This window comes from Chlorocebus sabaeus, chromosome 1, assembly GCF_047675955.1.
Source record: "Chlorocebus sabaeus isolate Y175 chromosome 1, mChlSab1.0.hap1, whole genome shotgun sequence".
Lineage (NCBI taxonomy): Eukaryota > Metazoa > Chordata > Mammalia > Primates > Cercopithecidae > Chlorocebus > Chlorocebus sabaeus.
The window spans coordinates 31052202-31196380 of NC_132904.1; the positions used below are offsets into that span (position 1 = coordinate 31052202).

At 41.9% G+C, this 144179-nt stretch overlaps 3 protein-coding genes and 1 non-coding gene across 5 annotated transcripts; all 4 read left to right on the forward strand.

Annotated features, from left to right (window-relative positions):
- The first annotated feature begins 8980 nt into the window (after nucleotides 1-8980).
- TRNAV-UAC (transfer RNA valine (anticodon UAC)) lies at nucleotides 8981-9053 on the forward strand. The gene has a single exon. It is a non-coding gene; the product is annotated as a tRNA-Val (tRNA).
- A 30073-nt stretch (nucleotides 9054-39126) lies between these two features.
- On the forward strand, nucleotides 39127-73307 carry FBXO3 (F-box protein 3). Of its 2 annotated transcripts, none has more exons than XM_008002455.3 (11): nucleotides 39127-39266; nucleotides 42803-42892; nucleotides 44600-44763; nucleotides 55038-55152; nucleotides 57656-57860; nucleotides 59761-59806; nucleotides 62648-62732; nucleotides 63591-63713; nucleotides 65346-65461; nucleotides 66933-67123; nucleotides 72181-73307. In XM_008002455.3, exons 1-11 carry the CDS (start codon nucleotides 39163-39165, stop codon nucleotides 72355-72357), a joined length of 1416 nt encoding a protein of 471 aa, XP_008000646.1. In that variant the 5' UTR covers nucleotides 39127-39162; the 3' UTR covers nucleotides 72358-73307. The 2 variants fall into 2 exon arrangements, with proteins under 2 accessions (XP_008000646.1, XP_008000655.1); XM_008002464.3 differs by lacking the exon at nucleotides 72181-73307 and adding an exon at nucleotides 68202-69573.
- A 4430-nt stretch (nucleotides 73308-77737) lies between these two features.
- CD59 (CD59 molecule (CD59 blood group)) lies at nucleotides 77738-100164 on the forward strand. The gene is made up of 4 exons (XM_008002479.3): nucleotides 77738-77856; nucleotides 87713-87797; nucleotides 93036-93137; nucleotides 99823-100164. Exons 2-4 carry the CDS (start codon nucleotides 87731-87733, stop codon nucleotides 100032-100034), a joined length of 381 nt encoding a protein of 126 aa, XP_008000670.1. The 5' UTR covers nucleotides 77738-77856; nucleotides 87713-87730; the 3' UTR covers nucleotides 100035-100164.
- Nucleotides 100165-109005: 8841 nt separating this feature from the next.
- C1H11orf91 (chromosome 1 C11orf91 homolog) lies at nucleotides 109006-111465 on the forward strand. The gene is made up of 2 exons (XM_008002489.3): nucleotides 109006-109503; nucleotides 111207-111465. The coding sequence occupies exons 1-2, from the start codon at nucleotides 109008-109010 to the stop codon at nucleotides 111290-111292; spliced, it is 582 nt and encodes a 193-aa protein (XP_008000680.1). The 5' UTR covers nucleotides 109006-109007; the 3' UTR covers nucleotides 111293-111465.
- Nucleotides 111466-144179: the final 32714 nt, after the last annotated feature.

The window sequence follows — 144179 nt, forward strand, 5'->3', positions numbered from 1 at the left end:
CGAGGTATAATTTGTATATAAAATGCACTCATTTAAGATGTGAAGTTAGATGAGTTTGACGAATGTATACACCTGTGTAGTCACCACCACAGCCATCACATTGTATAAATTCCCATCACCCTCAAAAGGTTTCCCATGGCTGAGTAGCATTCCCTTGTGTGGCTACAGCACAGTTTGTTTATTCATTTGCCTATTGGTGTGCAATTGTGTGGTTTCTACTTTTTGGCTATTATGAATAAAAAGTGCAGTGAACATGGATCGATGAGTCTTTGTGTGGACATATGTTACCATTTCTCTTGAGTAAATACAAGTAGAATAACTGAGCTATGTGATATGTTTAATTTTATGAGAAACTTCCAAACTGTTCTTCACTTTACATTTCAAAAGCAGTCTCTGAGAATTCCAGATACCACCACCCTTGGTATTGTCAGGTTTTCCCCCCTAACATTAGTCATTCTATTTTGTGCTTGTGTGTGGAGGTATGTTAATTTTGGTTTTAATTTGCATTTCTCTGGTGACTGATGTTGAACCTCTTGTGTTTATTGGCTATCCATATATCTTGTTTTGTGAAGTATATGCATATCTTTTGCTGATTGTATTACAGTTTTCTACATATCACCACACATTTCTCAGCCTAAACCAAAAACTAAAGCGCACTTCTTGTCTCTCAGTTTCCATGGTCTTCTGCTCCGAGTTTCACAAGTCTGCAACCAAGGAGTCAGCCTGGGCTACAGTGTGATCTGAGACTCAGGTCTTCTTCCAAACACATGTGCTTGTTGGCAGAATTCATTTCTCTGCAGCTATAGAACTCATGGTGGCTTGTTTCCAGGCCAACAGGAGAGCTTCTCTTCTGCTTCAAGAGTTTAAAATTCTTCTTACCATGCCCATTTTTGTATTGGGTGGTTTGACTCCTTACTGAGTTGGATGAGTACTTTATAAATTCTAGGTACAAGCCCTATGCAGCCGTATGTATTGCAAATATTTTCTCCCAGGCTATAACTTGCCATTTCATTTTCTTTCTTTCTTTGTTTCTTTCTTTCTTTTTATTTTTTATTTTTTATTTTTTTTGAGACGGAGTCTCGCTCTGTCGCCCAGGCTGGAGTGCAGTGGCTGGATCTCAGCTCACTGCAAGTTCCGCCTCCCGGGTTTATGCCATTCTCCTGCCTCAGCCTCCCGAGTAGCTGGGACTACAGGCGGCCGCCACCTCGCCTGGCTAGTTTTTTGTATTTTTAGTAGAGATGGGGTTTCACCGTGTTAGCCAGGATGGTCTCGATCTCCTGACCTCGTGATCTGCCCGTCTCGGCCTCCCAAAGTGCTGGGATTACAGGCTTGAGCCACCGCGCCCAGCAATTTCATTTTCTTAATGGAGTGTTGGCAGAAGAGAAATGTTTGATTTAAATGAAGTCTAACTTCTCAACTATTTTTTGGTGTGGTTCATGCTTCTTATTCCTACACAAGAAACATTTGCCTATCCAAAGGCTACAATATTTTCTCCTATATTTTCTTCTAGAAGTTTGATAACCTTAGCTCTTATATTTAGTTCTCTGACCCATTTTAAGTCAACTTTTGTGTATGATGTGAGATAAGAGCTGAGATTCAATTTTCCCCCCAAATTGATATCCCATTTTACCATACCATCTGTTGAAAATACCATTTCCCCTGTTGAATTACTTTGGCACCTTAATTGAAAAAAATAAATTGACCACACATAAATGGCTCTAATTCTAGATGCTCTATTGTTGTATTGGTTTATATTTCTCTACTTATATCTACAGTAATTATGTGATTGTTACATATTTATATTAAGTCTTAAAATTAAATAAATTATATCCTTCAGCATTTTGTTCTTTTCCAAAATTGTTTAGGCTATTCTATGGCACAAAGGTCATATTTTTATATAAATTTCAGCTTGCCAGCTTCTAAAAAAAGTAAGCGTGCTGGGTTTGCACTGAATATATAACTCAATTTGGGAAGAAATGCCATTTAGTGATATTGAATCTTCTGATCCATAAATCTAGTATATATCTCCATTTTCCTCCAACATTGTGTTGTAGTTTTTCGTGTCCATGTTTGCACATATTTCATTAAAATTTCACTGAATATATATCATAGTTTTGGGTGCTGTTATAAATGGCATTTAAAAATTTCATTTTCAGGCCAGGCATGGTGGCTTACGCCTGTAATCCCAGCACTTTGAGAGGCAGAGACAGGCGGATCACCTGAGGTCAGGAGTTCAAGACCAGCCTGGCCAACATAATGAAACCTTGTCTCTAAAAAATACAAAAATTGGAAGGGCATGATGGTGGGCACCTGTAATCCCAGCTACTTGGGAGGCTGAGGCAGGCGAATTGCTTGAACCCAGGAGGTGGAGGTTGCATGTGAGCTGAGATGGTGCCATTGCACTCCAGCCTGGGTGACAAAGCGAGATTCTATTTCAAAAAAAATTTTTTTTTTCATTTTCAATTATTCATTGCTAGTATATAAAAGTATAATCAGTTTTTGTATAGTGATCTTGTATTTTGTGACTTAGCTAAATTTACTTAATAGTCCAGGAGATTTTTTAAAAGATTCTTTATGATTTTCTATAAGCATGATCATGTCATCAGCAAATAAAATTTGGTTCCTTCTTTTCCTGTCTATATGCCGTTTTGCACTTGCTGAGACTTCTAACACAATGTTAAATAAAACTAGTGAGACTAGACACCCTCCCCTTGTTTCCATTATGAAAGAGAAAGTACTCAGTTATACAGTATTCAGAAAGTACTCAGTATTCAGTGTATGTATATATGTATATTTAGTGTGTGTATATATGTATTCAGTGGATTTTATATATATAATATATAGTATATCTAAATATAGTATATCATACCATTAAGTATGATGCTGTAGGTTTTTCATACATGCTCCTGATAAGGAAAAGGCTGAGAAAGTTCCCTTAAATTCCAAGTCTGCTGAGATTTCTTTTTTTATCATTAATGCGTATTAAATTTTGTCAAATATTTTTCTGTATATATTTAGATTATTATATGGTTTTTCTTTTTTAAAAAAGTATAATGAATTACATTGATTGATTTTTGAATATTAAGCCAACCTTGGATTCCTGGAATTAATTCCAGTTGACCATGATGTATTTGTGTGTGTGTGTAATATATATATATGCATATATATAGTATGTGTGTATTTATATGTATATTTAGTGTGTGTATGTATACACAGTACATTTTATATACATATCTAAATAATATATACATGTTATATATATAAATACACATACATATATACATATAAAGTCTTCAATTTGCATTGTTCCAATATGTACAAATTTCAGGCACCATGGGTTAAATAAATAACACCAAGGTTACCCAAAAATACAGTTCAAATCTCAAATCTCAGTTATCAAGGGATATTAACTGTAAGTAGTTGCATAAAGTGCAAACTTCACTGCTGGCTCCTCAGTCCAAAAGTCACTATATCAGTGACAGATGTGCATCATGATCAGTGACCAATCATGCCACTTCTTTCAAAGCCTCTCTGATTTCTTACTGCACATCTCTCACTCAGTTCACACACAGATAGCAAAATATGTTGTTGTGTTGCCTCCCTGTCTCCCAGTGATAAACTCATGTGGCATTCTATAAACAGGTAATCAAAATGAAAAGTGAGAAGGGTGGAGGTGAAATCTGAGTCAAACCTAAACACAGTTAAGGATTAAATAGTTGACCATGGGAATGCTGATGCTGCTGTCATTTGAAACTACATCTGCAGCCAGAGGAACTTAGCGAAGGCAAACTTACTAACATAAAGGTATAAGCAGTTATGACAAAAAAGATTATGTCTCAGGGAAGTGTCTGTACTTAACTTTCCCTACTTTCTCAATTCCTGTGCACTATTTTTTTCATTTGTTTTACTGTGATATATATAATACATACGTATACCAACGTAACAATGTAATGTGCTCAGTTCAGAAAATTATAAAGTGAACATCCTCCTCCCTCCTGCCCCGCAGATGTACCCATCACTCTAGAAGTTGTGTGAAATGTTTCCATGCTTTTTTAAAAATTGTTTTACTATACAGGAATTCATTCCTAAAAAATGTTTATCTTTTTCTCTTGCCTCACTTTTACTTTATGCAACTATCATTTTTCATGTCTATATTATATTTTTGAGATTGTGTCTACATTGATTTATAGAACTGCAGTTCCTTCATTTCCCCTGCAGTACTGCATTGTTTTATGACTGTATTATACACAGTATGGATTAATCCCAGTCATGATGTAGAGCAACAGGATCTTATCACAAGAAATGACATGCTGTGTGGTTCCATTTATATGCTCAAGAATATGCAAAACGAATCTGTGGGAATAGAGGTCAGATCAGTGGTTCTCTTGGGTGTGGGGGGGCGTGTAATGGAATGGGAAGGGACACCTTTGGAAGTGTTGGAAATGTTCTAAATCTTGAATTGGATGGTGATGGCCCAAACATAATCATATTGAAGATTTGCAAATAATCACATTTACATGTTTAACAAAAAAGCTTAAAAAATAAATACATGAAAATATTGAGTTTATAAACAAGTATTAATATAAGCAAATATAAACAATTATTTATAAATTATTTCTGGAGTTTATAAACCAACACCTATGGCAACTTAGAGATATTTTCAATACATGAATGCTGAGCTCTGAATTTTTCCCAGTTGTTGCCATTCCACTAGGCGTGTTTTATGAAAAAAGTGAAGTGACACTATATAGGGCTTTATAAGATTAGCTACTTAATATTTTTTAAAGATAGGCTTTCATGAGTTCAACTGTGTTTTTCACTGAGAAATCCAGACATGCATGAACATAGGAGAAAGTGGCTTGCCAGGCAGGGAAGGATGGGGGCTGTGTTTAAACCTGCCTGCCCATGTTCAAATCTGTTCAAACCTGCCTGATCAAAATCCTTCACAGATGGTTTCTTCTCGAGAATCTGGTCTTTCTCACAGGGCCACCTTAGTCCTAGGGGAAAAGGATAGAATTTTTTTTGTCTTTCTATCTCATGAATTTTTTGGTTTCACATCAAATTATTCTTACTGCTGAAATCCTACACCTGTTAAAACCTTATAGGTGAGGTGATAGAAAGTAAGAAATAAGATCTGAGCTGGAATTCTGGCCTGGTCTTTTACTGGCACTTAGAACCAGGCCTGGCAAACGGCGAATATATGAGAAGGAAGAGCTACCCATATTATCATTATTGCTTTTATTATTGCACCTGCTCTTGATGATTTTATAGTTTTTTGGCTCTAAGAACACTGTAAAGTGTTTAGAAGCTCAATAAAAAGCATTGATAAATACAATACAAAACATCCAAAAACCTTGCCCTGTATTGGAGTAACTCTCTCATGCCTAATGGTTCTGGGACTCCAGCTCCTCTTCTGTACATGCTCCAAAAGAGCAAACAGCATGTCTGCTCAGAGCTTCCTTAGGGGAAAGGGACACCTTTCTCTGCTGGATTGGCTGGGCAGGTAGATGGGATCATCCCTGTCAGCCATTTCTTCTTTAATTCAGAAGGCTCCAGTGAACCACAAAAGAGAGAGTGGACATGATGCTTTGAAAAGTGTGTATTGCCTTGCAGACAGAGGCTAGCATCCATTTAGCTACTCTCATTTCTCCCCATCCCAACCATATAAAGACGCTGGGATCTGCCAGGATGTTTAGGAACAAATTATTACCCTTCCATTCTTAGGGAGGCCCCAGTGAAAAAGCCTCTTCCAGAAATGCCCAGCATCAGCAACAAGGACTCACTCTTCCAAAAACACTCAGTATTGGGGAACAAGGCCTCTTCCAGGAACACCCAGCATTGGGAACATGGTGTGCCTGTGTGATGGCTGGGTGCCATGGAAGGACAAAGGCAACCCTCTCCAGTGCCATGTGGTATTAAATGCAGAAGAGGCTTTACTGGAGAGAATCCTACAAGAGGAGAAGTGGAATGTCCATGAACCTCAGATCCATCCTCCCACAGAGAGGCAGGCAGAGCAGGGCAGCGATGGGCTGGATGTGTCACAGACAACTCTGTGGAATCGCAAAGCACTCAAGACGTACAGGGTGGGTGGCGGGCTAATGCTGTGCTTCTAGAGCTTTCTCAGGTCGGGGTTTTTGGGACTCCCAAAGAATGTCCTGCCTGGAGAAAGAGGAGAAGAGAGAGAGGGATGTCTCGATGTCTCTTCACTCTGAACACCACTATCCCGTGGGGTTGTGATGTTCCCCTAAACTGTCAGACCTAGAAGCGCCCCCAATATGGAGTCCCTGCTGCTCACCAAACTTCCATTCCCAATCTTTTCTCTGGTCCTGTCCTCCTCAACAGTCCACTGTTAAGGGCAATCTTCTACTTCAGTATTCCATTCTACTCCACAAATACCTCTGGACACCTTCCAAAAGTCACCTCTTTTCCGTGTTGGGAGGATCTGTTAAGCATGATCCTAAAGTAGCCCAGGGTGCTGCCTCCCTCTGGGTCTCCAGTCCGGCTGCCCCCAGAGGTGTCTTTCTAAGGTCTAGCTTACTCCCAGGCGCCCCTCCTAGGCTCAGACACCTCCCATGCTTCTTCATGCATCCAGGTCGAGATCTAGAACATTCCATAAAGGGCCTTGTTTCCTCTGTCTGGGAGTCAAGGTACATACCCAAGTGTTGTGCCCTCTTCCATCTCTACAGTGTTAACTCCCTGTGCTCTCTGGCCCTCACCTTCCCCAACTCACACCCCTGGCCCCATGAACACCCATTACTTATCCTGATCCTCTGGTTTGAAATGCGGCCCCCAGCGTTCATGGGTCATTGAAATCCAACCAATCTCCTCCTCCTGCCTCATCTCCAGGAAGCCCTCCTTGACTGGACTGTGGCTGTCCTCACTACCTCACTGTCCCCATCCTCCGGTTTCCAGGCATTGAACCTCGTGCACACGTGGTTGGGAGGTTCTCCAGTTGATTCCTGCAGGCCAGTTCTGAATTCCCCTGTCAGCAAGGAGCAACTTGAGCCAGGAGGGACTGCACCGTTCTGTGCTTGGAGGGGAGGGGAGTGGTCCCTGGTATCCTCTGATGCCCAGGCCCAGCAGAAATATGGAAGACCAAGTGCTACGGGGGAAGGAGAACTGGGCCGATTGTCAGGGTCCTGGGTTCTGCTGCTGTCTTCCAAGTACCCTAAGCCTACTGTTTCTATCTCTGGGTCTCAGTTCCTGAGGCTGCAAAATGGAAACAGATGGGCTGGGCTGGGTGATTCCTAAAAGCCTTTACAGTTTTCACAGATGAGTCTTCTCCGAGTGGTTTTCAACATTGTGTATCAGACTCACCTGAGGAACTTTTAAATAATGGCGATGTCCACGCCCCGCTCTCGAGGACAGAAGATGGCAATTGAAGTGAGCCCACTACCTGCAATTTTCTAAAAGCTCATCAGGTGACTCCAACGTGCAGACTCAGCTTGTATGGAGAGGAGGGCCGCTGACTAGGACCTGTTTGTTTTCAGACAAAGCGATGGATTCATGCTGCCCCCTGGTGGTCAGACTGCTCACTTCAGGCAGTTCCACATCTTAGGATCTTCCGGCGGGGCAGGAAAAATGTACCCAATGAATAAGGATGAAAAGAGACAAAGAAAGGAAGGAAAGAAACTTCCCTGGCTTCTCCATGACCCAAGGATTCACAGACTCGTGAGTATTCCCCTTCCCCGCTGTCCCCTATGATAAAGTTTATATTATTTATCATAAATCAAGAGACCGAGTCCTGGGGGCAGTCACATCTGCCTTTGAAACCAATCCACTGTGGCCGGGCGCGGTGGCTCAAGCCTGTAATCCCAGCACTTTGGGAGGTCGAGACCATCCTGGCTAACACGGTGAAACCCCGTCTCTACTAAGAAAATACAAAAAACTAGGCGGGCGCCGGGAGGCGGAGCTTGCAGTGAGCTGAGATCCGGCCACTGCACTCCATCCCAACCCACTAGTCCCATCAACAGTTTTGGGTGTTTTTTGTTTTTTGTTTTGGATAAACATAGAAATTGACCCTTATGACCTTAAAGCTTGAAACTTACATTTGTTTTTATCAGAGTTTCAGAGTTTCTTCCTCCAGGAAAGGACCACCAGTTCTCTCAAAAAAAAAAAAAAAAAAAAAAAAAAGCATCAAAGATCTGAAACTCACCAGATCATTGCATCCACACAATGAAACTCCAGGCCCCTCATTCATTGTGATTGCTTCCTGACCCTTCCCGAGTTCCTGTTTTCTCATACACTTACATTTCTTCCCTGCTGTATAAACTCCTAACTTCAGCTGGTCAGGGAGATGAGTTTGAGACTACTCTCCCGGGGAGATGATTTGAGACTGACCTCCCATCTCCGCTGCAGCACCCAATTAAAGCCTTCTTTTTTGGCAATAATTGTTGGGTCAGTGATTGGCTTTCCGTGCTGTGAGCAGCAGGACCTAGACCAAACCCCTGGTGTTTCAGTAACACATTAGGCGTGAAAAAGCTCCCTCTGGATCCACAGGCTGGGTGTAAGGGGAATTCAGAAGGTGACAGGCTTGGGGGAACTTCTGAGACAGCAAAGCCAAGCAGGACATTTGAGATAATGAGATGTTACGTATCTGGAAAAATGAGTACCCAGTGCTAGGTTTATCCCTATTCACCAGTCACCATGACATTGGGTAAGCTCATTTCGCTGAGCCTCAGTGAGTGCTGCTCACTATTCTGAACACCAAATGTGTTCCTGGACAAAGTCTGTCAAGGGCCGCAGAGGTTTAACTGATTCCACACTCGCCAAACTCCCACCCATTCCACATGGAGTAGAGCTTCCCAAACCTGGTTGGAAGCCTGCAAAAACTGGGGAGCTCATTTTTTAAACATAATATAAGAGAATGTGTTCAAAGTATCATTTTATCATCACAATACAATCTATATATGTTACTTATAAGAAAAATGAATTTAAAAAGCAGTTATGTCTCAAAGGCTACAGTTTAAGTACAAGATTCGGTTCCATAGTGTAGTGGTTATCACGTCTGCTTTACACGCAGAAGGTCCTGGGTTCGATCCCCAGTGGAACCATGGTTGGAAGGTGGCTCTTTTGGCCAGGCGCGGTGGCTCAAGCCTGTAATCCCAGCACTTTGGGAGGCCAAGACGGGCGGATCACGAGGTCAGGAGATCGAGACCATCCTGGCTAACCCGGTGACACCCCGTCTCTACTAAAAAAACAAAAAAACTAGCCCGCCACTGCACTCTAGCCTGGGCGACAGAGCGAGTCTCTGTCTCAAAAAAAAAAAAAAAAGATTTGGGGGAGTGGAAGTAAGGGGTAGGCTGGATAGCTCACCACTGTGCAGTGGCCCACAAGGACCACATGGAGCATGTCTGTTTCTGTGGGTGAGACCAGGTTGGGCAGTCTCCGGCATCAGCATTAAATTATGCCAAGACTCTCTGTGTCAGGCCCTAGATCAGGGGAGACTATATATAGGATATTTGGATGACCTCACACATGGCCCAAGCACTTTCTAACCTTCTGTGTCTTGTAACACCCCTTCACCTGCTTAATTCCAGCATCCCTCAGATCTCACCTCAAACATTACTTTCTTGGGGAGGCCTTCCTTCACATTCCAATCGAGTCAAACACTCCAGTTCAAATGTTCTCAAAATGTTCCATTTCTCCTTCAGAGATCGCAGTTTTAATTCATGTTAAGAATTGTTTTGAGTCACTCTCTCTCAAATGAATGTGAGACTTTGACAGAGGGGACTGCTTCTGTATCTCCAGCAACCAGCACAGCACCTGGCCCCTTTGCAAAGGGCTCAATAAATTGCTGAATGAGTGAATCCCATCTTCAAGATAAATAGCTCTTTTCTAATTGTTCCTTATTTATTTGTTATCCTAAATTTTCCTACCATTCATTAAAGTGAAAGTAATTCATTTTAATGTGGTCAGTATAGCCACATTTTATTTATTTCAAAAAAAGAAATACTTTATTTCTTAAGATAACTTGAGAACAGCTTATTCATATATTAGAAATAGGGCTAGGGGCCATGGGTCATGTCTGTAATCCCAGCACTTTGGGAGGCTGAGGTGGGAGGATTGCTTGAGACCAGCCTGGGCACAAAGTGAGACCGGTGTCTCTTTAAAAAAAAAAAAAAATTAGCTGGGTGTAGTGGTGCTTGCCTGTAGTGGCGCACCTTTAAACCCTGACCTGTCTGGCTGAAGTATTTCACGAAGCCCATAGTCCAGATACTTGGAGGGCTGAGGTAAGAAGATCACTTGAGCCCAGGAGTTCGAGGCTCCAGTGAGTGATGCTTGTGCCACTGTACTCCAGTCTAGGTGACAGAGTGAAACCTTGTCTCAGGAAAAAAAAAAAAAAAGAAAGAAAGGAAAGAAAAAAAAAGAAATAGCTGCAGATTATTGATCTCCACCTTTTTGCAATAATATTTTATTTTAGCATTCTTCTCCTTGCTGCCCATGTGCCCATCGGCTTTTCAGCTTTGTTTTTGAGAGAAATACAAACACACACCCCGCCACTTGAGTTGTAGTATACTCACTATACAGGCCAAAGGTAATGTTTAGCTTCATAAAATTCCATCTGAACATCAACAATCATTGTCCGAAACTCACAGTCAAGAACTGTGATCGTCCGCCTTCCACTGGTTGGGTTGATTCTAACAAGACCTTTGCTACTTAAAACAGGTTCCCAGCATTAGGAACACATTGGCATCACCTTGGAGGTTATTTTAAATGCAGAATCTCAGTCCCCACCCCAGACCAAAGAATTAGAATATGTGCTTTAATAAGATACCTCAGTGATACATATGCACGGAAAAGTTTCAGAAAGCTGGATTATCAAGCTGTTCAAAGTCCGTGGTTGTTCTGAGTAAAGCAGAGTACTCATGGCTGGGTCTGGAAAAGCTTTTCTCTTACAATTCTTCATGAAATCTTCACTAAATGTGAAAAGGCTAAGGAAAGGTTTAGTTAGTAATTTTCCAAGTAATCATGTTCGACAAGGCTGTATACTGCTTACAAAATTCGCATTGGTCTTACTCCTCTGATGAATGCCACATACCCCCTTCTCTTTGTCTGTTTCATGTTTGCATAGGTCCAGCAAAGGGATGTTTGGTTGGTCAGTATCACTGAGCTGTGGCCATGTTTAGAGGCTCATTCCTAGAAAAATCAATTAACTTTCAATTAACAATTAACTTTCATTGCAAACAAAACAAAACCACCTTTAAACCTTGACCTGTCTGGCTAAAGCATTTCATGAAGCCGTGGAAAACCACAGGGCAAAGGATAAAGGGTGGGTAAGTATTGAATATACTACAGATGTAGATTAGTGAAGACAAAGGGTAACTCATCTCTTTCATGGGCGATCAACTCACAAGAGCTCCTCATATGATGACAGCTGGTGGCTGGAATCAGCTCACTTTTGAAGCTCTGATCCCTCCCTAAGCAAGCAATCATGTGGGGTGTGTGTGTGTGTGTGTGTGTGTTGTTGATGGTTTCCCTTTCCAGAAAAAAAAAAAAAAGATAACTAGGTTGGGTTTCTTACCATTATCATTTTTATATGAGTTTAGATATAAAAAGCCAGGTTTCTGAAGATTTGACTACCATTAAACAAGATGAAAAAGACTTGATAGACCAAATAAAGGTAAAGTTGTAGGCAAAACGTAAAGGCTGCCAAATTTCCCTCCCGACCCTGGGTGTCACAAACTCTAAACCAAATACTGAAATGTTCCAGCTGGCAGAGGGCATAAAAAATCTAGTCTAACGCCTTATTTGTTCAGATGACACTAAGACATTAAAGTGACTGGCTATCAAACCAAACACTAGCATCTGGGTCTTTTAATTTGGAATCAAGTGTTATGATTGTTTGAACCACTCTACAAAGAAAACATAATACCTCTCCTTATGGAAAAACAGCAACAAAACAACAAAACAGAAACACATAAGGGCAGGGACTGTGTCTGTTTATTGCTTGATCTGAGATAGCAGAAAATCATGTATTTACTAGCACTTAATAAATACTTGTTGAGTGAACTTGCAATAGATGAAGATTTTGTTAAATATCTACTGAGGGTAATATCTACTATAGATATTAGTTATAGTATAGCTATATATTACAATATAATTATACATTTCTATAATTAGGCAGTATATGGGGGCATGTTTACATTATTACTTTCATTTTATACTACTTTATTATCACTACCATTGTTGTTATTATCAGAGTTGTATACACCTAACACATAAGGCGAAGATAGAGGTCATTTTCCCTCATTTGGGAGAGAAGAAAAGGAAGATTGGTAGAAATTGGGTGTATATCATTCCCTGGAACCTGCAGATTTCTGGCTCTGCCTTTTACTGCCATTTAAAACCAACCCTGGCACATGGTAAATGCTAGATAAATGGCAGCTGTATCACTACTGCTATTGTCACCATGTTACCATCATGGCTTTGTGCCAAGCCTACTGCTCCATCTTTTCTTTTTAATTTTTTGGGGGAGTTGAGGGGGTCGAGGTCTTGCTTTGTTGCCCAGACTGTTGTCTCAAATTCCTGGGCTCAAGCGATCCTGCCTCCACCTCCCAAAGTGCTGGGATTACAGGCTTGAGCCACCACGCCCGGCCACCTGCTCCATCTTGATTTTCCCCTGACCCACATGGATCCTATGAATCCACCATAACAACTACTTCTCCCTAGATGGACTGACCTCTCTGAACTTTGGCATTCACGTTTTATATAGATTACAAAGCACCTGCTTAGTCTCCTTCTATCTAGTCAAATTTCCAAGAACAAGTTTCAGGTTTTGCATTTCTTTTTAAAATCAAGTTTGTGAGACCCAATACAAATAAATTAACATGTGCATCAGGCACTAGGGCAACAGACAGACACAGGGGAGAGGATGAACATATCTCAGTGTAGGACCCCAAAGTGGGCTGAACTGATCTTGACCCCAGCAGGGACCAGGAACCTTCTAAGCTAACTTTTCATGAGGAATATTCCTCAGTTACTTCCTTTGTATCCACGTAACACTTATGTTGGTGGCATTTGGACCAAGTCAGAGGATTCCTACAAATTGAGAAGGCTTTTTTTCCTTTTCTTTGGTTGGTAAGAGAAAAAAATATATTTTAATGATTGAATCAAGGCAAGTTTTAGGGGTACAGGTCATGTTTGGCCATGTGCTTGACTGTTTTAGAAGTCACAAGACAGGGTCACAATGAATATATCAGTCAGGATGTCTATGGACCCAAGCCTCACATCGTATGTTGCAGAAGATAACTCTCACCTTCCACAACAATTACACAGACTGATAAAAGAACAGACTAATAATAGTGATAACAGCAGCCATGTAAGCTCTGGTTTCCAGCAAATTCAGGACGTTTGGAAGCTCCTGAGGAGGCAGTGTGGGGCTGGGGACCAGATCCCACATCTAGTCTGAGTTCCTGCTGACCTAGTCTCTGCAATTCCCTGAAAGCCATTCCAGGTTTTCCCATTGGGCCATAAACCTGTCAGGGTTTTTGTTTGGAGAAGTAGTGAAGCCCAGGCCAGGTTTTTCTCTCAACCCATCGGCTGGGGCTGTGAGCCCCACTGCAGACTTAGCCCGCCCTTTGCTTCTGCTGCACTGGGTTGATTGACTCAGCCAACCTCCTGGGTTGCGGGCTCTGAGCAGCCTCAATACTTGGTTTGTCTTTCTGCAGTGGGTCTACCTCTCTTTCAAATGGCCTGCTTTCTTTGGGGGCTTCAATGCTGGCAGAGTCCCTGACACTCCCTCACCCCCAACCCCAGATCTTAGAGCAGACTGCCAACAGCTTGGTTCCTTGGGCTTGCAGGCACCGGGATCCTGGTCACCCAGTCTCCAGTCCAACTTGTCAGCTGATAGGACCCTTAGGAAGAAATGTTTCCCACCACTTCCAAAAATTAGAGACCACGCGGATGTGTGCCTTTGTGATTAGAACTGTCATGTAAAGGGCCAAGGACCCCATTAGGATCACACACCAGGACAAATAGAGTTCATGGGGGAAAGCCAGGACAGGACCTCCTCCCCACCCCGCCTTGTCACACAGAGAAGTGCGCACTCTGCGCTTACTCAGCTCTGTGGAAACAGCTCCTTGAAAATCAACAAAAGGCAGAAGAAATGAATCTTCAGGGCAACGTGCATTTGTCCCTCCTTAATCAAAGTTTGCCTTTCTCATCTCCAGGGCTTTATGAGCACAAACAACATTGCATTAATCTTTGTAACCCCTCCAATACTGAGAAAGTAAAAATCGGCGCTGCCATTCATCAGGCTACGATAACAGACACAGATAAAGCCAGCAGCAAAGTTAATAGCAAATGATCTTTCTCCCAAGGACACACTGCTGCTGAATGGTATGACCCCCTTCTTAGAGTGACAACAGCTTTCTTACTCAGTGAGTAACCCTGTCCTTTGACATGGGAAACTTTCAAAACTTTGCTGTTTGAAATTACATCAGTAACAATGAAACATCCCACTCTTACCTGGGGGAACTAAGACAGAGAAGCGACCTTGATTTACGGCCCCGGTGCAGAGGTTCAGATAAAGGTTTCTGGACACAATATTGGCATTTATTTTAATAGGGTCCAAGGAAATATGATCCCGTGTCCATTTCAGTCCAGACCTGATGATAACCCTTTTATACTCACACTGCATTGCTTAACACGCATCAAAACACTCCTTCATTTAATTTTACATAGACTCCATCTTTCCCAGAACTTTTATAGTAACAATTTCTTCTTTCATTTGTTGAGAAGCTCCATGGTTCTTCCACTGTGTGATTTTTCTTATTGCAATCAGCCAAAAACAAACAAACCAACCCTGACTTTGTCAGACTACAGATTTGTCCCTAGTGGTAGTAGGCTAAGTGGGCCACGACAGTGCCAAGCACAGGGACTTGCATTTAATACCGATATACCTACTTCTGATGGATTCACTGAACAGTCCCTGTGGACTGTGAAACAGATGAAGATATGGTGTAATTATATAGAGACTGGCAGTGTTCAATATACTAAGTGAGTGTATTTCCTTTTTAAAGTATTATCTAAGTGTTTTCCTGAGAAAGTGGGGTATATGAGAAAATGACAAATTTCTCTGTTTATAAAGTATACGATTCATTAGTTTTTAGTGTAGCTACAGAATTGTGCAATCATAACCACAAACTCAAGACTTTTTTTTTTTTTTTTTTGAGACGCAGTTTTGCTCTTGTTGCCCAGGATGGAGTGCAATGGCACAACCGCAGCTCACTACAACCTCCGCCTCCCAGGTTCAAGAGATTCTCCTTCCTCAGCCTCCTGAGTAGCTGGGATTACAGGTGCCTGCCACCACATCCGGCTACTTTTTTGTATTTTTAGTACAGATGGAGTTTCACCTTGTTGGCTTGGCTGGTCTCGAACTCCTGACCTCAGGTGATCCACTCGCCTCGGCCTCCCAGAGTGCTGGGATAGCAGGTGTGAGCCACCCCACCAGGTCTGGGACATTTTTATCATGCCAAAAAGAAACCCCATACCTATTAGCAATCACCCCTGATTCCTTCCTCCCCATATCCCCTGGCAACCACAAATCTACTTTCTGTCTCCATGGATTTACCCTTTCCAGACATGTCATTTAAATGGAAGCACACAATATGTGGCCTTTTGTGACTGACATCTTTTACTTAGCATAATGTTTTCAAAGTTCATCCATCAAAACAAAACAAAACAAAACAAAAACGGCTCATCCACATTACAGCACATATCAGTTCTTCATTTCTTTTCTTTTTTTTTTTTTTTGGCAAATAATATCCCATTGTATGGCTATACTACATTTTCTTTTATCTGTTTATCAGTTGATGTTCATTTGAGTTGCTTCCACTTTTTGGTTATTATGAATAATGCTGCTATGAACATTTGTGTACAAGTTTTTGTATGAACATATGTTTTCCATTCTCTTGGGCATATATTTAGAAGCAGAATTGCTGGATCATATGCTAACTCTGTATTTAATTTTTGAGGAACTTCCAAACTGTTTCCCAAAGTGACTAACAATTTTATATTCCTACCAGCAGTATATGGGTGTTCCAATTTCTTCACATCCTCATCAACTCTTATTATCTGTCTTTTTTACTATAGCCATCCTAGTGTGTGAAATTATGTCTTGTCATGTTTTTACTTGCATTTCCTTAGTCACTAATGATATCAAGCATCATTGACCACCTTCTTTGGAGAAATATCTATTCCTTTGATCAGTGTTTAACTAGGTTATTTGTCTTTTTATTGTGGAGTTGTAAGAGAATTTCTTTTCCTTTCCGTTTTTTCTCTTCTTTTCTTTCTTTCGTCTCACTCTGCTGGAGCGCAGTGGCATAATCATAGCTCATTGTAACCTAAAAGTCCTGAGCTCCAGTCATCTTCCCGCCTCAGGCTCTCAAATAGCTAGGACTGCAGGCATGCACACCATGTCTGGCTATTAAAAATTTTTTTTGTAGAGATGGCAGTCTCACGATGTTGCCCAGGCTGGCCTCAAACTCCTGGCCTCAGATGATCCTCCCAACTCAGCCTCCCAAAGCACTGGGATTATAGGCATGAGCCACCATACCCGGCCTATAAGAGTTCTTTATATATTCTGGATACAAGCCCCTATTAGGTATTTTGCAAATATTCTTTTTTACTATATTTGGTCTCTATATTTGACCAATATATTCTCCCAATATATTAGCCATTTTGCTTTTTTCATGGTGTCCATTAAAGCACAAAATTTTTAAATTTTGATGAAGTCCTACTTTTATTTTTATTTCATTGCTCATGGTTTTGGTGTCATAGCTAAGAATTCATTGCCAAGATCATGAAGATTTACCTTTATGTTTTCTTTTAAGGGTGTTTTGGTTTTAGCTCTTGTATTTGGGTCACTGATCCATTTTTAGGTGTTTTTTTTTTTTTTTTTTTTGTATATGTTGTGAGGTAAGGGTCCAGTCTCATTCTTTTGCATGTTTATATCCAGTTGTCCCAGCAGGATTTGTTGAAAATATTATTCTTCCTCCATTGCATTGTTTTGGCAAACTTACACTTTGTTAAAAATCAATTGACTTAAATGTATGAGTTTCTTTCTAGATTCTCAGTTGTAGTACATGATCTACATAACTACCCTTATTTCAATAACACATTTTTATATTTCAATAGTTTTAGGGTACAGGTGGTTTTTGGTTACATGGATAAGTTCTTTAGTTGTGATTTCTGAGATTTCAGTGCACCTGTTATTCTAGCACACTTTTTTTTTTATTGCTGTAGCTTTCCAATAAGTTTTGAAATCAGGATGTGTGAAGTTTCCAACTTCATTCTTCTTTTTCAAGATTATTTTGGCTATTTCAGGTCCCTGGAAGTTTCATATAAATTTTAAGATTGGTTTGTCAATTTCTCTAAAGAAGCCATCTGAGATTTTGATAGAGATTGTACTGAATCTGTAGATCAGTTTGGGAAGTATTGCCATCTTAATAATAACTATTTTATTTCATGAATATGGTATGTCTTTCCAGTTATTTGGATCTTCTGTAATCTATTTCAATGACATTTTGTAGTTTTCAGTAAACAAGTCTTATATTTCTTTTGTTAAATTTATTCCTAAGTATTTCATTTTTATGCTGTTGTAAATGGAATTGTTTTATTTTCATTTCTGTATTGTCTATTGCTAATATATATCAATACAATTACTTTTTGTATGTTGATCTTGTATCCTGGCACTTTGCTGACCCAGTTCAATAGCTATAATTTTTTTTGTGTAGATTCCTCAGGATATTCTATATACAAGATCATGTAGTCTGCCAATAGAGACACTTTTACTTCATCCTTTCTGATCTAGATATCTTTTTTTTCCCTTGTCTTTTCCCTGACTGAAACCCCCAGTGCTATATTGAGTAGAATTCATGAGAATGGACATTCTTGTCTTGTTCCTGCTGAGAAAAGTTTTCGGTCTTTCATAATTAAGCACAATGTTTGCTTTGGGGTTTTCATACATGCCCTTTATTAGGCTGAGGAAGTTTCCTTCTATTCCTAATTTGATAAGTGTGTGTTTTGTTTTTCTTTAGTATAAAATGGTGTTGGATTTTTTTCAGATTACTTTTTTCCACATCTACTGAGATAATCTTGTCATTTTGCCCTTTATTCTATTAATTAGTGTATTAGGTTAATTGATTTTCATATATTGAACCAACCTTGCAATCCTGAGATAAATCCCACTTGGTAATGGTTTATAATCCTTGTATGTGTTCCTGGATTTAGTTTGCCAGCGTTTTATTTTTTATCACTTAAATGGACACAGTATAGTTTGCTAGTATTTTATTCAGGACTTTTGCATCTATATTCACAACAGTGTCAATCTGAAGTTTTCTTGTGATATATTTTTCTGGTTTTGGTACAATGTGGTACTTTCTATGAGGCCAGTATTATTCTGGCCTCATAGAATGAGTTGTTACCTCCTCTTCTACTTTTTGGAAGAGTTTATGAAGGATTGGTGACAACTGTAAACATTTGGTAGAATATACCAGCTATAGTATCTGGTTCTGGGATCTTCTTTGTTGGAAGTTTTTTTTTAAATTGCTAATTCAATCATTTACCTGTTATAAGTCTATTCAGATTTTAATTTATTTTCCAGTCAGTTTCAGTAGTTATGTCTTTCTAGAAATTTGTCCATTTCATCTAAATTATGGAATTTGCTGGCTACAGTTCATAGTATTCTGTCACCCAGGCTGGAGCGCAGTGGCGTGATCTCTGCTCACTGCAAGCTCCACCTCCTGTGTTCACGCCATTCTCCTGCCTCAGCCTCCCGAATAGCTAGGACTACAGGCGCCCACCACCATGCCCAGCTAATTTTTTGCATTTTTAGTAGAGACGGGGTTTCACCGTAGTAGCCAGGATGGTCTCGATCTCCTGACCTCACGATCCGCCTGCCTTGGACTCCCAAAGTGCTGGGCTTATAGGTGTGAGCCACCGCACCCGGCCCATAGTATTATTTTATAATCTTTATTTGTGTCAGGTTGATGGTAATGTCCTCTCTTTCATTCTTGATTGTAGTAATTTGAGTCTTCTTGTTTCCAAGTTAGTCTAGTGAAACGTTTGCTAACTTCGTTGATCATTTCAAATAATAAACTTTCTTTTCTTGATTTTTCTCTACTGTTTTTCTATTTATCTTATTTATTTTATAACTTATTTCCTCTCTTATGCTTGTTCTGGGTTTAGTTTGCTCCTTTTCTAGTTTCTTAATGTGGAAAGTTAGATTATTATGATTTTTGTACTTGATATCCATCCCCACAACTCCCCCATCCCCATCTTCCCACTACCCTTCCCAGACTCTGGTAACCATCCTTCTACTCTCTATCTCTGTGAGTCCAGTTGTTTTGATTTTTAGATCCCACAAACAAGTGAGAACATGTGATTTTGTAGTTCTGTCTTGCTTATTTCACTTAGCATAATGACCTCCAGTTCTGTCCATGTTGCTGTAAATGACAGGATCTCATTCTTTTCTGTGGTTGAATAGTACTCCATTACATGTATGTACCATATTTTCTTTATCCATTCGTCTGTTCATGGACACTTGCGTGGCTTCCAAATCCCGGCTACTGTGAACAGTGTTTCAACAAACATGGAAGTACAGATATATCTTCAATACACTGATTTCCTTTCTTTGGAGTATGTACCCAGCAGTGGGATTGCTGGATTATACGGTAGCTCTATTTTCAGTTTTTTGAAGAACCTCCAAATTGTTCTCCATAGTGGTACTAATTTACATTCCCACCAATAACGTACAAGTGTTCTCTTTTCTCCACATCCTTGCCAGCATTTTTTATTACCTGACTTTTGGATAAAAGTCATTTTAACTGAGGTGAGATGATATCTTATGGTAGTTTTCATTCGCATTTCTCTGACGATCAATTATATTGAGCACCTTTTCATATGCCTGTTTGCCATTTGTATGTCTTCTTTTGAGAACTGTCTGTTCAAATCTTCTGTTCATTTTAAACATCAGATTATTAAATATTTTTCCTATAGAGCTGTTTGAGCTCCTTCTATATTCTGGTTATTAATCCCTGTCAGATAGGTAGTTGCAAATATTTTCTCCCAATCTGTAGGTTATTTCCTCACTTTGTTGATTGTTTCCTTTGCTGTGAAGAAGCTTTTTAACTTGATGTTATCACATTTGTCCATTTTTGCTTTGCTTACCTGTGCTTATGGGATATTACTCAAGAAATTTTTGCCCAGACATAGCCAGATGTGGTGGCTCATGCCTGTAATCCCAGACTTTTGGGAGGCTGAGGCAGGCGCATTGCTTGAGCTCAGGAGTTTGAGACCACGCTGGGCAACATGGTGAAACCCCGTCTCTACCAAAAAAGTACACAAATTAGCCAGGTGTGGTGATGCATGTCTGTAGTACATCAACCCCCTCCAGCTACTTGGGAGGCTGAGGCAGAAGGATCGTTTGAGCCCAGGAGGTTGTGGTTGCAGTGAGCCAGCCATGAGCATGCCACTGCACTCCAGCCTGGGTGACAGAGTGAGACCCTGTCTCAAAAAAAAAAAAAAAAAAGGAAAAAAAAAAGAACTTTTTGCCTAAACAAATATCCTGGAGAATTTCCCTAATGTTTTCTTGTAGTAGTTTCATAGTTTAAGGTCTTAGATTTAAGTCTTTAATCCATTTTGATTTGATTTTTGAATATGACGAGAGATAGGGGTCTAGTTTCATTTTTCTGCATATGCGATGATTGCTTTCTAATTTCATTCCATTATGATCTAAGAACATATTTCAATCTTTCTAAATTTATTGAGATTTGTTTTATGGTCTATACTGGAGAATGTTTCGTGAGCACTTGAGAAGAATGTGTATTCTAGTATTCTCGGGTGGAGTGTTCTATACATGTCTGTTAAGTCTTGTTGATTTGCAGGGTTGCTCAAGCCTTCTATTTCCTTGTTAATATTCTGTCTAGTTGTCTTATCTAGTGATGAAAATCAGGTACTGAAATCTTCAACTATCATTGTAGAAATGTTCATTTCTTCCTTCAGTTCTGTCCGTTTTTGCTTCATATGTTTTAAGGCTGTTAGGTGCATACATGTTTATAATAGTTCTGTCTTTCTAATGGATTATTAATTGTTATAAATTGTATTTATCTCTAGAACAATTTTTGCTTTAACGTCTATTTTATCTATTACTAATACAATCATTCCAGCTCTCTTTTGGTTATTTTTTGCTTAGTATATCTTTCCATTCTTTTGCTTTCATCCTATTTGTTTGTTTGAATCTAAAGTATTCTCTTTAGTCATATATGGTTGGATCATGCTTGTTTGTTTTTTAGTCCATTCTGCCAATCTCTGCCTTTTAATTGGAATGTTTAATCCATTTATATTTAGTCCAGTTATGAATACAGTAGGATTTATGCCTGCCATTTTGCTGTTTTATACAAGTCCTGTATCTTTTTTTAATTCCTCTAGCCTCTGATTTTTATCCATGTGATCTCAGAGCCATTTACTGAAAAAATTCAACCTTTCCTTCACTGACCTGTTATAGCACCTTCACCATACATTACATTGTCCATATATGCCCACTGCTTTTCTGAGCTCTCCATTCTAATGCATTCATGTATTTTTTTCTATCTCTAGGACAATACTGCCCTGAATTAATTGTTATAGATTTATATCTGGTAGGGCAGTTCTCCCCATCATATTCATTTTCATCAAGAGTATTTTGGCTTTTTTTTTGGACCATTGCTTTTTCATCCAAATATTTAAATAAGCTTGTCAAATTTTTACCCAAATATCCATTGAGATTTGTATTTTTATTGTTGGATGTTCAGATCAATTTGTGATTGTTTATATTTCTATATAACGATATGGCATTTTTAAATCAATTTATTTGTAGTAAGTTAAAAAGTTATAGCTCTTCATTTATTTAGGTCTTTTAAAATGCCTTTTATTGGTTTTATAATTTTTTCCAATAATTCTTGTATAAGTTTTGTTAGATTTCTTTCCAGGTTCTATTTTTCATTGCTATTGTAAATGTTACCTTTTTAAATTTCAGCTTTCTAACTGTGTGGTTTATGTATAGAAATATATATTTTTTTCTTTTTGAGACAGAGTCTCACTCTGTTTCCCAAGCTGGAGTGCAGTGGCACAATCTTGGCCCACTGCATCCTCTGCTGCCTCCCGGGTTCAAGTGATTCTCGTGCCTCAGCCCCCTGAGTAGCTGGGACTACAGGCACGCGCCACCATGCCCAGCTAATTTTTTTGTGTTTTTAGTAGAGACAGGGTTTCACCATATTGCCCAGGCTGATCTTGAACTCCTGAGCTCAGGCAATCTGCCTACCTTGGCCTCCCAAACTGCTAGGATTACAGGCATGAACCACTGTGCCTGGCCTAGAAATATAATTTTTTATATTTATTTTATATTCAGGAAACTGAAGATTCACTCATAGTAACTAACATTTCTTGTAGATTATTTTAGGTTTTCAAAACACGTAACTATATAATCTGCAAATTATACAGTTTTATTTCTTCTTTCCAATATCTTTTACCATGTATTTTATTTCCTTGCCTTACTTCACTGACTAAATCCTTCAGTACAATGTTGAATTTAAGCAAAGATAGTGGACATTCCTATCTCATTCCCAATCTCAAAGGGAATGTTTCCAATATTTCATCATAAATATGTTAGACACAAAAGACTATATATTGTATGAGTCCAGGCATAGGACATTCTAGAAAAGGCATAACTCATCTATAGTGACAGTGGATCAGCAGTTGCTTGGGACTGAGGCTTGGGGAGGAACTGGCAGCAAAGAGGCACAGAGGAATTCTCTGAGGGTATTGAAAATGTAGAACATTGTGATAATGGTTACACAGGCTTATACACCTGTCAAAACTCATTGAACTGAAAGCATAATATTGTATATAAATGATACCTCAATACAGTTGGTTAAAGCACCCTAAGAAAGCTTTCTTCTCTCTACTGTACTGTATATACAAAAAGGTTTTGGGACCCTCATCATATACATGTGATTCTATTTCAGGTTTCTTCATTCTATTTCATGAATCTGTCATTTATTTCACTAATGCCACACTGCCTTGATAACGGTAGGTTTTGTTTTGTTTAGATAGAGTCTCGCTCTGTCACCCAGGCTGGAGTGTGGTGGTGCAATCTTGGCCTAGTGCAACCTCTGCCTCCCAGGTTCAAGTGATTCTCCTGCCTCAGCCTCCCAAGTAGCTGGAACTACAGGTACCTGCCACCACATCTGGCTAACTTTAAGTATTTTTAATAGAGATAGGGTTTCACCATGTTGGCCAGGCTAGTCTCAAACTCCTGACCTCACGTGATCTACCTGCCTTGGCCTCCCAAAGTGCTGGGATTGCAGGCATGAGCCACCACGCCCAGCCTAACTGCAACTTTTATTAAGTCCTGAAGTTAAGACCTCCAGAATTTTTCTTTCTGAAGAGTGTTTTGGCTATTCTAGGTCTTTTGCCTTTTTGACTAAATTTTAAATTCAATTTGTCAATTTCTACATATGCAATATATTTTTGTTACACAAATCAAATTTTCTGTTGCCTTTCCCTGAGGAGACTGGGTCTCTCCTAGGACTTAGCTTCACCTTGTTTCCTTCAAGGAGGCAGCATGGTAGAATGAGAAGAGGAGATGGATCCATCATGTGTTTCCAGCAGACTGCTTCCTGATTTTGTGTCTTTAAGCATGTCTCTTGGCGTCTCTGAGACTCAACTTCACTAACTACAAAACATGAGTATGCGGAGCTATTCTAAACTTTTCTCTAAAGGGGTTGGACACTATACTCAAAGCTGCCTTGGTTAATATTGCTCTCCCTTTGTCTTTAGCATTGGGCGGGGCACAGTGCTCCATCAACTTTCATTTCTGCTACCAAGCAGTGTCAATTTGCACTCCCTTTCATGTTCTCTTTCCTCTGATCCTTTTGTAGAAGGATTCCTCCACTTCCCAAGTACAGTTTTGGTTTCCTTCTTTACACTCTGGTGCCACCTAGGACATATTATTATTCAAGCTATCACCACATGTGTTAGTCCATTCTTGCATTGCTATAAAGAAATGCCTAGGACTGGGCAATTTATAAAGAAAAGAGGTTTAGTTGTTTCACGGTTCTACAGGCTGTACAGGAAGCATAGTGGTATCTGCTTCTGGGGAGACCTCAGGACCTCAGGAAGCTTCTGATCATGGCGGAAGGTGAAGGGGGAGCAGTTGTCTCACACGGCAGGAGCAAGAGAGAATGAGGTGGGGAGGTGCTACATGAACAACCAGATCTCACGAGAACTTACCGTCTATCATGAGGACAGTACCAACAGGGATGGTGCTAAACCATTCACGAGAATTCTGCCCCCATGATCCAACCACCTCCCACCAGGCCCCACCTCCAATGTGGGGGATTACATTTCATTATGAGATTTGGGCTGGGACACACATCCAAACTATATCACCACATATATTCTAGTTGTTTCTTTACTTATATGGCACTTTTAGGTAGAGACTTTATTATTCTATTTTGCAATTTCATGTAAAGTTCATAGAATGGTTTCTCTCAGCTTGATAAAATACACGTTTTCTGCACAACTGCACTAGAAGCATCTTGTGAGCAAGGTCTTGTTCTCTACTTTTTTTGTTTCCCTCATAACATTTAACCTTTTAAATACTTGTGATGTGAATGACATTTAGTTAGGATCATGGGAGTCATAAAAAATGAATCAACAATAGCTGTGACGTTGAGGTACTGAGTATTGTTGAGAAACTATTTCAGGGGTTTATTTCAAGGGGAAATAATAAGACCTGCTAAAATAGACTACAGGTTGGAATCACAGTGTTTTTAGAACTGGAGGGAATTGTCATGATTATCTCTTTCTTCTCCCTCATGTGGGAGGATACTGAAGCCCAGAGAGGTGTGACTTTCCCAAGGTCATGGGTCCTCAGATGCCCAGGGAGGACTAGATTCTAGCTCTTCCAACCTTCTAGCAGTCAGAATCCCCTTTTTGTCCTACTCAAAAAAAAACAAAAACAAAAACAAAAACAAAATGGCCAGCCTAGTGTTGAGGTTCACCCTTTTCAGCAAGCTTGGAACCATGAAGTCTCAATGTAGCCAGTGCACTCTATAGTAGTCGTGAAATGATAGATGCTGGCCTCAAAGATCTTAACCAACCCAGCACTGGCAAAGAGCTATTCTCCTGAACCATAACTGTCTTGTATTTCCAAAAGCTTTAATACCTCTTCTTCCAAAATTATAAAATGACTAGTTACCACCACAATAAAACAACACAAATGTATAAAAAGAACTAATCATGTTTCTTCATTCCCTTTTATTTTTCTCACTCACCTTTTCTAGAATCTCCCCCTCCCCATCCCCAGGGCACCAGTTTTAACAGCTACCTTTTTCTATCTTCTATGCTTTTACAAACATACATCTCACACATATGTATACACATAGTGAGATGATATTATTGTTTCTTTTCCCTCAAGATAGAATCCCTCAAGATAGAAATTCAGAAGTTTGCATTTTGAAAATGCTCATAACAACAAAGATAACTTTTAAAATACCTTTTTGGAAAGAGAAGTTATACATACCTTATTTTTCCTATTGCATACTTACTATATAAAATACTGTAACTTAGTCATGGAATAGTCAACAGATAGATTCCTAAATATTAAAAACTAATGAAAAGATTTCCATATGGCTTTAACAGACTTTCCATTATTTGACCACACTTAGATCCATGCGATATATTCTTTTTATAGGATAAAGTAGGTACTAAATATATCTTTGCATGCTAACATCATCAGCTCATTACAGATAAGATATAAAATGACACATTTAATTTCTAGGAAGTTCATTTTCCATCATAATTGCTACAAATATAAAGCAGGCTCTAAAAATAGATTGCCTGAATAAAAAGAATTATAACTCTAAAAGAAAGCACATTATTAAAAACGATAAGGCTATATAGTTAATAGTCCCATAGATGTCTAGAACTGATTAGACATGAAAAATAATTCCAGCACTTTAAAAACAATCCCCCACTGTTACCACCACACCTAGACTTCACTCTCTCTCTACAAGCATTTTGCTTGGCAAAATCCTACCATCCCATAATGCTCAACTCAGCTGTCACATTCTCTGCAAAGCTTTCTTCACTGGCCCGCCCTCCACTAAATTAATCACTTCCACCTTTGTGCTTTCATGACACTCTGCTGAGACTGATTTTATCCTGGTTAATCCCATTGTGAATGTCAAGTTTCTCTTGCCTGCTGAACTGTCAGCAAAACATGAGAATGTTCCACGTGGTCCGTCTTCATTTGAGCACATGCACGTGCACACGCACGCATACACACACACACACACACGCAGAGCAAGATACTGAACTTATCCATCAATTCCACTATTTCCTACCCCAATTCCTTCCATACTGCCTTTACCTTAATTTACCTATATATTGCTTCCCCCAAGTATATTTCTTCTTTGCTAACTTGAGTGGGATGCTTTGTATATTTTCTTTTTTTAAATACAGAAAATATTTAAGTTTTAAATTATTTAAGTTTTAAATTTGCTTGGAGGTGCAGTTTTGGCAGAAAATTTTAAAAAAATTATTATATGCCATTCTGGTTGTCATTCCTGTTAAATAATTTTGTAATGTCAGTTTTAATTTCTTCTTTGACCAAAGAGTTTTTAAAAGGATGCCTTTACTTGTTTGTTTTTTGAGGTCAAATGGTTGGGCTTTGGGGATTACATATTTATTATTCATTTCTGGTTTTACTATATTTGGATCAGAGAATGTGGTCTATAGTACTTCTACATCTGGAACTCAGTATTTTGTCTGCAACTATTTTGGGGAGCCAATTAGAAATATGTGGCAAACTAAAAAATTCTGCAACTTTTGACCCAGCAATGCCACACCTAAAATGTATGCAGTGAGCATAACTCATTGAAACAATCCCCAAAAAACGAATGCATAAAGATACTTATTACTGCATTGTTTATTATAATAAAAATGTCTAAATTTCTCACAATAAGAAACTGATTAAATATGATGCATTCACATTAAGGAACACTCTTATAGTCATTAATAATGATAATGTAAGTAAATATTTCCTAAGAAGGAAAATACTTCATGATTTGTTAAAAATATAAGTTGTAGAATAATAATATAAGAATAACCATTCTAAAAAACATTTGTACTTTTCTTTTTTTTTTTTTTTTTTTGAGACAGAGTCTGACTCTGTTACCCAGGCTGGAGTGCAGTGGCACCATCTCGGTTCTCTGCAACCTCTGCCTCCCAGGTTCAAGCAATTCCCCTGCCTCAGCCTCCTGAGTAGTTGGGATTACAGGCACCCCCCACCGTGCCCAGCTAATTTTTGTATTTTTAGTAGAGACGGGGTTTCGCCATATTAACCAGGCTGGTCTCAAACTCCTGACCTCAGGTGATCCGCCCACCTCAGCATCCCAAAGTGCTGGGATTACAGGTGTGAGCCACTGCGCCCAGCCACATTGTACATTTCTTATATATCTATGTTACATGAGGAAAACACACAACTAAGATTTCATGGGATTTGGGGAAGGCACAGTATTTTTTCTTTATATTTTACTATGAACTATTTGTATAATAAAAAGAAGTGTTTGTTGAAGAAACAGAAGTTTTCAGAAGGCCTAAACTGCTGAGTAAGGAGGTTTGGTAATACTCTGTGATTAACAAAATGCTGTAACAGATTTTTTGAAAGCAAGGGACTGACATGATGAAAGCATTGCTTTAGGAAGATTAATATTGTAGACATGATTTTTTTTTCTTTTTTCTTTTTATTTTTATTTTACTTTAAGTTCTAGGATAAAAGTGCAGAACATGCAGGTTTGTTACATGGGTATACGTGTGCCATGGTGGTTTGCCACACCTATCAACTCATCATCTAGGTTTTAAGCCCTGCATACATTAGCTATTTGTCCTAATGCTCTCCCTCCCCTCGCCCCCATCCCGCAACAGGCCCCAGTGTGTGATGTTCCCCGCCCTGTGTCCATGTATTCTCATCATTCAACTCCCTCCTATAAGTGAGAACATGCAGTTTTTGGTTTTCTCTTCCTGTGTTTGCTGAGGATGATGGCTTCCAGCTTCATCCATGTCCCTGCAAAGGACATGATCTCATTCATTTTTATGGGTGCATAGTATTCCATGGTGTATATGACATGTATATATTTTTAACACATAGACAAATGTCAGCCTGTAATTGAAAGAGAGTAATCAGAAAGCTATTCTGATAGCCTGAATAAAAGGAAATAAGAGGAAGGGGGGTAGAAACAGAAAGATTCAAGGTACATTTATTATAAAGAAAGCCTTGATTGCATTGTAAGACACACCAACCATGGGTTAACCACTGATAACTTCCACTGTTTCACAAAGCCCTCTCTGAAAACTGAGTGATGTAAAGAATAAGGCACCATGGGAGCTATCCAAAGCAAAGTCAGTGTCCATGTTCATGAAGGTGTCCTCGATCTGAGTTAGGAGAACTCTCCATCCATTCCCTGAAGTCTAAAAGGGAGGAGGGTATTGTTGCTTGTGTCAATTAATTATTTCTTGTGTCTTAGCTTGGGCCTACCCTTGTATAATCTCAGTGATGCGAGGCCTGGAAGGCTGAAAACTACATTTCCCTGGTGCTTTTACAAGCTGAGTTTCTTTTAGATAGCGGGAGGTACTCAAAGGATAATGGAAAGCAGGGAGAGAGGAGGATTCTCTTGCTGTTTTTCAGCTTCTGCAGGCCTTCCTCTGAAGGTCCTCAGGCACTGTGAACCCCAGCCCCAGAGTCCCCTTTCAGTATCCAAAGCATTAGGTGTGAGGTTGTCCCATATCAAAGGTCCAAGTACCAAACAAGAGGCACCCTCTTCAAGAAGGTCCTCTCTTCATAGGACTTGTCCTGTATTTACTGATTGTGTCCTGTATCCTGACTTTGTTGATTGTCAGGATGCCCTAAATGCCCTCTATTCAAACCTTTCAGTAAACTACAAAATATTGCCAGTTACAGCTATTTTTCTGCCATAGTAGTTGAATCTTAAGTCACCTAAACGCAACATAACTAAAACCCATACCTCCGCAAATAAAGTCCATATGGTCTCTACTGCAGATTTGGCTGAAGGTAGACCAAAAGTGGGGATTCAGAGGAAAAAGTACTGATTTTTCATATTCAAGAAAGGAAAAGACGAGGCAGGGTGCAGTGGCTCATGTCTGTAATCCCAGCACTTTGGGAGGCCAAGGCAGGTGGATCACCTGAGGCCAGGAGTTTGAGACCAGCCTGGCCAGCATGGTGAAACCCTGTCTCTACTAAAAATAGAAAAATTAGCCAGGCATTGTGGCAAGTGCCTATACTCTTGGCTACTCAGGAAGCTGAAGCAGGAGAATCGCTTGAACTTGGGAGGCAGAGTTTGCAGTGAGCCCCGAGATTGAACCACTACACTCCAGCCTAGGCAACAGAGAGAGACTTCGTCTCAAAAAAAAAAAAAAAGAAAAAGAAAGAAAAGAAAGGAAAAGATCATTATTTGGTCCAAGTCCCAAGTCATGAACAAGTAACTACCATTAATTAGAGATAACTTATGGTCTGAAAAATCGACCAGTGACAGAGTCACTCTAATAACCACATATCCAAAAGTTAGTAAATCACTGATAGCCCCACGCATGTGAAATTCAGCCAGTCAGTGACAGCCAGCAGATATTGGGTATATCAGCTCATTATGCTACGTTGAGCATGTTTTCTCAATAATGAATGCTCAGTGGGCAAAAGAATAAGTTGGCTATGAACACTGTATAAACTGTTACAATGTAAATGAAACACAGATAGTAAATGCAAGGAATTTTATAAACAAATTCCACAAAACTAAGAAACCTTAAGGAGAGCCAAATCATCAGGGAAGTATAATTAAAGAAAGAGGTAGGTAATTTATGTGCTTCTTATTTCAGATATTTCAGATAAAGGATGATTTTTATCATGTTTTATGTGATATTCTTATTTTATTTCAATGTATATATGCATAGGCAATCAGAAATAATTCAAATTTAACTTTTTTATTTTTTTTTCCATTTTAGTTATTTCCCTTATTTTTGGTCTATTGTTGGTGGTAACGCTGATGGCGGTGGTGGTGTGTGTGCCTGTGTGTGTGTGTGTGTGAGTGTGAGTGTGTGCTAAATCTGGCAACCCTACCTTCAAGATTTTGAGCATCTGCTTTGTGTTACCTGCCATGAGATACAAGCACCAACTGTGAGGTGTCCGCTTTCAGAGATCTCAACACCAACCTCGTGGGACCTCTCTTGAGAGATCAGAGCATTAGGCCTTTAGGGAGCCCATGGAGCACCACCAGTGGTGGCTCCTCTTTCTAGCCCTGAGGTTCTATAACCAAAGATCTTTTCTCCTTTGCTTCCACAGCCCTATGGTGATAACTGTTTCAGGCAGTCTGTCTTTGTTCGGGCTGCTGTAACAAAATACTGTAGACTGAATGCTTATAAACAACAGAAATTTGTTTCTCACAATTCTGGAGGCTGGGAAGTCCAAGATCAAGGTGCCAAGCAGATTCAGTGTCTGCTGAGGGCCCACCTCCTGGTTCATAGATGATACTTTCTAGCTGTGCCCTCACATGGTAGAAGAGGCAAGGCAGCTTTCTGGAGTTCCTTTTATAAGGGCACTAATCCCATTAATGACCTAATCACCTGTCCAAGGCCCCATCTTCCCAAACCATCACTTTGGGGGTTAGGATTTCAACATATGCAGTTTGGAAGGACACAAACAGTCAGACCATAGCACTGTCTTGATTTCTGGATTAGCTCAGCATTCATCCTTTACTCTTTCAACCTTCCCATATATGTGTAACAATTCCTTGTATTAAATCTCTTTCGAAATACCTAGCATGGTTTCTGTTCCCCTAAAGTACTTGGATATACTCTCAACTGTGTGCTATTCCAAAAAAAGAGTGGGAGGAGAGAGTGTCCTCTTCCTGATTATACTCTCCTCTGCCTGTTCCTCAAGTCCTGGGTGTCTAATTGTTTGGCCAAGGCAGAAGGTAGTATGGTGCTGTGTAACTTGTAGCCCAAAACAGCTAAACCCACTAGGCTTTTAGACGTCATCAGGTCACCGATGGACAGACTGGCACAGTTGGCTAACAGTATGGGCTTTTTCAGTAACAGTGGCTACTATATGTGTTGACGAAATAATTTCTGGTTGGGTATCCCTGGTCTTTTGGGTGGTTCCATTACTGTGGTGAGTTACAGCATAGATTCAATCGGCTGTGGTAGGTAGACATTGTTGGGGGCCGCACCGGGGGTGGTGGAGAATGAAAGAACACACACAAAGACAAAGACACACAGAGAACATGGCGGCCGCACTCAGAGCCTCCGCCTCACTTTATTTATACTCCATAAACCTCAGGTCAGCAGAAAGAATGCAATGCAAAACACACTTTCTTTTCCCACATGTAACCTTCTACTCAGTACCTTGTTTCTATATTCTTTCTTATCTACCCGCCTTCTTGGTGCCTACGGGAGTTCATTAAAAGTTCAGTTGGAGATACTGTCCTTAAGCCCTATCTATTCTCAGCATACTGTTTTCAAAGGCCCCTGCAAGACATGATGCCCATATATGCTTGATCAGTCTTTTCAGGCAGCTGTTTTCCTCTAGATTTTGTTACTTATAATCTTTTCAATGGAGAGGTCCCATAATTATGTTCCAAAGGCACATAATTAATATATGCCTTTATTAATTCAGTCTTTGGGTGGCCCATGGCCTGACTAAATAGCTAGGCTATTAGCAATGTTTCTGTGTGTGATGGTCATGGGAATATGCCACTCAGATCTCCTGCTGCATGTAGCATAGTTGACAGACAGTGCCAGTCTGTGGTCCACCATGCTTTTGCATCAAAACCATACTTCCCCTGGGCTGCTCCTAGCCAGTGGCTGAGCATGGTAGGGGATTAGTGCAGGCCAATTCTGTGGGTCTCTGGACTTTCTAATGGGCAGCTTTGGTATGAGGACTCTCCATTGGCCTGGCTGAGACATTCTCAGAGCTGCAGTCCAACCCGAGACTCTCCCTGCCAAATCCTTCCTTCATCTTCTCTTTTCACAGGTGTCAGACCTGCATCCTGGTCTGAAGGCACTCCTTGCCTACTCTGGCTTCCTCTCTTTTATCCTTCATAAGACTTTCCTGCCCTCTGCTCAGCCTAGATATATGCCCAGAAGATAATCTAATCTTATCTTCACATTTGTTTTTTAGAGAATCTTAGTTGACATATTGTGTAAAGGTTCATTTCCATCAATCTGGGAGCAGTATACTCTACAGCCAAGAACAGCACCTGAAGTTTGACCAATTATTCAGCATGCAAGCATCGTGAGCCTCAGCAATTTATGGCATTGGTATTCCACGGAATTTGCCCATCTCAGGGGCAAGCTATTTCACCAGTGAACCATGCTTCTTGTCAGATGCAAGTCTTATCAAAGAGGCCCCAGTAGGCCAACAGCTTAGGTTTAACAGTAGGTGGGTCTCTCTATGCCTAATGGGTGGGCAGCCACCTGTTGTTCCTGAAGTTGGCTAAGGTATTGGGGACCAGACTTGAACCTTGGTTGTAGGTGCCATTTCCATATTGCTACAGAACTTTCTGGATATCTCAGTTCAGACAGGACCCAACGCAAAGTGATAATGTCAGGTAGCAAAGTCGTAATTTTTCCTTTCAGTGACATTCTCTTTTTCCAGAAGGGGCTAGTTTCGGGCCCAGCAGCAGCAGAAAGTCCTTGCAGGCTTGTCCTTGGTAAGAAGGTGGAGTCTCATTTCCAAAGCCTGCAATCACTGTGAGATTGATCACTGACATCTGTAATTCCATCTGAATAAGATAGGAGGCTCCAGGACAAGGTTTGCTTTACTTATGCCTGGATCACTCTCAAGGCTTCCTGCCATAGGTGTCCCCTTCTCAAATATAGTTAATTATTGGGTATATAAAGCCTGTTGTGGAATTTCCAGATATAAAGGGTGTTGTTTCCAAAACAGGCCAATCAGAGGTTAGGCCAATCCCTACAGCAGCTAGTGGCCACAAGATTAGAACTTTGACTTTAATGGAGGATAGAATGTCTTTTTGGGCTGTCATCAAGAAGACCCCAAAAAGGTCAGATGGGTGGCCGAATTGTTTCTTCTTCCTTGGAAGCCCATTCATCTTTGGTCAGCTTTTCTAAGCTGGAATGCAATGGAGTTCATGCAGTACATTCAGTGGTGAGGTCATCAGGAGAGTGGAATGTTTGGCCCCAACCAGCAGTTCTCATTTTGTCAGCGTTTGTTCAGCTCTCTGACAATGTACAATGTACTCCTGGGGAGTTTGTGACAGTACTGCTTGCCTTGGCAAGTGATATCAGTCAGAGTCCTCTCAAGAAACAGACAAAACATTCAAAGGAACATAACTAAACAGAATTCAGTGGGGACAATACTAACAGAGGTATGAACCAGATAAGGGAGCCAGCGCAGGACAGTGAGGTGCCCAGGGATTAGTAATGGGGTGAGGGGGAGGGGAGCTGCTATTAACCCTGAAAAAGCAAGAGGCACAGTTCTAGCAGCTGGAGAGAGGGAATACTGTCATCAGAACTGAGTGAGCCGGAGGCAGGAAAGAGGGCGCTGACAGGAGCTGTCTCCCCTGGGAACACAGCCCCAACCAAAATCTCAGGAGGTGGAGATGTATAAATACCTGAATGTCACTTTTCTCTCCCATTGTTCTCTCTTTGTTATCTGGCTTTCTCTTCCAGAAGCCAGATAACAAAGAAGCCCAGGTGAAGGAGTATCTAAAGATCAGCCTCCTAGGGCATGGAGAAGGGTAGAAAAGGTATAAAGAGTTTTTTTTTTTGTTTTTTTTTTTTTTAAAGCATTAGCCGGGTGTGGTGGCACAAGCCTGTAGTTCTAGCTACTCAGGAGGCCAGGGTGCGAGGATCACTTGAGTCCAGGAGATGGAGACCAGCCTAGACAACTAAGCCAGACCCTGTCTCTAAAAAACAAAAACAAAATAAAACAAAACAGCAAACCCCAGCATTAATCTATCCAAGCCTGCATGCCAAGTATCACTAATGGCCCAATTCTAGTTCAGCCACTCTTAACGATATCAGACATTACAAGAGTAGTGGCCACTTACCTGTTTAAGCCTCAACAGGGCACAATAAGATTGCATATACTAGTGACTTCCCCAGCCCTACAGGGCTATCGAACTGGTGGATAGTGTTGTTCAGCACTCTGGCCTCTATTACGTCTTGGATAAGAATACTGTATTTTCTCTCCACCTGGTAGGAAGCATTGTTTCAATGATGCAATCTTGGCAGGCTTTTGGATTACAGGCCATTCTTGGCCACATCCTTAGCCCCCATATTAGAAGCCACCAACAGGGAACACGTTAAATGTAACTTATCAGAAGATCCACTCACCATGCACCCAGAAGGTTCCTATCAATTATACAGGCTGCAAAAAAGCAAGAGACACGTCGCAGACAAAAACAAAGAAACCAGACATTGGTTTGGCAAATTCAGAAATATTTAAAGTATCCCTTAAGGAAGGAGCAAGGAACCGAGTCCTAGAACTTAGTGTGTTTAGCTGCTGAAACTGTGCCTATAAATCTCTTACATCTGGTCCAGGCTTCTCATTAGCCATGAGTTTGTCTGGTTTTGCTGCACAAGAGCAGCTAAATCCATTCCAGATTTTTGTGTCACCCCATCAGCCTGGCTGCCTTTCCGAGTAGCAGTGGCAGCCCCTAATCACTCATCCCTGCAATTTTATCCTTTTCCCTGTTTTCAACCATAAAGCATAATTCTCCTGAATATTCCTGGGCTCTGCAGGGGTGGGTCTCCTTTTTACCAATCACTGCAGCCTTGTGGCCCAGGGTTTTTCTTTGGGTGTCATACTTGTTTGGGGGAGTTAATGCCCAGCAGTCCCACCGTGATCATGATCCTCCCACCCTTTTATCTTCGGGGCTCCCAAATGCAAGGACTGCCTCAGCACAACCAGGATTGCTGACACCTGGGCTTGGGTGACAGGGCCCCCAGGAGAGAATGCTTTTGGCCCTGGGAAGGCCCAGTTGGACAAGGGCAGTTCTAAAAACACTTAGCACCAAAGCAAGGTGGAGTTTAATCTTCATGCGTGCACCTGCCTTTCAGGGGCCACAGACACACATTACCAGCGCCATGTGGTATAAATACAAGTTGGGTGGAGGAGGGGGATACAAGCAGAGAAGGAGGAGCATGTAAGTAACCCCTTCTCCCCATCCCACCATCCATCCCAGTCCCCAGCTTCCCTGTCCCGCTGAGAGATGTGCCTAGGCTGGGCAAAGCGAGACTGGATTCATCTCGCAAAGAGTTCAATAGAGAAGAATCTTAAACTCTGTTTTACAAATGCTGGGGTAGAAGCCAGGGATTCGGGGCACTTCTAGGCTGCCATTTAGTTGGAACTTCTAGAGCATCCTGTTCTGTCTCTAAGCTAACTCAGATCTGCTGAGGCAGCGAATTGCTAAACCATGAAAACAGGTGAGAAAATGAGTCTCCAGGGCCATTTGAATTTGCCTGCCCCCAACCAAACCATGAGGGAGTGTCTGTCACTTTCTAAAGGGCAGGTATGGTACTGTGTTCAGCTTGATCTCTCACAGTCCTGAGCCCGGATGCTTGTACTTGATAGGAATTAATGTCTGAAGGATTTACCTAAACAGCCAGTGAGAACCTTAAAGCCGATGAAACTATGATGTGATTACCAAGAGGTAGGGTGTTGTCTGCTAGGAGCTACTCATTATAGATAAGATGCCACTGGGGTTCTCAAGGAAACATGTAAGACTGTGTGTTTCTCAAGCATTGTCCTTCTCCTGAGAAAAGGAGAAACCATTTTTTTTTTTTTTAAATTCTACATCTGAACCCTTCTGTTAGAACCTTCTGATTTCTTTTTTAAAAACATTTATTTATTTATTTATTTAGAGACAGGGTCTCATTATGTCACCCAGGCTGGAGTGCAGTGGCACGATCACGGTTCACTGCAGCCTCCCCCTCCTAGGCTCAAGCTATCCTCCCACCTCAGCCTCCTAAAATGCTGGGACTACAGGCATGCACCATTATGCCTGGCTTTTTTTTTTTTTTTTTTTGTAGAGACGGTGTCTCTCCAGTGTGGTCTGGAACTCCTGCACTCAAGCAATCTGCCTACCTTGGCCTCCCAAGGTGTTGGGATTACAGGCATGAGCTACCATGCCTGGCCTTAGAACTTTCTGCTTTCTGATCTGCCACAGAAATTAAAATGATAAGCAAATACTGTTTTAGTGAAATTCTTTAGAAACCAACTTCCAAAACAATGAGCAAATTTGGAGGGACTGTTTCTTCCACTCAGGCCCCCAGGTTCTGGAGCCCTCACCCTCAAGCTTAGCCCTGGGGATGTGAATAGTCAAATCCTGGACTCTCTCTTCCTACCTACCCCTTTTCCAGCTAGTATTGGGGGCAGGGTCGCAGGGCGTGGGCAATAGGAAGCCCCAGCCCAGGAAAGGGCTCTCCTGGGTCCTGCCTACCTGCATTGCTCCCCCAACCTCTACCACATGCCTCATACCATGCTGGGGAGAAAAGTGGAGCCTGAGCCAAAGCCACCTCTCCAGAGGGGCCTGGGCTAGTGCAGCAGGGGCTGGCAACCCAATGGCACTTTGCAAGGTGGGAAGTGGCAGGGCTTAGCAGCCTGGAAAAGAGGGGCTGAGAGCGCATGGCAGAAGCTGTAAGCCCAGCCACATGGGAGAAGCAAGTCTTCCACCTGGCCAGGCATGGTGGCTCACGCCTGTAATCCCAGCACTTTGGGAGGCTGAGGCAGGTGGGTCACTTGAGGTCAGGAGTTCGAGACCAGCCTGATCAAGATGGTGAAACCCTGTCTCTACTGAAAATACAAAAATTAGCTGGGCGTTGTGGTGTAGCTGTAGTGTCAGCTACTCAGGAGGCTGAGGCAGGAAGTCTGCTTGAGCCCAGGAGGCAGAAGTTGTAGTGAGCTGAAAGCATGTCACTGCACTCCAGCCTGGGTGACGGGAGAGAAACCCTGTTTCCAAAACAACAACAAACACAAAAAGCATGTATTTAGGGGTGTGCATTGTCTTTTCTTTTTGCATCAGGCTCTAATATGGCTTACATGGCACTGTGGGATCCTCTTTTTGTTTAAGAGTTTTATATTTTGTTCACTGTGAATTTTTTTTTTGCATTAATTTCTATTTTTAAAAATATTGCATTAAAATGTTATTTATTTGATTATTCAGTTTTTTGGCACCTCTCCTTAAGTTTTGTGCTCCAAGCAAGTAGCTTTCTTGCCTCACTTTAGTTCTGGCCCTGACATTACAGTAGCTTCATACTTTGTGTTCTGCATTAGGTCATAGCTGCACCAAGTCCAAGCACAATAGGTTAGCAGAAGCAAATGCAGTGTACCTGAAACTCCCACCAGCTGTTGGAGTTCAAACAGGTGGCCCATCTGAAGGCGAAATGGAGACAAACATAAATCAGGATCAAATACCTTTATAAGCATTTGTCTATGTAAAAAGGTATGGTTCCCTTGTAAACAGAAATGATTATTCTGTCTTAATTCATCCATTCAACGTGAATTTAAACTTTCTAGTTATTGAATACCTTGCTAAGCCCTGAAATTAGAAAGATGAGTAAGACTGAGAGTTTACAGCTAGATGAGAGAGACACAGAACAAGTAATTGAAATCCAATTCAATAAATGTTCTTCTAAGTATGTGCATAAACAATTTGGAAGCACAGAGATGTAGGCAGAGTTTTTTGTTGCTGTTGTTCTGTTTTGTTGGCTGGGTGATAGGGGTTATAACTATTAAGCAAAACCTTAAATAGAAGGCATTAATGCTATAAGGAATGGAGGAAATGGATTTTGGGGGGTGGGGCATATCACTTCCACTCTTCCAAATAATTGAGAGAAACCTTCTCCAGGATATGGAAATGTTTGGAGAACGTAGTGATTGATGCATGTATAAGTTTGGAAAATTAACATTTATTGAGTATCTGGCCAGGCACTTTACATAAAGCGTTATCGCCATCCTTAGTTCACCAAAGGAGGGGTGGTTTTAGAGATGAGGGACAGTCTCAGAGAACTTAGGCATAACTATGCCAACATTTCACTAGTAGTGAAATAAATGACATGTGTGTGAAGTCCAGGTCTGTCTGGATTCCCCATAAGCCCCTTACAACAACATATTGCCTTCGGAAAAGCAATGGAAAAGAAAAAAATCAGGCAAGTGATGTATGGACCCATTATACTTCCCCCACTCTCATTTTAATATCACCTTGGCAAAGCTGAAGAACAGACATCTTCGTGCCTCCATCAGTTATGCCCTCTGGGAGTCTCAGTTCCTCCCTTTACACGCCGGATACTTAACGCTGCGGGATCTAAACCCTGGCCAAAATAAATTTTAAAGCTGGAAAAAATCCACACTGTACCCTTTGCATTACCCTAATAGGCTGAAAATAGCCATGATAACCAAATTAAGGGACAGCGACTGAGACTCAGGCTCACTCCCTGTACACATTTTACTTAGGAAGACGGGGAGGGGCGTGAAGTTAAACACTCAACGACCATTTCCTTAATTTGGGAGAAGGGCCTTCAGCTGGCGTCCCTGGCTGATTCTCAACTCCGCTCCTGCTGAGTGGACAAGTCTCGGAGCGGCCCTGCTGTGTGCGGGGGACACGCGGGGTGGGGAAGGCTGAGCTGGGAAAACCAGGGGTTCTCGGGTTGGAAAACAAAGAGAAGGAATGGGTTTGGGGACCAAAGGCGTGGAGGGGTGTGAGATTTTGAGCGAGGCTTCCTGGATACTGAGTGTAAAACTTCGCAGGAGGAGCTGGGGAGACCGAGGCAGATTTGGCAACAAAAGGGTCCCGGGATAGGCAAGTTTACGAACCGGGATGCGAGAACGGAGTTGGAGAGATTTGATGAGGAGCGTGAATGAAGCCGGCTAAACTCGCACCGCGCGGCTGGCTGCCGGCTCGCGGGCGGGCCCTCCAGGGAGCCGCCCCTCAGCCCGCCCTGAGGGCGGGGCTGGCCCGGCGGTTACATAACAAACCTGTGCGAGCGGCTGGGGGCGGTTCGGGCGGTTCGGGCGGTTCGGGCGGTGGTGGGGGCGGGGCAGGGGCGGGGCCAGGGCGGGGCTAGACCTGCACCGGGCCAGGCAAGATGGCGGCCATGGAGACGGACACGGCGCCGCTGACCCTGGAGTCGCTGCCCACCGATCCCCTGCTCCTCATCTTATCCTTTTTGGACTATCGGGACCTAATCAAGTAATGGGACGACACGCATGGCAGGGGTGGGAGATGGGGAGAGGAGGCGGTGAGGCAGGGGGGAAGGAGGTCGGGGCCGCTGACAGGACCCGGGCTCCCGCGACACCAGAAGGTGACGCCAGGGCCGCCCTCATCCTGCAGAGCCACCGGGGACCGGGACGAGACGGGGGCAGAAAGGGCCTCGCCCTGAGTCTTCCTCCCGTCCTGGGCCCAGGTTTGAGAAGCGACGAGAGCTCGCTCTCCCAGGCCTCGGCGAGGCCCACTTGCAAGAGAAGGAGGTAGTGGCTCTCGTGCCGCCCCGCGGCGCTCCGTGGACCACCGCTGGCCCCGCAGGTTCCCGCCCGGTCGGGGTCAGTCCCGGCTGCTGTGTAAAAGCCCCTGTCCCTGCCAGGCGCTCTTCTCTGCTGGTTCTGGGGCCTGCGGAGTCTGGCGCCGGCGTGGGCAGGTGGGGCGAGCGAGAGGAGGAGATAGGCAACCCCCTATACTCCCCTGGCGCGACTTCCCCAGCGCCAGAATCGCTGTCAGGGCTCACTTTCGGACTTCAGTGCATGAGAATTGTTTTGCTGTCAGCATTGCTCCTTACGATTCGATGTTGGATTTTGTCTTTTGGTACTGACTTCCGGTGATGCCATGCCGGTGACTATCTTCTCTCCTGGACACCTTGGGTTTCCCACATTACTAGCATCTGTTCCAGAAATAAACACCGGTTGCTGATAAGGTGTTTCAATTCCCAGTTTCTTCAGAACTTGGGACTGTCTGGGGTGGTGGAAGAAATGGCGCTGCCAGCCCGCCCCCCAGCTGTCAGGATTGTTTACACCCTTGACAGGGGGTGGCATGGCTGTGAGTTTCCTGTGCTACCGTATATATTTGCAGAGGATGCAAAGTCGCCCTCTTAGGATAGGTAGGCGCGATTTGTTTTGTGTTTTGGATTAACCATTAGATTCTAGCCATTTGATGATTGTGCCCTGTGTTATTAGAGGTTCTTTTATAAATGCAGATTTCTTGGAGTTACAGGTAGTTGTTGGCCTAGCTAAGTGGTGATAGATACCTCAAGTTTTTGGTCACTACCTGTACTGGTCGCTACCTGTACCTGCTAGCACTTTATTTTTCTAGAAAATACTTATAATTTAACTAACAACCTCCAACTTTTGATTGCTGCCAGAGTAATCTTTCTAAGACACATCTGGTTGTCATTCTCCTTAAAACCTGTGACACCCTTATGTTTATAGACTGTAACCTAAACTTCTGGGGCATTGAAGACTCTTATCATCTGGCTTGTATATCTGAGGTCCTCCAGGACTTATTTCTCCTCCACTATCACATTTGCACCATCCCTTCTAGCCAAATCAGGCCTCTGCCAGCACACAACACACTTGCACTTTCTTTTTTTCTTTTTTTTGCCTGTGGTTCAAGCTCTCGACCTTGCCTGGAATGCCTTGCCTACTTCTTCTCAACCTGGCAAGGTGGAGAAGATGCCCTCTCTACCTTCTTCCTGCAGAATTTATTGGCCATGTCAGGTAGATGGCGTGCTTCTTGATTGTAAGGACTGCCTTGCTTATCTTTGTATTCAAAGATTTTTTTTTCGAGGGCCTGCTATGTGCCAGTCTGTTAAGTGTTGAGGGTACAGTAGTGAACAACGCAGATAAGGCAGCTCTTACGGAGCTTACAGTCCAGTGGGCAAGCCATAATTGCAAGAGGTGCTTAGTGCAGTGAAGGAAATAGATTGCTCTGTTAAGAAATAGGAAGGGAGAGGTGATCAAATCAGAAGGAGCTGCCATATATGAAGCAGGGCATATGCAGTTCTGGCAGGGGAAAAAGTATGTTCAGAGGTTGACGGAACTGCTGAATGGTACTGTTCAATAACGTGGCCTGGTGGAAGATACAGAAGGCTGGCGTTGCTGGAGGTAGGGAATGACTCACAGACAGTGATCAGATGAGGGTGGTGAGATCATGCAGGACCTTGGGAACCACGGTGAGGAGATAAAATTTTACTTTAAATGCCTTAGGTAGTAATCACAATTTTAAACAGAAGTGACACGATCCCTCTGTAAATGTCTGTGGAAATAAATTGAGTTGAATACCATTTGAATTTTATCTACAGAAAAGTGTCCAGTGTATTGCAGCTTTTTTCCTGCACCACACAGCCCAGTTTTGTCAAGGGGCTAGTCTAGTGATAAGCTCTGAAGTTTTTGGTATGTATTTGCTGAACTGGACTGGGTTGGATTGGATTAGTACACTGGAATCATGTAGCATCAGTTGCATAGTTTGAATTGAGATAATCTGATACCCTGTCCATTGCAGAGTGATTTATTCTGAAATGGAGTGAATAAGTGCCACACTGTGCATCAGAATGACCTGTGCATGAGAATGGCCTGTGGCACTTTTTAAACACATAGATGCCTGAGGTACAGATCTCAGTCTAAACCAACTGGATCAGAATCTCTAGAATAGTAGTTTTCAATCTTGATGTGCATTGAATTCATCTTTCACGCATATTCCAGATTCTTTTATGTTGTTTAGCTCCTAGGGCAGTGGAGGGAGAGGAATCAAGAAGAGGATATGGAAACTGAATGCACAAAACTGAAGGGATTCCTATGTTTACAGAAGTTAATTTGGGCATCTCCTGAACTTGGCAGAAAAGGATGAAGATGATGTTTCTGTAAAATCTGAAAATCAAACAAAGGCAATTTTGTTTACTATAGATTGGTTTTTAACACACCTTAGTCATGGTCTTGACAAACCTGATGTGATTTAAGATTCTGTTGATTAGCTACTGCCCAAGTGAGATCTTTGAATACCTACTTTCTGTTAATATAAATGAGTCCTAATCTTAGGTTCATTCTTTTTACAAATTAATTATGTAGGGTGGAATTTACAGGATTGCAACACTGTTGTGTTAGAAATCTTTATATGGTAAGAAAGTTATTTGCTTCTAACATTCCATGTTTTGTGGCAGCTGATAACTTGTAGAGCCATGATTATTGAATCAGATCTGTTATGATTCAGGCACCCTCTATAGGTGGACTTTCCAGTAGTTGCTTTAATGAAAAAGTGGTTTTGGTGGCAGTACTTTTTTCCTTTAAGTAAAAAATTTTAAAAAACAAAAATAAAAGATCTGTGTATTTAGTAGCATATATCTTACAGATCTTGGGGAAAAAACCCAAGTCCCTTTATGACTAAATAACTTTCTTCCTATATGTAGAAGTGAGTATTGTCCTGACAATAAGCATAGGACAACTCCTTGATTAGAGATTAACTCCAATGGTATATATGGTTTGTAGATATTTTTGTGAAAAATTACGATTGTAGATGTTTCAGGGTTTATTTGTGAACTGTTTCACTACTAGCAAGGCAATTATACTACTTAACATGTTAAACATGTTTTAGAAAATGGTTTTGTAATTGTAAGGATAATCAGTGAAAAATAAGAGAAACAAAAGGCATAAAACAAAACTTAACAATTAATATTTTAATCTTTATTTTAAAATTGTTTTCTTTCTTTTTTTAATACTATCGGTGAATCTGGTTACTGCCAGCTGTTGCTATGTCAGTCGAAGACTTAGCCAACTATCAAGTCATGATCCGCTCTGGAGAAGACATTGCAAAAAATACTGGCTGATATCTGAGTGAGTATTCGGGGAATATGTACTTCTGAAAACTGGCCCTTGGTTTCTTCCATAACACTAGTCTGTCCTGATTCTCCTCTCTAACCCTTGTCTCTTTATCTCCTTTGGTGGTTCTTCTCGTGCCTGCTAGTAAATGTTGGTATTCACCAAGGTTCTGTCCTTAGCCCACTTCTGCTCTCCCTCTCTGAACTCTACTGCATGCATTGTTGCCATTTATAGTGACTATCTGCATGCTCCTAACTCCCAAACCTGAATCTCTCTCCCTGACTTCCCTACTGAGCTCTGGAATTGTTTGCAGAACTGTCTGCTGGACCTTTCTATTGGCTGTCCCACATTTATTAACTGGATTCAGTAAATGTTAACAAATTTGACAGAATCAAAGTGCAGATGACAGAAAGTGGGAGTTGAGAAAGGTGGAAGAAATGAGTAGGAATGCTAATATCTTTTCTTAGATTGAGTGGAGTCAGGTAGTGACTAAAGTTGGTGAAGTAAGAAGCAGAGGTTTAAGCATATTATTTAAAGCTGCAAGCTTTAGACAGAACTGAAAATTAATAACAGAGCTATCAAACACTGGGAGGAAAAAGAACAGGTAAGGGGAAGTTTAAGTATTGCTAGATCTTCTCGTGTGTCCCTTTGGGGTATCAGTAGATACATGTGAAGTTGATAAATCAACAACTAGAGGCATAAACATTTAGAACTATAGAGGTAACTTCTAGAAACACCTAAGATTTCCTTTGAGGAGTTGGACTTAAAACAGGAGAATAGTTTTTCATCGTAAGTTCTTTGGTACCTTTTAGTTTTAATAATCTATGTGTATATTATTTAGATTAATAAAAAGATGCTCCCTTTCCCTCTCCTACCACTGCAAAAAAAACCCACCCTGAATGGTTCTTTTCCCCATTCCTAAACCTATCCTTCAGCATTGCCAGTCTTCATAGCAGCATCATCCACTCAGTCATCCAAATCAGAATTAGGAGTCGTCCTAGTTGTGTGTGTCTCTCTCTCCCCACTTCTCTCCCTCCTTCTACATTCATCACAAAGGCTTACCAAGCCTTTCTTACCAAGCTCGTTAGTATGTTACCTTAAGGCCCTCTGTGGCTGCCTTACCCTCTATCACTTCTGATTCTCAATTTTATACTTCATTGTTTCTCACTAGTTAGACTCTACCTTTTTTGAAGGCAAAAAATGTGCCTTATTTTTTTATATCCTCAGTGGCTAAGTGGACACTCAATAAATGCTTAGGGAATTTTACCAAATAGGAATGTTGAATCATATAATTAATTTCATGTTCTATGATTCTCAACTAATTCAGTATAGATATGTGTTAGATTAATATTATTATATCACAAGATTCTAAGTATTCTCTAAAACAGAATACATGATGCCTTTAAAATTTTATAATTGGTATATTTTTAAGAGTAAGTTGAAATTTATACGTTACTACTATTCATATTTTATTAAAGATTAGAAAACTGAAAAAAATAACTAGAAAGAAAATGAGAAAATGAGTGCCTAACAATCCACCATGCCAGCAGTAACTTTTATTAAAATTTTTAATGTATATATCACTTTTTGCTATCTGATCTTCATTTGTGGCTAAAATATAATGAAAAGGAAAAGTACACATTCCTTTATGTTGTAGGTATCTAAAATAAATGCTAATATTATTTTAAAAGATTTTAAGTCTCATGTTTTTCATCTATTTAGGGAAGAGAAAACACAGAAGAATCAGTGTTGGAAATCTCTCTTCATAGATACTTACTCTGATGTAGGAAGATACATTGACCATTATGCTGCTATTAAAAAGGCCTGGGATGATCTCAAGAAATATTTGGAGCCCAGGTGTCCTCGGATGGTTTTATCTCTGAAAGGTACTGGGAATGCAGGGTCCCTTTCCCCATTTTCATTACTATTAGTATAAATAGGTTAGTTTAAATAACTTTGAATCTCTGTCATCTACGCAACTGTGTTAATCCAACCTTGTCTGTGATTTACTGTTCATATTTGGCCATGGAAGTAGGACCTTCACTCTAGTGCTTACGCTGTTTTTTCTCAGCCTTGGGACCCACATGGTTATTTATCAGAAGGGAAAGCTGAACTTTTATCCTTATATTTGTTTTCTATTAAGAAAGTAGTCATGCTAAGATTGTGTGAGAGTAATTACGGTAATTTCTTTTAAAAGATTTTTTTTTTTATTGTGAAATTTTGACTACTGTATCAACACTCTTTCCTATTTTCAGTACAAGTAAATGTTTGTTTGATAGTCTAATATTCAGAAAGACCCTTGGTCTTTACCTGTGTAAGAGCAGCCTAGTAGAGTAAGGAAAACTTTTATCCTTATTTTGACATTTACAAAATAGTAGAACTAAGATCTGAACTGAGGTCTGTTCAACTCCAGAATATGCTCTTTCTATTATACCATTATTGTCCAATTTTGGCAAGAAATATTAAGCTATTTCTATTAATTTGATTTAATTAACAATCATGAAAATAGACAGATTGTAGATAGATTGCCACTTACCTGCTTTACCCTCCCGGTTTTTTTCAGATTTCTATACTGAAAGGCATTGTATACATGTTCGGTTTTGCTGAGCTAAAGTTGGAATCAGTTCTTCTCAAATATTTTCTTCCCTTTAGAACTAAAGACTCTTTTGAAACAGTATTCCTTTTGCATTTTGTGTTTCCTCTCTAATTTCCCATGCAAATATTACTTTCATGCAAATCACAGTTGCATGACCAGGTGCTTGAAACTGAATTGCTAGAAGGTAGAAGAAAGAATGATTTGGCAGAAAGAGTCGAGCTTTGAAGAAAAGTACCCTTGATTAAGAAAAGTACCTTTTCTTAGAAAAAAGAATAATACTATTTACTTGGTATGTAGGGTTGAATATTTCAAGAGGAAAGTAAATCTGAAAATAGGTATTTGGTGATGATAAGGCAAGGGCTTACAGTAGCTATTATTAATTAAATACAAAGCTAGGCACTGGCTAAGTATTTCTTGAGTATTACTCCATTTAATTGCAAAAGTCTTATGGGATAAATAATTACTATTCTCATTTTATAGGTGGATTACCTAAGGCATAAAAAACTAAGTAAGTTGTGGCCGGGCACGGTGGCTCACGCCTGTAATCCCAGCACTTTGGGAGGCTGAGGCGGGCAGTCAGGAGATGGAGACCATCCTGGCTAACACAGTGAAACCTCGTCTCTACTAAAAATACAAAAAAATTAGCCAGGCGTGGTGGTGGGCGCCTATAGTCCCAGCTACTCGGGAGGCTGAGGCAGGAGAATGGCGTGAACCCTGGAGGCAAAGCTTGCAGTGAGCTCAGATTGTGCCACTGCACTCCAGCCTGGGTGACAGAGCGAGATTCCGTCTCCAAAACAAAAATGAAAACAAAACAAACAAACAAAAAAACTAGGTTGTTTAACCATCACAAAGGAAAAGGCAAAAACCAGGATTTGGATACAGAGCTGACTCCAGAGCTATGGTCTTAACATTGACTGAAGGGAGACAGGACCTATCCCATTATGTTTGGAATGTGTATTGGACTAGAAGAGCTAGTTTAAATATTAGGAGATTTGGAACATGATATGGTATATGGTTCTGCTCTTAGGCTTAGAGCTATCAAGATGATAAAATAAGGATATGTAACAGCTGCTGCTGCTGCTGTTGCTGCTGCTTATTTTTCTTTTCTTTTTCTTTCTTTTCTTTCTTTCTTTTTTTTTTTTTTTTTTTTGGTGCATGAATTTTGGTATTTCCAGGCTCCCTGTACTACCTAGCAGTTGGAGGTGAGGTTATCAGATAGTTCCTTGACAGCTCCTGTTTTACTCCATGGTGCCAGTTCTCTGGGGCTTTGCCATGAGTTGGAATAGGATAAAGGCTCTTTGATGTCTGCAGTGCTGGGGGTTCTTGGAACCCTAGGCTTATGAATTTTAGAACCAAGTCAGGAAACTTGCTGCTCACCTCAACTGCCACAGTCTTGATTCCATTGCAGGGTTATTGAGGTTGCAGATAAAAAGGAAAATCAGAAAGCAAATAGGCATTGGGCTTGGGGAAATTTTTTTGGAGCATCTTGAAATTAAGACATATTGTTATCACATATCTTCATATCTCATATTTACCTTAAGTTTTGGCTTAAAATTTTAGAGTTGGAAGGCACCTTAGAGACTGTTTAGACCAGGGGTTGGCAAACTTTTTCTTTAAAGGACCAGACGGTAAAATTTTAGGCTTTGTGGGACACATGGTCTCTGTCACAACTCTTCAGCTCAGCTGTTGTGGGAAAGCAGCCAAAGATGATTCATAAACAAATGAGTGTTGCTGTATTCCAATAAAACTTTATTCCTACAAGGAGGCAGCAGGCCAGGATTTGGAGTGTGGGCTATTAATGTGCCCGTCCTGGTTTATGCTGGTAAGTTGAAGAAACATACCCAGAGAGTTTAAGTGACTCATGCAAGGTATCAAACTAGTGACCAAGATACAACTCTAATCTAGGCTTCTTGGCTCCTAGTAACTTTTTCACTGTTTCCGTCTATGAGTAGGTTAAGGGGAAAAGAAAGTAAATAAATATTTGCTGAGTGCGAATAAAGCACTTTATTAAACGTGAAATCTTATTTAATCCTCACTATAATTCTCTAAGGTAGGTGGTATTATCCCCCTTTGAGAATGAAGAAACAGGATTAAAGAGGTGAAATAACTTGCCAGAAATCATGCAGTCAGTGTGTATCAGTCCATTTTTGCATTACTATAAAGAAATGTCTGAATCTGGGTAATTTATAAGACGAGGTTTAATTGGTTTACGATTCTGCAGGCTGTACAGGAAGCATGGCAGCATCTGCTTCTGGGGAGGCCTCAGGGAGCTTTTACTCACCAGGAAAGCAAAGCATGAGCAGGCGTGTCACATGGCAAAAGCAAGATCAATAGGGAGAGAGGGAAGTACGGCACACTTTTAAACAGTCAGATCTCACGAGAAGTCACTCACTATCTTGAGGACAGCACCAAGGGAAGGATGCTAAACCACTGATGAGAAAAAATCCACCCCCATGATCCAATCACCTCCCACCAGGCCCCCCTCCAATACTGGGGATTACAGTTCAACATGAGATTTGGGAGGGGACAAATATACAAACTATGTCAAAGTAGTAGAGCAAAGATTAACTGTGGTCTTTCTGCCTCCCAAATTCTATTATAGTTGGATACCTCTTTCAACCTTGATTTTACCGTATTGTAAACATATATTTCCTTTTAGTTTTCTTTTTGCCATGTTTATTTTTGTCTCTTTCTCTTCTTCAAGAAATTCTTAGTTTCTAAATGTTACATGTTAAGTGTCTAACGTGTGGCATATACCGTACAAATATTAGTTTCTTTCCTCATCCCATAGTTCAGGTTGCCATTCAGCTTCGTTTCTTTTATACTAAAATTTCTCTTTTTTAAATGAACTTTTTATTTTGGAGTAATTTGAGATTTACAGAAAAGTTGCAAAGAGAGTTCAGAGAGTTCTATACACCCCTCACCCTTTACCCTTATGTATCCCACTGTGGGACATTTATGAAACTAAAACATCTTCATTGGCACATTACTATTAACTAAACTCCAGACTTCACTTAAATTTCACCAGATTTTCCATTATTATCCTTTTTCTGTTCCAGGATCCAGTCCAGAAATACCACATTGCATTTAGTTGTCATGTCTCCTTAGTGTACTCTGATCCGTGGCAGTTTGTCTTTTATGACCTCGACATTTTTTGTTTGTTTGTTTGTTTTTTGAGACAGTCGCCCAGGATGGAGTACAGTGGCATGATCTTGGCTCACTGCATCCTCTGCCTCCCAGGTTCAAGCAATTCTCCTGCCTCCACCTCCCAAGTAGCTGGGACTATAGGCACAAACCACCACACCTGGCTAATTTTTGTATTTTTAGTAGAGACAGGGTTTCACCATGTTGGCCAGGCTGGTCTTGAACTCTTGACCACAAGTGATCTGCCCCTGTGGGCCTCCCAGAGTGCTGAAATTACAGATGTGAACCAGCCACCACACCTAGCCCCTTGACATTTTTGAGAGAGTACTTATCAAGTATTTTGTATTAGGTTAGTGCAAAAGCAATTGCAGTTGCTCAAATCAGCTTCATCTTGATATTTTACTGATGATTAGACTGGAGCTGGAGTTATTTTTTAGATAACTGCAGATGTGAAGTGCCCCTCTCATCACATTATGTCCAGGGGTACATGCTGTCACTAATGGTTTTAACTAGCATACAGAAACAGGAACAAATTGTAAGTGCACAACTCATTGAATTATCACAAGGTAAACCTGTCCATTCTAACACCCTCCAGATCAAGAAGTAGAATATTATCCGTACCTAGAAGCCCTCCTCATATTTCTTCCCTCTTTCACAGAGGCAACCATTATTCTGATTGTTTATGCTGTTGAGTAGTTTTCTTTTTTGAACTTTATGTAAGTTGTATGAATAAGTATTTTGTATGGATTATTTCACTTTGTGAGATTCAATCTTTTTGAGTGTAACAGAGTTTGTTAATTTTGGCTGTAGTATAGTACTCCATTATCTGAGTAGACTATTCCTTCTACTGTTAATGGATATTTGGGTTATTTTTATTTCTGGCTATTACAAATAATGCTGTAAATTTTTATATACATTATTGATGTCTATATGAGTATATTTCTACTGGGTAAATATCTGGCATTGGGTTTGCTGGGTTATAGAGTTGCTTATATTAAACTTCAAAAGATGGTGTTTAGTTTTGAAAGTAGTTCTACCAGTTTACATTCTTACCAGCACTTTAATGTTATCATTCGTTTTATTTTAACCTTTTTGGCAGGTGCGTAGTGGTGGTTTTCATTCACATTTCCCTAAGATGTAGAATAATGACAGTTGTATTTCTATCTTTCCAAGCCTCATATATCATGTATTTCTTTTTCTTGCCCTATTGCACTGGCGAGGGCCTTCAGTACAGTGTTGGAGAAGAGTAATGATGGGATAGCGGGCATCCTTATCTTTCTGATTGCAGAGGGAAAGCTTTCAGCATTTCACCTTTAAATAAGATGTTTGCTGTAGGGTTTTTTTGTAGATATTCTTTATCAGATTGAAGATAGTCTCTCTGATCCTAGTTTGGGAAGAGGGTTTTTGTTTTTGTTTTTTAAATGGATAATTGAATTTCTATCAAATGCCTTGTCTGCCTTATGATTCTCATGATTTTTCTCCTTATTTTGTTAATGCAGTGAAATGCATTAATCGCTTTTCTGAATGCTAAACCACTCTGTATTCCTGCAATAATCCTACTTTGATTGTAATATATTCTTTTTTATATGTACTGGATATGATCTGCTAGTATTTTATTGGGATTTTTACATCTGTGTTCATGAGAGTTTGGCCTGTAATTTTCCTTTCTTGCAATGTTCTTGTCAGGTGTTGGTATCAAGATGATGCTGGCCTTATAAAACGAGTCGGGAAGTGTTGCCTCTTTTTCTGTTCCCTGGAAGAGTTTATGTAAGCTTGGTCTTATTTTTTGCTTAAATGATTAGTAGAATGCACCAGTGAAGCCATTCAATTCTGGAGTTTTCATTGTAGGAAAGTTTTAAATTATGGATTCAATTCCTTTATTAGATATAGGAGCATTTTGATTTTCTGTTTATTCTTATGTCAATTTTGATAAGTTGTTTTCTAGGAAATTGTCCACTTCATCTATTTTCAAATCTGTTGACATAGAGTTTTTCATAATATCCTCTTATCTTTTTAATGCTTGTTGGATCTGTGGTGCTATCACTTTTTCCATTTCTAATATTAATTATTTATACTTTTGCTGTTTTTCTTCATCAGTCTTGCTAGATGGGGTGAATTAATTTTATTAATCTTTTCAAAGAGCTGGCTTTTGCCTTTGTCAGTCCTTTACTGTATGTTTGTTTTTTATTTCATTAATTTATTTGATGTCTTCTCTTTGAATTTACTGTGATTTTTTTTCTTTCTTGACTTGGGATCATTGCTTAGATCATAGATTTTCAGGCTTTCTTATTTTTTCAAATGAATTTAGAGCTCTAAATTTCCCACTGAGCACATTAGTTTGTCCCATAAGTTTTAATACATTGTATTTTCATTACCATGCAGTTCAAAGTATTTTCTGATTTCTTTGATTTCTTCTTTAACCCATGAATGATATAGAAGTGTATTACTCAATTTCTAAATATTTTGGACTTTTAAAGTAATCTTTTAAATATAATTTATAATTTAATTCCACTGTGATCACAGGATACACTTTATGTGAGTTCAGTCATTTAAAATTTGTTACAACTTATTCTGTGGTCTAGTATATGATCTATTTTGGTAAATGTTTTGTGTATACTTAAAAATAATGTATTTTCTGTGATTATGGAGTTCAATACTGTATATATAATTAGGTAACATTTGTTAATCTTGTTCAAATCTTCTACACTCTTACTGAATTGTTTATTTTGTCTACCTGTTCTGTTAGTTAATGAGAGAAGTATGATAAAATCTGTTGCTGTGGTAGGCAGAATTCTGAGATAGTCCCCAAATTCCCACCCACTGGTGTACATGCCTGGTACAATGATCTCTCCTTGAGTGTAGGTGGTACTATGAAAATAACTGATTTTCTTCCATTAGGTCATATTATTTGAAAAAGGTGAAGGGATTTTGCATATGTAATTAAGTTCCCAAATTAGTTGAATTTGAGTTAATTATTAATCAAAAAGCAAATTATCCTGACTGGGCCCCACTTAATCAGATGAGCCCTTAAAAGGGACTGGGCCCTTCCAGAAGTCAGATTCAATGTGCCTCTCCTATTGACTTTGAATAAGCAAACTGGCATATTATGGAGAGGGCCACATGGTAGAGAATGGTGGGTGACCTCCAGGAGCTGAAGGCCTCAGTCCTGAGGAATTGAATTCTGCCAACAACCAGTGAGCTTGGAAGAGGATCCTAAGCATACGATGCGTAAGATGAGATAGCAGCCCCAGTTGATGCCATAATTTCAGCCTTGTGGGGCCTGAGCAGAGGATCCAGTTGAGTCATATCTAGACTCCTGACCTACAGAAACTGTGAAATAATAAGTGCTTTAAGCTGCTAATATTACAGCAGGAGAAAACTACAGCCACTGTGATTGTAGATATATCTTTTCCCCATTTTAGTTGTCATTTAAAAATATGTTTTAAAGCTCTTATTAGGTACATAAAATTAGAATTGGAACATCTGTGTAGTGAATTTAACCTTTTTGTTATTACAGAAGTCCTCCATTAGCTCTTATAAAGTTGTTTGCCTTGAAGTCTCATTTCATGTGATTTTAGTAGAGCTACTCTAGCTTTGTTTTCTGTATTTACTTTAAGATGTGTCTCTTGTATATAATTTTTTGTTTTTTATCTGGTCTGTCAGTTTGTCTTTTCATTACATTATTTAATCTATTCATATTTAATAGATTTACTAATGTGTTTGAGTTGAGATATACCATGTTTCTGTTTGTTTTTCTATTTGTCCCACCTGTTCACTGTTCCTTTTTTGCAATCTTCTTAATTATGTTTCATTCCATTCCTTTCTCCTTTCTTTTTTTAGTGATTATATTAGAGATTAAAACGTTGCATCTTTGACTTATTAAAGTCTAATGTAAATTAGTATTTTTTCCACTTCCTGGACAATGAAAGAACTTTATAATGCATTAACTCCAATCACCTCCCTCCTGCTTTTTGATTTATAGTTTTTGTGATTTTGATTTTTAACATATTTAGTTTCCCTGAAAACATTCTTATTTTACATATTCAATATTCTTTTAGACTAACCTTCATATTTACCTTTTCTGATTGGCCTTTATCGCTTCCTATGTCTTCTTCATGCTTCCATCTGGGATCACTTTCCTTCCACCTGAAGAATTCCTTTTGGTATTTCTTTTAACTGACCGCTGCTGCTGAATTTTTCTTTTGTTTATCTAAACATGTATTTATTTCATCTTCATTGTTGAAGATATATTCACTGGTTATAGGGTTTTGGTCAGCAGTGATTTTTCTTCATCACTTTAAAGGTATCATTCTCCTGACTTCTATTGTTTATTTTCTTTTTAAAGACAGGGTCTTGCTTTGTTGCCCAGGCTGGAGTGCAGTGGCACAATCATAGCCCATTGCAGCCTCCAACTCCTGGGCTCAAGCAGTCCTCCCAGCTCAGTCTCCCGAGTAGCTGGGACTACAGGTGTGACACCATTCCTGGCTAATTTTTAAGTTTTTTTTCTTTCTTTCTTTCTTTCTTTTTTTTTTAAAGATGGGGGTCTTGCTATGTTGTCCAGGCTGGTCTCAAACTCCTGGCCTCAAGCCACCCTCCCACCTCAGCCTCCCAAAGTGCTGGGATTACATGCATGAGCCACTGAGTCCAGCTAACTTCTATTGTTTCTGTAGAGAATTTAGCTGTCAGTCTTACTGTTTTTCTTTTGAAGGGAATTGTACACTCACCTTATCCCCCACACTGCTTTTAAAATTTCTCTTTGTCTTCGATTTTAGCAGTTTTCCAAGATATATCTAGATAACTATTTTGTTTGTAATTTTTCTCCATAGGGTTTATGGTGCTTCTGAATCATGGTTTGACATTTTCATCAATTTTGGAAAATTCTCTGCTGTTATCTCCAAATACTGCTTCTGCCTCATTCTGCTTTTCTTCTCCCTCTGGGATTCCAGTGCTTGTATCATAGACCTTTCTGCCATGTCCTCCCACGTGTGTCTTAGGCTCTTTTTGTGTTTTTCCATCCTTTTTTGTCATCTGACCTGGCTTCCAGTTTATAATTCCCTCTTCAGCTTTGAAACTGTGATTTGTTGTTAAACCCTTTCAGTGTATTCTTATTTTAGTTTTTGCATTTTTCAGCTCTAAGATTTCCATTTGATTCATTTTTATAGTTTCTAGTTCTCTGCTGAAATACTCGATCTTGTCATTTAATTCATTGAATGTATCAATTGTGGTTATTTTTAAGTCCATGTTTACTAACTCCAATAACCATGTATTATGGATTTGGTTCTATTTTCTATTTTTTCTCTTTCTTTAGTCAGATCTTGTCTTTGTATAGGCCTAGTTGTTTTTAATTTATTGCTAGACATAATTTGAAATTTGGGGTAACGTTATTTTCTTCTAGAGATTACTTTTGCTTTTGGCTAGCAGCTAGTCAATGGGCAGATCACTGTAATGCAATCAGGGATTGATATGATTGAAAGCTGGGCTTTAGTCTTTATGAAGACTAGTCTTATTTTCAGTTCATCCTTTTTCCTAGGATGTCAGTCAGGATCCTAGCCCAAAAAACCTTGGGTTTTACCAGGTCCCTCTCTCCTTTGTGTACCCTAAACTCTGTTGTTTTGCCCTCTAGCCTCGTGGTACTGCCTAAAGCTTTGCTCAGCTTCTTGGCCACTCAACCTCATATTTCCTTTCAGAATTGACAGCAATTTTTATCTTGTCTAAAGACAAGTTGGCTTCCAATGCCTGGCTCACCTCTCAGTCTCCCTCTTCTCCTGGACCCCTCTCCCCTGCCTTTGTTATTCTTCAAAAGTCTTCAAGCCAATTTTTTGTTGTCAATATTCAGCAAAAGGTTTAGTCCAACAACCTGGTGGGCTGCTGCTGAATGTCGATCTCTTCTCTTGGTATTTGTCATTATTTCCCACTTCTCAAAAGCTCGAATATGTGGCAAATTTACAAACATGCAAAATAGAGTTCAAGTTAATGGCCTCCCCACACATGAACCCATACCTTATGTCCTATATTTCCCATTGAGAGTCAATGTTAAAACTCTTAAGTAACATCAGTTTAGAGAACTTCCAGGGGTTTTGTTATTATTATTTTTTTTTTTTAATAAGGCAGTATGAATGTTTTAGATTTAGGCAATTTAGAGGTTTGTGTTATAATGTGAAAACATTATTGTGGATCTCATTGGTACCCACTTTCCATGTTTTACTAAGTGCCAGTGTTTTCCCTGTTGGGAGAAAACTAAGAAATTTGCTTGCTCAGTGCTTCAAATTAGGTTTCAATTCATTTCCCTCTATTTCAGCTGTAGATTTTGGACAGAATTCACTCACTCCAAGATTGTTTCATTAGTTAGCAGATAGATTGCATTTCTTCTTAGATTTAAGATTGTTTCTTCACAATTCACTCTTTTTTGTGCCTTTATAGAGGGTGCTCGAGAGGAAGACCTTGACGCTGTGGAAGCGCAGATTGGCTGCAAGCTTCCTGACGATTATCGATGTTCATACCGAATCCACAATGGACAGAAGTTAGTGGTTCCTGGGTAAGATATTCAATGTTTTGGTTATTTTTAATGATGCAAGTTATTTTTTAGAATGAAAGTAAATAAATTGTATTTGTAGTTGCCCTTAACAAATTAAAGATGCATGGAATTCCCTCTTTCTCCTTTATAGCAATCCATAAGACAAAACCTATAGCTTGAATTAGATTTTACCAAAATAAATATATCTCATAAAAACACAGTTTCTATCAATATATTTGTATAGTTAAAATGAAGTCTGGTATGGGATGGGAGATGGGACATACAGTAAAGGTATGTGCGATATATTTTAACCAAATTCTTCAGAACTCTTGAAATGTGTATCTTATTACAGGCCAGGCAAATTATTTTGGGAGCTTGATGCAAATTCTACCTACTCTACATGTAAAGAGCAATCATTTGTCCAGAGCTGGATACACTACACTAAAGAAAATTGTTTTGTCATATTAAACACCGTCTGTAGTTGAATGGCCTGTTTAAAATTTAATTCTAAAAAATGAAGTATTTATTGTGGAGCCTTTTTTTTTTTTTTTTTTTTTTTTTGAGACAGGGTCTTGCTCTGTCTCCCAGCCTGGAGTATAGTGGCGTGACCTCAGCTCACTGCAGCCTTGACTCGCCTGGCTCAAGCGATCCTGCCACCTCAGCTGTCTCAGTAACTAGAAGTACAGGTGCACCATCACACCTGGCTACTTTTTTGTACTTTTTGTAGAGATGGGGTCTTGCCATGTTGCCCAGGCTGGTCTTGAATTCCTGGGCTCAAGCAATTCCTGCCTCAGCCTCCTAAAGTGCTGGGATTACAGATGCAACCCATGCATCCAGCCTTTTTTTTTCCCAAGAGATGGTGTCTTGCTATATTGCCAGGCTAGTGGTATTTAACTCCTGGGCTCAAGCAATCTTCCTGCCTCTGCCTCCCAAGTAGCTGGGGCTACAGGCATATACCACTGTGCCTGGCTCAGCTTTATTTATTTATTTATTTTTTTAAGATTTGTTTTATAAACTTTTATTATTTTAAATTTTTATTTATTATTATTATTTTTAGAGATGGGGTCTTACTATATTGCCCAGGCTGGTCTTGAACTCCTAGGCTCAAGGGACCCTCCTGCCTCAGCCTTCCAGCCAACCATATCCACCTTACATGGTGGAACTCTTGGGTAAAAGTGGACCATGCAGTAGTTATCAGAATTCACCCATAGTTTTAGAAGGCTGTGCTTTGAATGGGCCTACTGCTTTTACACTTTTATGAAAGTCAGCTATTTCAGAGACATTGTGCTTGTGAAATGCTAATAGGAATTTAAGGAGAATTTGCATTGTTCTTATTGGAACCTGGTGTTCCTTTGTATGTGAAGAATCATGTGAGACTCTGTTACAATTTCAGATGAGGGTTGAATGAGTATAGGGAATCCTGGAGGTAATCACATTGAGATTACAAGGTAGTCTTCAGAAATCAAATATTGGGGGCAGGGCACGGTGGCTCACACCTGAAACTAGCTGTTTGGGATGCCAAGTCAGGAGGACTGCTGAAATCAGGAGTTCAAGACCAACCTGGGTAGCATAGCAAGATCCTGCCTGTCTCTATAAAAAATTAAGTTAAAAACAATTAGCCAGACTTGGTAGCATGCACCTATAGCTCCAGCTACTCGGGACCTGTGGATCTCTTGAGCTCAGGAGTTTGGGGCTGCAGTAAGCCACTGCACTCCAGCCTGGGTGACAGAACGAGATCCTGTCTCAGAAAAAGAAAGAAATCAAATATTGGGCATGGGTCAGAAACAGAAGTCAGTTAGGACTAGATGACCCTAAATTATTGGCTATTTTTTCCTATTGAACTGAAACTTGACAAAGTTGAAAAATTGTCAGATTTTAAGAGCAAACAGGAGAGAACTTTGTTAGAAGAGCTGCCCAGAACTGACATGACAAATAGGTCATAAATTGCAACCCAGGGATTTTATCTATACATGGCTCAAGCATTGAGACTTAGGAATCTCATCAAGGAATACCTTGATACCTGTATTGCTATATGTATATTTAATGAGATTAATTTATACCCCAGGCATCCAACTTTGTGAAAATTTGGACAAGGTTTAAGCTGCTTTACATTTATACTCTCTGGTTGCACAGGGTAAGCTAAAGGTTGTATCAAGATAAACGCATCAGATAATTTACTTCTTTAAACATTAAATTGGCCATACATACATGGCTAGCAGAACACCAGCAAATCAATATATCATGGCAAGATGGATTCTTGAAAATATAAAACCGTATTTTTTTTTAAAACATTGCCATTTAGACATTTAATTAATTTTTAATTTAAATCAAATCTTTTTTCCAATCAAAAGGGTTTGAATTAAATATTTAGAAATTATAGTGCTTTGGGTATTCCTGATTTGGAATTGTCATGTTAATTAGTACTCATAAAGTTGTGAGTGGGGAATTATTATTCATCAGAAAGATGAAGCACAGCTGTTTGGCACTGCCGGGTATGACATGTTTGAGTCTGTATGCTCCTCAGGTTATTGGGAAGCATGGCACTGTCTAATCACTATCGTTCTGAAGATTTGTTAGACGTCGATACAGCTGCCGGAGGATTCCAGCAGAGACAGGGATTGAAATACTGTCTGCCTTTAACTTTTTGCATACATACTGGTTTGAGTCAGTACATAGCAGTGGAAGCTGCAGAGGGCCGAAACAAAAATGAAGTTTTCTACCAATGTCCAGTAAGTAGAACGTGTGTTTAAATATGGCATTAAGATGTGTTCTGATGGTTGTATAAATGCATGCATTAGGTATTTTCACGATTGTAGAATGGGTATAGAATATTACACATTTTAGTCATAGACCTCTCTAACTAGAGTTAATATTCTGACATAATGGCATGGAACCCAAGAGAAAACTTGACAGTTGGACATAAAAAACTAGTGTATATACAGAGGAAAAGCTATGATTTGTCTTAAGGTATATTAAGGAAAACTAATGAGGAGCTTTTTGTTGAAGTAATTAATTGTAATATATGTTTCAGACTTGCCAAAAATTTAGCCTTTGAACATCCTTTGATTCATGCTTTGAGTGCAGTAGAAACTTTTAAAACTTTCTTCAGTGAGTATTTGATAATGTTCTTTTTTAGGAGACTTTTATTATTTTAATGTAACCACAGAAAATATTATGGTATTGGTTTCATTTAATAAAAATGAAAAAATAATTTTAAGTTCTCAGTAATTTCTCAGTTACACACCCTCTGCCTTCATTTTTGCCTTGATATGAACTTTTTACTTGTTTTTTTTTTTTTTTTCTTTGAGACAGAGTCTCACTCTGTCGCCCAGGCTGGAGTGCAGTGGCCGGATCTCAGCTCACTGCAAGCTCCGTCTCCCGGGTTTATGTCATTCTCCTGCCTCAGCCTCCCAAGTAGCCGGGACTACAGGCGCCCGCCACCTCGCCCAGCTAGTTTTTTTGTATTTTTTAGTAGAGACGGGGTTTCACCGTGTTAGCCAGGATGGTCTCGATCTCCTGACGTTGTGATCCGCCCGTCTCGGCCTCCCAAAGTGCTGGGATTACAGGCTTGAGCCACCGCGCCGGGCCAAACTTTTTACTTAAAAAAGGAATTTAAAATATAAAATTCTAAATTTTGGCTGGGTGTGGTGGCTCACACCTGTCATCTCAGCACTTTGGGAGGCTGAGGCGGGTGGATCAACTGAGATCAGAAGTTTGAGACCAGCCTAGCCATCATGGCAAAACCCCATCTCTACTGAAAAAAAAAAAACACAAAAATTAACCAGGTGTGGTGGTGCACGCCTGTAGTCCCAGCTACTTGGGGAGGCTGAGGCAGAAGAATTGCTTGAATCTAGGAGGTGGAGATCATAGTGAGCTGAGATCAAGCCACTGCATTCCAGCCTGGGCAACAGAGCAAGGCTCCCTCTCAAAAAATAAAAATAAAAATAAAATGCTTTTCGTAGTTGAGACTTGTGACTCTACCTAACATTTTACATATTTAAAGAGCTTTTATAGCTTTTAACTTTTTTTTTTTTTTTTTTTTTTTGAGACGGAGTCTTGCTCTGTCGCCCAGGCTGGAGTGCAGTGGCCGGATCTCAGCTCACTGCAAGCTCCGTCTCCCGGGTTTACGCCATTCTCCTGCCTCAGCCTCCCGAGTAGCTGGGACTACAGGCACCCGCCACCATGCCCAGCTAATTTTTTGTATTTTTTAGTAGAGACGGGGTTTCACCGTGTTAGCCAGGATGGTCTCGATCTCCTAACCTCGTGATCCGCCCGTCTCGGCCTCCCAAAGTGCTGGGATTACAGGCTTGAGCCACCGCGCCCAGCCAGCTTTTAACTTTTTAAAGCATTTTCATACGTTTTATCTCATTTTTGACTTGATGTCTCTGTAAGGTTGTAGGATGGTAGCTTGGTCTCTCCATTTACTGAGAAGAGTGAGTAACCTAGAATTGTTCAAATCTCTTGACTCTGATTCAGAACCCTTTCTTCTAGGATAACAAGCCATATATCTTCTTATCTCAACTTTATTTTTATCTGTTTTGCCTCATCTCCAGGGAAAGATACAGCTAATGAACAATGAAAAATTAAGTAAAATATGTTTTTATTGATTGTATTCTTTTTCTCACCTAGGACCAAATGGCTCGAAATCCAGCTGCTATTGACATGTTTATTATAGGTAGGAAAGAAAAAAGTCTTTTTTTCCCGCTTCTTCTTCCTGGATATCATAAAAAAATTAAATTAGTAAAAACTTTTTCAGCTACTTTAGCAGCTGGCAATTTCATACTTGGATTTCTTTAAGGTTTGCTGGTTTATAAAGTACTGCATCTAGGTTTTCATTAGAACAGTTTTTGTATTGAATATTTTTAATTTTGAAAAAAGCCAATCTATATACAATCTCATGCTCTGAGGACCCTTCTATAAGGCAATGAAATACGCAGAATTGCTGTGAATGTGTATATATTTTTCTTAACACACATGTATTATTCATTATATTCATGTATAATTAGAGATACAGATATGTAAAGCAACTTTAAACTTTTTCTCTTTTGGTGCTAATGCAGTAGCATTAAGATACTAAGTCACGTTAGAGACCTCTAAAGCAACAGTGTTTAGGGACTAATATAAACTCTATACCTCATAAACTCCTTGGTACAACTAGTTTTTCTTGGCCTTAAAAGAGTATTTCTTATAGGTTTTGAGAACCCTTCAATTTGTAAGTAACTACAGCTCACCCCTTTGCTATTTATCCCGTCTTGTCTTGTTTGGATTTTGGTCATCTAGAGAAGCTTCCAGACTGTCCATTCTGCTTTTTAAGGGTACTGAGTGACATATATTAAACATCTCCATATATGAATAGTAAAGGGTCCTTATAGACTAAGGCATTTGTATTCAATTCTGTATTCTCATTGGAACTTTGAACAATGAACAATGTATCTCATTGGAACTTTGAACTCTATTTGTTCCATACACATCCACATTCCTGGTGTACTTCACAATATCAAGATCTCACCCTTACCTAGTAAGTTATAAAAAGCTTTTAAATGTAGGTCCTGGCTTTCATCTCACTCTGACTCATGTGGTCTCTGATTTCTAAGTTAAGCACCCTCTGGAGCTGTTTCCTGTGCTCATTGCCCTCGTTGGTATTTTTGCATAGCACACACTTTCAGAGATTACCATAGTGGCTGTGGTCCAGCAGTGCTACTCAGTTTATAAATGAAAGGCAGCCAAGTGCTAAGGTAAGCTGTTGCCCAGCCTCTGTGAGTTCCTTACTCTTAGTTTGGTGCTCATCTGACATGGTGTGTAGAACTTCACCACTCCAGCAGAGTACTAAGGTGTAATAATACTATGCCAGTAGCTGGGATTTCTCTTAAAATGGGAGAGCAAAGCAAAAGATTGAGAGACACTGAGAAGAGATGAGGTGGGAAGTTAATGCGGGGAGAAAGGACGAAAAAGGAGCTTCCTTTCAGCTGCCTTGAAAAAGCTCCAGAACCATCAGAGAGACCCCAACACATGGGCTCACTTTAAAAGGTAAATTACCTTAGAACATATAAATTGCATCTTGATTCAACTAAGTTTGTTTAGACTGGTAACACACAAAATGGCATAAACTGGTGTTCAGTGTGCTACTAATAGATATTTAAGAAAACTGGAATCTGTCAGATAAGTTTAGTAGTGAGTGCAGCCTAGTCTGTCCTCATCTTAAAGAATACACTCTGGTATGTATTGTAATAAAATAAGGTAGATTAAAATACACCATGCCAATCTTTTTATGCAAACCACAAATTTGTCTCTACTTATATAACGTTTTTTCCACAAAATATACATATATATGATTTTTTAAAATTCAGAGAAATTACTAGTGTTAAAAATGTAAAATTGTACCCTCTATGAATTTTAATGACATTATATAGTTTCTTAATATCTTACTCAAAGTAGGTACATGATCGATGAACCTTGAATACAAGTGTTTAATAAATAATGGGTCAGAATGGGTCATTAATAGATATTGAGAAAAGAGCCAACTATTATAGTTTACCTTCTCTCAGTTGATGCCTTTTAAAAGCTTAAAGCCTTGTACCCTTAGATATAAGCTAAAATGTATCTTCTGTCATTCCCTAAATAGAATAATTAGTAAACACTATACATTTAGCATATGACATTCAGTGTGACAGAGTGTAGAAACTGGCTTAATTGAAACCAGATTACAAAGAAATTCATTGAACAAAATTAATTAAAGGACTAATATGTTCTAGGCACTGAGATGTATTAACAGTAAATAATGGGGGGTCTGACAGACTTATCTTAAATATTACCTAGAAGGGGTAAACATTATTAATTCATGTAAATACTTGTTATAATCCAATCATTAGATCACTGATATATGGTCTGGACTAGACTGTTCCAGTAATCCTTTTCTGCTTTGAGCTGGTCACTAAGAATATGGAGGACCGCTGTGCAATTAAATCTATAGTAGTGTGCAACTAGACCACTTTGGGATTGGCTCGATGCACAGAACTCCACAATGCCATGTCCCTGGTAGATGTCCAGACTGAGCCTGGCTTCTGCCAAAATTTTGTGCTTGAGTCAGGATGTACCTGGACAAGGGAAGTCTGAGAATAGGTACTGATATTTTTCTTGTAGTTTCTTCCTAGACATAGCTGTATCTTCTTTGTTCTATATGTTCAATAAATTACAGAAAGAAGGCTTTTCATTCTTGTACCAGAATGAATTAAAGTTTAAAATTTGATTAATTGTAAGTGTAAAAAAATAGTTTGAAGGTCATTGGTGGATTCTCTAACAATAGTTGGGGGGATGAAAAGGGGGAGAATCCCAAGGAAATAAGGTAGATAGAATTGAGAATAGAAATTGACCTTATAAATGATTAGCACAATTATATCTATAAATGTTTCTAGTTTTGGTATCATACTGTAAAGTATAGAGGAATTACAATTGTTTCCTATATAGATTTTATAGAACTATTTGTTCTTTTCTTTTTTCTCCCTTTCCTGGTTTATAGGTGCTACTTTTACTGACTGGTTTACCTCTTATGTCAAAAATGTTGTATCAGGTGGCTTCCCTATCATCAGAGACCAAATTTTCAGGTATTTTATTTAGGTCTTTTTGGATTGAAATGATTGTAAATCAGAAAAAAATGATAACTCACAGATCATGAAATGAAGTTTCCCAAGAAGGTTGATAATAAAACCTCTCTATTGAGATTGATAATAGACGATTGTCTTCAATCTCACTATTTTATTCTCACCTTAAAGCCAAACATCTAAATGCTTAGACAACTGGTATTTTTCCTATCCAGAAGAATCAAGAAAAAGGTGATTTTGATTTAGAAACTATGGGTTAATAGTATCTATATAATTTATTTTTGAAAAAAAACCAAAAAGTTATTTGGCAACTGATAGATTTATTATGAATAGCAAGTCAGTAACTGTTAATTCCTGGCAAATATTTATTATCTCTAAATGGAACATTCAGGTATTTTAGATAGTATTGGAGGTAATACTGGTTCATAATAGCCTGGTTGGCAGAAATGATAGACTGATTATACATTAGAGGCTTCTGGGAACAGCATACTTGCACATTTTTATTGTCAGAGCCATCATTTAGCATTAGCCATCATGTAGCTGGGTTTTCAGATGTCCCAAAAGTTTCCTTAGCCATGGAAACTAAATAAGCTCATTTTTGTTTCCAAGCTAATTACCAGTCCATTATTGGAACCACTGATCATTGAACCTTGATTGCTATCATTACTGATCCAGAGTTACCAAGGTTTTATAGTTTGTTTCTAGTTTCCTTCTAAGTTTAATAGGACTATACCCAAATATTATTGAACTTTTCTGAGTCTGAAATATGATTTAAATTTTTCGTCCTAAAGTATAACCTATTTTGCATTGTATCTTTTAAATCCTGTAGATTTTTAAATGTTTAATTTTTAAATTACCTAGATATGTTCACGATCCAGAGTGTGTAGCAACAACTGGGGATATTACTGTTTCCGTTTCCACATCGTTTCTGCCAGAACTTAGCTCTGTACATCCACCCCACTATTTCTTCACATACCGAATCAGGTGAGAATTTTAAATGGGGTCGCCTTTCAGTTAATGGTGGGATATATCCAATGGACATGTTGCTATTGTCCCATTTGACATGATATGTAAGACACATTTTGAAAGAACTTGCTGAAGTTGGGAGGAAGGTGGATACATTTTCTATAAGATAGTGGTCATGGAGGACTTGGACTTCATATTAACCTCTAAGTTATTTAAGTTATTTCTTGAAAATATACTGGGTATTAAGTATTGTGCCAGGTACTGTGGAAATGGACCACTAAGTTGTAGTCGTCATTAAAGCTCTAAGTTGTAATGTATTCTAGAAGCTGTCAAATTGCCATGATAAAGTCAGGCATTTTAAATTTCATGTGGCCTATTTATATTCAATTTAAAAAATCTAATAAATGTGTATTGCATGCTTCATGGATGCCAGACATAGTGTTAGACATTGAATTTTATTAAATAAGAAGCAAATATTTTAAATTTATATTAGTTAGAAGTATTCTGTGCTATGACACAAAGATAACTCATTGCCCTAAGGGATTAAGAATACTGTGTTTTAAAATATATTTTTATGTGTTTTATGTTATATATAAGTATATTTAAAAATACACATACATGCATATATGCATACTGGAAGTATTTTAGTAAAATATAACTACCTGGAAGCATCCTAGGATTTAGATACTGTATGCAACCTTTGCTATATCCAAGTACACATGTATAGATATTTGTTGTTTTACTTGTTTTAGATCCTGCCTAGGATTGAGATGTGCTCAAAATAAACATATCAACGCATACTTATAGGATACTCAGAGTGAAAATAAGAGACACTAGATTCCTAGGGAAAGGGGAAAGCGATAGCATTGGGAAACAGAGTCAAAGTGTAATCCCAGGCTGGACGTGGTGGCCCACGCCTATAGTCACAGCACTTTGGGAGGCCAAGGTGGGAGGATTGTTTGAGCTTAGGAGTTCAAGACCAGCCTGGACAACATAGTGAGACCTTGTCTGTACAAAAATTTCAAAAAAAAATTTTTAGTGGCACATGCCTGTAGTCTCAGCTACTGGAGGGGCTGAGGCAGAAGGATGGCTTCAGCCTAGGAGGTCAAGGCAGCAGTGAGCCCAAGATTACGCCACTGCACTCCAGCCTGGGTGGCAGAGTAAGACCCTGTCTCAGAAAAAAAAAGTGTAATCCCAGTAACTGGTGCCGTTTTGCCTTAAACATTCTAGAAACTAATGGAAAAAAGGGAAATGGGTTGTATAGCCTTATGCAGTTAAAGAGAGACTTTCAGTTCTCCAGAAGTTTTTCATGGCACTATCTTCTAGAAAGCATTTGCCACATCGATCTTTATTTGAACAGCAAAAGATTGTTGTTACCATTATGTTGCATATTTTATGTTGCCCTTTCTATTGTTGATCCACACTGACAGTCAAATGCGTAAGTTGAGTGAAAGCATTTTTGTAGGGGGATCCAGCTAATGAAGCCAGTATCTTTGAGAACTTAGAAAAATAGATGACTAACATGGACTTTGGGTTGGGTTTCTTAATTTTTTGGAAATTTTTCTTCATAGTGTTAGCCTGAATAGTGTATCTCTTAAACCAAAGAAACAAGCCAGATTTTTGTCTCTACCACCCCATTCCCTTCTCTAGGATTGAAATGTCAAAGGATGCACTTCCTGAGAAGGCCTGTCAGTTGGACAGTCGCTATTGGAGAATAACAAATGCTAAGGGTGACGTGGAAGAAGTTCAAGGACCTGGAGTAGTTGGTATGGAACCCAAGATTTAGGTTTATACCTTAATTCCTTAGAAGAAGTCTTAGACTTTGCATCATAAATATAACATAAAAGGTCATTATCCTATTAATTTAATCCCTTAAGCATTAACTTTTCTAAAATAATAGCAAACTCAATTATTCAGGGATTGATTTCCCTTTCTGTGGATCACCTGGGGTTCTTTGCTTTTCCTTCATTTTTTTTTTTTAACTGGTTCATTATTCATTATATTTTGTGGGTTAGAACACATAGGGCAGAAAGGGGAAATAAATTTTGTATTGGTCATGTTTTTTTGAAGTTTGGGGGGAAATGTTAAAATTAATGGCATGAATTTTTATTGTTTGTGGATTTCAGTCACTTTAGTTGTGGTTACCATTGTCATTTGGCTTTCTTAAAGATTATGATTATCTGAAGTCTCTGAGCCCTCAGATTCTTCAGGTTTGAATATGTGCTCCAGAAAAATAACATATTTATGCTATGTACTTATGTTATCAGTCCTAAGCATATGCAGAATCCAGTTTAAGGTTTTCTAAATTCATTGCTATGAATAGATCTACATGTTTACTTAACAAATTTTTTTTCCTGGGCTTGAGTCCAGGAATTTTTTCTGGATCTAGTGCTAAGAGAGAGGCTTTATTAAACCACAGTTCTTTTTCTGCCATTTGGTCCGTGGTGTAAGGACTCTCCCTTGTGAGTGCCATTTTGTCTGATCTGAATGCTTAGGATGCATCTTCACAGTTTTAGGTTTCTGTTTCTTGCTACTTTAAAAATATTTAGATTACCCTTATCTCTGTTTGAACTGGTGTCTGTAATGCTTTTTATTACTCATATTTTAAAGGTTGTGTCTTCAATGCCTCAAAGCTTTTTGAAAAAGAAACATGCCTGTTCTGTTTTGTTTGTTTGTTTGTTTTTCACTAGATACTTCCCACCTTCTACATTGTAGGGAATTTGAGGAATACATTAAAAAAATGTTGAGAGGGCTAGGCGCAGTGGCTCATACCTGATATCCCAGAACTTTGGGAGGCCAAGGTGGGCGAATCACCTGAGGTCGGGAGTTTGAGACCAGTCTGGCCAATGTGGCAAAACCCTGCCTCTACTAAAAATACAAAGATTAGCCGGGCATGGTGGCAGGCACTTGTAATCCCAGCTACTTGGGAGGCTGAGGCAGGAGAATCGCTTGAACCTGGGAGGTGGAGTTTGTAGTGAGCTGAGATCATGCCACTGCACTCCAGCCTGGGCAACAGAGCAAGACTCTATCTCAAAAAAAAAAAAAAGGTGAAGAGGAATAAAATACCTACTCATTGTCCTATCACTGTTAACATTTTGTTACATTTTCTTTTGGAATTTTTTTTTCTAACTGTGCATTTACTATTATGTAGTTTACATAATGCCATGGAGACCATACCTTATTTATTGTAATAAATGAATTTTATACTTTGGTTTATTGTTACTGTTTTCCCTGCAGGTGAATTTCCAATCATCAGCCCAGGTCGGGTATATGAATACACAAGCTGTACCACATTCTCTACAACATCAGGATATATGGAAGGATATTATACCTTCCACTTTCTTTACTTTAAAGACAAGATCTTTAATGTTGCCATTCCCCGATTCCATATGGCATGTCCAACATTCAGGGTGTCTATAGCCCGATTGGTAAGTTAAATTTTCCTCTAGTGCTGATTTACGTGACTTTGTAGGGTTAACACTGCAGATAAGGCAGGCAAGTAGTTAAGTTTATAAATTGCATTCCAGAGAACCGTAGAGATTTTGAGGAAATATCTTGGGGGTCATGTGAATTTATTGAGAGAAATGGACAAGTAAACGAGGCTCCATAGTCTCTAACCAGAGAATTTCTGCTATCTGTTTTAAAGATTCAACTTCTTTTTCACTGTTCAGTGGCCTAAATGTTTTAGATTAGGAGAAATACCACATTAGACCAGTTAGAATCAGCTTTAAGACTGGGAAAACAACTTCTTACAGTGTTTTTGCTCAAACTTCCAATTTAATGTCAAATAAACAAATATTCCAAAAAGATCGTTATAAAGAAAATTTAATGTGTAGATGTATACTTTTGGCAGTCTCTCTGGGATCATTTCTTAAGTCAACTAGGTATATTTTTAAAATCTTGTTTTTAGGGTTACCTTATGACAAGGGTAACAGTAACCCCAATCTTAGAGACTATAACATGATTAAAGAAAATTATGAAGCTCCAGTTATACAATGGGGATAAAATATGAATTATATACCCAGAGTGCAATTGAGTTGTAGGTGTTGAATCTTTGGAAAACACCCTCTAGCTTCTGGAATGACCCTGATGGATGGGTATAAATTTGGGAAGATGGACATGATATTAATCTGACCCAGAGCTGACACATTTTCAACTCCAGTTTGGAAAGAGAAGGCTGATAATGAGACTTTGGGCCATTACCTGTGTGGCATATCTAGTGAAAAGAATCTACAGTGTGCGTTTGGAAGTGAAGATTTAGCTTTCTTCCCAGTGGAGGAATGCCAGAAACTGTATTTCCAGTACTGGAAATTTGCTACTTAGGATAACAGAATTCCTTTTTTGACTGGCCCAGTATCTGTATGAGTTTGGAATAATCTTATCCTTACATGTTTGATATGATTCATCAGTGAAGTTATCAGGGGCTAGAGTTCTGTTTGTGGAAAAATTTTGAAATTTGAATTTAATTTCTTTAATATTCATATTTTCTATTTCTTCTTGTTTCAGTTTTGGTAATTTGTGCCTTTCAAGGAATTTGTCCATTCCATCTAAATGTTGAATTTATTGGTATAAAGTTATTGACAGTATTCCCTTGATATCCTTTTAATGGCTACAAAAGCCATAATCACATGTCCTCTTTTGTTCTTAATATTGTTAATTTATATCTTTTGTTCATTGCTTTAGCTAGGGGTTTATAATTTTTATTGATCATTTAAAGGAGCAACTTTTGGTTTTACTAATTTTCTCTATTTGCTTATTTTCTTTGCATTGATTTCTGCAGTTATCTTTATTTCTTTCCTTTTACTTTGAGTTTAATTTGCTTTTCTTCTAGCTTTTTTAAGGTAGAAGTTTATATTAGTAATTTTAGACCTTTTTTCTCTCCAAGCACTGTTTTAGCTGCATTTCACAAGTTGTGATGTGTTTTCATGAACATGTAGTTCAAAATAGTGTTAGATTTCCCTTGTAATTTAATTTTGATCTATGACTTTTCTAGAAATGTGTTAATTTTCAAACATTTGGGGAGTTTTCAGTTATCTTTTGACTATTGATTTTTTAAATTTATTGTGGTTGGAGAATTTGCTCTGTATTTTCAATCCTAAATGTTTTATGGCCCAAAATTATGGTTTATCTTGGTAAGTGATCCTTGTATATTTGAAAATAATGTACATTCTGCTATTTTGGGGAATATTATTCTACAAATGATAGGTCAAATTGGTTGACAGTGTTTTTCAAGTCTTCTGTATACTTGTTGATTTTTTTTTTTTTTTTGGTCTTTGTTCTATCAACAAGTGAGAGATGATTGTTGAAATCTCCAAATATAATTATAGTTTTTTGTTTCTCTTTTTAGGCCTATCAGGTTTGCTTCATGTATTTTGAAGCTGTATAATTATATGCAAATATGCTAAGGATTATGATGTATTTTTAATGACATAATTCTTTCATCATTATGAAATCTCCATCTTTATTGCTGATAATATTCCTTGTCCTAAAGTTTAAAGAGCATTGAGGTTTGTTTTGGTAGGCAGTTGAGTTACTATTGGGTCAACTTGATCCTTTGGCATCTTGTTTGTTTTTAATGTTTGTTAGGGTGGGTGTAAAGTAGTCTTTATTTAAGGACAGTGGTTGTCAGCTTTCAGTCTCATGACCCCCTGAAACTCTAAAAACTTATTGAGGACTCCGAAGAATTCTTGCTTGTGTTGATTGTATTAACACTTACCATATCAGAAATTAAAACTGAGAAGGTTTTACAAGATTTACTTATTAGTTCCTTTTTAAATGACAATAATAAACCCATTTCATGTTCAGCTCTCCCTTAACTATGTTCTTTCTTATTAGTTTTCGTTTCCTTCTAACCACAAATAAACATATAAAATCTTGACCTACCTTGTGGAAAATGTTTTCTCTCAAGGATGAGAAATAAAATGAGAATTCTGGACTTACTTCTTACCGACATTAAAAAAGCCATGGGGGTTGTATTTGTTGACCTTTCCTGCTTGAATATTAGTTTCCTGATATGGAGAATTGTTCTGTTTTTTCATCCTCTACCAGTCTGATTAATTCGTAGGCTTAACACTTCCTTTTTCTTTCTCCTTGAAATGCCTCTTGGAAATATGCATTAGTTGGTCTTATGTCTTTTCTTGGTCTAGGTGGTATGCGTGTTTGGCTTGTTGGGGGCACTTTTAGAGGCTCCGGCTGCACATTTCCACTCTCTCTGTGTTCCTTTCTGCATCTGCTGTGTGTGTGTGTACACTTTTTTTCTGAGCAATCTCTCTCCTTAGCCACATTGAGTTCTTTAACAGTTTTTCTGTTTTCTTCTTCATTAAGATAATTAATAATCATACTACTCAGATAACATGTTTTAGAACTTCCCAAGCCTTTCCCTTTCCCACCTTTTGGACCTCCTAACTGAATTTCAAAGTCTTCATTCCTTAGATTAAACAAATAAATCCAAAGATAAAAAGAATGTAATGTCTTATAAGTCATATCAGTGTATATTTTCTCTGTTATTGTTAGTGTTATAATAAATCCTAAGTGACACATTTCCTTTCTCCTACATTAATTCATTTGCTTGTACAACAGCTATTTATTGAGTACTGTGATAAACAATATAATCAAATTCCCTGCCTTGAAATTTACATTCCAATTCAAAGAGACAAACTGTAACAATAAACACTGTGTCCTTATGTTAAGTAGTAATAAGTGCTATGGAGAAACAGCAGAGTAAAAGAGATAAAGAATGTATTGTTAGGTTGTTCTAATATAAAGATGGGTCAGGAGAGACCTCAGTGACATTTAAGCTGAAACGTGAAAGGAGCAGAGGGAATTAGGTGGATATGTGGGAGATGAGTGTTTGAAGCAAAGGAGCAGCACATGTGGAGGTTCTGAAACAATAATGTGCTTAGTGTGCTTGACCCAAGGAGGCCAGTGTAGCTGGAGTGCAGTGAACTATGGGGAGAGGGACTGGAGATGAGATCAGAGGGATAATGGGGTGCTGGATCACGCAACACCGTAAAAGCCTTGGTGGAAGGACTCTGGCTAACATCATGCCCCAGGTTGCCCCTTACTTTCCAGAGTACCCAGTAGGTCCTTACTGTTCAGAATTCTGTTCAATGTAGCAACTCCTCCCGTTGTGTCTTCAAATGTGTGAGAGAGAACATTGACAGCAGAGTTAAGTCATGGCTTGAGTAGAGACATTGCATGGGCAGAATTGACATTTCCAAGAGATATTCAGATGCACGTTCAACATCACTACTGTCCTAATCTGAGAGCCTCCAACAAGGTAATTTAAAAATAGAGGCTGTCATTTCCCTCCAGTGTGGGTTGATCTTAGGTATGTACTTAAAATGAATTGGCAAAGTGACACTGTGATTTCTGAGTTAGAAAAAGGTAATATTCCTTCAGCCTAGAGTTCTCTCTCTCTCTCCTGGGATATGTGTCTTTGACACCCTGAGCCACCATGTAAGAAGTCCAGCTACCATGAAGCTGTCATGCAGAAGAGACCATGTAGAGACATCACATAGAGATAGAGGGAGGCACCCAGGAGCCCCAGCTGTTTCAGATTCCAGATATTTGGATCATCACGCGCGGGTACCAGAGATGTGAATGAAGATGCTTGTGAAATGACTGCAGTTCCATCTACCATCTGACTGCAACGTCACGGGAGACCCCAACCCAGAACCACTCCACTGAATACCTCCCAAATACCAACCCACATGAACCATGAGAGACAATAATGACTGTTGTTGTTTCAAGCCACTAAAAAAATAAAAGTATTTTTTTAAAAAGTAGAGGCTACTGATGGTTGAATTGAAATGATGTGTCTTTATAGTAGGAGCTCAATAAAAATCTTAGAGTTCTTGTTGACAGTGCATAAAAGTTACCAGTAGAGGTCATACTTGATTAATATTTTCATATCCTCTTTTCTGTAAGTATATAGATTAATAATTATTATTCAGTGTATGAATATAAGTTCAGTAAAACTGTATCTTGGATTTTACAAGTGGTCTGTTTGCTACCTTCTATGAATTACCAACTACTGTATAAAAAATAAGTACTGGCTTAGTGAAATATTCATCCATTAAAACCATACTGAGCCGGGCTGCGTCGCATGCACCTGTAGTCCCAGCTACTCGGGAGACTGAGGTGGGAGAATTGGTTGAGCCCAGGAGTTCGAGGCTAGCCTAGGCAACATAGCAAGAACTTGTCTCTAAGAAAACTTTAAAATAAACAATTTTTTTAAAAAGAAGATCTTCCATTAAACAACAACAACAAAAACCACACTGAACATTATTTAACACAAGATACAAAATCCACTCCAGAATGTTGCATCAACATGTGTGTTGTGAGAATGCACTGTTCAAGTCTATGGAAATTCATATTTGGCATGTCTGGTTGTTTGAATTCTAGATAAATGAGAATTTACATGAAATAACTGTAAAAAACTGATAGATGCTCTTCTTATCAAAAGATTGTTTTCTCTTTAAAGGAAATGGGTCCTGATGAATATGAAGAGATGGAAGAAGAGGAGGAGGAGGAAGAAGAGGAAGACGAGGATGATGATTCAGCAGATATGGATGAATCAGATGAAGATGATGAAGAGGAGAGACGGAGGAGAGTCTTTGACGTTCCCATTCGCAGACGCCGTTGCTCACGCCTTTTTTAGCAAGCCTTCTGCTGATGGAAGCACTAGGATGATTCTAGGCTGTTAAATAGATTTCTCAATAATGTAAATAACTAAATTGTTCTCTGCATATAGCAGGAAGACTAGCATGAAATATTGTTTCAGGCCCTGGGTTCTATGTGACACTACATTAGGAATTGGATTGTTTGGGTTTGCTTTGTGTTTTTGAGGTAGAGGAGGAAATGGGAATCTTTTTTTTCTCTTCCAGGAGTCAATGGAAGAATAGTTCTCTAGCTAAGGAACAGACATACCTTTGTTTTCAAATATTTTATACTTACAAAAATCTAGAAATGGAGAGGGAATTGTTTTGAATAAGGATTTAAAATACCTGCACAAGGATAGAGAGAAACTATGTGACTGATTCTGTGAAAAGACTTGCAGTTGTGAGTTATTTAGAAATGATCAAAATTTGTAATTAGGCTAATCCATTTAGTGATTCCTAATATTTTGTACTCACAGAGAACTAATTGACTAAACAACTTGAACGCTAGTGGTTTGTCCTTAGACAATCTGTCTTTGAATTTAAAGTCTTTATCGCTAAGACCTTGACTTTAAATTTTTCATCACTACGACCTTGAATTTAATTTCAGGTCTTCAACATGATGACCTTGAATTTAATTTAAAGTCTTCAACACTATGCGCTTTATCACATTATTCACAGATGCATTTTTGAAATGTAGTATGTAAAAGTATGTAATGTGCTGTTTATTAACAAAAGATTGTTCACAACATCTCATGTAGTTTAAATTTGTAAATACTGCTGCTGTTTGGTTCTCCTTTATACATTTGACTGTCTTTGTGATAAGTGACATGAATTTTATGTTAGGATTAAGTATGTTTTCCTGAAACTTGGATTTTTTTTTGTAATTAAATAATTGAGAGTTAAGAATGAAATACTTCAAGTGTTAAAAAACTCACATTTTAAAAACAAATTTTGGTTCCAACTCTGTATTTTGTATAATTGCCTGTTTTCCATAAACTAGTATTAGTCAGCCTTTGCTTTTAAGGTAGAAGATGGGATGGATTCTTGGTGACCTGCTGCAAATGTAGCAGGCCCGCTCAAAGTCATCTCCTAGCTTTGACTGTACCCTCTTGTGTGCTCCACCGTCCATTTTCCCCAATAACAGTTATTTTGTAGAGAAAACTATAAGAAAAGGAAGTGGCATTCAAGGCTAAGCAGCTGCCATTAGGGACCATGAAGACAAACTTACCCTTTCATATTCACACATGTCACAATGTTCTGAAATAGACTGTCATTTTTCCTGTTTACTTTTCATTTAGTAGAGTATAATCAGGCTATCAAATCCTATTATGGCTATGTTTTGTTTTGTTTTGTTTTTGTTTTTTTTTTTGAGATGGAGTCTCGCGCTCTCACCCAGGCTGGAGTGCAGTGGCGCCATCTCAGCTCACTGCAAGCTCCGCTTCGAGGGTTCACGCCATTCTGCTGCCACAGCCTCCCGAGTAGCTGGGATTACAGGTGCCTGCCATGAGGACCGGCTAATTTTTTTGTATTTTTAGTAGACACAGGGTTCACCATGTTAGCCAGGATGGTCTTGATGTCCTGACCTCGTGATCTGCCTGCCTCAGCCTCCCAAAGTACTGGGATTAACAGGCGTGAGCCACCACACCTGGCAGCTATCCTTTTTTGAAAATAAGTCAATTGTCTTTGTTTAGTTTGTTATAACAAAATACCTTAGATTGAGTAATTTACAAACAATAGAGATTTATTGCTCACAGTTCTGGAGGGTGGGAAGTTCAAGATCAAGGCATCAGCAAATTTGGTGTCTGGTAAGTACCCTCCCTCTGCTTCAAAGATGGTACCTTCTTGCCATGTCTTTATGTAGTGGAAAGGGCAAACAAACTTCCTCAGGCCTCTTTTGTAAGGGCACTAATCCCCTTCATGAGGGCAGAGCCTAAAGGCCCTACCTCTTAATATTATTGCTTTAGGGATTGGATTTCAACAATTTTTGGGGAACACAAACATTCAGACCATAGCGTCAAACCACTTAATTTTTTCAAAACCAAACTTTTCCAATAAAGCAGTAATCAAAAACTAGTAAACCTTGGCAATTAAAGCTAGCCCTGGAATCCCTTGCCAGTTTTTCTTTCTCTTCTGGATGACCTCTCTATTTCCAGAGTACTTACGATGCCCCAAATCTCCCTTCCAACCCTGTGTAACCCTTGCTCCTCAGAATGCTTTGATTTGCTTTATCCTCTCGTCAGAATTCACATTCTCTTATTTGTTGAATGAGTGACCTTTAGTTCATACTAAGGTGTAGTTTTTTGTTTGTTTTTTTCAGACAGTCTCTCTGTGTCTCCCAGACTGGAGTGCAGTGGCATGATCTCGGCTGACTCCAACCTCTGCCTCCCAAGTTCAAGTGATTCTCATGCCTCGGCCTCCAGGGTAGCTGGGATCACAGTTGTGCACCACCATGCCCTTTTTTGCAATTTTAGTAGAGCCAGGGTTTTGCTATGTTGACCAGGCTGGTCTCAAACTCCTGTCTTCAAGTGATCCTCCTGACTCAGGCTCCCAAAGTGTTGGGATTACAGGCATGAGCCACTGCGCCCGGCCTAACGTGAAGTTTGCTGGTAACAAGCTTCTGTATTTTCTGCCATTGGCAAGAATACTTATTCACACATAATAGGAATTTAACAGTTGGCATTAACATTGCCCAAACCAGACTCTACTTTTGGTGGAGAAAAGGCCATTTCTGACTCTGAGGCCCCTTGAAAACACAACCGATTTTTTTTTTTACTAATTTCTCTGAGGCTTGATGTATCACTAGAATAAGACAAATACCTAAATTAACAGTAGCTTAAATAGTTTGGGGGTGGTTATTCTTGCAAATAGTCAGAGGTAGCTAGTTCAAGGCTGACACGATGACACTGGTGTTATCAACAGTTCAAATTGGCTCCATCTTTCTGTCTTGCCATCCTTAGCACAAGACTTTTCCTCTCAGAGAAGATCATGGTTGCATACTGGCTGCTGCAGTCATATTGTATTCACAAAAGGATGATGATAACAAGGTAAAATGAAGTGGAAAATGAAAAGTGAGACATGAGGCTGGAGAGGTAAACTAGTCAGGTCTCTAGCAGCTGTGTGGAAGGCAAGCAGGGAAGGGGCAGGGGATGCAGGAATAAACATGGGCCACATGGGGGCCTGGTATAAAGGAATTGTAATGGCTCAAGTAATGCAAACTACAGATCTGAATTAGCACAGTAGCAATGTCAAGAGGGAATGAAATTGAGATACTGAAATGGTAAAATAGGCAGGAATGGCTGAGTAGATGTGAGGAAGTGGAAGAGGTCAATGTTGATTCCTAGGTTTCTGTTTCATTTACGGAAAAAATGCAGGAAAAGCAGTCAATCTTTAAAGATGAATTAAGATTTGTGCACATCACGTACAAGATGTCTGTGGAACATGTAAGTGGAGACGTTCAGCAGTCAGCTGGATATGAATATTAAGATAGGGGGAGTGGTCAGGGATGGAGATTGAGACTTTTGAATAATCTGCAAACACATACATCCTGAGGTAAAAGAGTAGGTACACTATTAGGTACACTATAGTCTCCCAGGGAGCACATATAGCCATGGTTCTCAGTCTAATCCTGGGACACCAAATTATTAGTGGATAAAGGAAAAGAATCTCAAGACCAAATGGTCAAGAAACTGGGAACTAAACCAGGAGAGAGTGGCATATCAGAAGCCAAGCGTGTCAAGGAAGGAATAGCTAATAGGATGTGTGTAAGGTAATGCACATGAAAGAGCTTTGGAAATCATCTTAGGAAATATACAGTATTAGCTGTTTTAAGGAGACATGCTTTAAATATCAAAGCAAGTCATCCTGATTTTAAAAACTCTCACTTGTATTGAGGAATACCAGGATTTGAGCACCACCAAATGGAACTCATTCCCTGACATCCCAAAGCCATCAGAATGACAGTAGAAGACACATGTCAAGACAGTTACCATATGATTTTCCCTAAAAGAGATTCAGTAATCTATGATTTCCCCTGCTTAAATTTTATCTCACGCCTTCTTCCCTGATCAGTTCAACAGGAGCAGCCCTTAGATGCAAATCTTCTCACTCTTACCCTCAAAGTGTGTCTCATGCTTTTCAACAGAGGCCATCCTCTTGGAGGAAGACTTGTACTTTTGGCCTGTAGCCCCACCCTCCTTCCTATGGCGTTCTTACAGCCAGTTCTTCAGTGAGTGGGACACTTTCCAAATATAATAGCAAATGGAAACTTCTAATTACATCTGCACATATTAATGTTCCAAATGGTGGTTCCGGTTCTGGTGAGTGCTTATAATTTTTTGTTACCTCAGCATCCATTTTCAAATATGTTTAACTTTTAATAACAGAAGCAAGTCTCAATCACCACTGACAGTTTCCAATACTATACCCCACGCAAATGGCTCCAGCTGGTGGCCAGACATAAACATGAAGTGACGTGATATTAAGGCACTGCTGCAGCTTCAAACTCGGGTTCAAGTTCCTTCAGCCTCTGCCTTTTCACCTGCTTGCTTTAAATCCACCAGTTAGAGCTCTCCAGAGGAAACTTACCCGGATAAAGTTGCTGACCCAAAGGTGGGTAGGTGGGTCCCTCCCTCCCCTCTCGTGTGTGTGTCCTGTAGGCATGCTGTGTACCACCCAGGGTCCCTAAGTACTAAAAACTCTTAAACTTTCACACTGCTGTGTCATTGAAACCATGCCTACAATCCAGTCCCTGAGGGCGAGGCCACCCTGAAGGGACAGACTCATGCAGGTGGATCCCCTGCTCTTGCTCTTCTGTCCCTGTCGCTGGTGGTTGCTGGGGAACAGTAGCTACCAGCTAAGTTGATAGAGACACTCGAAGAGGTTCATTCAAAACACTGGTCCCTGAGCAGCCCAGTAAGCTTTTAAACGCATAACATTTTGTTTGGGTTTCAAACAAGTCACAAGACACGGATGCGGCTGTGGCTGATGGCTATTTGGATGCTGCCCAAGCCTGGCAGCAGGAAGCAGCTTCAGACTGCAGCAGGGCCGCAGAGCCCGACAGCCAGGACTTGGGGCACCCAGGGCACCAGCAAGACGCACAGAAACGTTTTGAAAAACATTTTAATATACTTAAAAAAAAACATAAAAGGGAAAATCAGAAGTCTTTGGAAGTTTCCTACTGTTTTTATGTCCCATAGCAAATCCGAGGAGGACGCTGCAAACTTTCAGGTCCCTGGCGTTTTGAAGGTGCTCATTGGGTCCTGGCCACCCGGCCTGCTCAGAACCTGGGCTGGGAGGCTGAGTTCCGCGCGAGGGGTGGAGGGAGGGGAGGGGGTTCCTGCCGAGGCGTGGCCGCGCGGTGCGGGAGCCGGAAGCCTGGCGGGGCAAGGGCATCCTGAGGGGCGGATCCGGGGGCGGAGCCTCGCGGGCTGGAGCAAAGAGCTGCGGGGGCTGAGCGCAGAAGTAGCGCGAGGCTGGAAGCGGATCCCGGGCGCCGCCAGGTAAGAAGGCTCGAGGGCCTGCTGGGGTTGGGGTGGGCCGAGCCGAGGCGGCGGCAGTCTGGGCCTGGGCGGAGGGTCTGCGGCGCTACCCTTGTCCTTGCTTTCCACTCGACCCCCCCGCCGCCGGGCGAACCTCCCGACGCCTGGCCCTTCCGCCCGTCACCGCGGCCCGGTGTCCTGGCCGAACCCTGGCTTCGTTTTATCTACGAGGAAGGAGAAACGGGGAGCGCGCCCTCTCCAGAAGCAGCCTCCTTCCCCCGCCGGGCAGCCTCGCACCCAGGCCCACTGCCATCGCTTTCGTCTCAAGGGAAGCTCCAGCAGTTTAGAGGAACTGCGCCGGGGGGAAAGGCCAGCCCTCCGTGGTCACGGCCGTTACTCTCTCCCCTCGCGGTCTAAATGTAGAATTTTGAAAAGCAGGTGTCGGGCGAAACGGACTTTTTTTTTTTTTTTTTGAGATGGAATTTCGCTGTTGTTGCTCAGGCTGGAGTGCAGTGGCACGATCTCGGCTCACCGCAACCTCCGCCTCCCGGATTCAAGCGATTCTCCTGCCGCAGCCTCCTGAGTAGCTGGGATTACAGGCATGCGCCACCATTCCCGGCTAATTTTTGTATTTTTAGTAGAGACGGGGTTTCCTCTTTTTGGTCAGGCTCTTCTTGAACTCTTGACCTCGTGATCCGCCCGCCTCAGCCTCCCAAAGTGCTGAGATTTACAGGCTTGAGCCACTGCGCCCGGCCGAAACGGACGTTTTAAGTACGACGTGGTGTTTTGTTCTCTTGGGTCGGCTCAGGCCGCACCCTTGTTAGAGTCTGACTGCTGACTTTTAAAAAAACAACATTAACCCGGAGGCGGAGGTAGCGGTGAGCCAAGATCGCGCCATTGCCCTACAGCCTGGGCAACAAGAGGGAGACTCAGCCTCAAAAACAAAACAAAACCACGAAGAACAAACAAACTAAAACCAACATTAGGCAGCGCGCCTTTTATGGCCGTTTAGTGATACCCAGGCTCTCCACTGGTCATTTCTGGAAGTATTTAACAGCACTTTGTCAGTAAAACAATAGGCTTCACTTCATAGGGTAGTTGAGATGATTGATGGAAAGTGCTCAGCACAAACGCAGTGGCTGCTAATTATTTCAGGTACCCTGCGATCCCTGAGTAGTTGTTCAAGTTCTCCACTCCTGGAGATTTACTCCCAGTTCCCTGAAGAAGGCACAGAGCTCAGAATGTTGAGGGAGCTGGCAACGTTTGCCAAAATATATTAGTCCATTCTCACACTGCTATCAAGAAGTACCTGAGACTGGGTAATTTACAAAGAAAAGAGGTTTAATTGGCTCACAGGTCTTTGGACTGTATAGGCTTCTGCTTCTGGGAAGGCCTTAGGAAACTTAGAATCATGGTGGAAGCAGAAGGGGAAGCAAACACACCTTACTTGCCGGAAGCAGGAGGAAGACAGCAAAGGGGGAATACTACACGCTTTCAAACAACCAGATTTCATGAGAACTCTGTCACAAGATAGCACTAGGGGGATGGTGCTAAACTGTTAGAAACCACCCCATGATCCAATCACCTCCCACCAGATCCTTCCTCCAACACTGGGGATTAAAATTCACCAGGAGATTTTGGTGGTGTTTTAGTCCATTTTCATGCTGCTGGTAAAGACATACCCAAGACTGGGTAATTTATAAAGAAATAGAGGTTTAATGGACTCACAGTTCCACGTGGCTAGGGAGGCCTCACAATCATGGCAGAAGGCAAAAGGCACATCTTACATGGCAACAGACAAGAGAGAAATATGAGAGCCAAGTAAAAGGGGAAACCCCTTATAAAACTATCAGATCTTGTGCGACTTATTCACTAGCACAAGAACAGTATGGGGGAAACCGCCCCCAATGATTCAATTATCTCCCACCAGGTCCCTCCCACAACATGTGGGAATTCTGGGAGTTCCAATTCAAAATGAGATTTGGGTGGGGACACAGCCAAACCACATCACAAGGTCTTGCCTAATGGCTTGCATTCAATATCATAATCATATGGGCCCTTAAAAGTAGAAGCGGCTCCTAAATATTTAATCAGAACTAACAGCTTCTTTGATAGCCGTGTTGGAAGAAACATTTCCAACCCAATGTAAAGTAACCTGGCCCTTATGCCAGGTCACCGTCTAACGCAGTGGTTCTTAGTGTGATCCCTGAACCAGCAGATACGGAGCCCCCGAGTGCTGGCTCAGAATGCACATTCTTGAGCCTTACACTAGCCCCACTACATTAAAACCTCTAGGGCTGGAGTCCCATCATCTGCTTAAGAGCCCTCCAGGTGATTCTGATGCTCCCTAAAGTTTGAGAACCAGTGTTATGACCCTCTTTTATTTTCGTCCTAGTCTTCAGCACCAGTTGGTGTAGGAGGTGAGACCTACTTCACAGTAGTAAATATACTGATAAGTGAATTCCTTAAATGTTATTAAATAATTATTGGATGTGTTAAATGCTTTATGTTCACATTTATTTGGATCGCATATATATGTGCATACATATGTGTATTTGTGTGCGTATATGTAATATATATGTATATGTGTTTACATGTATATGTAATATATATTATATATGTTTATATGCAGTTGACCCCAAAACAATGTGGGGTTAGGGAAACTGACCCCCCCCAACAGTTGAAGATTCAAGTTTAACTTTTGACTCCCCCAGAACTTAATTACTAATAGCCTATTTTTGACCAGAAACTTTACCAATAACATAAACAGTTGATTAACACACATTTGGTGTGTTATATGTATTGCCTACGGTATTCTTGTGATAAAGATAGAGAAAAGAAAATGTTACTTAGAAAATCATAAGGAAGAGAAAATCCATTATAGTTCTGTACTATAGTTATTGATACCACGAGTTTATGTCGTCTGTTTACAAGATGAATTACCTGTCTGAAATGGCAGGCGACCACAACTGCGGACCTCAATCTGTGGTGCGTATCAAGCAGTTCAACTGTTTTTTTGGTAACATCATGACTTTTCTATGCTTCTTGGGAGCGTGTCCAGCATCACTAGAGGTACCGTGTATGGGTCTCATGTGTCATTCAAGTTTTACACTATTGTGCTTAACACGATAAAGAAAATACTCAAGAACTGCAAGAGATCACCTTTTACTGTGATATGCAATTTTCTAGAGAGGTAGACGGCTCACAGATAATTATCAACACATGATACTAATCCTATCCCTGATGATAAGTAGATCCTTGCAACACTTGAGCTCACTGCAGTAGCAACAGGAGGTGACTACGGCATTATTAACAGTACAGTATATACTATAGTTAATTTTATGCAGTATGATTTAATACTGCATCTTTACATTTGTTTACATTTCTCTTGACTTTAAATGTTGCCATGTATGGTCTGTGTTTGTGTGTGTAAGTTTTTATTTTTTGAGACAAGGTCTTACTCTGTCACCCAGGTGGGAGTGCAGTGGTGTGATCTTGGCTCACTGCAGCCTCAACCTCCCAGGCTCAAGCAATGCTTCCACCTCAGCCTCCTGAGTAGTTGGAACTACAGGCACACGCCACCACACCTGGCTATTTTTTTTGTAAAGATGGGGTTTTGTCAGTCTGGTCTCAAACTCTTGGGCTCAAGCAATCCACCTACCTCGGTCCCTCAAAGTGCTGAAATTACAGGCATGATCCACCATGCCTGGCTAACACATTTTAACTTTATAATAGATTTGTGTATGTTTTTGGGTAGTGATTAAATAAACTAGTATCTCTATACATTTTATGCATTCATGACATACCTAAATTTTTCTTAATTTTTAAAAATATTTCTAGGCTATGCAGTTTATGTAACAGTTTTTTCAATTGCAGATCTCCAAAAAATTTTCCAATATATTTTCTTAAAAAAAAATTGCATATAAATGGACCCCTGCAGTTCAAATCTGTGTTGTTCAAGGGTCACATGTGTGTGGGTGTATATATTTAATTGATATTTGGGGAGCCGGTTGAGGCTTTTGGATGGACAGTAACACGTTTTCCTACTTAAAACAGTGGAAATAGGCTCATTGCATTTTCTACCCAAATACCTAGAACATTTGCTATCTAAAACATTTTCAGGAACTTGATAAGAAGTGCCTGTATTTGTTTTTGTTTTTTTCTTGGAGATACTAAGTTTAAGCTCTTTTTTAAAAATTGTACTTTAAGTTCCAGGGTACATGTGCACAACGTGCAGGTTTGTTACATAGGTATACATGTGCCGTGTTGGTGTGCTGCACCCATTAACTCATCATTCACATTAGGTATTTCTCCTAATGCTATCCCTCCCCTGCCCCCCAACCCCAGACAGGACCCGGTGTGTGATGTTCCCCTCCCCGTGTCCGTGTGTTCTCATTGTTCAACTCCCACTTACGAGTGAGAACATGTGGTATTTGGTTTTCTCTTTTTGCGTTACTTTACTGAGAATGATGGTTTCCACTTTCATCCATGTCCCTGCAAAGGCCATTAACTCATCCTTTTTCCAGCAAAGAACTGTAACTCATAGTATTCCATGGTGTATATGTGCCACTTTTTCTTTATCCAGTCTATCATTGATGGGCATTTGGGTTGGTTCCAAGAATTTGCTATTGTGAACAGTGCCGCAGTAAACATACGTGTGCGTGTGTCTTTATAGTAGAATGATTTATAATCCTTTGGGTATATACCCAGTAATGAGATCGCTGGGTCAAATGTTATTTCTAGTTCTAGATCCTTGAAGAGTTACCACACTGTCTTCCACAGTGATTGAACTAATTTACACTTCCGCCAACAGTGTAAAAGCATTCCTATTTCTCCACATCCTCTCGAGCAGCTGTTATTTCCTGACTTTTTAATGATCACCATTCTAATTTCTTGCTTCTCTAGTTCTTTTAATTGTGATGCTAGGGTGTCAGTTTTAGATCTTCCCTGCTTTCTCTTGTGGGCATTTAGTGCTATAAATTTCCTTCGACACACTGCTTTAAATGTGTCCCAGAGATTCTGATACGTCGTATCTTTGTCCTCCTTGGTTTCAAAGAACATCTTTATTTCTGCCTTCATTTCGTTATGTACCCAGTAGTCATTCAGGAGCAGGTTGTTCAGTTTCCATGTAGTTGTGCAGTTTTTAGTGAGTTTCTTAATCCTGAGTTCTAGTTTGATTGCACTGTGGTCTGAGAGATAGTTTGTTGTGATTTCTGTTCTTTTACATTTGCTGAGGAGTGTTTTACTTCCAGTTATATGGTCAATTTTAGAATAATTGCGATGTGGTGCTGAGAAGAACGTATATTCTGTTGATTTGGGGTGGAGAGTTCTGTAGATATCTATTAGGTCTGCTTGGTCCAGAGCTGAGTTCAAGTCCTGGATATCCTTGTTAATTTCCTGTCTTGTTGATCTAATATTGACAGTGGGATGTTAAAGTCTCCCACTACTATTGTGTGGGAGTCTAAGTCTCTTTGTAGGTCTCTAAGAACTTGCTTTATGAATCTGGGTACTCCTGTATTAGGTGCATATATGTTTAGGATAGTTAGCTCTTCTTGTTGCATTGATCCCCTTGCCATTATGTAATGCCCTTCTTTGTCTCTTTTGATCTTTGTTGGTTTAAAGTCTGTTTTATCAGAGACTAGGATTGCAACCCCTGCTTTTTTTGCTTTGCATTTGCTTGGTAGATCTTAATTCATTGTGAGCAGCCTTCCACGCCCATTCTTTTCCTGGCTATGCAGTTCCCCACCATGGAAGTGTACCATAATATACTCATTTCCTTATCTTTGGATGTGTGTGTCACTACATTGTTGCTATTTTAAAGTATGCCAGGCGAGGTCGCTCAAGCCTGTAATCCCAGCACTTTGGGAGGCCGAGACGGGCGGATCACGAGGTCAGGAGATCAAGACCATCCTGGCTAACCTGGTGAAACCCCCGTCTCTACTAAAAAAATACAAAAAAAAAAAAAAAAAAAAAAAAAAACTAGCCGGGTGAGGTGGCAGGCACCTGTAGTCCCAGCTACTTGGGAGGCTGAACCAGGAGAATGGCGTGAACCCGGGAGGCGGAGCTTGCAGTGAGCCGAGATCGTGCCACTGGACTCCAGCCTGGGTTACAGAGCGAGACTCCGTCTCAAAAAAAAAAAACTTTAGAGTCAACTTACGCACCACCCAGGAAAACCTGCCCTTCCTTCATCATGGGGAAGACTTGTCCCTACATATCTTCTTTGAGGGATTTTTCAGTTGTGCATTCTTCAGAAGAATTAAAAATTCAGAACAGTAGCAATATTATTAGAACAGTCTTTAGGGACAAACCCGCTGTTATTAATGAGTCCTGAGATGTTTGGAAAGGAATTGAGTGTTGATGCTTTCTGAGTGTATCTTGCATTTAAGTGCTTGGTTTGGGTGGAATGGTAGCACTTTTGGTTCATTTGTCATCTACACTTACCTTATGGGCATCTTCGTTTTTTTTTTTTTACTTAAAATGGAGGGTGTTTTAGACTAGGGAATAGTTTTACCAAAAGATAGATGATTTATAACTACTAGAAAAGGAACATAGTCATGTGTGGATTTTCCGGATGTTTCTGATTGTAAAAGTAATACTTTGTTAATTATAGAATATTTGGGGAAAGGATGGAAAAAAGTAAAGGATCAGGAAGAAAAATAAAAGCCGTAAATGATCTTGCTTAGTGTTAGTTACCATCTACGTTTTAGGGCATTTATAAAATAGCCTTAAAACAGTCAGCTATTTCTTTTTCTGCCTCCCACCTTCCTCCGCCCCCCATACACATACACACACTCCACGTGAATGTTTTGCTCTTAGAAATTCGTATTTTGGCAGTGGTTCCTAAAGGCCTGGTCTTATTTTGATCAAACAGCCTGACCTGGGCATCTACACATAGCTACTTCCTTTCTCTGCCATCTTGGCTTCCCCTGCAGTGTGTCATGGGATCAGCTATAGCAACAACCAGCCGGTCATGTGGAACTGAAGCTAAGACTTGACACTCTCCATCCATCCCAGAAAACTGAGGGCTTCCTTAGGTTTGATGCCTGAGGTCTTCCCTGCTTATTCAACCCAGGGTGTTTCTCTGGCTTCCTCATCTCACATCACCCTTTGTCTGCCTTCCCATCGTTCACCCCCCAGCACTCCCTCCCCACGCAGTTTCTTCCTCAGGTAACCTCATTACGCCTAAGTTGCACTAACAGTGGCCACAGCTTTTTGAGTGCCATCTTTTGCCAGGCATTGTGCTATGCAGTACACATAACTATCCCCATGCTTACTGGCCAAAGCATGATCAGAGGTTAACACACAGCAAAGAGGTGACAGAGCCAGAACTATCTGGCCTTGTTCAGAGGCCTCCACACTGAATTGGAACACCTGTGAAAGCAGGCCAGTTCTTTCTTTTTTTTTTGAGATGGAGTCTCACTCATCACCCAGGCTGGAATGCAGTGGCGCAATCTCGGCTCACTGCAAGCTCTGCCTCCTGGGTTCACGCCATTCTCCTGCCTCAGCCTCCCAAGTAGCTGGGACTACAGGCGCCCGCCACCACACCCAGCTGATTTTTTGTATTTTTATAGAGGCGGGGTTTCACCGTGTTAGCCAGGATGGTCTCGATCTCCTGACCTCGTGATCTGCCCACCTCGGCCTCCCAAAGTGCTGGGATTACAGGCGTGAGCCACCGCGCTCCACCCAGGCCAGTTCTTTCTAAGGCACTTCATCAAAGAACAGCTCTCCGTCAGGGACCCTGTGTGTTGTGGCGGTGTGATTTATGTCAAGGACCATTCCAAGGGAAGTGTCCTGAGCCGGCAGCTCCTGCCAGCCTGACACCTTTCCAGTGCCTAACCCGAGTCAGAGGTTCCTTCCTTCCTGCTTCCATGGGGATGCCTGACATTGTAGCTACATTGGCTTTTTGTTTGTCTGTTTGTTTGGAGACAGGGTCTTGCTCTGTCATCCAGGCTGGAGTGCAACGGTACAGTCACAGCTCACTGTATGTAGCCTTGACCTCCTGGGCTTGAGCGATCCTCCCACCTTGGTAGCTGGGACTACAGATACGTGCCACCATACCAGCCTAATTTTTTTAAACGTTTTTATTTTTGTAGAGATGGGGTCTCACTATAATACCCAGGTTCCGATCATGCTATACTTAACTTTTAGGAAGTGTCTGGAGCTCTCTGTTTGGGGACCTCAGACCAGTACCTTCCTCTCCCTACTCACTTGCAGCACTAACCTGAGACTGTAAATCACCCTTCCTACTCAGAAACCGCTGAAAATGGGGAACCAGGCAGGCCCCTGGCAGCTGCTGGAGCCCAGGCCCCTGGGAAGGTCCACATGGGGGATGGTGTCCCATAGCAGGCTGTAGGTTTCAGAGCCCAGTGGCTGGTGGGGAGCCCTCAATTTGTAAGGAAAGGCCAGGCCACAGTTGTCTTTCTTCCTGGTTCCTCACATATCATAAAACCACCTCTTTCTTACCTCCACCACCCACATCTCCAGGCTTGACTCACTGATTGTTTTCTTTTTTGGACAGTGTCAGACCCTGCCCTTTTCCTGGAGCTTCTTAGTCCTCCACTGGCCTGTATCAGCAAATTCCTAAGTAGCAGATGACCTTCAAGATGTGAGAGGTGATGATTCCACAGAACCTGGAAGGAAGGGACAGGAAGGATTGTCAGGATTGTCAGTTCCCCAGGGAACTCTGCATTTCTGACTTAGGGAGGGTAGGTGACTCACCCTTCCAAGAACCCATCTGTCTGTCCGGGCCTATGGGACTCTGGAGAACAGAATATGGAGTGCCCTGGTTTACAGGCGCTGCCACCTCCTTATTTCAAGATGGGTTCAGGGATGTAGGGTTGGAGTTGGGAAATTTCTTTTTTTTTTTTTTTTTTTTTTTGAGACGGAGTCTCGCTCTGTTGCCCAGGCTGGAGTGCAGTGGCTGGATCTCAGCTCACTGCAAGCTCCGCCTCCCGGGTTGACGCCATTCTCCTGCCTCAGCCTCCCAAGTAGCTGGGACTACAGGCGCCCGCCACCTCGCCCAGCTAGTTTTTTGTATTTTTTAGTAGAGACGGGGTTTCACCGTGTTAGCCAGGATGGTCTCGATCTCCTGACCTCGTGATCCGCCCGTCTCGGCCTCCCAAAGTGATGGGATTACAGGCTTGAGCCACCGCGCCCGGCCTGGAGTTGGGAAATTTCTTAGTTCTGCTATGGATGCTTTGTACTTAGGCGAGTTCAAAACCTCCCCATGCCTTAGCTTCTTTACTGGGTAAAGTAGGGTTGGAGGCATTTCAGCCTTTCCTTCTCACCTGATGCTATCACTACACATCCAGGCATTTGTATAATGGAACCTTACAAAGTTGCCCAATACCTCTCTTCATGTGCCCAAAGAGAGCAAGCAAGTGTCCCCATTATAATTCTTACAGTGAGGAGCCAGAGCTTCCAGGTATGCTGAGCCGTTGCTCCCTGTTCTGCTGCTAAATGCATGCTGGTGCCTTCCAGGGTCACCCCTTTGGTCTGATTCACTTAGTGCTGTGGCTCAGAGAAGTGGCCCTCTGTTTCAGCCAGCAGCTTGCGGTGGGGCCAGTAGAGTGGGAACCACAGTGGCTGTATGAGTCAGTGTGGTCATATTGTCATTTGAGTCCCTAACCCTGACGGGGAAGATAGTGTTATTCCCACGGTGTGGTAGTGCACGCTGGGGCTTATAGGGACTGAGCCTACTGAAGGGTATATGGTGCTGTGGGTTAGAGCTGGGGCATGGCCCGGGGATTCAGTGTGCCTTGACTTCCCCTGTAAGTGTTCCTCTCAGAAGCCTCCTTGGCCTTCCAGCCCTTGGTTTTTGAGACAACCAGCAGTCATTTGTTGGTTCCTGACAATCCTTCCTGTCCCTTCCTTCCAGGTTCTGTGGACAATCACAATGGGAATCCAAGGAGGGTCTGTCCTGTTCGGGCTGCTGCTTGTCCTGGCTGTCTTCTGCCATTCAGGTGAGTGCTCCAGTCTCGGGACACAGATCTAGGCTGCCTTGGACATGAACTCCCTTCTTAAGCCTCGGTTTCAGCCCCAGCTCCTCCTCCAGGCCTGGCTTTCTTTCTTTTGCCTTCCAGTGTTACAGGTCTGGGGTTGTATGACAGCTCCTTCCTGTGTTATGACCTTGTCCTCAGTGGGGCATCTTCCTGAGTTACAGCCCTGTCCTGGGTTACAAGGTGGCTTTTGGCAGGGGTGGGTCAACACTCGGCGGCTGAAGTTTCGCTCCTGTCACCATAAGCTGCTTGGGGACACCAGTGGATACCGTTCTTAGAGTGCTGTGCAAGTCCATTTGGGGTCCACTCTGCTTAGAGCCATCCGAGCTCAGTCCTTCTGCTCTTGGGCTCCTCCTATGTTTTAATGATGATGATGGTCATAGTTACAGCAGCAGCAGCTAACTAACCCTGACAGCATTTATGTGCCAGTCACTACTCTAAGCATTTTACATGTATTTGCTTATTTAATCCTCATGCCAACCTGATGGAGTTGGTGGTATTTTTATCCTTGTTTTACAAGCAACAAGATTGAGGGCCCCCCCCAAATTAATAACTTGTCAAATAACACACAGAAGTGGTACACTGGAATGTGAACACAGTCTGGCAACGGCTCTTCCCTCCTGCCCCAGGCCACCTGTCACTGGGCCACCGCTTCCCCTCAGTCACCCTTCCCCTGGTTGCTGGAGGAAATTGTGTGCTTCTGAGTCAACTTCTATAACAGTGGAAACACACATGCTTCATTGTAAGGATCAGATGTGGTTGCCTGCCTGTGTCATGTTGGTATAACGTCTTGGCTGCTGCTGGATTTTTGTTTTTTATAAATATGGTTGGTGGGGGGAGCAGAAAAGGAAGTAGCAATACAGTGAGCAATTTGAAAAAAGATTTCCACACCACCGTAGCATGTCTTAGAATATTAGTAGCAACCGGCCGGGCGCGGTGGCTCAGACCTGTAATCCCAGTACTTTGGGAGGCCGAGACGGGCGGATCACGAGGTCAGGAGATCGACACCATCCTGGCTAACACGGTGAAACCCCGTCTCTACTAAAAATACAAAAAATTAGCCGGGCGAGGTGGCGGGCGCCTGTAGTCCCAGCTACTCCGGAGGCTGAGGCAGGAGAATGGCGTGAACCCGGGAGGTAGAGCTTGCAGTGAGCCGAGATCCGGCCACTGCACTCCAGCCCAGGTGACAGAGCAAGACTCCGTCTCAAAAAAAAAAAGAATGTTAGTAGCAACCATATATTGACTGCTTATTGTTTACTGGGGACTGTGCCAGAGCCTGTCTCATTTAAATCCATCTAACCATCCTGGGAGGTCGGTGCTATTACCTCCCATATTACAGCTGAGGAAATGAAGGCAAAGTAGTAACTTGCCCCAGGACACACTTTAATATGCTCTCCCTTTCTGAGCAGAAAGAGAAGTCACAGCACCCCTCCCTCCACTTCTGTGATTCTAGCCAGGGTACACAGTAATGTGGTTCACCTGTGTTAAAACACTATATTTTTTCTATAGTTATTTTTTATTTATTCATTCATTTTTCTTTGTTCCTTCTTTTTTTCTGTCTCTGCTGCTTAAGTTGGAATATTTTCTAGAATTTTAATAGCCCAGTGATATCCTACTTCTAGCAGTCTGCATTTGTTTATGGAGCAAGCTTGGGACCATCAGCTTCTCTCTGACAAGTCTTGGGTTGCACATCAGCCCTTTCTCAGAGAATTGAGATGTGAAGCTCACACGCCCACAGATGAGAGGCCTTCTTTGCTGCTGCCCAAAGGGTCTGAGGACCCTGCAGTGGAACTTTCCTCTGAACTCTGCCTCTCGTAGTCCAGGGGAAATCTCGTCTACCCTGGCTTAGTGGCTAAAATATCAAACCATTGTCCACTGACCTATTGCTTTTTTGTTTGTTTGTTTGTTTTTTTCAGGGGGACAGAGTCTCACTCTGTCGCCCAGGCTGGAGGGCAGTGGCATGATCTTGGCTCACTACAACCTCCGCGTCCCAGGTTCCAGCGATTCTCGTGCCTTTGTCTTTTGAGTAGCTGGGATTACAGGTGCATGCCACCATGCTTGGCTAATTTTTGTGTTTTTAGTAGAGGCGGGGTTTCATCACGTTGGCCAGGCTGGTCTAGAATTCCTGACCTCAAATGATCCACCTAGCTCAGCCTCCCAAAGTGTTGGGATTACAGGCCTGAGCCATTGCACCTGGCCCTGTTTTTGACCTCAGTTTCCCCCATAATCTATAGTTTCCTTCTCTTCCCACTCAGGTCAATAAGAACATCATGGTTAACCAACCTTGGATTTTAGGACTGACAGCCTGAGTTTGAGCTCAGCTTGGTCACTTAGTAGCTGTGTGGCTTTGAACAATTTAGTTAACATCTTAGTCTTAGTTTTCTCTTGCAAAATGGGGATGAAGATAATTGGGCCTACTTTCTCTTTAACAATCCTATGAAGAGCTTTAACAATCCTATGAAGAGCTTAGCACATCGATGCACAGATATTTGAACACTGAATGAACGTGTTTGCCATGAATACTTTTGCCCACAGACGTTCCAACCATGGGTTTTAGCCTTTCCTTCTAAAGGTTTCTCAAGAAGCCAGATGAGCCCAGGATCTGGTCAGTACAAAAATCCACATGTACAGGTAACCTTTTAAAATGACCCTCAAAAATGGCCAGTCTCAAGAACAACACCTGTCATCTTAGATTCTTTCCATTTCATGCGCATGAATACACGTCAGGCACAAGGAAGGGACCAGAGAAAAATTGCATCTTTGTGCCTTCTCCTTGTGGCTTCCCTCTCATACAGTCATGACAGCCACAGGCTGACAGTGGGGGAGAACAAACAAAGCCAGTGGATAGGGCCCTGCCCACAGGCCCCGAGGCTGCCGCCAGCTCTGCTGCTTTGTAGCCAGGTGTCCTTGGGTGAGTCACGTCACCTCTCCAGACATCTGTCTTGTTATCTGCAAAACAGTGGGGAAGGAGGAGGTTGGTTTTATTTTATTTTTATTTTTTTATTTTTATTTTATTTTATTTTATGTAGACATGGGTCTTGCTCTGTCTCCCAGACTGGAGTACAGTGGTGCAATCTTGGCTCACTGCAACCTCCACCTCCCAAACTCAAGTGATTCTCGTGCCTTAGCCTCCTAAATAGCTGGGATTACAGGCATGTGCCACCACGCCTGGCTAATTTTTGTATATTCTGTAGAGGTGGGGTTTCACCATGTTGGCCAGGGTGGTCTCAAACTCCTGGCTTCAAGTGATCCACCCACCTTGGCCTCCCATAGTGCTGGGATTATAGGTGTGAGCCACCACACCTGGCTTAGTTTTTGTTGTTGTTGTTGTTACTGTTGTTGTTTTTTAAAACTAATATTTCAAGGCATTAATCTGGAACCTTCACAAGTCACAGGGAACCTCTGTTGGGTAGGATTTCACACCTGTGAGGGCAAGCATGGCCATTTCAGATGCTCTAGAGAACTGGGTTCCTGTCTGTGCTCAGGAAGTGAGGACCCACCTTCCTTCCACTGGACTTTCCACTGAAAAATCTCCTCCTTCCATGGTGATAAACCTAGGCTTCAGCCTTAGAACTAGAAGTCAGCTCTTGGGCTCTAAAACCCACACTTGGTTTAACCATGACATTCTTTTATGAAATTTTACATGTTTCCTCTTTGAAAATGTCTTTTCACACAGGTGGGTACTGCCAAATACTGATTACATGGCAGAAGTCACATGGCAGGAAGATAGTTTATCTCTGATGATGGAAAAGGGGTTATCTATACAAAGCAGGACAATTTCCTTCCAACTCTTGCTTCCTCAGTCTGTCCCCATCACGTGTGTGGACTGTAACTCATCTTTTCTTGTCACTGTTGTTATAAAAATGGAGAAGGAAAAATAACCTAGTAAAACCTGACAGCTAGCAAGGATGAGTCCTAAGAATTGACTGGGAGCAATAATTGTTTTTCAAACTAGGGAACTGGAGGCAATTTGCTTCTGATGTAAGATGACCCTCATGTTGTGTCTGCTGGTACCCAGCTCTCCTATGGCCATGGGTTTAAAGTGCACAGCTGTTGTCTTTGACAATGTGTACTCCTGGCATTTGGTCAGTCCCTTAGAAGCAGGTAGTTCAGTAATGATACCTTATCCCAGAAGTTATCAAACTTTTTCTCTACGGGACCAGCTGGCAATTTTTTTTTTCTTTTTTTAATAGTTTCACTCTGTGAAATGCTGAAATGCAGTAGTGCAATCTTGGCTCACTGCAACCTCTGCCTCCTGGGTTCAAGTGATTCTCCTGCCTCAGCCTCCCAAGTAGCTGGGATTAGATGTGCGCACTACTATGCCTGGCTAATTTTTGTATTTTTAGTAGAGACGGGGTTTCGCTATGTTGGCCAGGCTGGTGTCAAACTCCTGACCTCAGGTGATCCATCCTCCTCGGCTTCCCTAAGTGCTGGGATTACAGGCGTGAGCCACCGCGCCTGGCCCAGAGAGTAAATATTTTAAGCTTTGCAGGTCAAGAGGCAAAATCAAGGGTATTATGAGACTTACCTCAATAATAAGAGAAGAAACAAAATTTTCACAGATTTTTTTTATTGGCAAAATTCACAACATAATAATTGAGTCCAACCATATAATACGCATCTACTAATGAGGGGAATAGAATTCTTTTTAGGGGGATAACCATTTGCTTAATTGAGGTTCAAAATTAGTGTTCCTTCTCATCAAATCAATTGCAGATATTCGTCTGTTAATACTGATCTGTGATGACATTTTATGTATTTCATTTTTGAAAATGTATTTTCATGCAGATAGGTATTGCCAGACACTGATCATCAACCCACAAGGATGTGATTTAATTGGGCATATTCATTGCTTGGAAGACACTTATAGAATTCTGTTTGTTTCTCTTGGTAATTTCCTTTTAACACATCATTACATTGCAGACTAATCTCCTTCCAGTTGCAGGTTAGGAGGAAGCTTCTCAATTGCACAGTTAGATGGATTTTCAAATGTGGATATTTCCTTTGTGCTTGCATCAGGTTCCAAAAAATGTTGCTGGAACTGTAGTTTCAATTTGGAAAGATATGACCGCTATACATTTGTGCGGGAATGGAAGTATACCACAAGTTGCCGACTTTGGGCCCACATTAATGGAGATGGTGGGCTGCCAGGGAACAAGTCAGTGTTGCTTTAAGAGATCCTTACTTTCTTCCTGATTCTAGGTCATAGCCTGCAATGCTACAACTGTCCTAACCCAACTACTGACTGCAAAACAGCCATCAATTGTTCATCTGGTTTTGATACGTGTCTCATTGCCAGAGCTGGTAAGAGCCTACCCTGTCTGTCTCCTAAATGTAAAGGGGTAATAAGTGCCTGGGAAGAAAATTGTGCCACTGTAATCGCCATTAGACTTGCATCAAGTAATAGCTGCTGTTTATTAGCATCAGGTGTGTGTTGCATTAAGCACTTTGTCCATGCATTTTATTTTATTTTATTTATTTTTTGTTATACTTTAAGTTCTAAGGTACATGTGCACAACGTGCAGGTTTGTTACATATGTATACATGTGCATGCATTTTAAATTTAATGTTTTATACTTCTAAGGGTGATCTTTTATTTCCATTTGATAAATGTGGAAACTGAGGCTCAGCTTAAGCAACAAACTATTGTCAAATAACCAACTCAGGAATTGAACATGGAAGTCCATCTGTTTCCAAAGCTTTGTACCCTTTAACAGAAGCCCTGTGCTGCCTCCCAAACCTTGGATAACCTACTGTGTGCCCAGCAAAAGGTTAGGAGCTAGGGATGCAAAGATAAAGAAAAGACACATACAGTTAAAATTATGACAAAGGCCTGTTTGACTGTCCTACATGACTTTCTGTATGCCTCTGTCTCATTCTATGGGGTGTCTGGTATTTTCAGAGTCCTGAGGAGACTCAAGCTGAGCTCAAAGGACAAGTAGGAGGTAAGAAGGATAAGTAGGAGGTGTGCCTGTGAGGGGCAATATCTGGTACCAGGGCTCGGTAGCCTCAGAGCAGCACGCTCATGAATGTGGGGGTGGACAATACTAACATGCACCAGTCCTGTCCAGTCTGCATTTTCCAAATTTGTGAGACTACGGAATATTCACCTCCATCAACCCTGTTAAAATGGAGTTTAGGAAGTGGTAGACAGAGGAAAGAAACCAGCAAACACATGCCCTTTGTTCTTGCTGGTATAGTTCTGGATAGAATCGATGTGTGCAAATGATGCCAGCAAGGAATGATGGTTTCAGAATGTTCTTAGTGTCCAAGGTAAAACCCCAGGCTTAGATTTCTAAGAGATTAATAATAAAAACACTCCACAAGGTTCTTTGTACTCTTAGATCTTCTACACCAACTCCCCCCAATGTCAACATCAAGAAATGGTGAACATGTCAGGTAAACTCAGAAAAGCCTTGGGACACCCACAGGTTCACAAAAGCCTGAGATAAAGAAGATTAACTTCCCCAGAAAGGAGAAATCCCTCAATAACTAAAGACAAATTATAGTTACCCTGTCTAAAAAACCAGGAGCATCTGATAATTTTGATATAAATTGCTGAATTGCAGCTAAAACTGCAAACCCTCCATTCAGAGTTCTTGATTCTGTAGGGGACCAGTCCCTCTGCCTCCATTGGAAGACCGTGTTCATTCACTGTTAATGTAGAAAGCATAGTAAGGCCCCTAGAGAAAACGTGGTCATTATATATGAGCACAGAAGACCTGGCTCTTTAGCTTGATCAACTGTGTCTCTTGGACTCCTCACTACGAAGTATAATTTAAGTATAATTTCCAAATGAGATGATCAGAGCAATTACTATGTGTTGAATGAATATTAGAGCAGCAATTAGTAGCACTGACTTCTGTCTTGCCAGTTAGTTCTCTCCACCTCTGTTTTTCATTTATGAAATACGTGTTGGACAGCAGAGGTAGGGAGGAGAGGAAAGGAGGTCAGAGCCAAGATCTTTTTCCAGCTCTTAAATCCCAAAATTTCTTATAAATGGTTAATGTAAACAAAAATGAGACACACCTATGAAAACGACCAAACTCCAAAACTCTGACAACTCCAGATGCCGGTGAGGATGTGGAACAATGGGAACTTTGTTTTTTTGTTTTGGTTTGTTTTTTGTTTTTTGAGACAAGGTCTTGCTGTGTCACCTAGGCTAGAGGGCAGTGGTGCAATCTCTGCCTCCAGGGTTCAAGTGATTCTCATGCCTCAGCCTCCTAAGTAATTGGGGATTACAGCCATAAGCCACCATGCCCAGCTAATTTTTATATTTTTAGTAGAGACAGGGTTTCACTCTGTTGCCCAGGCTCATCTCAAACTCCTGGCCTCAAGTGACTGCCCGCCTCGGCCTCCCAAAGTGCTGGGATTACAGGCATAAGCCACCACGCCCAACTGCAGTGGGAACTTTGATTCATTCCTAGTGGGAATGCAAACCAGTATAGCTACTGTGGATGACAGTTTGGTAGTTTCTTACAAAACTAAAATATAACACAATATATAATACTTGATATTTTGATAATTATGTACAGTATATATTTTATAATGACTGTGTTACTGGCTTGTGTATTTACTATATTTTTAAAATCATTTTATCATGTACTCCTTCTACTTACTTAAAAAAAATGTTAACTATAAAACAGCCTCTCGGGAGGCTGAGGCAGGAGAATTGCTTGACCCGGGAAGTGGAGGTTGCAGTGAGCTGAGATTGCGCCACTGCACTCCAGCCTGGGTGACAGAACAAGGTTTTTTTTTTCTTTTATTTCTACAAAGAAAAAAAAGACAAAGCAAAAAAGAAAAAAAAAAAAACCCAGCCTCAGCAGGCAGGTCCCTTCAGGAGGTATTCCAGAAGAAGGCATTGCTGTCCTAGGACAGGACAGCCCCATGCGTACTTTTACCCCTGAAGACCTTCTAGTGGGACAAGATGAAGAGGTGGAAAACAGTGATACTGATGATCCTGACCCTATATAGGACTAGGCTAATGTGTGTGCTTGTGTCTTCATTTTTAACAACAAAAAAAAGTTTTTAAAATTAAAAAAAGTAATAAAATAAAAAAGCTTCTGACCGGGTGTGGTGGCTCACACCTGTAATCCCAGGACTTTGGGAGGCCGAGGCGGGTGGATCACGAGGTCAGCAGATCAGACCATCCTGGCTAACATGGTGAAACCCCATCTCTACTGAAAATACAAAAAATTAGCTGGGCGTGGTGGCGGGCGCCTGTAGTCCCAGCTACTCGGGAGGCTGAGGCATAAGAATGGCATGAACCCGGGAGGTGGAGCTTGCAGTGAGCCGAGATCCAGCCTGGGTGACAGAGTGAGACTCCGTCTCAAAAATAAATAAATAAAAATAAAAAAGCTTATAAAGTAAGAATAGAAATAAAATATTTTTGTACAACTGTATAACATGTTTGTGTCTTACACTATTATTACAAAGGTAAAAACATTTAAAATTAAGTTTCTAAAGTAAAGTGGCAGCAAACTAGGGTTGATTTCTTAAAATAAACTTAGTATGGACTAAATGTACAATATTTAAAACATCTACAGTAGTGTACACTAATGTACACATTCACCCACCACTCATTCACTGACTTCCAGTCCCACAAGCTCCATTCACAGTCAGTGCCCTGTATAGGTGTACCATTTTAAAAATCTTTGTATCACATTTTTACTGTACCTTTTCTATGTTTAGATATGGTTAGATACACAAATATTTACCACTGTGTTACAGTTGCCTACAGTATTCAGTAGAGTAACATGCTGTACAGGTTTGTAGCCCAGGAGCAACAGGACATACCACATAGCCTGAGTGTGTACTAGGCTAGTCCATGTAAGTTTGTGTAACTGTACTCTATGACGTTCGCACAGCGACGGATATGATGGTGCTATGCAAAGTAAGTCTAGAAGAGAGACAGGTTGGCTGCTAATTCAACCAATATTTACTGGCATCCTAGCAGTATAAACCATGGAAGTGTAAGCCAGGTTAAATTAGTCTTGAAGGGGCCTCTGATGACAGTGCCAAGTGGTCATTGCTATAATGACGTTCTGAACAAGGACCACATTTAAGGGTGCCCAGGACAACTGAAGACTGTTGGCTTTAGATAGACTTGAGCCAAAGTATTCAAAAAGAGTGGGGAGGAGAAAACCTTTAACACTCCAGGGACTCTGATGTAATCCACTTTTATGTGAATAATTCCGGGGCTGGCTTTGGTGAGAAGATTACCATCGTAAGGCTGTTGTTTGAATATGATAATTCAAGTAAAGCACTTTGATATGCTGCAGGACACATAGTAAATGATTAATTGGTAGCAATGATTAATAAATTACTGTCTGTTCTCCCCAAGCTGCTAGGCTTCCCTAATTAAAATTCTGATAGCTTTAAAGCTTTTCAAGTTCCAGTGCTTGCTTACTATTACATAAAGCAGTAACTTGTCTGAATCACCAGCAGCCTCTAGTACAATATTAGAAGCTTCCAGTTATTTAGTTAAGACTCCAGCAAATAGAGGCATTTCTAGAATACTCTATCTGGACTCTGCCACTTGACCAAACTTCATTAAATTCCAGTCCAAATACCCATCCCCTCAGAGGAGAAGGAAAGGACAGTTACGCCTGCAGTTATAAACTGAGAAGTGTTGTATTCCAGGCTGTTCATGGAATTGGGTAAATTAGCTACAAACCTGAAATAAGGAAGTATGCATCTGCATTTTTTTCTTTCCAGCACAGAAGATAAGAAAACAGTTTCAGGGCAAGGACAAATACCTTCTTATGACCCAGTATCTAGCATATAGGCACTCAGTTATTTTTGGAGAAGAAAATCTACCATAACACCACTCTCTCAACTAATACATTTTTCACCTAACATGCTTTTTCTGAATATTAAAAAACTACGATAAGATACTTGGAGCATATACTTCTGGCCTTTATTTTCCTGTGTGCCCAAGGCTATTTTTCCAAAAATGGGACCATGATGGCATGTTTTTGTAGAAACTTTTCTTGTCTTACTGAATAATCTAATGATTTTTAAAATTAAATATTTTAAAAATAAATCATCCATGTGGCAGATTTTAAAAACTCAATAGAAACAAACGAAATGTATTCTTCCATGATGATAACACCATTAAATTACTTGGGAATCCTTCTAGAGAATGGCAGAAGTATGTATACTTGGGAGTGGAATTGCTCAGTCAAATGGATAACTCTATCTTTAACTCTTTGCGGAAATGCCACATTTGTCCAGAGTATCTGTACCATTTTACATTCCCACCAGCAATGTTTGAGGGTTCCAATTTTTGCCACTTCCTTGCAACATTTGCTATTTGCCATTTTCTTGATCTTAGCCATCCTAGTGAGTATAAAGTGGTATCTCACTGTGATTTTGATTTGCATGTTCCTAATGACTAATGATATCAAGCATCTTTTCATGTACTTATTGGCCATTTGAGAATCTTCTTTGGAGAAATGTTTATTCAAATCCTTTGCCCGTTTTTTTTTTTTTTTTTTAAAGAGCCAGGGTCTTGCTTTGTTGCCCAGGCTGGAATGCAGTGGTACAATCGTAGCTCACTGCAGCCTTAAAGTCCTGAGTCCAAGTGATCCTCCTGCCTCGGCCTCCCAAGTAGCTAAGACTAAAGCTGCAACACCCTGCCTGGCTAATTTTTAAATTTTTTTGTGTGTGTAGAGTTGGGATATCACTATGTTGCCCAGGCTGGCCTTAAGCAATCCTCTCACTTCAGCCTCCTAAAGTGCTGGGATTACAGGTGTGAGCTACCACACTGGCCTCATTGCCCATATTTTAATTGGGTTAATCCTTTTATTGTAGAGTTTAAGAATGTTTTCTATATCCTGGATACTATGCTCTTCCATATGACTTTAAAAAAAAAAATAGAGAGGTGGTCTTGCCATGTTGACCAGGCTGGTCTCAAACTTCCGGCCTCAAACGATTATCCCGTCTCGGCCTCCCAAAGTGTTGGGATTACAGGTGTGAGCCACCGCGCCTAGTGTTTTCCATGTGATTTGCAAACATTTTCTCCCTTTCTGTGAGTTATCTTTTTATTTTTTGATAATGTCCTTTGAAGCACAGAAGTTTTAAATTTTGATGGAGTCCAATTTACCTATTTTTCTGCCCACACCCCACCTTTTTTTTTTTTTTTTTTGAGACGGAGTCTCGCTCTGTCGCCCAGGCTGGAGTGCAGTGGCCAGATCTTGGCTCACTACAAGCTCTGCCTCCCGGGTTTACGCCATTCTCCTGCCTCAGCCTCCCTTTTTTTTTAAATCAAGCTCCTTCCATGTTAGCACTCATAGGCCCATGTCATTTCTTATCTACGTGGACTTGCATTGTAAGAAATTCTATTGTAATTTCTTTAAACACTTTTTAAAAATTAATGGACTGGGTTGTTTTCAGGCTTTTTTCTGTACAGATACTGTCCAGTGAGCATATATCTTAACCTCTTTTATACATAGCTTTGGCTGGGCATGGTAGCTCACCCCTATAATCCTGTCACTTTGGGAGATTGAAGCAGGAGGATCACTTGAACCCAGGAGTTCAAGACCAGATGACTGGGCAAGAAAGTGAGACCTTATCTCCAAAAAATAAAAATAAAAATAAAAAAAGAAAAGGAAAAGGAAAAAAACCCCAAGTAACTTCATAGTGTAAACTCTGAAAGTGGAATTGCTGGATCAAAGGGGACATGTGTTTAAAATCTTGGCAGATATTACCAAATTTCCCTCTTAACAGTATAAATGCCTGTTCCTCTCCCATCCCACACCCACAGCTATACTGGCTATGATGAGACCTTGGTTTTCTGGAAAAGCTCTATTTAGAGGTGTATCATTATTTACTTAATTGTTCTCCTTTTTAACCCACCTGGGATGAGCATCTTGTCTAGATGTCTCTACTTGCACAGGATACATATGAAATACAATTGAGGGTTCAAAGGCAGATACAGAACTCTTCCCACTTACTTTCTTACCCTTGTGTGTGTGTCTCCCCACAGGGTTACAAGTATATAACCAGTGTTGGAAGTTTGCGAATTGCAATTTCAATGACATTTCAACCCTCTTGAAGGAAAGCGAGCTACAGTACTTCTGCTGCAAGAAGGACCTGTGTAACGAACAGCTTGAAAATGGTGGGACATCCTTATCAGAGAAAACAGTTCTTCTGCTGGTGACCCCACTTCTGGCAGCAGCCTGGTGCCTTCATCCCTAAGTCAACACCAGGAGAGCTTCTCCCATACTCCCCGTTCCTGCGTAGTCCCCTTTCCCTTGCTGCCGCATTCTAAAGGCTTGATATTTTCCAACTGGATCTTGTTGGGAAAGAATAAAATTGACTTGAGTAACCTGGCTAAGATAGAGGGGCTCTGGGAGACTTCGAAGACCAGTCCTGTTTGCAGGGAAGCCCCACTTGAAGGAAGAAGTTTAAGAGTGAAGTAGGTGTGACTTGAGCTAGATTGCATGCTTCTTCCTTTGCTCTTGGGAGGACCAGCTTTGCAGTGACAGCTTGAGTGGGTTCTCTGCAACCCTCAGATTATTTTTCCTCTGGCTCCTTGGATGTAGTCAGTTAGCATCATTAGTACATCTTTGGAGGATTGGGCAGGAGTGTGTGAGCATCCTCTCTCACATGAACGCTTTCGTAAACTTCAGGGCTCCCGTGTTGCCATGGAGGCATGCCAAATGTTCCATATGTGGGTGTCAGTCAGGGGCAACAAGATCCCTAAGGCAGAGCTAGAGGACTTCTGGAAGGGAAGTGGGTAAGTGTTCCAGATGGCAGGGCATGAAAACTTAAGGGAGATACAAGTGGCTGAAAGTCGTTTTTCCTCTATCTTTAAATTTTATATGAGCTTTGTTATCTTTCACTGGAAAAGTGTAATAGCATACATTAATGGTGTGTTAAAGCTATTTCCTCTCCTTTTTTTTTTAATTGGAACGGTGGGATATCTTGGATTTGCCACACACAGTTACAGAATGAACACTCCGTACATGTGACTGGCAGTATTAAGTGTGCTTATTTTAAATGTTACTGGTAGGAAGGCTATTCAGGTATGTGTGTATACAGTATGAATGCAATGGGAACAACCTTTGTGGTTACAGTTTGAGACTTCCAGAGGTCATCCTTAATAACAACAGATCTGCAGGGTTTTACCGTCTGCATCCAGCCTTCTGTTAACTCCTAGCTGACTCAGCATAGATGGTATAAAATACCTTTGTAAGGGCTATTAGCACAGTCACACACGTTTGAGGCTTTCAGAAGCTCTTTCTAAAAAATGATACACACCTTTCACAAGGGCAAACTTTTTCCTTTTCCCTGTATATTCTAGTGAATAAATCTCAAGATTCAGTAGACCTTAATAACATTTGTATTTTATGATCTTGGCTGTATTTAATGGCATCGCCTGACTTTTGCAGATGGAGGAATTTCTTGATTAATGTTGGAAAAAAAAAAAAAAAACCCTTGATTATACTCTGTTAGACAAATTGAGTGCAGTGAATGATGCCTTTCTGAAAATGAAATATAACAAGTGGATGAATGTGGTTATGGCCCAAAAGGATAAGAGCATATGCAGTATGCTTAATGGCAGTAACTGAAAGAAAACATCCTGAGCAGTGCCAGTTTTCTTCTGTTGATGCCATTCCCTGAACATAGAAAAATAGAGACTTGCTTATCAAAACTTAGCATTACCTTGGTGTTCTGTGTTCTCTGTTAGCTTAGTGTCTTTCCTTACATCATCTTTAATCCTCAGTTTCAAGACAAAATACTAGGTGTGACTCTTTCCTCAATAGGATTTTTTTTTTTTTTTTTTTGGCCTAAGGAAGTACTGACCATGCCCACAGCCACTGGCTGAGCAAAGAAGCACATTTCATGTGAGTTCTAAGGAATGAGAATGAATTTTGATGAATTTGAGCAGAAAATGAATTTCTGGGAACTTTTTTGGGGGCGAAGGGGTGGGGAATTCAGCCACACTCCAGAAAGCCAGGAGTCGACAGTTTCGGAAGCCTCTCTTAGGATTCAGATTCAAGGATGAGATTGACTTACTGCTATCTTGTGTCATGTACCCACTTTTTGGCCAGACTACATTGGGAAGAAGGTGGTCCTCTAAAGCAGAATCTGGGTGCTGCTAAATGGGGAGATGGGAAGAGGGTTGTTAAGCTGTCCAAATCAACAACGGTCATATAAATGGCCTTAAACTTTGAGGTTGCTTTCTGCATAAAGTTGCTGTGACTCATGCTATAGACAAGGTTGAGTACCTGGACACAAAGGCAATCCTGTAATGTAAAGATGTTTATGGTATTGCCTTTGGGTCCAGTCTTGCCTACTGGCTCTTTGCTCGAGAGCCACTACCCCATGCTCTCCACTCATCTGGATTTACAGGAACTGTCATAGTGTTCAGTATTGGGTGGTAACCCCATTGGATTATCCCCTTCAGGGGATGAGCTGGGGGTGCAAGGTACACCTGATGAGTAGGTCAGTAGAGCTCATGGTATTTCCTGAAAGATGCTAATCCATTTGCCGAACTGAGTCTTGAATGTACTGGGGGCTTCAAGGTATGGGTATGTTTTTCTTGTGTCCTTGCAGTCAGCCCCCATGACTTCTCATGTCACGTATGTCCTGAAAAAATAAGAGCCTGCCCAAGACTTTGGGCCTCTTGACAGAATGAACCAGCTTTATACATCTGAGTCCTCTTGGTAAGTCCTTTAGCAGTGTTCAAACTCTGCTAGCTCACATTAGTTTTGGTTGCTGCCAACAGATCTGAACGAATGCTGACAGATCCCCCTGAGGGATTCTTGATGGGCTGGCTGGAGCTAGTACTGACTGACATTCATTGTGATGAGGGCAACTTTCTGGTACAGGGTTCTAAGCGCTATGTTTTATATACATTTTCATCTGTACTCACACCTCACTTTACTCAAGGGGAAACTGTGCAAAGTTAGCTGGATTGCTCAAGGTCACTTAGGTAAGTTGGCAAGTCCATGCTTCCCACTCAGCTCCTCAGGTCAGCAGGTCTACTTCTCTGCCTGTTTTGCATACTCTTTTTAATATGTGCCTAACTTTGGAAAGCCTAGAATGGGTTCCTGGTGCTTTTTTACTTTGAAGAAATCAGTTTCTGCCTCTTTTTGGAAAAGAAAACATAAAGTGCAATTATATTATATTTTATTTTATTTTATTTTATTTATTTATTTTTTTACCGGAAAGTTACCCAATAGCATGAGTTGAAGAGGACCTAGTTAGTCCTTCCTGGAAACAGAAGATCATTTCAAAACACTATCTGCCAGTCTGTTTCTCAGTGTCTGCTACTTGTAGATATTTCATTTCAGGATAGCAGCAGTTAAATCCGTGGATTTTGTAGTTAGGAACCTGAGTTCAAACTCTCTTCCACTAATTGGCTGTGTCTCTGGACAAGTTTTTTTTTTTTTTTTTTTTTTCCCCCCAACCTTTCTGAACTTTCACTTTCTATACTTACCTCAAAGAATTGTTGTGAGGCTTGAGGTAAAGGGTCTGCCAGATAGGAAGATGCTAGTTATGGATTTACAGGGTTGTTAAGGCTGTAAGAGTCTAAAACCTACAGTGAATCAGAATGCATTTACCCCCACTGACTTTGAAATAAGTGAAAACTAGCCAGAAGTCTCTTTTTCAAATTGCTTATAGGTTATTCAGTATAAACTTTTTATAATGGATATCTTATTTATCTAAACTAAAGCTTCCTCTTTATACACACTCCTATTATTCTGGGGTAAGGTAAATGACCACAGTACCTTAATTTCTAGGAGGGTGCCTGTGATGGTTCATTGTAAGTAAGGACGTTTTCTCTTTTTCAGCAGCTGTGTAGGTCCAGAGCCTCTGGGAGAGGGGAGGGGCAGCATGCGCCCAGCAAGGGACTAAACTGGGAAACTCAAGGTTCTTTTTACTGTGGGGTAGGGAGCTGCCTTTCTGTGATCAGTTTCCCTCGGGATGTTGCTGTTCCCCTCCTTGCTATTCATAGCTATATACAACGTGGCCAACCCCAGTAGGTTGATCCTATATATGATCAGTGCTGGCGCTGACTCTCACTAGCCCCACCCAACCTGCCTGTAGGTTTACAGATACATTAATTAGGCAACCTAAAACATTGATGCTGATGTTGGTGTGACATAATGCTATGGCCAGAACTGAAACTTAGAGTTATAATTCCGGTATTAGGGTTCTCCAGAGGGACAGAACTAGTAGGATATATGTATATATGAAAGGGAGGTTATTAGGGAGAATTGGATCCCGCAATTATAAGGTGAAGTCGCACAATAGGCCGTCTGCAAGCTGGGATAGAGAGAAGCCAGTAGTGGCTCAACCCGAGTTCAAAAACCTCAAAACTGGGGAAGCTGACAGTGCAGCCTTCAGTCTGTGGCCAAAGGCCTGAGAGCCCCTGGTAAGCTACTGGTGCAAGTCCCAGAGTCCAAAGACTGAAGAACCTGGAGTCTCATGTCCAAGAGCAGGAAGAGTGGAAGAAAGCCAGAAGACTCAGCAAACAAGGTAGACATAGCACCACAGTGGCCATACCAAAGAGGCCACCGATTCCTTCCTGCTACCTGGATCCCTGAAGTTGCCCTGGTCTCTGCCCCTTCTGAGTCTAGTTCTTAAGAGCTTTCAATTCCATGAGCTGTCTCATAGCCCTCCAATAAATTCTTCGTGTCAGCTTCTGTTGCTTGTGGACAGAAAATTCTGACAGACCTACCCTATAAGTGTTACTGTCGGGATAACATGAGAACACACAATCCCTAAGTGTTAGCTACGGTTATTTTGCCCAAGGTAGCATGGCTAGTTGATGCTGGTTAATGGGGCTTAAACCCAGCTCCCTCATCTTCCAGGCCTCTGTACTCCCTATTCCACTAAACTACCTCTCAGGTTTCAGTTTATTTTTAATTCTTACTCTGCAAGTACATAGGACCACATTTACCTGGGAAAACAAGAATAAAGGCTGGTCTGCATTTTTTAGAAACTTTCTTGAAAGGGAGATGGGAATGCCTGCACCCCCAAGTCCAGACTAACACAATGGTTAATTGAGATGAATAATAAAGGAAAGACTGTTCTGGGCTTCCCAGAATAGCTTGGTCCTTAAATTGTGGCACAAACAACTTCCAGTCAGAGCCAGCCTCCTGCCAGGAAGAGGGGTAGGAGACTAGAGGCCACGCATGCTGCGGCCTTGCCCTGAAGGCTGGGGTGGCAATTTGGAGGCTGTCCAAACACCCTGGCTTCTAGAGCTGGCCTGTCCATTTGAAACCCCAGCTCTGATGCTAATCAGCCACCCTCAGGCAAGTTACTTAACCTTACATGCCTCAGTTTTCTCATCTGGAAAATGAGAACCCTAGGCTCAGGGTTGTTAGAAAAGTTAAATGAGTTAAGACAAGTGCCTGGGACACAGTAGCCTCTCGTGTGTTTATCATTGTGTCCTCAGCAGGTCGAATAAACAGCTTCTCAGGTGTGAGGCTGGCGCAGTTATCTGGAGTGGGTGGGGTTTTCTAGGATCGACCCCCTGCTGCACTTTCCTCATTCATCCACCAGGGCTTAATGGGGAATTAAGGAATCCATGTGTAACTGATAATAACTGTAGCTACACTTCAATGAGCACCTATTAGTTGTCCCTGGCACTGCTTATACAGATGTCTATCAAATACATCAATGAGGTAGATATTGTCTTCATTTTATAGATCAGAGAAAATTGGAGTTCAGAGAGCTGATGTGATTTTCCCAGGGTCACAGAGAGTCCCAGATTCAGGCACAACCCTTGTATTCCAAGACACAAGCACTACATGTCCAAAGACTGCCCAGAGCCACCAGCAAATTGTGACATATCCCTATAGAGGCTGAGCACCTGGTCAGGGTCTGGTCGCCAATAGTGTGTCCAGATGCAGAACCGGAGTGAGGGAGGGGAAAGGAGGCTCCTTGGGACAGAGAAGGCTTTCTGTGCTCTCTCTGAAGGGAGCAGTCCGAGGACCCAGGGAACCAGGCCCTCCTGGCTGGAGAGGGCTGTGGCAATGGAAAATCAGTGCCAACTGCAGTGAGTCAGCCTAGGTTAAATAGAGTAACCTATGTAAGAGTGCTGGACAGGAACCTTTCCCCCCATGACACATTTCTTCAGTGTGACCTTCTGGCCCCTCTCCTCCTGACAGCAGAATGATGACTGCCCTGATCGGTGAGGCTGGAGGAAGAATCAGTCCTGTCCTTGGCAAGCTCTTCACTATTATAGTAAAGGCCCTCTCCCTGCTCCCAAGGCCTGTGACTTTCTAACCTGGCCTCACGCTGGGTAAACTTAAGGTAGAGGTGCAGGATTAGCAAGCCCACCTGGCTACCAGGCCAACAGCTACATGCTCCAACTGACCCTGATGAATGAAGAGGGACTCGTGTCTGTGTCAGTTGGTTCCAAATGAAGCCAGGGAGTGGGGCGTTAGGAATCAAAACCCTCAAGCTCCAACAGGATGGTACTTAATGGGGAATCTGAGTGGAGAGGTAGGTGACATAGTGCTTTGGAGCCCAGGGAGGGAAAGGTTCTGTTGAAGTTGAATTCAAGGCTGTTTTGTCTTTCATCACCAACTTGAGTTTCCTGGACATTTGTTTGCAGAAACAACCGTCAGGTTTTGCCTTAACCTTGTGGGTTTATTATTACCTCATAGTGACTTTGCCTCCTGATGGCAGTTTATCTTAGTGCTCACTGTGGCACTTGAGTTTTCTTGCATAGTTGTTAGAGAAACCAAGTTTGTCATCAACTTCTTATTTAACCCACTGGCTATAACTTCATCGATTATAAGCAAGCCATCCGGAGTAAAATCTGTTTAGATTATCTTGGAGTAAGGGGGAAGAATCTGTCATTTTTTCTCCTCAACTAGGTATATAAATAAAAAATGATTTTTTTGCTTCATTTAAAAAATATAACGCAAAGTCTCTTTTGCTTCTGAGGGCCTTCAGTATGTAATAACAAGAGCTAATGTTGAACACAAGCCATTGCCAGGTACTTAAACTGTCTCACTTAGTCTTGCCAACCTAAGCAAGTAGATGCCATTACTATTCCCATTATATTGATGAAAAAATGAGGTTGAGAAAGGTTCAGCCACACAAGCAAATACATAGTGGATCCAGGGTTTGGTCCCAAGTCTGAGTCCAAAACCCTGGTTCTTACCATTACTGTGGTTCTGTAGGGGTGAAAAAATTTTTCTTCTAATCTCTTAGGTTCAGGGCCTGGGGCCTGAGAGTTAAACTGACAAAGACAGACTAATGGAAGACAAAGTTTATTACGCAGGTACGTGGGGTTCTTACAGAAACAAAGTGAAAACCCAAAGAAGTGACTTGAGAGCTTATATACAATTTTAACAATGGGCGATTGTAGAAAAGTGACAAGACAAAGGAAGAGAGGTTTGAGCTTCTGGGGCAGTAAATTATGGGAAGTTAAATATATGGGGGAAACTAATGGAAGATAAGGGTATTTTTATTTTATTTATTTATTTGAGACAGGGCCCTGCCTTGTCACCCAGGCTGGAGTGCAGTGCTAGGATTGTGGCTCATTGCAGCCTCAATCTCAACCTCCTTGGTTCAGGAAATCCTCCACTTCAGCTCCTGAGTGGCTCCAGGCAAATGCCACCACACCTGGTTAATTTTTAAAATTATTTTGTAGAGACAGAATCTCACTCTGTTGCCCCTGGCTGGTCTCAAACTCTTGGCCTCAAGAGATCCCCCTACCTCAGGCTCCCAAAGTGCTGGGATTACAGGCTGGGTGCTGAGCTATCGCACATGGCCTGGATTAGCCATTGACTGAGGGGAAATACATCATCTTGAGCGCCTCTGCCTAGTGATCACTGGTATGAATAAACAATGATGGGTGGCAGCCAAAGTCAGCGTGCAAATACTGTGTGTGACAACTAAGTGTGGGAAGCTAAGTGTGGGAAGCAAAAGCTTCCCAGTTTCAGACATGCCCCTTAGTAGGGATCGCTGCCTATTGTGTTTGGACAAAGTGTCCAAGTGTTCCACACACACTGTTCTGTCTGATCACAACCCTATGAGGCAGCCTGGTTTTCTTATTTTTATTTTATAGAAAACTTACTTAGAAGTCAAGCAACTTGTCCAAGGCTACCCAGCTTGAATATCTGCCTCTCTCCACTTTGCTGCTACACACACACACACGCAATTTGCACTGTGTGTGCAGATACATATGCATATATGTGTTTAACTTGTGAAGCTGATACTGACTCCTTAACTGGCCTCTACCCATCACTATTCATACCAGTGATCATTAGGCAGAGGCTCTCAAGAAAATGTATTAGTTATTTCCCCTCAGTCTATGGCTAATACAGGTTACTCACGTAAATGAGCTGTCATGTCCTTTGGACAAAATATCCAAATCGCTCATAAGCAATGGGTGAGGTATTTGAGGTGGGGCGGACAGGATTTCCTTTTGGTGGTTAGCTGGTTGCCTTTTAGCTTTATCTGTGTTTGGAAGAGAATTAAAAGAAAACACTCCTTCAGATCTATTACAAACCAGATGAGGATCCCCTTTTCTAGAATCTCCCTCAGCACTGCTAAAGTTTGGCAGATACATGGGTTGACTCTAACGGCCATTCCCAATCATATTTTCCTTTGTCTGCCTTCCATAGTAGTGGATGAAAAATCAGACACTCATTTCTCAGACTTCTTTGCTGTGGGCCCGGCCAGTGAGGCAATGAGGTAAGTCTGCTGGTGCAGGTGCCAGGTTTCTAGGAAATAATTTTCTCCCTGATGGGCGAAAGAGAGGAAGCCTGAAGCAAGATTTCTCCCGCAGTTCTGGCTCGCTCCCTGCTCTGGATGAGGGTATGCTGGGATGTGACAACGGGAGCCAGGAGCGTCGCAGAGCCAGAGCGAGGCGGTGGGTAGAGTCGAGGGACCGGAGGCGAGCCGAGGCGAGGCGAGGCGAGCCGAGGCGAGGCGAGGCGAGCCGAGGCGAGGCGAGGCCGAGGGCGTGGCTTTCTCACTGCGGGGCTTGGTCTGCCGCCGGTGGGCGGGGCCACGTTCCGGGACGTGGTCGTCCGAGCTTTGGAACCCCGCCTGTTCGGGGCGGGGCTGAGGCGAAAGGGTGGGGCCGCGCTCCGTCGGGGCGGGGCTTGTGGAACCTCGAAACCCCGGCGACTCGGGGCCTGAGCGCGCGTCTCCCGGCGCGGGGTTCCTCCCACGCAGACCCTCATTCAAACGATGCCAAAGGGGCGGCGCGGCAGCCACAGCCCCACCATGAGCCAGCGGTCGGCCCCGCCCCTCTATTTCCCGTCCCTGTACGACCGCGGCATCTCCTCGTCCCCGCTCAGCGACTTCAACATCTGGAAGAAGCTCTTCGTGCCGCTGAAGGCGGGCGGGGCGACAGTGGGCGGGGCGGGGGGGGCCCGGTCCCTGCCCCAGGCGCCCCCCGCCGCGGCGCCCCCGCCCCCGCCACCACCCGGCCTGGGTCCGCCCGGCGAGCGCCCCTGGCCCTCGCCCTGGCCCTCTGGCCTGGCCTCCATCCCCTACGAGCCTCTGCGCTTCTTCTACTCGCCGCCGCCGGGGCCTGAGGTGGCTGTCTCGCCCCTGGCCCCCCGCCCCTCGACCCCCAGGCTCGCCTCTGCCTCCCACCCCGAGGAACTGTGCGAGCTGGAGATCCGGATTAAGGAGCTGGAGCTGCTCACCATCACTGGGGACGGCTTCGACTCCCAGCGCTGTGCGTGACCTCGCCGGGGCCACCGAGCCCAGCCTTAGCCTTACCCTGGCTCCCTCCTTGGCTCCGTGCCCCGCCCCGAAATGTAGTCCCTGGTTTGACTCCAGCCCCTAGTAGTCCCAGATCCAAAATCTATTCCCTAGCACCCAGACTCCCTTATCCTGGACTTCAACCGACTCCTCCAACCACAGATATGAACTTCATGAGCCCCTTAGTCCCAAACTCCATCCTGCCTCCATCCTAAACCCTTTGGGTAATCTGGACTCTGAGCCTCCACACCTGGAACTCCATCTGCCACCACCCCGTCCTGAACTTTAATCCTCCTGCTCAGTCATCCCCCTACCCTGTACTCTGGAGCTCCACCCACCACAGACAGTCCCTAAGCTGTAATATTCGGTCTTAAACCGCGGCTCTCCATGGGGGGAAAGTGAAGTAGGTGACAGTCAGTTGGAGTATCTTAAGGAGGAGGTGGGAGTTGTGCAAGAGACCCAAGGCCATTTCCTGGACAGCTTTGGGACACCACTTCTCAGTGCTGGAGGGCAGCCCTCTCGGACTCTGTGGGCTTGGCGCCAGTAGTTATCTCACCAGATCCTGGGCTGACATTTGGTCTTAGGTCTGAAGTCTTAGGGCTCTGGACCAGGGGAGACCAGGTGTGTTGATGCGGGCAGGATCCCATAGCCTACGAGCTGAATGACTCCTCCCTGTTGGAGGGTAAAGTTGTTAAATGCATTGTGCTCCAAGAAGGACCTATTGCAAAGTAGAACTTTCAGTAGCGGTAGGTTGTCCTGCAGACTTTGTCTTTCCCATCACTTGTTTTGGCTAAGGCTTGTACTTGACCACTGGAGGAGGGCAGATAGTTCTAAAAAGATCATTCCAACTATTGTATATAACGGCTTAAGTTGGCTTCCCCTGCCACACAGAGGAGGGAAGTATGAAATAACCTAAATGCTTAGGCCCATGTGGCCATGGAAATGGTGTTCAGTTCATCAGACACACTGTAATGCACCCTTTCTCATAGCCATAGAAGGAAAACTGTCCCTAGAAAAACTGGGCTTTGCTAAGGCCTGGATTTCTTAACTATGAATACATAGATAATATTATGTATTCGTAATACATAGTATCGTAATGAATTACATAGTTAAGAAATCCAGGGGCCGGGTGTGGTGGCTGGCACCTGTAATCTCACCACTTTGGGGGGCCAGTGCGTGCAGATCATTTGAGGTCAGGAGCTGGAGACCACCCTGACCGACATGGTAAAACCCTGTGTCTACTAAAATACAAAAATGAACCGGGCTTGGTGGCACGCACCTGTAATCTCATCTACTGGAGAGGATGAGGCAGGAGAATCGCTTGAACCCAGGAGGCGGAGGCTGCAGTGAGCCAAGATTGTGCCACTGCACTCCAGGCTGGGTGAAAGAGCAAGACTCCCTCTCAAAAGAAGAAGAAGAAGAAGAAATCCAGGACTTAGCAACTCTGACTGTAAAAACACATGTAACTGGATGTGTTGCATGTACAGTCAGAAGCAGTTACGTGTTTTTACAGTCAGAGTTTTTGGTTTTTTGTTTTTTTTCTCTCCCATCTTGGATCACAAATGGGGTTTTAAGTTCAAGGAAGCACCGTTGCTTCCCAGGAGTTTGCTTTGGAAGTGTTAGGAAAAGCCCTTACGTCTTTTCTATTACGGCTAAGTTTGTTTTGCTGTCTTGCAGATACATTCCTGAAGGCGCTAAAAGACGAAAAGTTACAAGGACTGAAGACCAGGCAACCTGGAAAGAAGTCGGCCTCTCTCTCCTGAGGAGCTGCCCACCAGAGCTTGGGCAGCCACCTCCTTAGGTGTTAGTGCTTAGATAATGTGTCCCATTTGTTGTCATTTCAAAGATGGTTATTTTCTGTTCTGTATTTACCGCTATTCTTGTTGCTACCAGCATGTACTTCACATACAGTGCCCGCTTTGCGTGGTAAATCTCATGGTCTCTCCTCTCTGTGTGCTGCTGAGTGAGCTCTCTCATGATGTCTAGAAGCTGCTGCCCAGCCAGCATTCAAGGTCTCCCGAGAGAGCGGGGAGGGAACCCCCAACACTGTCATAGTCATGCAAACCAGAACGACAGATTATCAGGAAGGAATTGGCAGAAACCAAGAGCAATATATATATATTGGTTCTACTGCTGTGTCTCTGCTCACAAAGGTTCTTTGAGGACTGGAATAGTGGGGGTTTGGTGTGTGGGAGTGTGTTTTTTTTCCCAAACATATTTACTCCTTGGAAGTGTTTGGTGTTTTGATCTTTTTTTTTTTTTTCCATGTTTTTTGGACCGCAAACTCTCTGATAATCTTATCAAAGCCCTGGCCCTTCCTAGAAATTCATATATTCAAGAAATATTTATTGAGTGCTAATTTTGTGCCTAGGCACTTGGGATTGGGGATGGGGGAGAGACAGACAATAAATATTATAAATAAGTAAATCATAATATGGTATCATAGAAGATGACATGCTAAGGGGGAAAAAAAGCAGAGTAAGGATTGCCAGGGCAGGTCAGAGGAAGGCAGGGCAGAATTTCACATGGGATTTCTTGAAGAGGTTGAGGGTCATTGCTATGTGGCACCCTAGGGAATGTTCCAGGCAGAAGGGCCAGTGCAAAGACTGCTCCAAAGATGGGAGTATGGTAGCATTTTTGAGAACCAGCAAACAGTCCAGATGGCTGGAGCAGGAGGAGTGAGGGGAGAGTGGTAGGGATGAATACAGAGGGGGGCCATTTGTGTAGAGCCTTATAGTCATGGTAGGGACTCTGGGCTTTACTCCAAGTGGGACAGAGTCATTAGACAGCCTTCTGGGGAGTGGCAGGATCTGACCTGTGTTGCTGTGATATGAATAGACTACAAGGGTGCAAGCAAGGAGGCAGGGAGAGCAGTCAGGAGGCTGTAGTAATTAATATTCCAGCTAAAAAGACCATGCCGAGCCCGGCGTGGTGGTGCACACCTGTAGTCCCAGCTACTCAGGAGGTGGGGGTGGGAAGGATTGCTTGACCCCCAAGTGTTTAAAGTTACAGTGAGCTATGACCATGTCACTGGCATGCCAGCCTAGGCAACAGAGCAAAACCCTGTCTCTAAAAATTAACCAAGTAAAAGATCATGTGGGTAGCAGTGGGTGTAGTGAGAAGTATCAGGCACTTGAAGCACAGAGTGGTAATCTAAGATAGGAGAACACAGGTGGAACAGGTTTGATGAGAAGGAGGAGCACAGGTGGAATGGTTTTGAGATGATCAGCAGTTTTGTTTGGGATATGTGAAGGTTTTGGTGTCTGGTAGACCTCCTGGTGGAGTAGCTGTGTAGCAGGGGCCCATGTAAGCCTGGAGTTCAGGAGAAAGCCTGGGCTGGAGGTATACGTTGGGGAGTTGCTAGCAGGTAGGTTTGTTGAAAAAATGAAGTCAAATGAAATCACCGAAGGAGTGAGGGTAGGGAGAAAGATAATTATATATTGAGCGTGGAGGCACTCTCACTTAAGAAGATGGGGAGAACAAGAGGAACCTGCAAAGGGGAATGAAAAGGAGTGGAATCAGGTGTCTTGACAGCCAAAGGAGGACGTGGTCGCCTCTGACAGACGGTGCCAACAGACAGGCCAAGTAAGGTGAGCCTGAGAATTTGCCCTTGGATTTTGCAACATGTTACTACTGATCTTGCCAGAGCAGTTTTGGGTGAGTGACAGGGTTAAAGCCTGACTGGAGTGGTTTTAAGAGTGAATGAAAGATGATTTGGAGACAATGAGTGTAGCTCTTTAGAGGAATTTAGCTGCAGAAGATCACAGAGAACTAGAGCAGTACCTGGTAGGGCAAGTGGGGATAAGAGAAGGTTTTTATTAAGATGGGAGAAATAACCATGGCCTGGTAGAGAGAAAAAGTGATGATGTAGGAGAGATGTGGGAAATTGCTGGAATGGTGTCTTTGAGTGGTCAAGAGAGGTGGTGTCTTAGTCTCTTTTGTGCTGCTATAACTCCACAGACTGGAGTATCTATAAAGAAGAGAAATTTATTCTCACAGTTCTGGAGGCAGGTAAGGTGGAGATTAAGGCACCAACAGTTTGGATCATGATGTCTCTGCTTCCAAGATGACACCTTGAATGCTATGTCTTCCAGAGGGGAGGAACAGTTAGCTCTGTCTTCTCATGGCAGAAGAGCAGGAGAGAAGAGGGAACCCACTCCAGCAAGCACTTTTTTTTTCTTTTTCTTTTTCTTTTTTTTGAGACGAAGTCTCACTCTGTTGCCCAGGCTGGAGTGCAATGGCGCAATCTCGGCTCACTGCAAGTTTGCACTTTTAATAGTGGCATTAATTCATTCATGAGGGCTCTGCCTAGATTCTAAACACCTCTTCTTAGGTCTCTCGTCCCGATACTGTAAGTTCCCGAAACATGCATTTTGGAGGGGACAAAAACATTCAAACCACAGCAGGAGGGATCTAGTTTACAGTAAAGAGATTGGCTTTTGAGGGGAGCAGAGATGGTTCAGTTGTAGTAATTGGAGTTACATCTGTGGCATGGGGATGCAGATCCTGGTAGATGGTTAAACGGGGAGGTGGGAACCCTAGAAGTTGCGTACACATGCACAAAAGTTTGTCCAGCCACCTCTGTCTTGAGGACACAGAGGCACATGCCTACAAGGCCAGGCTGGAAACCCTGGAACTGCACCCAGGAAACCAGGTGGAAACTGACAAGCCACAGAACTTGTGCTCCCACTACAGGGGCAGTGGACACCCAGCTCCAGCTGCTTGTTGCCAGGGCAGGAGTGTGGGCACAGGGCCAGGTGAAAGCTGCTGGTTTCTAAATCTCAGCAATGAATTCAGATGTTTCCAAAACACTGTGCAGGCTAAGTAAAATAAAGGTGGAAAGTCCCCCAGACATGGTAACCTCTGCTCTACACATAGAAACCCTCCTACTCCAGGCAGAGATTCCAGACCCTTTTGGAATCCAGATATTCCAGGCCTCTTCTCCCCAGGAAGAAGCCAGATTTGAGCCCTAGGCCGGTTGCTACCAGAGAAGCTCCTTTGTTCTCCCAGAAAACTTCAAGCTGGCCAGGCCAGAGGGCGGTGAAGGGGGTGGGATGCTGGTGGAGAATCTTAATAAGAATAAATGGGAACAAACCAGGCATCAGGAAAACCAAGTGCAGAGCTCAGAAGGAGACAGAGATGTCTGACATGGCCTCCTTTCTTTCCCCAGAGTCCCAATAGGTCCTCCCCAGGCCATGTTCCTTAAAAGTGCCCACCTGCTACATGCAAACTGTGTGCTGGGCACTAAGGGAGTCAGTGGAGTTGAATAATTTAATTCTCACTGCCAGCTGGTGAAATAGATACTGTTCTTGGCATGTTTTTACAAACGAGGAAGCAGAGGCTCAAAGAGGGAAAATGGCTTACCCACAGGCACATGGCTAGGACGTGGCAGGGCCAGGTTTAGAACTCAGGTCTGTCAAGGCTACCCCAAGCTCTCCTTCCACAGTGAGGCGCAGATACAGGAGAAGCTCGAGGCGAGTCATAAAAAAGAAGCATCTGGCATTTCTTCCAGGAACTCTCAGACCCTTGCAGCCCTCAGGTGTCCTCTTGATGCCCTTGGAATGGTGGGTGGCAGGGCAGACAATTAGGGATGATGATGCAACACTTGCTTGACCCTGACCCCTCAGTGCTCACACACACACCTGTGGGGGTCACCTGCAGTAGGTATGGTCTCCTGTCCTGAATCCCCTGTGGCAGCTGAGACCCAGTCTTCCTGAGACGGCTGCACCAGGCTGCCACCACTAGACACTATTCCCACCAACTGACAACTTTCTCATTTCCTGCAGACCTAAGCCAGAGAAGATATATAGGTTCATATCTCAAGTACTGACTCCCATCTGCACTTGGGAGCTCTTGTGGAGAACTGGAGGCCTTAAGTGGACTCAATGGAAACCAGTACCATCAAGGGGGTATGGGGGCCTATGTGCCATTCCTGTGGTACGAGTCCTTTTAATCCAGGTTTAGCTTCTGGGTCTCCACTTATAGAGAGAAAAATCTGGAAAAGAACAAAGAAGAGTTCACAACACAGTAAGGGAAATATAATCAAAATAGTTTCACTTAGGATGAGTAAGTTCTGGAGCTCTACCTGCAGCATGATGAATATAGTTAATAATTGTTGTATATTTTTAAAAAGCAGTGTAATAGGCCAGGCACGGTGGCTCACGCCTGTAATCCCAGAACTTTAGGAGGCCGAGGCGGGCAGATCACGAGGTCAGGAGATCGAGACCATCCTGGCGAACACGGTGAAACCCCGTCTCTACTAAAAATACAAAAAAATTAGCCGGGTGTGGCGGCGGGCACCTGTAGTCCCAGCTACTCAGGAGACTGAGGCAGGAGAATGGCGTGAACCCGGGAGGCGGAGCTTGCAGTGAGCCGAGATTGTGCCACTGCACTCCAGCCTGGGTGACAGAGTGAGACTCTGTCTCAAAAAAAAAAAAAAAAAAAAAGCAATGTAATAAAAGTCATCAACACTTACTGGCGGTTTGTAGGTATCACACATTACATTAGGTTTTTTACATGGACTGTATCACTCCATCCTTATAATGACCTTTCAAGGTGGGGACTGTTGTCCTCATTTTACAGGTGACCAACATGGAGGCACAAGGAGGTAAAGTAATGTGAGTCTGCTACTGCAGCTAGTAAATAGGAGAGGTAGAATTCAAACTCGGGGCTGACTCCAGAGCCTGTGTTCTGGCCCGCTGGGCCGACAAAGCCTCCTGTGAACATAATGAACAGAGCAGCGTGGGGAGTACAAAGGGAGGTCCGCCAGGTTCCTGCAGGAAATGCGTGGCACACCCAAATTGGCTAATTTGAGGAGCGTTTAATAAAGGGATTATGCTATAAACTGAATGTTTCTATCCTTCCAAAATTCATATGTCGAAACCTAATCCCCTGTGCAATAGTATTAGGAGGTGGGACGTTTGAGAGGTGATTAGGTTATGAGGGAGGAGGGTGGAATGAGATTAGTGCCTTTATAAAAGCGGCCCAGCAAGCTTATTAACCGCTCCTACCTTCTATGAAGTAGGAAGCTGGTCCTTACCAGCCACCAAATCTGCTGGCATATTGATCTCGGACTTCCCAGCATCCAAAACTATGAGAAATAAATTCGTATTTAGAAGCCACCGGTCTATGGTATTTTGTTATATCAGTCTGAATGGACTAAGACAGAGTGTTTACAAAGATGTGGGCAGTGAATGCAGATTATCACCCGCAGAGCTGTTGCTAACCCTAGGTGGGTAGGTGTGAGAGGAGGGGGTGGTTGCCAGAACCTGAGAACAGGGAGGGCTGTGTGGAAAGGGTCCTTCGGAGGTATGACCCTTGTCTAGGGCCACAGGTAGCCCACAGTGACGCTGCAGAGGGGGAGCCCCTGCAGGGAGGGAGCCCCTGCAAGAGACAGATGGGGAGGACAGTGAGGTCAGGGTCTTTCAATAATGTAAATACTGGTAGGGGATGGTTTTGGTGTTGGCTAGGTTGCTTCCCCCAACTTGGCAAGAAAGAATGGGGTTGATAGTTGGTAGTATTACAGCCGAGGTCCCAGAAATGCCCACACTCAGCCCTGCTACCTCCCCACTCACCCCATGGCTTGGCCTAACTTTGGGCACAGGTCCTGTTACCACCGGTTGGTGGGATGTAATTGTCATGTAATTGACAGCCCCTCAGAACAAAATGAAACAAAAGAAGCTGTTCCTCAAAGAAAAGGGCACTTGGCAGAGGAAAGCAATAGAGAGCTTGATTGAGAGAACCCCACATGCAAGGAATAATAGATAAATGCAGTGGTGTGCCAGAGCCAGTTTGTATGGGCTCTCGAGAACTAATTGCCAAATTTTCAGGAATGTTATGAGCTGGTTAATAAATACAGTGATTATTAAAAATTAAACCATATCAACTTTTAATTAAATCATATTTAAAATGAAGGTAACAAATATTCATAATTCATCACTTCCTAATTATTTTGCTACAGTTTTCTATCATCTGTACTCCTAAGCTCATTCATGCCTATTGTGTCTGTGTGGTCGAAATACTACATAATGGTGTGTGAATGTGCATATCTCCTGAATGATGTCATGTGGGTTTGTTGAAATTGGCCATGGTGAGTGTATTTACAACAAGGAAATTGGCAAATGTACAAATCAGGGTTGGCTCCCTCGGACCTCCACTGAGAAGAGTTGGTTGAGAAGGGTTTACTAGACACCAACAGCTAACTGAAAAATGAAAGCACCGCTTTATTTATAGCCGAGTTAGAAGGAAAGCTGTTTTGGAGCATTCAAAGCTGGGATGATGGTTTAAATGAAGCTCACTGCTGCTTCTAGCTTGATTTGCCCACTCAGTGCCAGACAGGAAAGAGATAGACAAGAGAAGAGCCTCATTCACCCGTCCAGGGAGGCAGGCTCGTCCTGGGTCTGACTATTGCATGACTCCTGGGCTCAAGCAATTCTCCTGCCTTGGCCTCCCAAAGCACTGGGATTATAGGTGTGAGCCACTGCACCTGGCCCCCATTTACTGACCTTTAAGATGTAGTAAGGCCTCCAGACTTTACTACATACTTTAGACCTTCAGGGAAGAAGGAAAGCCCAATGTGCTGACTTTGTATTTTTTTTCTTTTTAATGCTTTTTAGAGACAGAGTCTCGTTCTGTCACCCAGGCTGGAGTGCAGTGGTGTGATCTTAGCTCACTGCAGTCTCAAACTCCTGGGCTCGAGTGATCCTCCCATCTCAGCTTCCCAGGTAGCCAGGACTTACAGGTGTATGCCACCACATTTGGCTAATCTTTAAATTCTTTTGTAGAGGCAGGGGTCTCATTTTGTTGCCAGGCTGGTTTTGTACTCTTGGGCTAAAGCAATCCTCCTGCCTTGGCCTCCCAAAGCTCTGGGATTACAGGTGTGAGCCACTGCACCTGGCCCTCATTTACTGATCTTTGAGATGTAGTAAACCTATCCACTGGGAAAGTGGGGTCAAAGGAATTGTCCTGGACTCTGGCCAATCAGATCAATTAGCAGTCTTTACTTTCAATAAACTAGGGTAAAGGGAAAGCTGAGGTAGAAGCCTGTAGATGGAGGCTGAAGGTCTTCTCCTGCAGTGGTAACTCTTTGGGCAAGATGAAACACGAAACCTGATACAACCGGTAACCAGCTCTTTATATCATGATCCCTTCGTCGTAAGCTTATTAGTCCTGAGAGAAATATAGGCTTCAAGTGTGATGGGAAGACCTCCTACTACCTTATCCAAGTCACCTGTGCCCACCCTCTGTGCCAAAGCGGTCAGGCAGGGTTCAGTGGAAGTCAGTTGGGAACAGAAGGAAGAGACATTTAATTACTGCCTTACAGCTTTTGGTCTCACTGGAGGTAAATACCTTGTTGGTGCCTCAGGGAATATTGGCCTTTTGCTTTCAACTGTGCCCTGATTCTGACATTAACCAGATCTGTGACTTTGGGAAAGTTGCCCAGCCTCTCTCAGCCTCTTTCCACATCAGGCAAATGCAGATGCCGCTTTCACAGGATGGGGGCTGAGAGTGGGGACAACAACAAAATGACAGATGTGAAACTGCCCCAAACTGGGAGTCATTTTAATATTATTTTCCCGTTTGTGTAGTACACAGCCCTCATTGTTGAGCCACTAGTGTTGGAAGTGGTGGTGAGAGGGAGGCCGGGTCCACAGGGAGGGAGAAGCATTCAGTGTGCAGGCCCTGGAGCTCAGCCCCATAAGCAGTGACAAAGGGCATGAATGTAGCTGGGAAGCAGTTTGGGGAAGAGGGTGACTGTTTTCTAGAAAGAGCCAACCACATTCCTCCCAGGCAGTATCACATGGCCCACACCCAACAGACAACGCCAAGGGCATGGCCTCTCTGTAGACAGTCCCCAAAAGGAAGGGCGGATGGTCACCACCCAAACCTGTCATTCTATCCACAGGAGCATGAGCACATCCGAGAAGGATTTTGTGCAGCAGCTGCCAGGAAAGTGACTAATTAGTGATAACCTGCATTTGTCAGGCTACCCACCTAGCAGAAATTTTGTGATTCATGAGGACATTCTGTTTCTGAGTAAAGATTCTTATCATAATTTCCTTAAACCGTTGACATAGTGGTTAATGTATGCTTTACTGACATGGAAAAGGATGCTGTTTTCCTTCTGAATCACAAAGTTTTGCTGATTTGTTTCTGAATCATGAAACTTTGCTGTCTTGCCCATAGACATTTTAGCCTGTAGGTTGTCATCTGTAGCCAGTGACTGTGATCTCTGTATTATACCTTCCAATAACAAAAATACAACTCTGTATGAAGAGTCCTCCTCCCTTCTTCTAAACCTTCCCATAAAAGCTTTCTAACTTGTAACAGACTCTAGGACACTCCCAGCTTTATTGGTGTGTCTTCCTGGGTCGATCCTCACATTTGGCTTCCAATAAACATTTATCAAGTTATTTCTGGTGAAACAGCTGTAATTTCAGTCGACAATAGGAATCCAGAAAATCTGTGATGCAAAGGTGAAATATCACCTATTCCAGGTGCTCTTTGGTTTTGGGGGGAAACAGAAGGCCACTCAAACTGACTTATTTGAGTAAAAAGAGTGACTGGCAATGGGCTTCTTGGATTACAAGCAACAGAAGCCTGAACTAAGGGAAATTTTAAAAGGCATCATCCCAACAAGGAAAGCAAAGGAATGAGGTGCTGCCACTGGACAACTCAGCTCCAACTACCAGTTCTTAGAGAGAAAATGTGATTGGCCCAGCTTGGGCTACATTTCCATCTCTGTCCATGTTGGGGAGGAGGTGGCCAGGGTCCTGTGGTTGCATCCCCACCAGAACCACTTGGAACTGTGGAGCAGCTGCTTCCCAAAAGAAGGGCTCTGGCTGCCAAAGATACATGGCCCCATCATGGGCCTTGTGCAATTGGTGCCAAGGCCTGGAAGCCACCAGGAGCCCAGGCAGCTCCCCTCCCATATCTTTTTCACTGCATCCTCCTGCTTTTTGCTGTTGGGGGCCGCACCGGGGGTGGTGGAGAATGAAAGAACACACACAAAGACAAAGACACACAGAGAACATGGCGGCCGCACTCAGAGCCTCCGCCTCACTTTATACTCCATAAACCTCAGGTCAGCAGAAAGAATGCAATGCAAAACAAATTTCTTTTCCCACATGTAACCTTCTACTCAGTACCTTGTTTCTATATTCTTTCTTATCTACCCGCCTTCTTGGCGCCTACGGGAGTTCATTAAAAGTTCAGTTGGAGATACTGTCCTTGAGCCCTATCTATTCTCAGCATACTGTTTTCAAAGGCCCCTGCATTTCCCCCCTTTTAATTTTGTTTTGCCTCAATCCTAAAAAGGTAGCCCATATTTGTTCCTGTGTTTTCTTTTGTTTTTGGTGGCGACGGAGGGAGCATCGAATCACCAAAAGAAGTAGACACAAACCAAGTGCCCAAAGCAATATACTTCCAGAGATTGTAGAAATCCATGTTTTTATCTGAGTCCATGGGTTAAAGGCAGCAAGGCGCTGCCCCAGCTCCTGCAAGGTTACAGTTCCAGACAGCACATGTAATTGTTGTCGAAATGCTTCGGAAATGTTCTGAGTGAGCTCTTGAATGTCCAAACTAATATTTTTATGGCCAATTAATAATTTTCGGATTACAGTCCAATTTTGAGAGATGTTAAAAGGCACAGGCATTACACAAAATTGAGTGGAATTCCAATCACATTGTAATGTTACCCGAGTACTGAGTACAGTGAGCTGATCTCCAAGCCATGTCAACGCTTGCTCCATGTTGTCCAATCTTTCAGCAAGTTGAGAATCAATGTTTCATTGTTGAAGCCATAACCGGTGAGATTGTTCATGCCATTGCTGCACAAATTCAGCATTTTGTATGCTTTGATGAAGAGCGAGCCCTGCTACAGCCGCAGTGGAGGCAATGGCAACAAGACTCATCACCGAGGCAATTATAAGTCCAAGGGCACGGAGGGTTCGCTGAAGAGAAGTCCAAATATAAGTTTCAAGAGGTGATGCCCCCCACGGTCGCGTAAGATTAACAGGTAGCCAAATTTCCTTACGAGCCCTGAGGATATAAATATCCCCAGCAAAGTTGTGCCACCAAGAATGATTGAGGCAAGACAAAAATGTACACGTATTTGTATAATTAACAATTCCCGTATTATTATCCCATATCAAATTCCCTGCTAATAATAGGTAGGGCTTACGGACACAAGCAATAATATATCGAGAGGTATTCTGATATAACTGAATATGAAAGGAATTAGTTGGGTTAGAAAGATTAAGAGACATATTCCCCACAAAAGTGCTAATGGCATCGCCTGCAGCTAACAACTTCCAAAGATGACTCTGTACTTAGGCCTCCTTCACACCATACCAAGGTTTCATTATTGTTAGCAGCAATACTTTTATTTACCCGGTGCCATTTCAAAGGTATGTGACTAAATTTTATTTGAAAATCACCGTGCACATTTCAATCAGTTATTTGCATCCCATTGTATTCTAATAAAATACGGGTTTTATTTCCCCGACATAGTTGCTACTCCAGCACCTCAATATTAGGAGAAACCTCTGGAATAGGACAAAAAGGTAAAGAACTAGGAATAGTTTCATTACTATATACAGTATGATTATAATAACAGTATTAGCAGCCATATAACTATGATTATAGCGAACAACCCAGGCTTCATACGATTTTCCGAGACAATGAGAATTATTTCCCATGCATATTGGAAGTTCTTCCACTCCAAATTGGTATGTGTTGTTTATAATTTCCGTTTCCCGTTCTATATTGTCCTTGTCTATATAGGGGGACGGCATTCAAGTAGTGTCATTGGTGAAAACCTTAATTTCCGCCTCTCCCCAGGCGACTCCCTGATACAAGGGTGGAAAGGGAATATAAGTGCAATATTCATACAAAGCCTCACTAAGGGAAATAAGTCCCCCGCTGAGGCACATCCAACAAAGGAAGAAATGCATGCTGAATCCAGTTTTCTTTTCAACAGGGTTTCAATCATCTTGTAGGAAACCACTCAGGTCCGCTCCCTGTAAGGACAAGAGCATAGCCCCATTCCTGTTTTAGAACTTGCCCTTGAACATACTTACCTTCTTCATTAGGATACCAAATCATTAAATTGTCAGCGGGGACTATCACCGAGAGAGGTGAGGAAAGATGAGTTACGACAGCAGAGTCTTGCAATTGTCTCCATTGATTCAAAAAATAATTAAAGTAAAAAGAACCTTCAAAATCAAAAAAATTAAGGTAGAAAGGTTAACCTTCAAAAAAATGTGGTTTTTTGGGGGGGCTCATTTCCCCCTTTTTGTTTTAATAGTTGAGTTTTTAAAGTTAAATTTGCGCGCTCGATGATGGCTTGACCTTGACTGTTGCCCGGGATCCCGGTGATATGTCGAATATTGTATTGCTGTAAGAAAACTTGTAATTTATGAAAGACATAGGCAGGGGCATTATCAGTTTTAAGTATAAAAGGAATGCCCATAATGGCAAAACAAGCTAAGAGATGTGTAATAACAGAATCAGCTTTCTCAGATGGCAACGGAGTGGCCCATTGAAAATGAGAAAAAGTATTAATGGTATGATGAACATACTTTAATCGTCCAAAAGAAGGACTATGTATAACATCCATTTGTCAAATTTGATTAACTTGAGTACCTCTCAGGTTAACTCCAGGATGGAAGGATGGAATGCTCAAAGGAGCACAGAAAGGACAAGCTCGAATAAGAGAACAAGCTTATTTATGAGTTAAATGAAACCGTCGTTGAAGGCCAGAACTATTAGTGTGATGTAGAGCATGTTCTTGTTCTGCAGCCTGCAGGTGGCCAATTAGAAGTGAATCAATCTGAGTATTTCCATGAACTAATGGTCCAGGCAGTTGAGAATGAGAACAAAGATGAGTGATGAATAAAGGAGCTCGACGTTGGCTCAAAGTAGAAAATAACAAGGAAAAGAGTTTTTGAAGAGAAGAAGTAGCACAAAGCGGTAAAGTGGCCTGAGAAATATAAGAAGTAACATAAACGGCATATTGAGAATCACTAACAATATTTCAACCAGTAGTAGGGAAATTAAGTAAGACCATGAGAATAGTAAACAATTCTCCCTATTGCACCGAGGGATAAGGATAAACTGTAACTCAAGATTGATGAAGCTTCTTGCCAAGAATCAGAAGTTGCAAGAAGATAAATGATCTGACTATGAGTGAATTGAGAGATAATTAAGGAAGGATCTCCTCCCCAAAGTTGTCGACAGTGATGCCGTCCTTTGATGATCAGTTCAGCTAAACGATCGATATAAGTAGCCAAGTGTTTAGATGTTTTATTGGACAAAAAGATCCATTTTAGCGGCTGATTGGTCTGATGAATCATTCCTGTAGGAGAATGTAAAGTATGAAATAAACAAAGGGAAAGGGGAACATCGGGAAGGATATAATGTAAATGAGCCTTTTGAAGTTGCTCTTCCACAAGCTGGAGTTCCTGTAAAGCCAAAGGAGTTAAATGACGTGAGCTGTCCAAGTGACTGTCTCCTTCTAGAATAGAAAAAAGATGTTGTAACTGAATAAAGAAAAAACAATTTTTGAGATCTATGACCATTAATTTTTAACTTTGTGGGATAAGGGCAGGATTAGGAAGACCAGGCTGTAAACTTTCCCTAGGTTTAATGTAAACATTTATAGTTTTAAGACAAGACAAAGACGGGAATTCCATGCAGAAATACGTGGCTTTATATTCCTCTCGGCCATTTGTTTTTTGACTTACTCTTTTAGAATCCTAAGTATTTCTTTAAATAATGGTCACTGTTTCACATAAATAGGAGTGGTGGCTATGAGTTTAAAGGATTGTAGCCCATTTTGAACATCGTATTTTTGGCAGCTGAGGAAATATGAGGAATGTTTTAAAAAGCAGCAAATTGTTGTGAAAGATCTTGTTCCCAAAAATTAATATTGATAGGAACAATATAAAAATAAAAAAAACACTTGACCTTGTTAACCTTTAGGACCGACACAGGTTAAAGGTTCTACGTCTTGATAAACCACAGAAGCAGCACCCAAGCCAGTGAGTATAACTGCAACTTGTCTTTTTTCCTATTGTATAGGCCTCTAATTTAAACAAATAATAGACATATTTACCACCGTATCAATTAACCCTTTAAAAACTATTTCATTAATGTGCAAAGAACATAAGGGCTTTTGATTAGAAACTAAAGTTTCCCAAAAAACAGTTTTTTCTGTGCTACCAAACCCTCCCTATTGAGAATACATTCCCCTGCCTCTAGGCAAATAAATTGTGAGACTTAAACCATAATAAGACTTTTATTAGTAACATTATGTCCTTTTGGCAAAGGGCCACACTCTCTAATAGCTAATTTATATACTCCTCTATTAGGAGACAAAGTATAAGGCTGAGTAATAACTAAGTCAGCAGCGGCGCTCTGCTTAGTTGCCACATAAAGCTGAGAAACTGGGGTAAGGTGTGGGATCCTTAAGGAGGACTTGAATTTATTCCTTGATGTTGTAGGCCATTGCTCACTGGGTATTGTATGCAGATTTAGTCAATAACAAATATTTGTAAACAAATAAGGTGATTACAGGTACAGAAATTCAGTTCGTAGTTTACTATTCAATAGAGTATCTGCTTTGTAAAAGATGGTGGACCACAAAATACTCAACGGATTTTGGTTTTCAAAACACAATGATGCTATCCAAGGCTAAATGGATACTTGAAATTGGGATTGGATCTGGTGCTGAGATACAACTTTTACTTAGTTATTGATTTTTCTTTCCTCCGATTATTCCAAGGAGGGTGACTACCATTTTTGTACTTTATAGAGCAGTCTAGAGGAAAGGGTTAAGCATGTAAGCTCTGGGGACAGAAAGTCATATTTTCAAAATATAATAGCTATATGACCTTGGATACATTTATAAAACTGTCTTAACTCTGTTTTCCTGTCTACAAAATGGTAATAATTATAAAATTTGTCAGTCTTAAAGGGATGTTGGAAGAACTAAATGCAAGTGAAGATTTTTTCACAGTAGTAGACACATAGTAAGTACTCAGTATACAATGGCTATTATTACTGTTATTATTGTTAATATTACGTCTATTAATTTTAGCTCTTTAATGTAACAAGTGTAGAACCATAATCTCACATCCTTCAGAGTCATGCTGATCTTGTATTTTTTGGTCCTTGGACTAGTTTAGTGATTTATTACAAGAAACCTAGTTAGTTTGTGCATTCTTTTCCTTTCTTATATTTCTCATTTGTAAAGACTGATAAACCAACTACACTTTCAGACCTGGTGACATAAATTGTTGGGGCCCCAAGCCTGTGGGCCCCGGCTCCCATTTCCCAGGAGAGGAGACAGTAAATTTCCACTTTTATCAGTTTTGAAATGACATTTATTTGTCCAATGTCGACCTTTACCACAATATTTGTACACCTCTGAAGGCAGCTTTCTGCCTTGAGGGATAAAAGTGTTCAATTTTTATGACATTCTTTTTTGAAATGTCTAGGTTTACCACACTGAAAGCAAACACCTTGTTTGTTATTTCCTTTTAAGGCTTTAGACAAAGCTCCAGCAAATAATTGAGCATTATAAATAGCCCCTCCAACACTAACACGAGTTTTAATATATTTATCAAAATTGGCCCCATTGGCCTTTAATGATTTTAACAATTTTTGACAGTCAGCATAAGCATTTTTAAAAGACAACGTTTGTAACAAAATTTTTGAAGCAAGGTCAGCACCCACAATTTTCAAGACAGCATCCTGAAGACGGGCTACGAAATCTGAATATTGTTCATTTGTGCCCTGTAAAATCTTCACAGAGGAAAGGGAAGATTTTCCTGTTATCTCTACCTTATTTTAGGCCCTTAAAAACAAAGTCTTGATTTAAGTAAGGGCAACATCTTCTAGACCAGCCTGAGCACTAAAAGTAGCATATTGGCCCGTGCCTGTGAGTTGTTCCTCAGTGGCTCCTGGGGGATCACACATAACATTTTTTCTAGCCTGTACATGCGCCTTGTTCATTTACCAGCTGTGCAATTGTAACCACTGAGAACGATCAAGAAAAGCCTTCCCCAAAGTCTTCCAGTCTATAGAAATTATCAAATTTTCTGATGAAAAAATATCAAGAAGACCAAGGATAGGGGTTCATAGTTAGAAATGGCAGCTTTCATTTCTTTTTAAAAATTTAATTTGTAAGGCATTAAATTGGACATTATTGCCACCATTTGAAAACTAAGCATTAGGAGCAAAAGAAGCACAAATAATTGGAAACAGATCCAGCTCCTTAAAATTTTTTTTTTTTTTTTTTTTTTACGAGACATTTTTTTAATTCACAAAATGATACATGTTAACTCTAAGCTGGAAAACACGGATCACTAAGTGATTTTGTGCGAAGCAAACAACAAAATCATTAACACAGAAGTTATACCAAAAATGCAAAGGAGCCTTCCCACCTCTGCACAAAACAACAAAAGCCCAAAAGTTGTTAGGCTGAGACATTTCAAAGTAAATTATTTTATGACCTCAAGAAAAAGATCATATCAAAGCTATTTTATCAGTTCCAGGAAAGTTTCCAAAATGTTTAATCAAGTCAGCATAAAAAGGATACCAAAATCTAGGAGAAAGCGCGTAATAAAATAAAATGCTGCAAAACACAGTTCATCCTCAGTTATATCAGTGAAATATCCTAAATTAAAGACTTGCCGATAGAATGCAGCAAAAACAGAGACAGAGCAAGAAAGGACTCCGAGCAGGAGCCCAAGGTTCACGGTAAGAAAACAAGTGGCTGAGCAGCTGGAGAGAAAGCAGCCGGGGGGATTCGGCCACGTGACGTGCGGTCGACCCTGCGGCAGGGACCCGCCAGGCTGCCCGCCCCTCAGCGCCTCAGCCCCTCAGCCCCCTCAGCCGTCTCAGCCTGTTTGGGGCACTGAGAAAACTTTGCCAAACAAAGGTAAAGATAAGGAAGCCCGGGGGTTGGAGGCACTGGAAAATTCTCTTTTAACAGGGCAGAAGGAAAAGAAACAGGGAAAGCTCACAAAGGTGAATTAGAAGAATGTATCTGTAATATTTGTTGAAGCATTTCCATAATACACTGCATGTCAGAATTTCCCTTAGAAGAAGGAAGAGCTGGCTTTTTCTCTTCTCCCCCTTTTGCTACCCTGGCACAAATGGGCTCCATTTCAGATTTATTTTATTTTATTTTATTTTTCCAAATCCTCAGATACCTTTCCTCCTGTGGCTACATTACCACACTCCGAATCAGTCTCAAGTAACTCTAATGTCTGAGTGATAGAGTTACACAAGGTCCAAATTTTAGAGGCATAATATCCCCTAACTGGAGAGCTCTAAGCAAAGCTTTTACTACCTGTAACCATTTTTTCCGATTCAGCTGCACTTTAGTCTGATACTGAAACCAGTAACAATGTTATTCAACATGGGCAAACAATCGCTTCAAAGTCTTTTTCTTTCACTTCTACTCCCATAGACAGCAACAGTCCTTGAAACAGCCATAAATATTCTGAGGCCAGAGAGATGGAATTCCCATAATGAAAGCTTAAGAAGGTTCCCCTTAACAATATCTGAGCCTTACCTGCTCCTAGGGGGTTCCCCTTCTTGTTCTCCCCTACTCACCCGTGCTGACCCTGCTCGCTGCGCCACTTGTTTGGGGCCGCACCGGGGGTGGTGGAGAATGAAAGAACACACACAAAGACAAAGACACACAGAGAACATGGCGGCCGCACTCAGAGCCTCCGCCTCACTTTATTTATACTCCATAAACCTCAGGTCAGCAGAAAGAATGCAATGCAAAACAAACTTTCTTTTCCCACATGTAACCTTCTACTCAGTACCTTGTTTCTATATTCTTTCTTATCTACCCGCCTTCTTGGCGCCTACGGGAGTTCATTAAAAGTTCAGTTGGAGATACTGTCCTTGAGCCCTATCTATTCTCAGCATACTGTTTTCAAAGGCCCCTGCATTTTGCAGTCTGCTTCCTTCCAACTTAGCTCCCAGGGAACTCACAAGAGTGGCATCAGGCTCCAAGTATACATGATCGTGAGCAGGCTGCTCTCTATCTCTCATATTTTCTTTCCAAGAAATGGTAGTTGGAGCTGAGTTGTCCAGTGGCACACCTCATTCCCTTCCTTCTAAATGTTCGAATAACACCTTTCTTAGTTTACCTTAGTTTAGTTTCTATTGCTCATAATCAAAGATACCCATTGCCAGTCACGCTGTTTACTTAAGTAAGCCAGGAGGAATGGTAGGATGTGGCTAAATATGCCCAGTTTATTCCCCAAATTATGAATCACAAGTCCCCATCAATTGCTGGGCATTGGGCAGGTAAAGAGGCAGAAAGAGGCCAGGAGTGCCATACTGCTCTTGGAAGGAAGCAGAAGGGAAGTGCTCCTCTCCCAACAGCATGGATGTCACTTCCTCCAGGAAGCCTTCCCTGATTCCAAGCCCCAGTCTGGGTCATGTGTCCCTTCTCTGAGCTCCCTTTGTACTCTGGGCATCCCCTTTCCTGGGACTTACTACCTGGATTATGATAGCCCATCAGTATGTCCTCCCTAGCTCAACTGTGATCTTCTTGACAGCAGGGCCTGTGTTGTCATCATCATCATCCTGAGCACAGGGTTTTGCACAAAGTGGACACTCCATGTGCTTAAGGAGCACATTGCTGCCTGTGGATGGAGGGGGAAATGTAGTCCCAGTCTTATGGTTTGACTTACCATTGACGTGGAAACGTCAATTGCATAAAATGATAAGAAAGGATGCTCTAGATGCAATATCCTGGGACTCATCTGGGCCAAGTGCCTCTATGACAGGCTGGGGGGTGGGGTCAAGATGTACCTTGAGTTCTTTACCAAGATTCAGAGACGGGCCTAAGACAACTCTTCTTATATGAGAAGTGGTATATAATGTAGTGATTAAGATAACTGCTGCATCTGGGGTCAGACTGCCTGGGTTGAAATCCCAGCACACACCAGCTGTGTGACTTTGGACAAACTGCTTAACCTTTGTGTCTTTGTTTCATCATTTATTAAATGAGATGATATAGTACCCCCACTTCATAGGTTGCTATAAGGTTGAAGTAAGTTAATATGTATGAAGTACTCAGAACAATGCCTAGTCCAAAGCCAGTACTCAATAGATGTTAATTATACCATCTACTCATTCACAAACTCAGCCAGGATTATCACTGTCATTTCAGAGTTTACCTGAATCCAGCACAACCATTGTGTAACTCTGAAAATAATGGACATAAACTAAGCCTGCATTCATTTACTCCTTTGTTTACTCATTTATTCATCCAATTGTTCTTTCAATAAAGTAGATTTTTAACTCTCTAAGCCCTTTTTCTCATCTGGAAAAGGTGCACAATGATTCCCCCAGCCTGGCATTGTTGCCAGTTACCTGAGATGTGTATGTAAGCTGCTCAGCTCATGATGTGACAGACAGCTAATGCTCACCATCGTCTTTGCCTCTTTGGGTTCACTGGGCAATTAGCAAGGTTTCTGGTCATTAACACAAAATCCCCACATTTCTCTTATAGTGGGATCCACCAGGTGGCAGCATGGATTTAGACATGGGATGAAATGGTCTCTCCTTTCTAGTCCTCTCACATCCAGGGTTGACATTTATTAGCCTGTTCATTATAACCTAGGGGAAAATCCAATTTAGAAACCTTTTGGGAGGAGGAGACACTGCAGCCATTGAAGGTTTTCATTGCAAAAACAAACAGGCACAGCACCTGGCCTTTCCCAGAGGCCTGCAGGCGGCTGTCTGCCGAGAGCCACATCTTACTCACCCAGGGAAAATCTGCTCTTTGTAGAACTGGTTTCAAAATGAAAAGTTCAGTTCACATGAACAAGAGAAGCTGGACTAAATTAATTTACCCTTATTATGTGTATTGTTCTGCTCGGGCTGCTACAACAGAATGCCACAGTCTGGGTGGCTTCAAAAACATTCATTTCTTACTGTTCTGGAAGCTGGGAAGTCTAAGATTAACCTGCTGACTGATTTGGTTCCTGGTGAGGACTCTTGCTGGCTTGGAGATGGCTACCTTCTTCATGAGTCCTCATATGGCAAAGAGAGAGCTCTGGTGTCTCTTCCTCTTCTTATAAGGGCACTAATACCATGATGAAGGGTGAGGTCCCACCCTCATGACCTCATTTAAACATAATTCTCTCTCTGAGGTTTCTGTCTCCAAATCCCATCACTTTGGGAGTTAGGGCTTCAATATATGAATTTAGCAGGGGACACAATTCAGTCCATAGAATTATCTACAATGTATTTCTAGTTTTTGTGTATCCTTCTGTTTCTTATCTACCTAGTTGCTATTATTCAGACATATATCTATTTATACAGACTACTGTTTATCTTTTTATTGTCTGTCATTATTACTAGCCATTAATGTTTGGATGATCTTAATCAGCACTGTCCAATAGAACTTTCTGAAATGGCAGAAATGTTCTCTATCAGTGCCATTTACTGTGCTGACCATCAGACACATGTAGCTATTGAGTCTTAATATGTGGCTAGCGCAACTGGGAAAATGAATTTTAAACTTTATTTCACTTTAGTTATTTAAATTTAAGTTCAAATAGGCACATGGCTATTAGTAACTACCATACTGGACAGCTCAGATCTGAATAGAAGAATATATCTGCAGTTTCCCCTCTTAATTGATTAGATTGTGTTGAGTCTGGAAAGAGGGAACATTTGGGGTTTCATGCAGGCTTGGTTTCCAGAGTTAACTGTTGTAGGGGCAGGCAAAATGGCATATCTTTATAAATGAAGAAATAGGCTCAGAGAAGTGAAGTCACTGCTGAAGGTGACACAGTGGTCAATGGCTGAGCCTGTTCCCTCCCTGCAAGGCTCCAGGCGGCAGCTCCTTCCTCTGTGCAGTCCTTCAGGAATCCAGGTCCCTTATTCTCTCTCTTGGAGGTGACTTAGGAAGAGTCACTGGACAATCAGAATAGGCCCACTTGTCCAATGTGTGACGTGTGAGTGTGTGTGTGTTTGGGTATATGCATGTGTGTATATGAGCAGGCTCTTTGCAGAGGTCATTTGACCGGCTACACAGGAACAAGATTGATGTGCAAATCTGAATTGTCCACTGCACCCTCCCCCATCTAGCCCATAGTAGTTTAGTTTAGGTGCATTTCAGGGACTGATGTCATTTTGTAGTCTGTTTAATGCGACCATTCTAATGGGCCAGTTACAGTGCTGGAAAAGGTGTGGTGGTATCTGAGCATAGAAGAGTCCAGTACAGGTGTTAGAGACACCCTTAGAGCTTCTCCCAAGCCCTGCCAGCTAGCAACTGTCAGCTAGAGGAATCGCCAAGTGCAAGGCCCTGGGCTCAGTACCCTACATACAGCGTCTCCTCAATATCTACATCCCAACCCATGAGGAAAATGGTCCCAGCCCCCATTTTACAGAGGCGTCGAGAGGCATCTAGCTAGGATGTGGCTGAGCCACTCCAAAGCCTGAGGTCTTAAACCCTTGTCTCTTTTCTTCAGTGACTGGCTTCGAACTATTATATTTTCCCTGTTGTCCTTTAGCCCACCGCAGCCAGCTGATATGGAGAATGTCTGTGTGGGCAAATATCATAATTGCCAAGGGTATGGACTCCAAAGTGGGGATGGGCAAGTTCTCTCCTGATTTCATCACAGGCAAATGTGATGAAATCACTTTAACACCACTGTCCCTGAGCTGGTACAGGAGGAGACTTAGGGATTTTCCCCAAATAGAATCTTATTTTCCATGAGCTTACCATATGATTCTAGGAGTGAGTTCCATTTCATTTTTTTTTTTTTTTTGATACAGTCTTGTTCCATGACCCAGACTAGAGTGCAGTGATGCTATCATAGCTCACTGTAGCCTCAAAATCCTGGGCTCAAGTGATCCTCCCTTCTGAGTAGCCCGGACTACAGGCACATACCACCATGCCTGGCTGTTTTAATTTTTTTCTTGTAGAGACAGGATCTCACTAGGCCGCCCAGGTTGGTCTTGAACTACTGGCCTCAAGTGATCCTCCTGCCTTGGCCTCCCAAAGTGTTGGGATTACAGGTGTGAGCCACCGTGCCCAGCCAGAGTACCATGCCACTCTTACAGAGCTGACTGTTCTTGCTGCCAGATCTTTAAATGCACCAAGTCCAGATCTTTTACAGAGTCGCTGGGACCCCAGGGTATTATAACTGGGGTGAGCTGGTTGCTCAGAATGATTCCCAGGCCTGATGAGGCTGTAACCAAAAGAGCATGAGGAATCTGCAGGACAGCTCCAGCTGGTTCTGACTTGTCTCATCATGACCAGGTGATAAACGGCTCTTCCTTTCACAGCACCATGCATCTCTCCTTAGGTGTCCTGAGCTCACTGTCTGTGCTGGAGGCTGTTGAAAAGGGAGGTTGACCGGGCATGGTGGCTTATGCCTGTAATCCCAGCACTTTGGGAGGCCAAGGCAGGTGGATCACCAGGTCAGGAGATCGAGACCATCCTGGCTAACACGGTGAAACCCCGTCTCTGCTAAAAAAAAAAATACAAAAAATTAGCCGGGCGTGGTGGCGGGCGCCTGTAGTCCCAGCTACTCGGGAGGCTGAGGCAGGAGAATGGTGTGAACCCAGGAGGCGGAGCTTACAGTGAGCCGAGATCGTGCCACTGCACTCCAGCCTGGGGGACAGAGCAAGGCTCTGTCTCAAAAAAAAAAAAAAAAAAAAAAAAAAAAAAAAAGGGAGGTTGTCCACAGCAGGTGAGTCGGATGAGGCTGAGTACAGGAGTCACTCCTTCTGGGTGACCAGTGGGTGATGCATCGGCTCTGGTGAGAAAGTGCGTTCTCCCTGCTACAAGTATTCAAACAGAGGCTCCATAAATAACAATGATTCATCATACTTGTTGAGTGCCATGCAGCTGTGAATGGCGCGCTCTCTCCTTCCCCTTCTACTGTCACTTCACTGACTGCACATTTCACAGATAAGGCTCAGAGTGGGGACATGCATTGCCCAAAGTAACACAGCTGGAATGTGGTAAAGGCAAGGTTCCAACCTAGGTCTGGATGATGCCAAATCTTGAGATTGGGATCCCTTTAAAGTGTAATAACAGTGGTCATGACAGATTCAGAGCTACAGTAAAACCTTATCAGGCCCCAAACTGAAAAGATTGTAGTGCCCTGTTATCCTATATGTAATTAAAAATGAAAACAATCCTAAACTATAAAGCATTACAAAAGCACAATAAACTTGTAACGCCCCAGCCCCCATCCCAGGGTAACTATAGTGCCTTTGTCTTTTTCTCTATAAATTGTATTCAAAAGCTCGCTCTCTTTCCCTGATCTTCTCCTCTCTCTGCTCTACTTCCTCTCATTTTGACTATCAGATTTCCTGAAGCTCTAGTTCTGCTTAATCTCTGCCTAGGGGAGTAACATTATGTACACAGGTCATGAGGTTTATCCTGTGATGACTGGAGTGTGAAGGACAGAATCTTCACTAAATTCCCTTTCAACTCAGTCTGGGATTCTATCACTTCAAAAACAGCAAGATACATCACTTCGTCACGTGGCGATGTCTAATATTCTGAGAATATTGTAAACACTTGTTAAAATCTTTTCCTTATGAGGAATGGAGAAAGAAGTATTAAGGGAAAAGACAAACTATGAACACAAATATCTGCTTACACCTTGGAAGGCAAATTACCAGTGAGACAATGTGCTTTATTTTATATGCAAATGTGGCAAGAAAAACCCAACACAATGTCAGTGAAGCTACACAGACTAAGGCAGCAAAGAATGTATCACTGCAAAGCTCTGCTTGGTTTGCCTATTTAGATTTGCTCCATAGAGCACTGTATTTGAGAGGATGGATAAAAACCAAAACCCATACATTAATAATCTTGTACATTCTGAATGGTACTTTATTGATACAAGCAATTCAAAATGAGAGTGTTCAGTGTACTGTGATTTCATTCATAAACTACATGGTTCCTGAATTTTCATTTGGATTGCACGTATAGTTTGCAAATCGGTTATTTCTTCCTTACACTTGGGCTCCTGATTTCATTTGGTGGTGACAGCTCTGAAATTTGGGTTTGTGATGCTTGTTGCTTCTTCGCATTGGCAATTTTCTGTCTTCCCCCTGGGGATACTGTGGACATCTTAATAATTGGTTAAAGATAATTGGGAAGGAAAACTGTGTCGCATAATTGGAAGATGCAGCAGTAGAGCCTGTCCTTTTCTAGACTTAAACGCTTCCAGAAAGAAGTGGGTGTCAGTTTTCATTTGGCTTTTATGAGGAAGAAATGGCACGGAATGAATGGTGAGCCCTTAATAGGTTGGGCTTTGTGTCTCAAGGATCGATCTTCCTTGATGGTGAGCTTTGTGAGGGGCGGGGGCTGTGTCCCATTCACTGAGTCCCTGTCTCCTGGCACAGTGTCGGAAACACAGCTGGTGCTCAGGAAACGTCTCCTCAACCTATGAAGGACTGAAGGGATGGCTATGGGGAAGGTTCGATCAGTGCTTCCTGGATAGTTCCAGTTAAATGAAAGATTAATGATTAACAGGATAAAACCAGCTATTTTTTTTTTTTTTTTTAGAAGGAAGATGGCAGATAGAAGGCAGGACTAACTTGAAGCTCCAGCTTGGACAAATGGAGCAGCATGTGGAGACTCGCATCATTAACTTTTGCTCCAGAACTACTGCAGGAATATATCAGGAATGCCAAGCGAATCCATAGACCCTCTGAAGGAAGTGGATTGCTCCTGCAGCACCTGGGAGACAGCCCAAATACTGTGAGTGCCCAAGCTGTGACAGTGGGAAAGGGGAATTGTCATGTGCGTCCACGTGAAGAGACCACCAAACAGGCTTTGTGTGAGAAACATGGCTGTTTATTTCACCTGGGTGCAGGTGGACTGAGTCCGAAAAGAGAGTCAGCAAAGGGAGATAAGGGTGGGGCCGTTTTATAGGACTTGGGTAGGTAAAGGAAAATTACAGTCAAAGGGGGGTTGTTCTCCGGCGGGCAGGAGTGGGGGTTACAAGGTGCTCAGTGGGGGAGCTTTTTGAGCCAGGATGAGCCAGGAAAAGAAATTTCACAAGGTAATGTCATTGCTTAAGGCAAGGACCGGCCATTTTCACTTCTTCTGTGGTGGAATGTCATCGGTTAAGGCGAGGCAGGGCATCTGCACTTCTTTTGTGATTCTTCAGGCCATCTGGCGTTACTTCAGGCCATCTGGGCGTATATACGTGCAAGTCACAGGGGATGCGATGGCTTGGCTTGGGCTCAGAGGCCTGACATTCCTGCCTTCTTATGTTAATCAGAAAAATAGTGTTGAAGTGTTGGGGCGACAAAAAGTTTTGGGGGGTGGTATGGAGACAGAATGGGCGATGTTTCTCAGGCCTGCTTCAAGCGGGGTTAGGGGCGGCGTGGGAACCTACAGTGGGAGAGATTAAGCTGAAGGAAGATTTTGTGGTAAGGGGTGATATCGTGGGGTTGTTAGAAGAAACATTCGTCGTATTGAATGATTGGTGATGGCCTGGATGCAGTTTTGTATGAATTGAAAAACTAAACGGAAGACACAAGGTAAGAGAAGGAGAAAAAACAGGTAGTGAAGGACTAAGAATTGGGAGGACCTAGGACATCTAATTAGAGAGTGCTTCAGGAGGCTCAGCATAGCCTCACCAGCAAAGATTATTTACTTTAAGAGGGAATTTAGAGTGGCGGTTTGGGATAGCACTAGGAGATATCAGCTGTGATGGCTTGGAGAAACAGTGTAAACTGGCAGTGTAAACACGAGCAGGGCATTTACGAATAGTTGAGAACGGTGAATAGGAGTAAGGCTAGACAGAAGACAGTAGGGATGAAAGTGTTTTGGGGTGCAGTCCAAGTTGGTCTGGTGTCTGGAATGAGACTAGGACCTAATAAAAAGGAGTGTCCACACAGGAGCTCAAATGGGCTGTAACCTGTAGCACTCCGAGGACAGGCCTGAATTCTGAGAAAGGAAAGTGGCAAAAGTATTGTCTAGTCCTTTTGAAGTTGGTGACTGAGCTTGGTGAGGTGTGTTTTTAAAAGACCCTTAGTCCATTCTACCTTTCCTGAAGATTGAGGATGGTAAAAGATATAAAGGTTTCACTGAATACCAAGAGCCTGAAAAACTGCTCGGGTGATTTGACTATTAAAGGCTGGTCCGTTATCAGACTATATAGGGGTAGGAAGGCCAAACTGAGGAATTATGTCTGACAGAAGGGAAGAAATGACTGTGGTGGCCTTCTCAGACCCTGTGGGAAAGGCCTCTATTTATCCATTGAAAGTGTCTACCTAGACTAAGAGGTATTTTAGTTTCCTGACTGGAGGCATGTGAGTAAAGGCAATTTGCCCATCCTGGGAGGGGGTAAAACCTCCAGTTTGATGTGTAGGGAAGGGCGGGGGCCTGAACAATCCCTGAGGGGTAGTAGAATAGCAGATGGAACACTGAGAAGTGATCTCCTTGAGGATGGATTTCCAGGATGGAAAGGAAATGAGAGGTTCTAAGAGGTGGACTAGCAGTTTGTAACCTAGATGGAAAATGTTATAAAATGACGACAGAATAGAATGGGCCTGTGAGGCTGGAAGGAGATATTTTCCTTGGTCTAAGAACTATTTGCCTTGTGTGGAAAGAGATTGATAGGTGGAAGTTTCCGCGGGGGAGTAGGTGGGAGTGGCCGACGTGAAGGAGGAAAACTGCCGTGAGGGATAGAAGTTGGAACGCTAGCTGTTTTTTTAGCTAACTTATCAGCATATAAGCATCGTCCTGAGCGATGGTTGGGGGAAGAAAATAGATTTTGGAAGTTATGAGAACTGTAGAGAGTTGAGCATAGTTTGTGATTTTGAGGGCCTCTAACAGTATTAAAGCAGTGGCAGCTGCTGCACGCGGACATGAGGGCTAGGCTAAAACAGTAAGGTCAAGTTGTTTGGACAGAAAGGCTACAGGATGCGGTCCCGGCTCTTGTGTAAGAATTCTGACCGCACTAACCACGCCTAGGAATAAAAGGAGTTGTTTTGTAGAAGGGATTGGGGTTCGGGAGATTAGCCGGACATGATCAGCAGGGAGAGTAAGTGTGTATTTATGAGAATTATGCCGAGATAGGTAACAGATGAGGAAGAAATTTGGGCTTGACTGAAGTAATGGGGGCTGTCTGTGAAGCCTTGTGGCAGGACAGCCTAGGTAATTTGCTGAGCCTGATGGGTGTCAGGGTCAGTCCAAGTGAAAGCGAAGAGAGGCTGGGATGAAGGGTGCAAATGAATAGTAAAGAGTGTGTTTGAGATCTAGAACAGAATAATGGGTTGTGGAGGAAGGTATTGAGGATAGGAGAGTATACGGGTTTGGCACTACGGGGTGGATAGGCAAGACAATTTGGTTGATAAGGCACAGATCTTGAACTAATCTGTAAGCCTTGTCTGGTTTTTGGACAGGTAAAATGGGGGAATTGTAAGGAGAGTTTATAGGTTTTAAAAGGCCATGCTGTAGCAGGCGAGTGATAACAGGCTTTAATCCTTTTAACGCGTGCTGTGGGATGGGATATTGGTGTTGAGTGGGGTAAGGGTGATTAGGTTTTAATGAGATAGTAAGGGGTGCATGATCAGTTGCCAAGGAGGAAGTAGAGGTATCCTATACTTATGGGTTAAGGTGGGGAGATACGAGAGGAAGATGCAAAGGAGGCTTTGGGTTGGGGAGAAGGGTGGCAATGAGACGTGGCTGTAGTCCAGGAATAGTCAGGGAAGCAGATAATTTGGTTAAAATATCTCGGCCTAATAAGGGAACTGGGCAGGTGGGGATAACTAAAAAAGAGTGCATAAAAGAATGTTGTCCAAGTTGGCACCAGAGTAGGGGAGTTTTAAGAGGTTTAGAAGCCTGGCTGTCAATACCCACAACAGTTATGGAGGCAAGGGAAACAGGCCCTTGAAAAGAAGGTAATGTGGAGTGGGTAGCCTCCGTACTGATTAAGAAGGGGACGGACTTACCCTCCACTGTAAGAGTTACCCAAAGCATCTGTGATGGTCCAGGAGGCTTCCGAGGCAATGGGGCAGCATCGGTCTTCAGCTGCTAAGCCGAGAAGATCTGGGAAGGAGTCAGTCAGAGAGCCTTGGGCCAGAACTCCAGGGGCTCTGGGAGTGGCTGCTGGGCGAGTTGGACAGTCTGATTTCTAGTGGGGTCCTGCACAGATGGGACACGGCTTTGGAGGAATCCCGGGCTGCGGGCATTCCTTGGCCTAGTGGCCAGATTTCCGGCACTTGTAGCAAGCTCCTGGGGGAGGAGGTTCTGGAGGAACCCCTGACAGCTGCAGTTCAGGCGTTTGGAGTTGTGTGCTGGAGATGTGGCTGGGGTTTGTCTCACAGTGGAGGCAAGGAATTGCAACTCAGAAATAAGTTGCTACTTGGCTGCCTTTTTCTATTATTGTACACCTTGAAGGCAACATTCATTAAGTCCTGTGTGGGGTTTGAGGGCCGAAATTTAATTTTTGGAGCTTTATTTAATGTCGGGAGCAGATTGGGTAATAAAATAAAATGCATATTAAGAATAAGACGGCCTTCTGACCTTTCAGGGTCTAGGGCTGAAAAGCATCTCAGAGTTGCTGCTGAACAGGCCATGAACTGGGCTGGGTTTTTCATATTTGATAAAAAAGAGTCTAAACACTAACTGATTTGGGAGAGATCAGATAAAGAAAAAGGAACATTAACCTTGACTATGCCTTTAGCTCTAGCTACTTTTTAAGAGGAAATTGCTGGGCAGGTGGGGAAGGGGTAGTTGAGGAATGAAACTGTAAGCCAGACCGGGTGTGAGGAGGGGAGGTGATAAAAGGATTATTGGGTGGGGGAGCGGAGGCTGAGGAAAATTGGGACCTAGCTCAGCCTGGCGAGGAGGGAAGAGGTCAGATAGGTCTGTAGAAAAGGAAGATTAGAAGGACTCAGCGATGCTTGGGGTTGGGACAGAGGGGACAGGCGGGAGGGAAAGAAGGAAGACTTGGGAGGAGTTGCATTGGGAACAGAGACTAAGGAGGGACCGACGTGTAAAAGAATGCCTGGACGTCAGGCACCTCAGACCGTTTGCCCATTTTACGACAAGAATTATTTAGATCTTGTAGGATGGAAAAATCGAAAGTGCCGTTTTCTGGCTATTTGGAACTACTGTCAAGTTTGCATTGGGGTCAAGCAGCATTGTAGAGGAAAATAAGGCATTTAGGTTTTAGATCAGGTGTGAGTTGAAGAGGTTTTAAGTTCTTGAGAACACAGGCTACGGAGAAGAAGGAAGAATGGAGGGTGGAGGGTTGCCCATGGTGAAGGAGGCAAGCCCAGAAAAAAGAGTAGAGACACAGAGAGAAGAAGTTCAGGGGTTCTTGCCCTCCAGAAAAGCAGGAAAGGGGTCAGGGAGCAGAAATAAGGTATTGGGGCACAAAAATAAGAGATCGGGGCACAAAAATAAGAGGGGGTGCAAAAATAAGAGGTCGGGGTTCTTGCCCCTCCCCGAGAAAAGCAGAGAAGGGGTAGAAACAGGGAGAGAAGGGGTCGGGTCGGGGTGCTTGCCCCTCCCCCAGAAAAGCAGAGAAGGGGTAGAGACAGGGAGGGTAGGGGTTGGGGTGCTGGCCCCTCCCCCAGAAAAGCGGGACTTGCCGCTTAGGGTGAAAAACCAAGGCAAGCGTCTCTGCAGTGTGGTCAGACACCTCTGAAACGTGGGTGAGTAATCAGAGAGGCATCCCTGCAATGATTAAACACCAAGGGAAGGCTGCCTTCCCCAGTCCGTGATGGGCGTCGGCGTTTTGGGTCCACGGATAAAACGTGTCTCCTTTGTCTCTGCCAGAAAATTAAAGGAATTGAAATTAAGAGAAGGGAGAGATTGAAGGATGGTGCCAAGATTGAAAGGAGAAAGAGGTTGAGAGAGAGTGAGAGAGGCTGAAGGAGAGAGTAAAAAAGGGGCCACTTACCCGATTTAAAATTGATGAGATGTTCCTTGGGCTTGTTGGTCTGAGGACCAGAGGTCATAGGTGGATCTTTCTCACAGAGCAAAGAGCAGGAGGACAGGGGATTGATCTCCCAAGGGAGGTCCCCTGATCCGAGTCACGGCACCAAAATGTCATGTGTGTCCGTGTGAAGAGACCACCAAACAGGCTTTGTGTGAGCAACATGGCTGTTTATTTCACCTGGGTGCAGGCGCAGGCGGGCGGAGTCCGAAAAGAGAGTCAGCAAAGGGAGATAAGGGTGGGGCCGTTTTATAGGATTTGGGTAGGTAAAGGAAAATTACAGTCAAAGGGGGGTTGTTCTCTGGCCGGGCAGGAGTGGGGGTTACAAGGTGCTCAGTGGGGGAGCTTTTTGAGCCAGGATGAGTCAGGAAAAGGAACTTCACAAGGTAATGTCATCGCTTAAGGCAAGGACTGGCCATTTTCACTTCTTTTGTGGTGGAATGTCATCAGTTAAGGCGAGGCAGGGCATTTGCACTTCTTTTGTGATTCTTCAGTTACTTCAGGCCATCTGGGCATATATACGTGCAAGTCACAGGGGATGTGATGGCTTGGCTTGGGCTCAGAGGCCTGACAGGAATCATCTGCCCCCAAACCCACATCTTCACTGGGGAACCTGAAGGTCTAGATCACAGGAGAAACATTTAACCTTACCTGGAGCTGAGTTAGTTTAGAGAGCTAAGCAGAAATACAGGGGTAGAGGAAGCAGCAGGAAAAGCCCTGTGGGCTCTCTGGGTCCCTAAGGAAGCCATTTCTGACTTGTCTCACATGGGTCATTGGGGAGGGCTGCCGGAGGAACTGGGAAAAGACCACGGAGAGAAGGAAACCTCCAGCTGAACTCTGTAACAATTCCAACCAAACATGAGGTCTCCTGGCCAAAACTTGAAAGAGGGTGTGAATCTGGTGTGTAGACTCCACAGGTGAGGAGGCATGAAAGCAGGTCTTGTTTTCTCAGCTGGGAGGCTGGTAGCCTGGAGCAAGTTCTCAGCCGTGCTCATCCACTGCCTAGAAACAAATTTGGTGCTGTTGGGGGAGGGCACAGTGGGAGTGAGACTGGCCTTTTGGGTTACGTGGGAGCTGGGTGAGACCTGTAATGCTGGCTTTCCCCCACTTCCCTGACAACCTGCCTGACACAGCAGAGGTAGCCATAATCCTCCTGGGAGCATAACTCCATCGACATGCGAACCACACCTCCATCTCCCACAGCAGTGGCAGCAAGCCCCACCTACAGCGAGTCTGAGCTCAGACATGCCTAGCCCTGTCCTCACCTGATAGTCCTTCCCTACTCACCCTGGTAGCTGAAGAGAAAGGCCATATTCTCTTAGGAGTTTTAGGGCCCTGCCCACTGCTTGATCCTCCCTGTACTACCACAGCTGATGCTCTCTTGAAAATGCCACTTCCTGGGAGGAGGCCAACCAGCACAAAACTAGTGCATTAAACTACCAAAGCTAAGAACCCTCACAGAGTACATTTCACCACCCTGCCACCTCCACTGGAACAGGTGCTGGTATCCACAGTGGAGAGACTTGAAGATGGTTCACATCACAGGATTCTGGGCAAACACCCCCCAGTACCAGCCGGGGGTCTGGTAGCCCTGCTGGGTGGCTAGATCCTGAAGAGAAATAATAATCACTACAGTTCAGCTCTCAGGAAGCCACATCTCTAGGAAGAAGGGGAGAGTATCACATCAAGGGAACACCCCATGGGACAAAAGGATCTGCATGGCAGCCTTGAGCCCCAGATCTTCCCTCTGACATAGCCTACCCAAATGAGAAGGAACCAGGAAAAAAATACTGGTAACATGACAAAACAAGGTTCTTTAACACCCCCAAAAAGTCACACTAGCTCACCAGCAATGGATTCAAATCAAGAAGAAATCCCTGATTTACCTAAAACAGAATTTAGAAGGTTAATTAGTAAACTAATCAAGGAGCCACCAGAGAAAGGTGAAGTCCAATTTAAGGAAATCAAAAAAAGATACAAGATATGAGGGAAGAAATCTTCAGTGAAATAGACAGCATAAAAAAAAAATCACAACTTCAGGAAATAAAGGACACACTTAGAGAAATGCAAAATGTACTGGCAAATCTCAGCAATAGAATTGAACAAGCAGAAGAAAGAACTTTAGACTCAAAGACAAGGTTTATGATTTAACCCAATCCAACAAACACAAAGAAAAAATAATTAAAAAATGAACAAAGCCTCCAACAAGTTTGGGATTATGTTAAATGACCAAACCTAAGAATAATTGGCATTCCTAAGGAAGAAAAGAAATCTAAAAGTTTGGAAAACATATTTGGGGGAATAATCAAGGAAAACTTCCCCAGCCTTGCTAGAGACCTAGACATCTAAATACAAGCAGCTCAAAGAACACCTGGGAAATTTACTGCTAAAAGATCATCACCTAGGCACATTGTCATCAGGTTATCTAAAGTCAAGATGAAGGAAAAAATCTTAAGAGCTGTGAGGCAAAAGCACCACATAACCTATAAAGGAAAACCTGTCAGATTAACAGCAGATTTTTCAGCAGAAACCCTGCAAGCTAGAAGGGATTGGTGCCCTATCTTCAGCCTCCTTAAACAGCCAAGAATTTTGTATCCAGTGAAACTAAGCTTCATAAATGAAGGAAAGATACAGTCTTTTTCAGACAAACAAATGCTAAGAGAACTTGCCACTACCAAACCAGCACTACAAGAACTGCTAAAAGGAGCTCTAAATATTGAAACAAATCCTGGAAACATATCAAAACAGAACCTCTTTAAAGCATAAATCTCACAGGACCTATAAATTTTTTTTTTTTTTTTAAACCCAAGGTATACAGGCAACAAACAGCATGATGAATGGAATAGTGCCTCACATTTCAATACTAATGTTGAAGGCAAATGGCCTAAATGCCCCACTTAGAAGACACAGAATTGCAGAATGGACAAGAATTCGCCAACCAAGTATCTGCTGCCTTCAAGAGACTCACCTAACACATAAGGACTCACATAAACCTAAGGTAGAGGTGGAAAAAGACATTCCATACAAATGGACACCAAAAGCAAGCAGGAGTAGCTATTCTTATATCAGACAAAACAAACTTTAAAGCAACAGCAGTTTAAAAAGACAAAGCAGGGTATTATATAATGATAAAAGGCTTTGTCCAACAGGAAAATACCACAATCCTAAATATATATGCACCTAACACTAGAGCTCCCAAATTTATAAAACAATTACTACTGGACCTAGGAAATGAGATAGACAACAACACAATAATACTGGGGGACTTCAATATTCCACTGACAGCACTAGACAGGTCTTTAAGACAGAATGTCAACAAAGAAACAATGGATTTAAACTATACCCTGGAACAAATGGACTTGACAAATATTTAAGAACATTCTACCCAATAACTGCAGAATATACATTCTGTTCATCAGGGCATGGAATGTTCTCCAAGATAGACCATAGATAGGTCACAAAACAAATCTCAATAAATTTAAGAAAACTGAAATTATATCAAGTACTCTCTCAGACCACAGTGGAATAAAATGGGAAATCAACTCTAAATGGAATCCTCAAAACCATACATACATGGAAATTAAAGAACCTGCTCTGGAATGATCGTTGGGTCAACAGTGAAATCAAGACAGAAATTAAAAAATTCTTTGAACTGAAAGATAATAGTGACACAACCTAT

Bases quoted from the DNA above. Each gene is read 5' to 3' on its own strand.
- C1H11orf91 (XM_008002489.3), top strand. From the start codon at position 109,008: ATGCCAAAGGGGCGGCGCGGCAGCCACAGCCCCACCATGAGCCAGCGG. The intron at 109,504-111,206 runs GTGCGTGACCTC...GCTGTCTTGCAG, and splicing joins CGGCTTCGACTCCCAGCGCT to ATACATTCCTGAAGGCGCTA.
- CD59 (XM_008002479.3), top strand. From the start codon at position 87,731: ATGGGAATCCAAGGAGGGTCTGTCCTGTTCGGGCTGCTGCTTGTCCTG. The intron at 87,798-93,035 runs GTGAGTGCTCCA...TCCTGATTCTAG, and splicing joins GGCTGTCTTCTGCCATTCAG to GTCATAGCCTGCAATGCTAC. The intron at 93,138-99,822 runs GTAAGAGCCTAC...GTCTCCCCACAG, and splicing joins GTGTCTCATTGCCAGAGCTG to GGTTACAAGTATATAACCAG.
- FBXO3 (XM_008002455.3), top strand. From the start codon at position 39,163: ATGGCGGCCATGGAGACGGACACGGCGCCGCTGACCCTGGAGTCGCTG. The intron at 39,267-42,802 runs GTAATGGGACGA...GGTTACTGCCAG, and splicing joins GACTATCGGGACCTAATCAA to CTGTTGCTATGTCAGTCGAA. The intron at 42,893-44,599 runs GTGAGTATTCGG...TCATCTATTTAG, and splicing joins AAATACTGGCTGATATCTGA to GGAAGAGAAAACACAGAAGA.